Genomic DNA, 134,905 nt, shown 5'->3' on the forward strand with positions numbered 1-134,905 from the left:
TAAGTCTGTAGCGATCAACACAGGACACAGCTAGCTTCTGTTTTAAGCAGTTCTTTAAACGTTGTTAAATATTGCTTGGACAGGCACCATCCACAGCTTTGTCAGTCGATAGCAGACAGAGCAGCAGATCAAACAGCTCTCAGGCGCTAAATGAAAGAAAGCAGGACTTAAGAGTGTAAATGTGGCGTCTGCAGAGTTTACTGTGAAAGTGTGGAGTTGATTCAGTGTGCTTTGTACAACCTGAGATAATTACTTTTGTAATGCTCCTTTTGTGTTTTTATTTCTCTTTTATTTATTTTTTAATAGAAAGATCTCGTTTACAACAGAAACTATACAAACTCAACATGTGACAAATGCACCTAATATAATAAACAGCATATACAACATGATATACAATATAAAAATAGTCTCAACAACAAACACCGGTTGCATTAAAGTAAATCAAACACATACCTGATGATGTCTCTCATTGCCTTTTTTGCCCTTTTGCAAAATATTTGATGTCAAAGGTGTGTGTGTGTGGGGTCATTTAAAAAGCTGTTTTCCACTGATCTGTCAAAACACTGTGGGCTTTAAGAAGCATGAATGTTTTTAACTGTAGAGAGATTACCACAGCCTGCACATACCTGCTTAGTGATGAAGCTGAGATGTGTTAGAAGTAGCCACAAACTAAATTTACCAAAACATGGAAAGTAGTATATTATTGGTACTGAGTTTGACGATAAACACGGAGAAGCATTAACATCTTGTAGCACTTTATATATAATATAATATATAAGAAAAACCACTCCAGAAGCAACACACACACATGAATTGATTATTAAGCACATTAATGCTTAATTTACATACATGTACGACACTGTTTCGATGATTGCTTGTGTGGCTGTGGTATGAAATATGTTGTTATACTAAATGCTGTGTTTTTTTGACATAAAGGCATTTTGTTGGAAGGATTTTTCCTATGGTGCGTATTTTCTTTTAGCACCGGTATTTTGATTTATTTTTAACAGATGGTGGGCATCGCCCACTAGCAAGGTCCTGATTTTGGTTTGAGGCTCACTCCCACAAACGTGAGGAAAACCAAGGGCTGTGCCATCCATTGCTGTCTGCTGTAAATATAAAAGCATTACCTACTTCAGCTGCGAGTTCTGACAGTTCTGTGTGATTATACAAAAAAAGCCTCTCTAGAAATGTGTGCTGCATCGTTACTTGGATGGTTTTCACTGAGATATTTTAATATGCAGGTTTGAATAACCAGTAGCTGAAGATCTAAACCACAGAAAATATTTGCCTGCACATCATGTGTGGCTGCCATGTGGTGGTATTATTATGCTCTGAATATACGCACCTTTTCAGCACTGCAGGGTGAGGGTTGTAATCTTTCGGGGCAGAGATGTAGTTATTTCCTTGCATGTGTTTACTGAAAAGCAAACCCTGTATTTGGCAGAGTGGAACTAAAAATTACTAATTTGTAGAACATTCGGTCTTCTACTGTTTGTTTGGGAGGTACCCTCTACCCCCTACACCTCTACTCCGATATACTTTTCTTTATGTTACTGCTACGTATAAAATGATGGATGCTCACCACTCTATGGTCTTTTTGTCCCCGTCAGGTTCTTGTGAACGACTTCTTTCTGGTGGCTTGTCTGGAGGACTTCATCGAGAATGCCCGACTCTTCATCTTTGAAACCTTTTGCCGCATTCATCAGTGCATCAGCATCAAGTATGTCAGGGTTTTAAAACTTTATGCAGTGTCTTTATTTCTGAAATTATAATTGCTTTTAGAGGGAAGTGTGTTTGTTTTTTTTGTTTTTTTGTTTTGTTTTTTTTTGTTTTTTTAAACCAACAAGATCTGTAAACTTTTTGTGCCCAGTTGATTCATATTCTGAACTTGTTTGACCTCTGTGCTCCCACATTTATTTACTTTGTTTTTTTGTAACCTTGTGTCCTTGTTCTTTTAAAGTATATTCACGAATTGCTGTTAAAAGCAAACTATGGAGACTTTTGGATTTAACCAGAGGATATTTACTGAAATGAAACGCCTCGTCCTCTTTCACTCTCTCCTCCCAGCATGCTGGCAGACAAACTCAACATGACGCCTGAGGAGGCGGAGAGGTGGATCGTCAACCTCATCCGTAACGCCAGACTTGATGCCAAGATCGACTCAAAACTGGTGAGGCTCTGCATTCAGTGATCCAGATGAGCTTCAAATCACTGAGCGTAAACAGCCATGACTGCTGATTTGAGTAGTAACACTGTGTATTTATTTGCTTGTCAGAGCGCTATTTTTTGAAGTACTTTAAAATCAGTGCTTGAGGGGGGAAATATTAATTCCTGCGAGTGTTTCTCAGGGTCACGTCGTGATGGGCAACAACGCAGTGTCGCCGTACCAACAGGTGATCGAGAAGACCAAGAGCTTGTCCTTCCGCAGCCAGATGTTGGCGATGAACATTGAGAAAAGGCTGGCACACAGCAACAGGAACGAGGTAATCTGAGGACTTTGCACAGGGATTAAAAGATGTCACCCATTGGTTGTGTTTGTCGTTGCTGGAAGACAAAATGAACATCACAGTGAAGCATTTCTGTTTGATCCAACAAAGTTAACAACTAAATTTTTTGCAAACATCATGACAGCATTTGATTGTAACCACGGCAGCCATAACCACCATTTTTATTCAGTATTTTATTCAAGCCTGAGTGAATACTGCAGGATTTTTATCTGTGGAGGATAACAGTAAGCATGATCACTCGTCTGTTATTTCATTTTAAAAAAATTATACATTTTGGACAAGTGAATTAAAACAGTTTAAAATGCAAACCTTTGTTTTTACATTTAAAGATACAAATGTGTCTCACCTGCTTTAATCATGTGTCAGAGGCTTTTCCTTCGTGCTACTGCCCTCTGATGGATAAATGTGGAAAAACAGGAGCGAATATCTCATTTTATTTGTCTCAGTTCGTTATAATCTTGACTCCTGGTTTTCTTTTCCTTTCTTAATTTTGCAGTTCTTCAGTAGTTTTTGTAAGATTTTATTATTTTAATGTGAACCTTTTTCCCCAGCTGTTAGTCAGTTTGACAGAATAGCTGGCAGGTGTTTTTATTTTGACGGTTCCTAATTTGGAACAAATTTCTTGTTACCTGCACAAAGTAGCCCTTTGTGTTTGTTCTCTTTTTGATGTTTGTTTTTGTGTCATTTCCTCAGACACCAAACTGGGCTGCTCAGGACTCCGGCTTCTACTGAGCATGAGCTGAAATGAGCATCAGGAAGACTCGGAAGCCTCTCGGGATATTGAAGCTTTTTATTGATAGATTTGTCAGTTTATCCTCCGTTTTTATTTAACTGCCTGTCATTGAACAATAAAAGCAATGAGGCAAGGCAGCTTATTGACACTCAAGATGTTACATGATAACCTATTTATAATCTGCTATCAGTAGATTTTTTTTATTTTTTTTGTAAGATGAAGCTTATTTCCCTGGACTCTGAAAGTAATCATCTAAAAACCTACATGACAGTTTACATTAAAGATTTCTGGCCCCCTTTATTGATATGTCTTACGTCTTCTTTCAGCCACTAGATGGCACAGTTGGTTTACTTTTCGTTTGATGCCTGCAGCTCTGCAGATAGTGGTAACATTTCAAAAGCTGCACATCTGTAAGACTGCAATGACTTTAACTTTGAGTTTCTATGATTTGATGACAAATGAATGAAACTTGTAACTTTTACAAACATTAACTGTTAGAGGAAAATCTCTCATAAGGTTAAGCGTCAGGTGCAGCCTTGGATCATTTTCAGGTCGTGTGTTTCTATTAATCCTAACATGCGGAGTTGTTTGTTTCTGCTCGTGCAGTTATTGTTGAACCGCACCTTTTTCTAAAGATTGAATGACACAGTAATGACTGCTTCAAGGTAGCACATCCTCAGTAAATATTTGCGGTGTGTAAATGCCCTGTAAAACCAGTCTTCAGTACTTTACTATAGAAACTTCTATTTAAGGAAGTGGGTTTATTTAAAACTGGTTGGGTGACTGGTTCTATTTAATTAATCTGTGTCGTGTCTTCTTGCTTTGTTACTGTCGGTGAAAGATAATCTGGGTCTTACTGTGCAGGTTAGATGCTGTGTGAAGAAATGGAAGTGCAGCTGCAGCACAAGATCACCTTTATAACACCGTCTAGTGTCAGAATGTGACTCTACCCTGTAATTACACAAGTTTCAGCTGGCAGGTATTCAAGGAAAAACGTGAAACCACCTCGAGTGCATTTCTCAGTTGACCCTCAATGTTTCAGTCACTTTGTGTGAGGAGTCCTTCTCATGTTCAGCTTGGGAGTGGCTCACAGTGAAGCTAGCTGCTGCTGCTGCTGCTGCTCTTAGCCACTCCTCCAAACTGTTTTTCTTACCCACACACACTCTCACACTTTTCCAGGACTCAGTAAAACACAACAGACACAAGCTAACACACACACAGAGCTGACGTGGGCTGAGGTCTGAGCCGGCTCCTTGTGGAACAGCTGGTATCCATCTGTGTTTGCTGCTGCTGCTGCTGTAGGCACTGTGGCTGCCCCGAGAGGACACAAACTGGCCCATTGCAGCACACTCATGAGCTTTGCTGCTGTCACACTCTGCTGGATTTAGACTGCATAGATAGTTAGGCTCTTCTGGTGGAAATCAGTGTGATCAGCAGCCTTCAGCATGGATATCTTGACAACCTGGGCTGCCAGTAACCCAGCTGTGGCCCGGCTCCTCTGGGTCCTAGGTCTGGTACTGGCTACCCTCCTCATCTGGTTCTTGTCCTTCTGCTGCTACAGCTGGAACCACAGCTCATCGCCCTCTTTGGAGAGGTACCTGGCAGGTAGGTGGGCCCTTGATCCCCGCCCCTTCACCCTCTGTGAGTGTGTGGAGGCCTGTGATAGGTTTACAACTGACATGGCTGCTTACTGTGACTCTTAAGTTCAAGTCAGGCTCGCTTTTACTATTCTCTCAGTGGAAACGCATTTTTCCCCCTCAAAGTCCGGTAATTGTAAATTGTCAGTGTTTCCTTTCCAAGACGGGAGGATCCACATTTTCCATAAACTGCCAGCTCGTGTTGGCTCTAGCTCTTTTTTGTGGTTGGAGCAGTTCTTATTACCACTTTTATGTGCTGTTACCCATGTGAGGGGATACAATGGGTCTTTCATAGTGAAAAGTACAATTTTTCTTTTTAAAAAAAGAGGAATTTATCCACCACAGACGTAATTTTCCATTTTACCAAGCACATAAAACTACATTTTAATGTTGTACAGTCTGCAATGTGAGCTTAATGATATGTTATAAATTTGACATGATGTGATGACAAGGGTCAACACACAGCTGACGTAATTTGCGGAGTCATGGTAACCTGCATGTCACTGCAAGCACCTTGTGACCACCATGAGTAGTCACAGGTTATTTTTATCGTCTCATATTCAAATTCTTTAAACTAGTTCCATCTCACCATGGAGCCTAACTGAAACATCATAGTAAACTTTGCTTATCAGCTGTGCATGTAACAGATGTGTATTCTTTCTCCAAACAGCGATGGCAAAGCCCTCCAAATCTAAAGCGCCGACTCAGGTGAGAAAATCTCTCGTAAGAGTGACTGTGTGTTGTTCTTTATTTTTCTCAGTAGCACCCGGGCTCTTCAATCACAGCAGTTTTCTCAGAACACCCTGCTTTCATTATCTATTCACAAATGTGTCAGCCTGTAATGCCTCCCTTAGACTTCAGGGGTCCTCGTTCACTTGTACTTTATCACAACTCCCTTGCTGATGAGAAAAACTGACAAGACCAGCGAGCTTGACAAGTTCATCAGTGTACCGATCCATGACAGGCATACGTCAAATATAATTTGCAGCATTATGGAAATTGTCTGGGAAAACTTCCAGCTTTAGTGTTTTATGTCTAATGTGCCATAAATCTGCCATAAGATTTTCTCATGTATTTTTTTAACATAAAGATGTCGTCAAAATATTTCACACGGTCAGTTAAACCTAACGATAACAACCCCCAATAAGACCCAAATGAGGCCCACATCTACAGTTTCCATGGATCGCATTTGGCCTTGACTCGCAGCATTAATTCAGGTTGAGTCTGACTGCTGTAACTCTGCCACAGGTCCACCTTATATGGGCCAAATGTTAGGTGCATTTGGATCATGTCTGTCCCACATAACATTTCCATGGGCAGTGACTAAGCTGTAAATGCCAAAAGTAGCTCAGATTGGGGCCAATGTGTCTGGCCTCTGGGATGGTTAATGTCAATATAACTCAGCTTCATCATTCATTTTCAGTAGTCTTATTCAAAGAATGAATAATTAAAAAGCTTTGATACTTATTTTTTTTCACAGCAGCCCTTTTGACACATAGTAGCAGGATAAACAAGTGTAATTGGTCAAATTAACTATATTTCTGCTCCAGAGAACAAGTGTGCAAAACACTAACTTAAGGATGCATTTTAATGCTTTTTAATTACACCTCTGTTTGTTCTGAAATACACTGGCAAATCTGCTGATGTTAAAAGTAGCACTTAAAGTGAGTCGACTCCCTGAAGATTATGGTTCTAATATATGTCCTTTAAATCTGATGAAATACTCATAAAGACATGTAGCCATTGTGAGATTATGTATGCTGTAATCACAGCAGTGCATCAAGCTTTTGCATGTTTACTAACTTCATTTAGAATGTTAGTTGTACTAATTAACACTAAATGCAGGTTACATTTGAAGCTGAAAGTTCTCGAACTTCATCTTGAGTGGGAAAAAAAATGTCTGAGTCAGATTTGATAATGATCAGTTGTTGAATTGTTCTACTCAAAACCACACGTGCATCCTCTGGGAAACATGACCTGGACCTCAGTCCCACTGCATGTCATAGCTGTGTGATTCAGCCTCAACCAATGTGGTGGAGCAACTCAGAGCCTCACTGCATTTAGGGTTAAAAAGGTTTTGTAGCTTAAAGTCAACAACGTGATTCATCAGTGATTCATCCAACAGTGAATACGTTTTTAGCATTTGGTGTTCTGTCTGAGTAATAAGGGCAATTGATGCACTTAATGTTTGCAGTGTGAGTAAGAGAATGTCTTTAATTACAAGCAGAGCTGGCACTTTCTAAAGCACTGTCCTAACTCAGTGATTACTTAAAAGCGTTGCATACGCCACTGAAGCTGCAGCTAATATGCAACATCGGTGCTGTTCACATGTTATACATCCAATAAATGTATTCTGCAGTCCTTGCTCTCTAAGTTTTGTATTCTAACCTCTTGGCAGCTGAAGCTTGTCACACTGCGATGCCATTACTAAGTGGACTGCAAGTGGCCTTGTGATCTGCTGAGAGATCTGCTGGCCTCCGTCAGTGTGTTTTGGCACAGGCAGAATGAGTGTTGTCACACAGTAGAGAAGCACTGTGTAGTCATTGTGAGTGATAATCTGGAGGGCCTCTCTGAAATGGCTCCATGAGTGAAGTCCTTTGTCTGAGTGGCACTGACAAGCCAGCAAAGGTCCATATTCTTCTGCAGTAGCAAGTGGATGGACAAAGAGACATGTGAGGTCTCTCTATGTAAAGCAGAGCTGCACATATCCCGGCACTGTGGTAGAGTTACTGTCAGTTATCTGCTGGTCTCTGTTTGTGAAACCATAATGACCAGATACACTAGTGGACACGTGTGGAGAGGGATCCAACCAAGATTTATGTAATACAGTTGCATTTTTCAAAACACATTAGGAGGCCATGAGAATGAGGGCCATTACAACTCCCACTCATGACCTGCATCTGCTGGTGGTGCAGAGGTTACAGCAGAGCTGAGTGGCTTTACATTTACATTTCCAACATTTAAATAGTTTCATTATGGTTACAGATGATCTTCTAATAGTGAACAAAGTCTTGTTTGTTTTAGACGATGCAAATGTCAAACATAATTTCTGCGGTTAAATCTGCACAATTTCCCTTCCTAAAATACTGCAAAACCGATGAGTGCTGTAAGATGAGATAAGATTCATCTCTAAAGACTATACAGCGACGTGATGAAGGATGTTCAGAATTAATCCTGTCTACTCCAAAAGTACGTCTATTCACTAATGGATGTTCTTCCACTTGGGTTAAACAAATTATGATGTTGCGGCTTTATTTCACGTCAGGAAATTCCAGCAGCAGGAAAAAGAAAACCTTGTTTGTTTACCTGACAGCGCTAATCTTAATGAGTGTCTAAAATAAAGTCTTTGTCTGGTCCAGTCGTCAGTGCGTGCCAGATATTGAGACCATCTGTTTTCCATTGCTGAGATCTGTAATTGGAGAGTGAACTTTAAAAATGAGCCCTGATTGGAAGTAAAACCTGAACTTTGTTCCATGTTGGATGGTGGATATATCTGAAGCAGCACACAAACTCTATCCTGAATATGTTAGAAAGGGACCTCTTAATACTTGATTAAATACTGGTTTTTATCTCAGCCAAACAATGATAAACAATTAAACATCATCTTATTTTACATGTCTTATTTTAGAAGAAGAAAAGGGCAAAAGAAAAGGCAGAGAAATCTGCTTCTGTCCAGCCAGAGGAAGTTGTGGCAAAGGAGTCTGTAGCCGTTGGACAGGAGCCACCATGCCCTGCAGTGAGGAAGAGGAAGAAGCGACCTCCTAAATCTGGGGTGGAAACTGTGACTACAGTGGCAACGCAGAAGGTGAGGAGTCATAGGACGGGTTTCCTGCCCATTCAGAACCACTTTCTCTACTTTCTTTGGTTTAATGGCACACTTCAGGATCCTAAAAAGTATGAAAATGCTCCACTTTTCTGTCTTAGTTAAGGCTAATTTTTAAGGCTAAGCTTAAAATTCGAGGTTTGCTCTCTTTTAGATTACATCTATGTTTACCTGGTTTTCCAAAACCTGCAATAACTGCAGTAGTTCTACGACTTATTTCCCAGAATTCCTCGAAGCTCTTGTTTCCCACTGATTGGGCTGACGTGGTTCTGACATGCTGTACGTGCAAAAAATGATTCGCCAAAGTAATTCCAACATGACCTGGAGCATCTCTCACTCAGAGCTCTCCGGCTCTGTGAAGCACTCAGTTGATCAGATTAAATCTTCAGCACAATGGGTACAAAGTTGGCTCAGACGCTGGTATTCCGGACTGGTGACATGCATCATTTGTGAATACAAGAAGGGGCTCTGTGTGGGACGGAGCCAGCACGTCACTCCCACCCCGCCGGTCTGAGTCCTCGGTAATTCATTCTACTAGTGGGAGACTAATGTAGCCTGGCTAAATTAACCAGCCCAGAACACAGATTATCTTTGGGGTTCTTTTAATCTGAATGATAAGGTAAGCGCTCAGAAGAAAATAAAAAAGGTTGTAAAAACAAAGAAATAAAATTGTTACAGACAGTTCTTATCCAGTAACAGCTTTGTGCACTGGTAACCTACTGCTACTGCAGGTTATTTCCCCAACTTTATCAGCGTCTGGAACTCAAGGATGTCTAGTGTCAATTTGTGACTGATATAAACCCATACAGAAATACAACAAACTTAGCAGTGCAAAAATAACTGTAGTGGCTTCTCCTGCTAAGATACAGAGCCAAGATTAAATAGTTAACAAAGTACATTTTCCCTGTTACCCACAGAAATATTCTAATACAAGTGTGAACTCAAATACATACAGTGCATTAATCCAGCAGAAAACGGAATACAGATCCCTCTGAGATGAACAGTGAAGTTGGTTGCAGCAACTCCTGGTGCCTTAACTGTTCCACACTTTGTATTTAAAACAGATCACGCAGTGAAAAACGGCCTTGCACACCGACATAACACCAATGCCAGCTAGCACTTCTGTGAATGTCTCCGTAGATCCCCATCATCCCTTGCGCTCCAAGAGGTACCCCAAAAGAAACAGCGCCCTCCAGTGGCATGTCCCATAATATTGACCTTCCACCTGGCTACATTCTCCCCTGCTTAAGAGTCAACGTCCCCGGTGACTCAATTGGTACATTTCAACTCATGCACTGCTTCTTTAAAGAGGGCAGTACCCATATTAGTCAACAACTGAGACAGTACCTCCGGGCTCAAAGTGATGGCATGACATGCTGATACAGGGACATTGTAAGGGTTTGAATGCACTCCAGCATTAGCTCTCTTACTCCGACGGGGCACTGGCGTTGGTGTAATGACCCCAATATCCCCGTTGGTTTCAGCAGCAACTGTCTCTGGTGTGGACACCTGCTCAGAGGCAGACGGTGCAGGAACACAAGCATCATCAGTGTTTACAGACTCTAAAACGCCACTGCTTTGAACTGCTTCCCTGTCTCCAACAGACCCCTGTTCTGCAATTGGGTATGAGGTTTCTCCTAACAACACATACTCAGGATCTGAATCTGAACAGCCTGTTTTCTCTTCTGTCATAGGACCCGCTATCACAGAGGACTCATTATTTTTCTTTTTCCTGGGCGCAGGAATGGGGCCAATACAAGGTCTAAGGTTAGCTCTGTGAACCCGTTTTACTGGCCCACCCTCCACAGGCTCCACCGTATGTGTGCTGCCCTGGACTTCGACAACCCTATAAACCACAGGGCTCCAGGCGTCTTGAATTTTGTTCCTGCCTTGAGGCCAGTGTCGCAGATACACAAACTGACCTATTTCAACAGGAGGGCAATAGACCCGGGTTTTGTCCAACTCAAGCCTTTCTGCTGCTTTCTGCTCAGTGTACTGCCTTGCCCTGTTATGTGCTTCATTTAAGCGCTGCTGATGCACAATCAGCCAGTCATGTTTCTTATCAAGCACCTGCTCCTGACCTAGTAAAGCATCTACAGGAAGGTGGGGGTGCACTCCAAACATGAGGTAATACGGCGAGTGACCTGTGGTGGCATGGGGAGTCACATTGTACGCATAGACCAATTCTGGCAAATACTCAGGCCAACGGCGTTTCTTGTCCGGCGGGAGGGTACGCAATAGGTCATGAAGTGTCCTATTGAAACGTTCACATTGTGCGTTACCTTGGGGATGATGTGGTGTAGTACGGCTTTTTTTAACCCCATATAACTTGCACAGTTCCTGAATCACCTCACTTTCAAAATTTCTGCCCTGATCAGAATGTAACCTCTCTGGTACACCATACCTCATGAACCACTCTCTGAGCAAAATCTTAGCAGTTGTATCAGCTTTCTGGTCGCGTGTAGGGAAAGCTTGTGTGAACTTGGTGAAAACATCTGTAACCACCAACACATTTTCCCGTCCATCTGAGGCCGGCTCTAGCAGACTAAAATCTACTGCCACCACTTCAAGAGGTCTAGTGGCCAGAAAAGGCTTCACAGGGGCATGAATCTTGGGCTGTGGCAACTTAGTGAGCACACATCTATAGCATTTCTTAATCCACTGGTCCACTTCTTCATACATACCAACCCAAAAACATCTCTGCCTTAACAGATTCTGGGTCCGCTCCACCCCCTGATGCCCCATCTGATCATGCACACTCCCCAGTACTGCTTCCTTTAAACAAGCTGGCAAAAGGAGCTGCTGACACCTCCCCAAATGTCCATCCTCAATGACCCGATACAACAATCCCTCAATCTCTATAATACGTGACCACTGGCGGAGCAGAGAAATCACAGATTTAGCCAAACCTTTCCTCTGCTGGTGTGTGGGTTTCTTCTTTTTGTCCCAAAACTGTCTAAAGGACTTGATAGTAGGGTCAGAGCCCTGAAACTGTCGCAACTCTTCCTTAGAATACCCTGGCAGAGTGGGTGTATTCCCTTGGGAATCAGTAAAATGAGTGTCTTGCTCAACTGCTGTGACCCGGGCCTGCCTCACCTGACAACATTTTACACCTGCACTTACTAAATCCAGCCCAAGTGTTGTCCCTCTGCTGACTAGGTTACAGATGGATATGCATTCATCAAACTCCTCCTCATCTCCTGCAGGCCGGGGCTCCCCTGCTAATGGCTGCCTAGAGAGGGTATCGGCTGCTGTGTTACACCGACCAGGGCGATACTGCACCTCAAAATCAAATGGTGCTAACTGGGCAACCCAGCGCTGTTCGATGGCTCCCAGCTTTGCTGAGTTCAGGTGGCACAGGGGGTTGTTATCTGTCACAACTGTGAATTTGGAGCCTAAGAGATACCCCCTGAACTTCTCAGACACAGCCCATTTAAGGGCGAGGAGCTCTAATTTCATGCTGCTATAATTTCTGTCATTTCTCTCTGCATTTCTCAACCTTCGGCTGGCGTATGCTATAACACGTTTCCTGCCACCCTGCACCTGATAAAGAACTGCTCCCAGTCCTAAACTGCTGGCATCTGTCTCAACAACAAATGGCAGTGAGAAATCAGCATAAGCAAGTAGGGGGGCACTTGTGAGCTTCTCTTTCAGCTGTTCAAATGACTCTTGACAAGATGGCGTCCACACACTTTCAAGCAAGTTTTTATATTTAGCTGGACTGTCATCCTTGCCCCATGCATTAATCAGATCATGCAAAGGACCTGCCAGCTGCGAAAATCCATGGAGAAATCTTCTGTAATAACTGCAAAATCCCAGGAAGGATCTCAGCTCTTTAACTGTGGTGGGTACTGGCCACTGCCTCACTGCAGCTATCTTGTCTGGGTCCGTACCTATCCCTTCAGCTGAGATCTGGTGACCCAAAAAGCGTACACTAGATTGGAGAAAATGACATTTCTCCACCTTAACCTTCAGCCCAGTTTCCCTGAGTCTCTGCAATACTGTCTGGAGACGTGCCAGATGGTCTTCAAAAGTGGATGAGTAGACTAATATGTCATCTAGGTACACGAGCATAATCTGAAGGATCAAGTCACTCATAATGGCCTGCATGAGTCTTTGGAAGGTGGCTGGACCATTACACACACCAAAGGGCAATCTGGTATATTCAAACAACCCAAATGGGGTTGTAAAAGCAGTCTTGTGCCTGTCCCTTTCATGAACTGCCACTTGATGATAGCCACTTGCCAGGTCAATAGTCGAGAAAAACCTTGCACCATGTAATGCATCAAAGGATTCATCTATACGGGGCAAAGGAAAGGCATCACGTCTGGTCTTGGCATTTAGCCGCCTGTAATCGACACATAACCTCAAGCTGTTGTCTGTCTTCCTCACCAGCACAATGGGCGATGCATAGGCACTAGTGCTTTCTTTGATCACACCCTTTTTCAGAAGCTGGGTTATGTGTTCTCGCACCTCTTTGTACTGTGTTGGAGGTATCCGTCGGTAGGCCTGGGTGACAGGGACATCATCGACTAGGTGTATCTCATGACTGACCTTCTCTGTATAACCTAGATCTTCATCTTTGAAAGCAAAAACATCTGCATACTGAGCCAAAAGTGCAGCTAATTTGGTCTGTTCCTCTTGGGAGCCACCAATACTCAGCTGCTCTATCAGCAACTTCAGTTCACCATCAGATTCTGTAGCCCCTTTCTTATTCAGTGACACTTCCTCGTGGTCAGCAGAAATGCGATTAAACTGCACCTCAGCTGCATTTTCAACACACTCCACTACAGTAAGCACACCAAGTCTGGTCCGGGGAGCCAACCACACATCTTCCTGAGAGAAGTTCACAACTTGAACTGGAAACACGTGCCTGTCAGTTTCAACAAGAGTAGGAACCACAACCAAACCGCTGGGAACGAGCGTGTTGGTTGGCTCAAGTAACATTAGGGTCTGGTCACCTGAAACTTTCCCAAGCCCCCTAGCAAATACTGTGGCCACGGATGATGCTGGCACGTGTACAGTATTTTACCAGCTAACCGGGCAGTGGATGACCTCTCTAATACTTCGCAGGCTTGCACCCTCTGAAAAGCTTCTCCCCAAGGGGCATTTAACTCTCCTCCGAGAGTTGAATCAAAACTAGCAATGGCTAGCTCCTTACATCTCTTTATTATGTTCATTCCAACAAGAACAGGGGGGGATCCCTGTAGTCTGCTGGCACTTTTTTTAACCTGCTGTTCCGCATCATTTTCCTGCACCTTAACTTTAGCTGACATTAGCTCTTGGTCCTGTGGCCCTCCCGGTTCTGGGGCGGGGTCCCTGACTACCAAAAACCCACACTCCTGCACTGTTAACCCCATGACCTGCACATCCAGCTCAATGTAACCTATATAAGGAATTGGCAATGAGTTAGCTGCAGTCAATTTAAGCCATTTAGCTGTAGGGGTTACATTATCATCTTCACCTATTAGGTGCTGTCGGAAAAATGCCTCTGAGATGGTGCTTACCTGGCTCCCTGTATCCAAAAGGGTTCTAGCCTTAATCCCTCCCACCTCAATTTCAACTTCAGGACATTTACCAACCGCTCTGTCAAAAAATCTCTCACGAGTTAGGGTCTTTGAGCCAGTAGTCTCCCCTCGAATTGCCCGGCTCTTGGCAACCGAGGTGGCTAGTTTCCCTGAACAGGTGCAGGAACAGAAACTGGAGAAGCTCCTTGCTTAAGGGTTTTGCACTCTCTAGCAATGTGTCCAACTCCCTTACACTTGAAACAGATGGGCTTCCCATCTTCAGTGAACTGGAACTTTGATCTGGGAATCCCACGTTTAGGGGCCCTTTCTCCGGATGTAACACTCTCCCGAACCACACTGAGTAACTCCCCAATAGCCTTGCCCTGCTCAGACACCACCTTAAGGATTTCATCTAGAGTTGCAGATGACCTATCTGGAGCTTCACGGGTACTCTGATCCCCTGCAACCGCACTGTCACTTAATATGGGCCTGCTCTTGGCAACTCTGGTGCCACTAGGTTTTTCTTCCATAGACCAAGCAATTGCTTCCTGACGTACATCAAAAAGCGTAGACTCTGGCTTTTCCCTCACCATCTTGCGAAGCTCCCTTCGCAGAGTGGAGTCCCTTACTCCCTCCACAAACTGGTCTCTAACTGCCATCTTTGCATCTCGTACTGCATCAGGCCTTTGTTTAAGGGCTAAGCGGAGGATCTGGGACAGAGCGTGTGAGTACTCAAAGAAATCTTCACCTTCTAGCTGGAAACGGCTAAAAAAGGTTTGCAGTAACTGTGCTACACTGCGCCTCTCACCGTAAGCTTCTCTGAGAAAACAAAAAATGTCTTCGGGTTCAGTCTGCTCTCCCCCAGTACACAACTTGATCTCTTCAAGTGCAGAACCCCTGAGGAGGGAAAAAATGAAGTCAACCTGATCGTCATTACCCAAGCCTCTAGTTCTGATACCCCTCTGTACTTCATCAATAAACTCCTCTACAGAACGTCCATCTACGGTTGCATCCCCACTAAAGGGTTGGATAGGTCGCTCTCGCGGCAGATATACATATGACCTACTTGCCCCGTCACTCAAAGCAGTTATCCTGGCCATAGCCTGGTCATGTTTGTTACTCAGTTCTGACAATTTTGCCTGAAGCTCAGTGACAGGGTCCCTTCCAGTGGCCCCTGCCAAACCCTGGTCATCGTCACTGTTTGTGTCTGACATAATGAAATGTCTGTGTCCAGATTAGTCTTTGGTCAGGATGCAGAAATTGCCTTAGCAGTCTATTCAGCTAGGTGCCACTGATGTCCTCCTCTCCTCTGGAAAGAATCCTTCCCTCGATCGAAATCACCTTCTTCTGGACAGACTGGCCACTGCTCCTCTGCACACCTCTGGTATGGCCCCAATCGTCAGGTCCTTTCCAACCCCTCGCGCCGCGGGTGACCACCACTACAGTTATTTTTTGCACCGTAAAATAACCTACTTAAACTGAAACCCATAAAAAACAAAATCACTGAGCTGCCACTTTTGCAGATACCCCACTCCTGGTACCAAATTGTGTAGCCTGGCTAAATTAACCAGCCCAGAACACAGATTATCTTTGGGGTTCTTTTAATCTGAATGATAAGGTAAGCGCTCAGAAGAAAATAAAAAAGGTTGTAAAAACAAAGAAATAAAATTGTTACAGACAGTTCTTATCCAGTAACAGCTTTGTGCACTGGTAACCTACTGCTACTGCAGGTTATTTCCCCAACTTTATCAGCGTCTGGAACTCAAGGATGTCTAGTGTCAATTTGTGACTGATATAAACCCATACAGAAATACAACAAACTTAGCAGTGCAAAAATAACTGTAGTGGCTTCTCCTGCTAAGATACAGAGCCAAGATTAAATAGTTAACAAAGTACATTTTCCCTGTTACCCACAGAAATATTCTAATACAAGTGTGAACTCAAATACATACAGTGCATTAATCCAGCAGAAAACGGAATACAGATCCCTCTGAGATGAACAGTGAAGTTGGTTGCAGCAACTCCTGGTGCCTTAACTGTTCCACACTTTGTATTTAAAACAGATCACGCAGTGAAAAACGGCCTTGCACACCGACATAACACCAATGCCAGCTAGCACTTCTGTGAATGTCTCCGTAGATCCCCATCATCCCTTGCGCTCCAAGAGGTACCCCAAAAGAAACAGCGCCCTCCAGTGGCATGTCCCATAATATTGACCTTCCACCTGGCTACACTAATAATGTAGTAGTGCCACACAAACAAGCAATCTGCCATTCATCAGTCACTGTTGTGATTATGTAATGGCTCAGCAGGGCAGTTTTTAATGTGAGTCAGTACAAGTTGGTCTCATTTGGAGCAAAAAAGAAACCTGAAAAACATGACAGAGTAAACAAAGCAAAGGGAAATGAAATTAAGCAATTTTACACATTAATGGGATTTTAATCAAAGTGCAAAGTGCAGGCAGAGGTCATTAAATAAAACAATTTTAAATATCTTGGACTGTTACTAAGTGCTAAATCAATTACCAACAATTAAAAATCATTCATTGTGAGAGAGTGTTCTTGTTTGGCCTTTTAGTTTTTAGACATGTAGACTAAACACCGGGTCCAATTACACCGTCTTTCCAGGAACTTCTGCAACATTTCATGGCCTGTTTCGGGAGTCCTCCGGTGTCATGGAGACACTTTGTTGCCTCACTGTTGAGGGCTCTTGTCAGATGCCAGCTGGAATACCCTTACTAATTCATCCACTTTCTTAACATCTTATCCAACAGTGTAGCGGGGAGGCTGGAGCCTATCCCAGCTATGATAGGGCGCCAGGTGGGGCATCAGGAATACCCAGAGAAAACCTGCAAGTGCACGCAGGAGCAAGCGAACATTTAACCTCATTTAACTGTAAAATATTATTAAAATCTCTTTCAGTTTTTAAAACTTTATCTTAACAGTAGTTTTGTAAGCTACACACTCTGGTGTTTAAAATGAAAGCACACTACAGCTGTTTCCACGTGACATACAAGTGCCGAGCTCAGCACTGGCGTTGCGTCCTGAGTAATAACACCATTATAAAGGATTTCCTGTGAAGTTTGGGGGAAAGTGCAGAACTCTCAGACTGAAAGGGAGTCACAAAGTGATGTGTGTAGTTTCTTTTTGACTCATATTGCTTCACCCAACCCGAACCCGCTCAGAACCTCAGTTTGAGTCACATATTTCCTTCAGAGGCTCCACATGAGCTTGCCCGCATTACCACAACTAAAAGTCAGCGTGGAGGGTGTAACGCGTAGCGAACCGACAGCCTCCCCGCTATCAACCTGAGCTCAGTTTTCACATGCGCAATCAGATCTGCCTCCTCATCTCCAACGTGCCCGTTGTTCAGTGACAACTTCGCCGGTGTCGTCGCGCGAGCAGAGCTCGAGGCATGCTGCCTGCAGGCTGAGGGAGCTGGTTCCTCCTCTCGTCCTGCAGCCCTGATCAGTCCAGGTCTGAGCGTCTGAGCATCCCACAGCCAGGAAACTGCAGGACGCAGGCGCGACTCTCGCTGCGGATGAGGATGATGATGGCTTTCGAAGTTTGAGCAGGTTAAATCTGAACGAATCCGCCGACGGAACGACTGCAGAGCCGTGTTTTGCGGTTGTGTACCTGGGACCAAACCAACAGCCATCCTGGATATTTTGTGCGTGAGTAAACGAGGAATACAGATTATTCATTTTTCATGTTTTGCCGCATCGTCGACACCGATGATCACACGATTTAGTGCATTTCAAAGCCTAGAGGTCATAAAATAAAACCCGACCTATCATGGTAGTATGAGCGAGGCTGTTCACGTCATAACCTTCACTCTAACCTGTTAAACGGCAGGTGCACCCACCCCTCCGTGTCCTCTCTGCGGCTCAGCCTCATTACAGGTGTGGCGGTGCAGAGCACAGCGAGCTTGAACATCTACGATCCTTGTTGTGCTCAAGTTTTCTGGGAAGGATCCAGACTTGAAAGCTTTGTCTGAAAAGTGATTATCAACAGATCCAGTCCCGCTGAAGTCCATCGGTTGTTTACAGTTTGGGAAAGAGCGAGGAGGGGAGTTTGTCAGCTCGACTGAGCCACTGTCAGAGTCTGGGCATTCCTATACACACTACTTCATTTTCTTTGATTTCCAAGACCTGGATGGAGCATGCTCTCTAATGCTCTGCAGAGTTGCCTGGTAACTACGGATCACCATGATGCTTTCAGCTGCTTGGAGCAAGGCCATACAAGAAAGCATATGCACTATGAATAGGAATAGGTTGGAGACTAAGTACAGAAGTGATAAGAGCTGTAGATGATGGTTATATGCTCTACATCTGATCTGCACTAATAGATCATTTGTAGTAGAGTAATAATTAATTCAGAGAAATGATCACAGATGACATAAAGAGGCTTAAACTTTGGTGCCTGGCTGACGAAAGGACTCTTAGGAAAGCTATCTTTTGATGCCTCTGGCCAGAACTGAGGTCTCCCTCTCTGCTATGTGTGGGCACTGTTTTAGAAGCTATGAATTTTTAACATGACTTCCTGTAACCTTTGAAACAGCCCAATCTGCAGTCTTCTTGATGTAGTTATATAATGCCCTTTGTTGTCCATGAAAGACCCTAGTTCCTAGATCCCAAGCTGAACCCAAAGACCATTATTAGTTGACTGGTACTGGTCAAATATTGGCGAAATTTCCATTTGGACTAATCAATGTTCCAATGTTCCATTTAGACCAGTCAATGAACTGCCACAGGAAAGCATAATGCGTTACTGCTCTACTTTCAGAGGCACATTGAGGTATGGTGTGATAAAATAATCTTAATCTGTTAAAAGTGTTCCCAAATAAGAAACCACACAAGTGGTTGAATACTGATGTGCCTCCATATAGTAACAGCTGCCACATACAGATGTTCAGTTTCACTTCATTTGATCCTGAAGTAGGTTTTTGTTTATCTTAAAATGTGCCAGTATTAAGGAGCCAAGACATGATTGAGGATTGCACATGAAAAATGTGCTCATTAATATTTTCAGTGTTTGTCATGTGTGATTTATGAGTAGTGTTCATGTTGGTAATTATATTCTTTATAGTAGTTTAATAGATTTTTAAACCTTCTTAACATGATAACAATGTTTAGTCTGGTAAGTTGTCTAGAATAGGTTATGCATGCACTATTTCCTGAAAAGTAACAAGTTTTAACCACATTATTTGTGGTGCAAAAAGCAGATAAAACTGCCCCACAGTGTGTGAGTAATTAATATTTTTCTTTTGTGTTCTGCAGGTTTCCCACCTAGCACTGCCACCCCTCTTTTGGGGTTGATTTGCATGTTTATTTTTCTAATGTGTGGAACAGAAGAGTTGAATTGTCTCATTTTGAGTTGTTATATCATAATATAACATGAAGTGGTTGAAATAAATGTTCAGGAATGCTGTCTTTTCCCGATTTGCCTGCAGGACACAGAAAAAATAAGCCTAGAGCTGCTGTTGGTCTGTAGGCCGTGTTTTGAGAAGCCTGCTCTGAAACAAACCGCTTTAATTATGTAACGGTTTAATTGCACAAAAAATAAAATAATCAGTGCTATAGTGTTGCAGAACTGCAATTATACCAGGAAACAGTAAGTAGCCAGAAATAGCCTTTAGGTAAATTATACCCTGAATATGAGCTGTGTCTGAAGCCCTGGAGATGTTACTCCTGGGGGTTTGGTCCTGTCTGCTCTCATCCAATCAGAGAGCGGTGGTGGTGTAGCCAGCGCCCCTGTGGAGAGCCTCCTGCATCCTGGATGGTGACTCAGCTGAAATAAGGCTGGTAGCATGGTAACGTTGCACAGTGCATCAGCAGCACCTGCCCTGTAAAAAAATCCTCCTTCTCTTTCCCACAGCAGTCTGAGCACTGGGCTGCAGCACTGAGTGTTTGCCCTGGCTACTACACGCAAGGTCTAAAAATAGACTCTCCAAAGTAGGGCATTAATTCAATACCACAATTGTACTGTGATTTCATGTATTTATTTATTTGTTTTTTATTGAAAGTTGATTGCCGTCACCTTGGGCATTAAGTCTCTGCGTAAATATGAGATTTTGATATATAGATAATTGGGGGGAAACAGACATTTATATGTTTTGGATTTTACCCATGTTGAAACGAGACTGTCCCTTTAAGGCAGATTTTAGCTACTTGTAACCCAGTGAAATATTAGCGTTTCAAGAAACAACTGACCAGGTGTTCAGTCTTTCTCGCATGGAAGAAATTCACCAAAAGATTTTTACCACGACTGGACTTTAAGGTGTTATTTATCCGGCCACCAGGAGATATGGTGTCACAGAAAATCATGCTAGTAGATGGCAGGCCCACAAAAGTAACCTGACAGTATTAATTAGCACGGTTGGGCTTTAGCTAGGAGTAATTCAGACTGTCATCTGTGACTACTTAAATACAAAACAAACAAACAAAAAAATATATATAATAAGAAACAGAACTGTCTTAGTTTTTGTTTTGAGTTTACGTTTTTATATTTTTCTGGTCACCGTGTCCTTTCAGGCTATGGAGGAGAAGCCCAAGAGGAGGCCTCTGGTCAGGGCTACATCGGAGGAGAGCTCCAGCGATCGGAGTTCAGTCAGCTGCTCGCCGTCTCCCGGAGACACCCTGCCCTGGAACCTGCCCAAACACCAGCGGATCAAGCGCTCCAAGTCAGCCTCTGGAGATGTTCTGGACCCAGCAGAGAGGGCTGTCTTCCGCATTGCAGGTAAGATGTTCATGGGCAGGTAGAAGACCCTCAGTGGTTTATATCTGTAGACGATCTGGTAAAGTTCACTGTTTTTTAACTGCTGCTGTAGAGTTTCTAACGCCAGGGTATAGCACTGCTTAAGGAAATCCACATCCCAGAAGTTCAAGTTTCTTTTGTTGGTTTATGTCTTCACATTTTTCATGCTGTTGATTAGACCATGGTGAAAGTTATGATTTATGTTTTCCAGGTATTACCTGGATGTGTGTCTGTGTTAGGACTTTTGCACAGTCAATTTGAATGATTTTCCTTGTAAGAATTGCTAACTGAAAGCCTTTGCTTTACGGCTTCTGTCCCACAAGAATAATATGTTCTCCATGTACTTTGTTTAGTTTTCATAGTCCTTGGATTACAGTAAAGCTCACTACTTAGACTCACTCAGTGATTATCATCTGCTGCACATATTGTGCCATAACCGCTAGAAAGTTATAGCATTCGCAGTCAGTTTACTATTGCACAAGCCTCCTCAATTTTATTGTAAAAGTCCACTTGCTTCTAATCAGCCAATCCTGGCCCATCCTGTTCAGTGTTTTCCTACCAGATGGTTTGCTTTCCAGGTTGGTGTTATTCTATAAAAGGGACTTGTCCCCTTGTTCAGATATAGTGCACCTCCAATGTCTGGGACTGTAGCTATGAAACCTTGAGAGCCACTCTAACCAGAACCTGAAGTACCTAGGGAATGGGTTCATACATGTGGCGTTGTGCACAAAGGACTGCTGTTACAAATTGCAGTTCAAGACTGTTTGGGATTAGGGTTCAACCAATGAAATTACTGAACCTGTGTCCACCAGTTACTGAACTTGTTTTTGTAAAAAACATGAATCAGTCTGAGGAGCTTTAAAAAGCAAGCAGGCAGTGATTATTCCTACTGACATTGCTGCTCTCACTTGGCAGTTGATTGGATGATCTACCATTGCACCTGTAACATGCCAGTAGCTGCCACCTTTTTTGTCCCTTTTGTTGGGCTGTATTGACTGGTATAGCTACAAACACGTAGCTTGAAGAAAGGTGGATTGTCTTGCAAATCTTGCTGCATCTTTTTTTTTTAAGTACTTAAGGAAACAAAATAGAAAAAACCCCCTCCTTTTGGACTCTCCCAACATTCATACATACTGTACTCTGGCAGAGGTTTTGCAGTTGACAGAGGTTCACTGTATAATAAAAGAAAAGTAGCAGCATCTCTCATTATGCTCATTCATATATTCCGGGGGGTTCTTTATCCTCTAGAGCTTCTCCAGGTTCTCCACCTCTGTTAACTCTCGTCTGTGCACTGAGGCAGGGATCTGATGAAGCAACTTGCTGCCTCAGCATGTTCAGTGGTGGGTGTTTAGTTCAGATAGTCTCTTTGGACCATGGACAGAAACCCAACCTCATCTTCCCCCCTCCCTAGTTGTCTCTAATATTGATTTGGTGGGGTGGGGTACTGCAGTGTGACTGGGTGTTATTGTCTCTGCACACATAACAGCAGCAGTACATTTGTATGTCCGCGCACTTCTGCAGAGCTTGCTGGTGTGCTGCAGTTTAAGGACAATAGAGTAAATTTATTTCTAAGCAGAACATTGACTAAAATGTTTGTCTTTGTGAAGCAGATACCAGAATCAGATGAAGTGCATTAGATAAGTGTGACTGTATGAATATTGTCCCACTGGATCGCTGCCATAATAGCCCTGACTCAGTCAGAGTCATTAGCCTTGTGAGATGATTGCTTTATCTCACAGTGAATGGAGGCGTGACCATTTGCTATCAAGCTGCAGACAGTCTGAGGGGCAGACTGTGTCGGATAATGCTGAATATGGTGTCAGTAAGACTGTATCAACATTTTGTAGCTTACTGATATACCTAATCGGATAATCGGGCAGGGATAGCTCAGTAGGTAAAGCGGTTGCCCCATGATTGGAAGGTCAGGGGTTCGAATCCCCTGAACGGCTACCCTGAGGTATCCCTGAGCAAGGTACCATCCCCCACACACTGCTCCCTGGGCGCAGTGGTGGCTGCCCACTGCTTCACTGAGTGGGTTAAATGCAGAGAAAAATTTCCCCACGGGGATCAATAAAGTGTACATTATTATTATTATAACACTTTAGTTTAATGACATCACTACAGAGTGATGATGATGAGACAACATAATTAAGCTCAGTTGAAAATAAAGCAAACTAAGTTCACCAGACTTTCGTTTATGACTCTGGTTCAGGATGTTGTATGTTATCATATAATGGCTCACAACAGACCGTAATCATTAGTAACAGTGATATTTCAGTTATTATTATGAATGGCTTCAAAGTTCATTATCACAGATTACTAGAATATCAATGCAGTCAGGCCCACAAAACACAGAAAGGTCACCGAGTGTTAAATCATAGCTGCTTCTTCTTCTTCTGTCCCTCTGATGTACTCATTTGTAATCTTGTCAGTCCTGATCACTCCCAATGAATCTTAGCATCTTCAGCTCTCCCTTCTGTCTTGTTGGTTGTATCACTGCCTTTAGACCATACTTCATAGCAGGTCTCAGTACCATCCTCCAAACATTAAAAGATAACGACTACTAGCCACTCATTAACCATCGAGAATTATCAGTGGTAAAAGTTGGCATTTACAGTGGAAAAAACAGTCAATAAGTTGTTGAGCTTTTTATTTTTGTGAACATTTATGGTTAATGATAAGTAACAGAAAATCTTTGGGTTTTTGACTTTTGTCTAAAAAAAGACATTTAAATTATGTAAGTTTTGGCTTTGAGACTAGTGGTTGCTATGGTGATGAATGATGAAACAAACACACAAAAGTAGATGTAATTAGTAGCTGTAGAAGCTCTAGTTGATTTAAAATCCTTTTTATAACTTGAACGTTTCGGAATTCTGGGATTCTCATTCGGAGTTTTTTCCCATGTTGGTTCCAATGTGGGAAATAATGTTTTTTCCCTTCGTGTTAAAGTAACTCGTCAGGTTTTTGTGGGCATTTTGTGAATTTTTTCCTGAATTCCTTTTTGAACTGTGATGTTTAGGATCTTAAATAAGTATCTTTTAAATGTATATTTAAACATTATTTAAACATTTTCCCTATTAATTATACTAATACATGGATAGTACCATTATGTACTAACACAAGATGAATGGTTCTTGAACTTTTTCAGGCTTGAAAATGTAATTCTGTTGCACTGACTCCTTTAACTCGAGGGTCCACTTTAAGATTCTGGTTGTGACTTTTAGAGGACTGCATGGATACGACCTGACTTACATCAGTGGGTCCCTAAGGTCACATGACCAGGGCCTGCTGGCTGTGTATCAACACCTAAAAACCTTCCCTTTAAACTTGCCTTAGGGTAAATTTTTGTCTGTCACGTTGGCGTGAAGCACTTTGTTTTTTTATTTTGAAAGGTGCTATATTAATACTTTTTAGTTACCTTAGAAAAACTTAGACTCTTTAATGTGCCTTTGCTGTAGTGTTACTTTGAACACAGCTGTGAGAACCAACAAAAACGTGGGTGTTTTTTTTCTTGGTCTGTCTGTGACAAACTCAAAATCCTGTTAACTTAATACTGATGTTAAGGTACAAGTAAAGAAAAGTCTGTTGCACAGACATCCGATATTCAGTTAGCCCTGAAAAGTGTATCACATAAGCCCTGAAATGTCACACAATAGTTCCTCCTTGATTTTCATGAAACACTGAGTTCAGAGTCTGCTATGCAGGAGATAAATTATTTAGCAGTTCTTTCAGTGTGGTATTTTTTCCAGTGTCTGTCAGGATATTGACCTGCAGATCCTTTTCTGTCTTCACTTTCAGCAGCGTTACTGTTTTTAAAGATATTTCTGGGACCCCGACCAAGGTTTCCTCTTTCATACATCTGTCTTTTCAAAATAAGAAATGCCAGAGTGTTTCCAGTGTATCCAGCTACAGGTATACAATGCTGATGTCAGATATCAGACTCATGATAATAAACCAGAATGGTGGTGTGTGCAGTGTACTATGGTGGTCACTAGAGGACAGTATCCAAATCTGCATCATGCCTGCATCTTTCTCATCCTCCTTAGATTGTATTGCTGCTCTCAAATCTGACATTTGACTACTTCCTGGTCATTCTTTTCAGCGTGTACCTACAGAAGAACATGTGTGCTCAGTGGTAATTTATTAAATTGACAGTTGAAGTAATACTAAGCCTACTAAGCCTTGGCAAACAAGGAAATAACAAGGGATAAATGACTAAACAAGTAAAGCAATGCTGTGTGTGTTAATATTTATTAGATTTATTCATAACTAAAGAGACCAACTTTGAGTTTTATTGACTTGTGATCTTTTTTCACTTTATTTGATTGATGCAAGCCTTACTTACTTTGCTTAACTTTCTCCACTTTCAGAGTTTGGGACTCTTATTGTGCTCTACCTTTACTGTCAGTTCTTTTTTTCCCACTGGTTCCTTTCCATCTATCTCCCCATTAGCAGTGCCCCTGCTTAATCCTTTTAGAGGGTCACTTGAGGGCTGGAGCTGATCCCAGCTCACATTATTTACTGTGTTTGGGTGCTTACTAAAATCTGCCTTGTCATAAGGGCAGCATAAGCTGAAAGGTAATTTTGTCATGGATTTTGCGGCTGTGGAGCCCAAAGAGAGGCTAAAGAGGCTCACTGTTTGTCACAGTGACATTTTAATAGTAATGTGTTACCAGGGAGCTCATTATCCCAGTGGCCACTACATTTTCAACCTCTAATTAACATTCATGCTACCAACCGGTAAGCAAGTAACCAGGCAAAGTCTCACAAACACAAATCAGTAAATACACACAAAAACAGTCAATGAATAGTGAGGGGTGGCGTTGTATCCCTCCTTAGATGTGTTTTCTTTTATTTTTGCAGAGAACATAAATTAGTGCCACCACTGGGGCAGGGAGGCTTTAGTTTGGCGATGTGTGGGAGGCCTGGCTTGCACTACAGTCCTGACACTCGAGCCAGAGAAGCAGACAGAGAGACAAAAGTGAAAAAAAATATTCTCTGAGAGACACCATCCGGTGGCCAGTGATGAGAAAACAGTGGGATGGTTTTTTTTATACACTCATGGGGATTGAGTGCACAATTGAAAAATCCCACAAGCCGTCAGTATTAAAACACCACATCGTTCTGCTGAATGGAGGAAATAGAGGAGGCAAGCAAACTGTACGTCCTCAGCTTGTTTTTAGAGATATCTTCAGGCTATGCTGTGATGGATGTTGTGGTTGGAGTTGAACTCGGAGGCTGTTTGTCAGACTTCTTTGACTTTCTGCTGATGTGTTTTGAGTTACTCCACCTTTACCTTTACTAGATCTGAACCATAATTGTTTAATTATTTTTAAACAAGTCTTTAAATTTCATGTCAGCACTATAATAAAGCTTTCTGATCACATCGCCTGCTCTGTTGGATCTGAAGTGTTAACTGTCTGACTAAACACAGATGTTGGACTGCAAACAGTCGCTGCTCTGTTGATATATTTTTTTTAAAGAAAACCTCAGTTCATAATGATGTTGCTGCTGGAACTCATTAGAGTTCCTGTTACTCACTTTCAGTTCATAACTCACAGGTCGAGACGCACCGCTGGTGGTTGGTGCCACGCGGTAACTGATGATTCCAGTGACTCGGAGTGCTGAAATATTTTTCCACATTCCTAATGTCAAGGATTTATCAAGAAGGATTTTGCAATTTGCAGTCTCTTGCTGATGAAACTCTGCAAATTTTCCCGATAGCTGAGTAAACACAAACTCCCAGCTGTATGTGCTCAGGCTGCCAGGATATCTGCCTTATTATCTTACATCTAAACAGTGACAGTGGCACCACCTCTTTTACTGTGTTTATATAGTATTTTCTTTCTTTGCTTTCGTTTTTGACATGGTAAATTTTCAATTGTACTAACATTTTACTGTGAAATTACAAATATTTAGCACAGAGGGCTGTAACTTCACAGCAGTTATTTACAGAACTTTATCCTAATATTATGGCAACTTTTTCCTAAATGTACTGATGGACATTTGTGTGGCATAGGTTCAACAAAATGCTGGAAGTAATACTCAGATTTTGGTACATATTGGAACGATACCATCAAACTGTTGCTGCAGATTTGTTGGCTGCCTGTCCAAGTTTCACGTTCCCTCACATCACAAAGATGCTCTATTGGATTGCAATCTGGTGACTTTGAGGCCATTTAAGTGCAGTGGAGGCTGTTACAATGACCTCATTGTCATATTCAAGAAGCCAGTTTGAGATGATTTGACTTCTGTGACATGGCGCGTTATCCTGTTGGATGTAGCTCTCAGTGTACCCATGCAGTCAGACTGGCTGTGGCTTTTAAATGATGCTCAGTTGATACTAAGTGTGTTCGTATCAACGTGCAGTGTTTAGTCCGTTTAAATCAAACTCAGATTTGTTTTCCAACTTGAGGCGATCAGGTGTGGAACAAAACAAACGTACCAAGACCCTTTGGAGACTATGGTCTCTGTATGGTTCCAAACAAACTCTGGAGTGGTTCATTTATGGTGTCAATGTGATCTAAACCCCGAGCCGCACCAGCTACTATGGGTATGTTAATTTCAGATAAAAAAACATCCCATAGCCATGTATACTTTGTATTCTCAATGCAGGAAGGTACTATAGATGCACAGAGGTCTGTAGGGACTGGCAACAAGCAGTGAAATGGACGGAAATTCTCTGTTTTCTGTTTTGTTTGAAGTCCAGAACAAAGCACCTTCTTCCTGTATTTACTTTTGTTGCTTCTGCCCCGGACACATCTCTCCAATGAGCAGACTTAATATTCTCATGAGGTTTGTAGTAGCACATTTTGGTTCACATGGCGTTCACCTTTTCTCTGTGTGAAAACAAACCAAACCACAGGAAAAAGCTGCAAGTTTACAAACTAATCAACTGATTCGGACCAGAGTGAACCAACTATAGGCTTAAAAACACCCTAAGAGGCCCACAGTGTGAAAAGAAAATATCCCCCACTCCATTACAACACTACTACTAGTCTAAACTACTGGTTTAATGGCAGGATAGATCCATTCCTTCATGCTGTTTATATGAAATTTATTTTTAAAAAATCACTTAATGCACCTTTCTTTCCCTTTAATGACTCTTGGTTGTCTTAAACCACGTCTACATGAGTAAATGCAGTGAGTTGCTACCATAAAATTGGCTGATTAGATATTTACATGAACAACCAGTTCAACAGGTGTACCTAACAAAGTGGCTAGTGTGTGTATTTCACAATAGACCTAAAGTTATTTGCAGCCAGGATATTATATTGTGCATATATTTAATTCGATCTGCTCTGTTTTCTAATTATGGGTATATTTAATTTAAATATGGCAGTGACAAAGGAAACATAAACATCAGTGTGTTTTTAACTATCAGCAGACATATGTGTGACCAACTTGCTGCATGTTACTGAGGATAACTTTAAACATCTCAAAAAAAGAAACACCACTGAAATTCTTCCCTTTTCAACACTGGGCTGTTTTCACTGGGGAAATGCAGCTTTTTAGAAAGAAACACTCTGACGGATCCAAAGTAAATTTCCTCTAAACTTTTCCAGTTTTTGTTTCAGAGACAAGTTCTCAGTGCTTCTTCCAAGCACCACTTCCTTGTAGGAAGGTCCAACTGCTGTCAGGGTTTTTCTTGGCATCATTTCTTACTATTGTCACTGCTTCATCCATGAGAGTCTGTAACTCATTTGAATAAAACAGTAGGTCTCTTTACTATTGTCTTGATGCTGCAATAAACTTTACGGCCTAAGAAGAGGGATACTTGCTAGTGCTGTGTTTTGCCCTCAATTGTACTTGTTAATTCATATGAATGTTAATTTAAATATCTGAGCTTTACTTTTACTTCTTTATAACTGAATGAATGAAGGGAATTTAAGATTGATGAAAAATGATACCATGCCTTAAGTAGGACTCTAAGCATTTTACATTAGTTGCACAGGTGTACCTATCATTTTCATAGGTTTGTGAACACTTCATGTATACATCATGTATAAGCATACATTCACGTGAAGAAGAGTTTTCACAGGACTCTTGTGAAAAAACAGTCACGAATTCAGTAACTTGGAGAATCGCCCTTAGCATTAATAACTTGAAGTAATCATTTTATGTGTGACTTTCTCAGTCTCTTCCATCATTGTGGAGGAATCTCTGGCCATCTCCTTTTTATAGAGGTGCTTCAGTTCATTTGCTGCTGGGGTCATTGTTCAGCTCCGTGACCCAATTTAAGCCAAACTTTAACTGTCAGACAGCCTCACATTTGACTCTTGAGTACTTTGCTATACAGAGGAGTTCATGGTTGACTTAATGGCTGCATGTAGCTCAGGGGTGGCTGTAGCTCAGGCGGTAGAACAGGTCATCTACTGATCGGAAGGTTGGTGGTTCGATTCCTGGCTTCCCCTAGTCTGCATGCCAAATATCCTTGGGCAAGATACTAACCCCAAATTGCTCTCCGATGCATCCATCGGAGTATGAATGTGTGTGAATGTTACTTAGAAAGCACTTAGAACAATGTGCTTGTGCGAATGTGGTGTGAATGGGTGAATGCACAAGTTGTGTAAAGCGCTTTGAGTGCTCAGATGAGTAGAAAAGCGCTATATAAGAACCAGTCCATTTACCATTTACCATTTACCATGTTGTACAAGTCCTGTGGCTCCAGAACAAATCTACATCATCACCACCGTGCTGACAATTGGTGTGAGGTTTTGTGTTGAGATGCTGTGTTTGGTTTTCATTAAACCAGCTATCTATTCTCTTAGACACTTGTCTGATTTACGATTATGACGTGGGGCTGGAGCGCGAGAGGGAGTTTATCTTACCTGTAACAGGGCGACAGGTGGGTTCTTCTAGGCAGGTTGCCCATCTATCACAGGGCTCACAAAAACAACTGACAAACAACTTTAAAAAGTGACCTGTAAATCAGACGGCCATTGGACACCAACAGTGAGCAGACAGTCACCATGTGGATGTGAGGAAAAATTATGCTGTTTACATAGACCAGATAAATTTTAACTTAGCGGTGTGACTAAAAAAACAGTTCCCATTTCACTTTTTTTTGTTTTTCGTTTGTTTTTCAACCCTAACACCCCTAAATTCAAACTTTATATAAATATTGAGGTAAAAGCAGCACTGTCGATTTTGAAAGTTGGTATAAACTAATGTTAAGTCCATAAACAAGAATTCATATAAGATATGCCTTATTTTCTGCACTATAAGGCACACTTAAAATCCTTTAATTTTCTCAAAAATCAGGAGTGCACCTTATAATCCGGTGCAGCTTATGTATGAATTCTGGTTGTGCTTATTGACCTCGAACCGATTTTATGTAGTACACCGCGCTCAAAAATCTGTCAAAAACGTTTTAGTACGACTTTGCTAAGATACGAAGCCGCATCACTTGATGGATTGTCAGAGCATTACGGCTACTGTAGTCAGGAGCCTCGCGGAGTAATCTGGGTCCAAAACTCCGTCCGCTTCAGGTCCCAAAGTCAAACGAACACTGCGGCATCACTGAAAGTTAAAAACTGTCTAAATTAATTTATCTTTAATAAAATGATCAGTGTTGCTGCTTTACCAGGTGTAACAATTAAGTTTAACATCCAGGCGTCCATGAAAACAGAATTTTAGTTTAACAGAGTTAGACGTTAGCAGGAAGTTAGCTCGCTAACTCTTTTCCACTCCATAAAAGTTAACATGAGGGTTTGCAATGGTTAGGGACAAATGCAATTGCATGGCAGGATGCTGTAAACGGACCAAACTTCAGTCAGGAGAACAACTGAGATAATCTATCAACAATACGGGGTTAGTCATTAATATACTGCAACAACACGGGAATAGAGCAGCTGCGAGAGAATTCAACAGACTGTTTTGTTTCCCTTAATGCGCCTCATAATCCGGTACGCCTTATGTATGAAAACAGACCTGTTCATCGACAGTGGGCCTTATAATCCAGTGCGCCTTATGGTCTGAAAAATACTGTATGTTAATATAGGAAAAAAGTGATTTAGGGTTAGTGGAATAATGTTTTCCATGTTCATCAAATAATGTGGACGTGTGTTTTTAATCATGTGTGTTTATGAAATAAAAACGAATACAGTGATGTTTGATAGAGTGATGGTTGTGCCAGTATTTTGTGTCATTTCACTTTTCTTGTTCTTCAGTAGGAGTCGTTTATACTGTACCTGAAGATTATTAGAAAGTCTGTGTTTAAAGTTATAGCTGTTGTTTGCTTTCAGCTACCCAGCTCTGATCCAGTGTTCTGTGCTGAAGAGGTGTGGTCCCCTAACACTTATGCCGTCATTCAGTTTTGGGAATATGACGTGACTTTGAGAAGAACCGTGTAAGTGTGATGGGAGTTCTTTTTAAAGCTGTAAATATTACAGAATCCACTTGCTGCGCCTTGCCCCAGTTTCTCCAACAGCAGGAACTCAAATAACCCCACGCAGCTCCCTCACTTGTTTTTTCATCGAGGTAGCTGTGTCTGTAAGGGGTGGAGTTGGCATGCACGGTGTGTCTGTGTGTGTGTAGCGGTGTCTCAGCTGGTACCTATCTTTGTGGCTTGTGTTTGCCTCTGTGCCTTTAAGAGGAGGGTCTGATATAAGTGTGTGTGGGTATTTCTCAAGCTGAGGAGGGGAGTGGTGGTGGTCTGGAATGATATGTACAGTTCAGAGAGGGAATACTGTGGCTGAGTGTGGGTGAGGAAGAAGGTGGGGACAGAAATATAGGTGGACAGATAGCCAGGAGGGCTTTTATCAGCACTGAGGACACACAGATTCAAAGAGGGGTTCACACTGCCAGGGGAAAGTTAAAAGGAAAGTTTGAAGAGAGAAAGGTGCCCTAACCCTGACAAAGTATCAGCCAAGCCATGTCCATGCCCATGTTTGACCCAGGTCAGCGACTGCCAGAGGAGCAAGACTATGTTCAAGCCTATGAAAACGTCAGGGAGAAATATAAAGGTAACAACACCTTCTGTTTTCTTTTTGTAGTTTCAACTCAAATGATAACATGTTGAAAGCATGTTTGAATGGGAGGTGGGTGTGTAGAGTGAGTGCATGCCTCAGTGAGTATACTTGTTAAGCCTTGGCCAGCGTATTACTTTTAATTGATTCCATATTGATTTTCATTGATGTTTCACGGGGGTCTTTCTGTGAGCCGTGTTTCTATGATAGCAATGGCATGGGCATGTGGATTGGTACTTTTGTCAGCTCTGCCAGCGATGTCTTTGTTGTTGTAGTTAACCCCCTCTATTGCAGACAGATCAACACTGAGAACATGATTAAGTGGTGCACTTCTACAGGTGTAGTAACAGAACAGCTGCATCGATAAAACAAAGAGGAGTCCTGTTCTGCATGCTTTGTGTCCTTCTCAGACTTGGCTGCTGTCTTTGCATACAGGGGAATCGGTGGGCAGCGTGGGCACAGAGAGGTGAGACATTTGGCCTTTGGTTGAATGGCACAGGTCCAACAATGCAACGAGAATGATAAGAGCTGCCAGCCAACATGGTGGCGTATGAGAACAACATGTTTCCAGTTATGCAGCATGTGGGTAAAAGCCTACTTGAGAGTGTTTTTATTTTTGTTTCAGAAAGAATTGCAGAGTTGATAGAAACAGGAAGTCAAGACGAGTTGAAGATGCACCTGCACCTCATTTGTTTACTTCGTTCATGATTCTGAATTTGACCAGTGCAAAACCTGGAAGACAATCACCTCAGTGCAGTTGAAACCAGCTTTCAGGCCATGTTCTCCCAGTTTGCATACATATGAAACATAGTTGTGAAATGTGACACTGGTGCGCTTGACTGGTTAACCTTAAAAATTATGTCAAAAGAAAGTTGTTTAAATTTAGCGCAGTTTCATCTAACAGCATTAAGTGTATCCTTGAGGCCTATAATGACTATAAGGATGCACTAATTGTGGAAGCTCACTGCCTTGGAAAGTTTTAACTGCACAAAATATGTGATGTGACACTGTAGAAAAATATTGGCCGGTGCCACTGGAAAACTTCATCTTATTAGCCAATAAGTGATGGAGACAGTGTGACCGATACAAGCCATGTTTCTAATGACAACATTTTGAAAATATCTGCATCAGTTATCATGTAGCAGAAGTGGAATCAGATCATTATATAAATGTGACATCTCATATTTATATATATTTATTCCTGTGCTTATGCATGAATCTGAGATTGGGTCTACATGTCGTTTTCAATGTGTGTCAAGCTGATGGTTTGCAAATACATTGATTTTAGCTCCAAGTATGATGGATTAACCTGGATTAATCCAGGATTGTCTCGTCTTGTTTTCTTATTGAATGGGTATGATTTATGGATTAATTCAGATGTATGTAGATCATCACAAAGACATTATGATGTCCAGTTTTTGATCAGCTGTCTCTCACCTCCATGTGTCACCCACAAAGGCAGGTGATTTACATTGACATCTGCAGGTAATCTAGCTCAGGACACAGGCTGGCAGGAGCAGCTGTGCTGTCATTTTACAGGAAACATCTCTTTTTCTAGAGCCTCAAATGAGTTTGTATGAGTCCCACACTGTGTACAACTCCACTGTTATAAAAGGATAATTGTTGAGAGGCACAATGGATAATTAGCAGAATGACTGATTAACATGTGTTGGAGATAAAAACAGAACCCATAAGTGTGGGCCTGAAATCCCAGTTACAGCAAACTGTCACTGCTAGTCTTCTCTGGGCCTTGGTATGCTGGGAACCGAGCAGTTCCATCCAGTCGCATCAGTCTAGTAATTTTCTTCCCATGTGGTTGCCTACTGTGCATGTCACTGTGGGCAGTGTTCCTGCTGTGCCTCTCTGGCACCAGTCTGGTGCTCCACGCCCCTTTCATAACCTCCAGTCTCTCTGCCAAGATCAGACTTCCTGTTACTCTTTCGTATTGTTGGTTTTTAACCGGATGCTGTTTGTTTTAGATAATTGTACACTTGGAATAAATAGAACACATCTCCTTAAAGAAGAGGAGATGGGAGATAACAAATGTTTTTATCAGCCCTTACCTGTGGTTTCAGATGATCTGAGCTTTGAGCGAAAAGTAGGGTGTCGGGGTTTGTCGTGAGATGTCAGCCCCTTCTGTAAAGCTGTGTGTTGAGCTGGTGCATGTGTGTGCAGCTCTGTGTGTGAGCTGAATAATTCAAATATGGCCTAGATAAAGCAGTGTTCCTGTCACTTTAAAAGAAGCAGAAGAAAAGTTAAGTGTTGGAAGAAAAACTTTGATATGAAGCTGGATTAGAGAATTTAAGCTGGTCATGAATCACCTTAAGATGAAGCTACTCAATTAGTCCTATAAGCAGGTGGAATTATTGATACAACCATGAGTTTATACTTGACTGGGATTGGTACACTACTCTATTTTTAGTCTGTGTTGACACCGGTTCAAAATTCACAACACAGGTGAGAGAGATCCGATCCTGATAAAGTGTCCATCATGCACAGATTGCATGTAGCAGTGGGAGGATGGACTGTTACTCTATTCAGCATTCGTGCGCAGGGTATCACATGATTAGGGATGATTATTACTCTGGCGTGAGCTGGCTTATACATTTGTATAAGTTATTGCAACAGGTGAAATGCAGCTTCCTATGGGAGTGATGAAGGCTGCCTGGGTGAAGCTGTGTGTCAGAATAGCAACAGATCAGATCTATTAGTGTAAAACATGCAGCCCTGCTTTAAATACGCGCTGCAAATGTATCCCTGGAGTTTACTCTCTCAGTCTTGGCATTATTCTGGTTGAAAGACAGGCTAAATAACTTCTGGCATTTAACTCAATGAGGAGTTTGTTATTAAGGTCGCGGTAACTTATTCCAGTCACATTTTACGTGCGTTGGACAAAACTCCTGAGATTATTCCATTATAGATGGTTGGCTGCAGTGTTGGAATTTCTTGGATAATCTAAAATGCTGACGTTGTAACATTGAAGGTTTGAGAAGCCTAATGAGTCCCCCAGATACAGCACAATTACCTGCACTTACTAATGACTCCAGTGACCCTGACCTTGTTGGGTTATCTTCACCTCAAATACTCATTCTTACGAGGTTGGCTGATAGTTTTGTAGCCAAATGTCAGAAAAAAGGAATCGCTCTAACTTTTGCTTAATATTCATCTTTTCAACCAAGTCGCAGAAGGAACAATGTTTCTAAAACACCATTCTAGTAAAGCTTAAAGAGTTTAAGCTTCCAAGTGACCATTAAATAACTGAGCAATATAATCAGCTACTTCTCATCCTAAGGATGAACTCTAACTTCACCATAATGGACTGTAGCCAGTGTTAGTAGTCTAAGTTATGCTCTGCTGCCTTGCTCCAGGATCAGTTCATCTATGTTCTGCAGGTTCTGGTTAGAATAGATCTCAGGAGTGAGAGCTATATTAGCTATAGCCCAAGGTGATGGAGTTATAATAAGTCTGACCACGGGACAACACAATCCTCTCTGGGGGAAGTAGCTAAATAATGTCAGTAAGTATATAATAACATGAGACAGGAAAGCGAGTTAGCAACGACTACATTTTCAGAATTTTCAAGAGCGTTTTCCATTATTATACTAATAGTGTTGGAATTCTCTCAGATGAAATGTAGTCAGCAAATATAATTGTCAGGTGGTATTATGTGTGGGAAACACTGAATATATGTTAACAAGAAAACTGGAATAATACTTAGTAAAAATACTTTGTTTTGCTCCTTTTAGCTTCCAGGTGAACTGTGACAGGTGTCACATGGCCATAGCTGTTTGTGCTGATGTGATCTTTGTGTTTGTTCTGTAAAGTGTTGGTCTGAGATTTAATCCAGCCTGCGAAGTGGATTTTGTCCCACTCCCCATTCTTGAACACACTTAAAAGAGTCAACATTGCGAGCTTCTGTGTGTAAATACTAACAGAGTTTACTTATAAAAGGGCTGCGATAAATTTGTCTTGTGAATCACTGTCGAGCTTGAGCACCCGCAGAGGAAGCCTCCGCTCAGTTCCAGTACTTGCCTCAGATAAGGTTTCATGCAACTTGACCTCACTTTCAAAAATAGTAATAGTGCTTAAGTTATGGACGTGTGATCACACATACACACAGATGTGTCCAGGTTGTAAAATAGGAAAAATATTCCTCTTCTGTCATTTAATATGTGCTAAGTCGACAACACTTCTTTCTTTTTTCCCCCCTGAATAATCCATTAATGTCTATGAAGTTCTACAAAAAAAACCCCACACTTTATTTATAATTATTTATATATATTTCAAATTATCATTACAATTTTTACATTTGTTTTGATTTTCATGTCCATGCATGTCCAGCTAATTTATTGATCTGAGCCTCCAAAGTGAAAAAACTCCTAATCCTGATCTGTTGAGCACTTTTGAACATCTGCAGACATTCTAACTGGTCTCTAACTGGTAATTACACGGCAAGCAACAACACATTCCTGATTAATAATCCACAGTTCAAGGCCAAACAGACAAATGAATCAGGCTGTAGCTGTTGGATGAATGACGTCTTTTCAAAAAGTTCAAAACCAATGTCCTATTTAAATGTTGTGGGTCTCATGTTCAAGACCATCTCCTTGTGCATGTTTGGATAGTTTCAAGTGCTGTTTTTAGATCACTTAATGGAAGTCTAGTTCTGCCTTCTAGCATTTTCATGCACGGATAGTTACTCTCCTCTGCAGCATAGCAGAAGCTGAAGTCATGGAATTGAATTTGGATTCTGCATGCATGATCAGAAGCCTTCTTCTTTGAGTTTCTGCCTGTCAAGACTATCGACACCGTCAGCTGAAAGCCTGAAAATAATCACGGAGAAAACTGTCAAGTCATCAGATAACACTCCTCTTAAAAACCCACAAATTTATAAATCTTCTTTGCAGGCATGAAAAGTTACAGGAGAAATAAAGGGGCACATGTATCGCCTGAGAGCTGCTGTCCTCTGACAGAGGACATACTCATACATTATTCGCACATATGTTCACACCTACACTCCATCCCACTGTGCTAACAGCACGGCTCAGTATCTGGTAGATTAGTGAGGACTCAGAAGCTGCAGTAGGCTATTCTCACCTGTCTGTCTGCTAATTCACTTGAGTTTATAAGGTGACCTTTTAGTCCGTATGTTCTGCTTAAACATGGTAAATGGACTGATTCTTGTATAACACTTTTATAGCCTTGCAGAGGACTCAAATCTCACCTTTAACCTCTATCACCTCTATTCACCTTTAAACATATTCTGTGCAGACTGCTGCACATTAAGCATATAAATCAGCAACAACAACAAAATCCCACACATACAAAGTGAAAATCATCTTGTTACCATGCAATCTTCTCATGGAAAACCTTCTTTCCTGGCACTGATACGAATGTGGGTTTGATATGTATTATCTTTTTAAACGTGGCTGCAGGCCAAGACCGACGCACATCACCACTCTGCAAAAACTGCTCAGTACCGCCTCAAGCCCAATGACAAAACCCACCAGGGGCTGATCTTGTCTCCAGACTCTCAGACCATTCGAGAGTCTGGAGGAATTCCTCACTCAGGAGTTACAATTCTTTGCGATTATAAGTATCTTTAGGTAAAAGGACCCAAACCTAAGTTGTCAAAATACTAATTTTAAGAATTATATTCAGTGAATCATTTCAGTTACAGCATGTATTTTGTGTGTGGTCGATCTTCAACTAGTGTACTTTTGCAGATTTAGGCTTTTAACTTTTTATGTTGCTGCATTAGAAAAAAAAAGCGGTAGATCAGGCACAAGCTGTGTAATTATCTTAGTTATTATATGTAAAATTATCTGAAATCTAACCTTAGCCACACCAAGTTCTTCTTTCTGATGTTCATAAGGCCGTTCAACTTGTTAAACATATTCTAAAGCCAACAACAACCTCAGAAACGTCTTATTTCTGGATTAGGTACAGCGCTTTGAAATCTTAGAGGATATCACCCAGTCTGCTGTGATTTTCAGAAACCTTTCAGTTCCTGCAGTAAGACTAGTCATCTGGCTGATTCTGTGTTGGTCATGCCGCTTTATCCAATAGATGCCCTCACATTCTTTCACGTAGTCCAAATCCTTTCTGATGATAAATGGCATATAGATGTAATTGGTTTGTGTCTCTGGTTTCTTTTGTGGAACTGCTTTAAGTCTGCGGGGGAATGGAAATCCTGACTGTGAACCGCCGTGAAGTGAACTCAGCCTGGCAAAGTTTGCTGGTGAGAGCCGCTGTAATTGAGATGGGATTTGTATTGGAGCAGAGGATTAGTGCCCTCCCAAATCCATGGAGTCAATAACAGCTGACGTTAGTTATGTAACCACACTGCAAAATGTTCAATGTATGAAATTTCTTGTAGTCTTAAACTAGATCAGAAATATTATATTTTTATTGTCACAGCCGCAGTGTTAAGTGGGCAACAAATAAACACCCAAAAAAACGTTGCTCTGAAAATAGTCAGCTATAAGACTTGGACTGAAAATTATTGAAAAAGCAGCCAGTGTCCAGAGAAAAACTTTGAAAGACCTTCAAAAAGCCTGAAGAACTATTACTTAAGCAAGACTTTTGCACAGTACAGAGGGTCAGGAGGTTGGGAAATTAGTTTTAAAGCATTGCAGTTTGGATTATTGTTGTCACCCTACCAGGTGGACAGACAAGCAGCATGGACAACCCAGTTTGTGAATGCAATACCTCGAGAACGAGGTGAAGTAGGATTTTTAAATTGAATTTGTTGGTGCGTCTATTAAACATCTGTGGATGCAATAATGCAAAAAGGAAGTCACCAGGATTTAAATTTATACCATACGTTCATCTGCTAGGAGGCTGAGGGGTAGCACTGGCAGTCACCAGTATTTTTGTAATACTGTGTATTCAGTTAGATTACACCAGATGTCTGTGGAGCTCTCAGCCACATGTAATTGTCTTGATATTTTATTTATTTATTTATTTATTGCACAAAAAAGAATAAATCTTTATGCATAGACTTATATTTTGGCAATTTCTGTTTTTAAAAAAGTTTAAAAATAACTGAATATATTTGGACCATTGGGCGGAGTGATGAGTAGCAAGCGTGGTTACCAGGTGTGTATAGGTTTTATGGATGCATGGCACAAATACAGGTACCTGTTAACATACTTGAGTCTGACACACCAAAACTAGAGTACAGGGATCTTGAACAGTTTTGTTTTGGTTTTTCCAAATTTTTTTTACACACCAAACCAGATTTGTTAGAGAATTCTATTAAAAATGATCCAAACACTAAACATCACACAATGTTTTTGTGGCACTGGTTTAGCTTTCTGCTAAAATCAACTGGTTTTCCAGCTTTCTATGGAGTTGTTATGCAGTTAGTTTTGTTTTGTTTTTGTTTTCAATTTTATTTTTAATTTTTATGTTTTGTTTATTAGTCTTTAAACATGGGGACTGACTTGCTTTTGGAGTACCAAGTGGTCAATAGAGGAACTGCAGTTTTTGGCACCTCTACATTGTCTAAACTTTTCACTTACAGACGTTGCTGCAGCTGACTGGATGTTTGATCAAATTAACATATTAGTTGATAAAACTCAAACAACACAGCTGAGGGCTGGACAGCTATTATTCACTTCTCTTGCCACTCTAACCGCACAGCTGCTTTAACTGTTTACTGTCAGTTTTAAGGCCAAAAGACAGAGAGAGAGAGAGGGGAAAAGAATCGATCAATAATCCTCAACCTCAGGTCACTGAATAGGATGATGTCACTGTTTACTTCCCCGCAGTGCTCTAAAGCACAGGTTTCGTACAGTGTGTCCGGTGGGTTATTGAGTGATAGCAGTGACACACAGAAAGATGTCTTTCTAATCTGTCTGAGAGGATGATGTCACTGGAGGAAAAATCATTCTGTTCGCAGGGAGATTTCAGTCTCCAGGATACAGTCGTATACAAACTGTCATTTTATCCGTCTTGAGCGCTCTGCACAGTCGAGCTATAAAAGATTGTAAGTGCTTACAAAAATAGATTAAAATATAGTTCCACACCACGTGATATGATTTGTAGTTGCAGCATACTACAGCACAAAGTTCTGTATCCACAAATCCATTTCATTGACTGATTAAAGGAAAAGGTCTGTATTTTGGAATAAAGATCCCTTTGGTTTTTCTGCTGCTTATAGTTAGATGAAAAACAGGATACAGTTCTCATGTCAAGCTGTTTCATATAAAACACCATTTAGAAGCTCTCAGCATGAAGATAAAATAAGATGTACTTCCAAAACCAAAACTAGAAGTAGAACTAAGGAAGACAAAAGGCACTACTGCATAGGCGAGACAGGGAGAGGCAGAGATGGATAAAATAGAAACACAAGAAGGAACAACAAAAACTCACAAAAATCACAAGAACTAAAACTCGTCAGCACTGAAAGCCAGGATCGTGAGACAGGATGTACTCTTAAGTTTTTCATATAATTAGCTTGTTCAGTATGAGTACGTCTTCATTCACAATATTACTATTACTTCTTTCATCTCCCTGATAAGGACATTGTATTTGTGCAGCACATCCCACCTTACCTGAATACTTCTGCTCATCTCTTAGTCTAACCTTTGAATCAGGAAGCACAGAGATCCCAGCCTGATGTTTGTCCCGGGTCGCTGAACAATGGTGCTAACATCCCGTTTGTGGCATGCTGCAGTAATCCCGACTAATGCCAGGAATGCCAGTAGGGAGCTGACTGGCATTCTCACTGTTTTTCTGCAGGGTTTGAAAATCACTGCTGCTGCTTTTTTCACACATCACGACCCTTGAAGTCTGCAACTTCTGTCTTCTTTTATTTTTTAATACTAACGAGGCTATGAGCAGTTTGTCTGGAGCGGTGATTCAACAATAACATTTATATTGATTTCTGTCTCACCTCGTCTCATTTTTAGAGGTGAAACAGAATGAGCTCATCTCATAAGTTACTACGCAAGTTATTTATTTTCTAGTGCTTTGCAGCATTGAAAGAATTTAAAACGGAGTGACTGCACAAAGTAGCGTATTAATTTCCTGGTGAAAGATACTGCAGAAGTTAAAAAGCTCGATGAGTGTTTGAGAGCATGTTAGTGATCTTGTCACTTATATTCACACACAATGGATACGTTGTTCAGCGTAAATAAACTACTTCTGGGTGTCCTGACTCTGGTGGATCTCTATCAGAGACACCCAAAAGGAAAACAGACATCCTCAATGTGTCTCTTTCAGAGTGCAGATCTGAAAGACAACAAGCCTTAAAACATTTGTCATCATGACACATTCTGTGAATTCCTCTGGTGTTGTGGTCCTCCTGAAAAGTGCTCCTTTTCTCCTCTCTGAAAGGACTTTAGACAAAGCCTCATAGAACACACACACACACACACACACACACACACACACACACACACACACACACACACTCCTCTGTGGTTGCTTTCTTTTCCTTTCCTGGGAGCTTCTGTGACGCATAAATTGTGTAACCAAAATTCGATATAATGTAATAATTCTATTGCTGTGAAGACCAAAAAGCCCCAAAACGAAATAGTTGCATAAATGACTGGAAGCATAAAATGCAGTTAAATGCATTGAAAATAGCACTTGGCCAATATTGAAGGTTTGGTATATGGTTGTGGCGTCAAACCGTCAACATGAGAGTCTCACTTTAGAATGTAAATGTTAACATAGTGAAGTTTTGCATAGATTTTATGCAAATACACACATTAATCTTTTACATAGAGTGTAACTTTAAAGGATTTCTGTATTTACTTTTTCAATCTTAAACTTGCATTCTTCCTTATGACCAGTAGGGCGCGACTCCTCTGATCAAGTCAAAGAAAATAATCGTAAACATTTTTTGATGACTTTACTTTCAGTTGGGTTTCTTAGATGTGTTCCTTTTAGTACAAGATGAACGCTAAAGCACTACATGCTTTTGCCGTGTCCTCGACTTTCAGTCATTTTCACCCATCACTGAGTTCATGTTGACAGCAAACTCAACAGGAGTCCACAAACCAGTCGATGTTGATGTTTTTTTTTTAATTCTGTTAATATCGGGAAATTTGTCACCAAGTGGCCATGATATAAACAGGATGACATCCACCAGCTCTTTTTATGTGTGAGCTAATCAGGGAGTGGCAGTAGTAAAGAGATTATTTTTAGCTGTTGAATTCTCGACTTGTTTGTTTGAGTTCAGATGAACTCCAACAACTGCACAGAGAGTTTAATATCACCAGTGGATCGAGACAGGAACCGATGTGGGGGTATCACCACCTACTCCTCTGCACGTCCCACCCTGAAGCCCAGAGTATGTTGGTGACACTCCAGCTTCTAATGGCTGAACTTCCATAGTGGGAAGAGCCACATCCCACAGAGGGGTGGAGGGGGTGTATCGGGTCTTCCACCTGGGATTAAAAGGGACTGGAGGCTTTGGCTGAGCTTTGGCACCGCTGCTTGGAAACAGAAATATCATTCAAACTGGTGTGGAGCCAGGGGGCTTAATATACCTCACAATGATGTTTAGCTGGGAAATTGAATTTTCTCTGACTCCTCAAATATGCAAGGAAACAATAGTTATAACTGTGTGGGAAACTCCAGGAATGAAATCCCCCAAAATAGTCACAGTTGAAAAGGAGAAAGTTGACAGTTAATCAAAAAACAAATCACTGAGTTATGTTTCTTTGTTATTGGCTCCAGCGCCTGCTAGGAAATTCCTAAGGTGGTGTGCAAGTTTTGGTTTTGATCACTAACCTTTTTCCACACATCTCAAAGCATTAGTGTGTAGGTGTTCAGAAAATGCTTATTACTGCCAGTGCTCCTCATCAAGGTGAGGTTCCTTTGTGATTAAAAGTTCATGCACATTAATATTTCCGTAGGAGTGAATATCTAGCCTTAACATGGCCAAAACTCTTCACTAAAATCCAGAAATCTAAATAAAATGAATTATTTCGGAGCCTAGATTGTCCACTTTAATACCAGATGTTTTTATTAATGCACCCCGTGAAAGGTACATACACATCATGTAGAGAAATAAACCTGTTCCTTTCATTTTACTTCTTTTGTTAGAGTTTTTATGAAGCTGGTTTTTCAGGTTTCATGTGTATTGCAGAGATGGCAAACTCAATTCCTTGATGGGCCGTCGTGAGAAATGAGAATCATGTCAAAGCCAGGCCCATAAAGCCCTTAACCAGTCAACCGCTAAACTTTATTAACCTTTATAATGTTCTCTTTACGGTTCAACAAGAAGGTTACCCTGCAGCCAACTAACAACAAACCATAACACAAGCCTGATTATGACAGATACTGGTACTATGGACCGTTTCATAAAACCAGACGTATCCAGATGTAAATGCAAAGTCTTACATTTTTTGTTCTTGCACATCTGTCTACAACTCTCACCTAGCTGAAAGTAGAAGCTTGCATTAAAAAACAAACAACAAGAAAATATCTTTGAAGTTCCACAAAACCACCGAAAAAGTAATCTTTAGAAATCGCTGCGGGAAGTCATCATCCTTCAGCCTGAGTGCATTTGCTGGGGACAGTTAACTAATGTCAGCATGATGCCAAGTGAGCTTAAGAGGCACCTGGAAACCAAACATTCCTTCAGGGAAAATCTTTGCCCACTTCAAAAGTTCAGTGGATTAGAAACAAGGATAGCAGGAGCGTCTGCTGGATTGTGTGGAAGTGTCTGATGTTGTAGTGGAACTTACTGCAAATCCCCCAAAATGTAGGTATGATGCATTAAAGTAAAAAATAAATAACACAGAGGCCATTTTTGCTGATATGAACACAAACTTGCTTTTTGAGGCTTTGTAATGATGTAGGTTACTCAGCCTCTCACAGCTGTTGAAATCAGCCTTTAGAAACAGATTTGCTTTTTTTTGATTCCTGTAAGGAAATATGCGTGTGGAGGTGCATCTGTTTAGTTTGGCACTCGCAACACTTTACAGACCAACGCTACGACTGGGTGGGCCTTATTTTTAAATTTAAGTGATATATGGGCTGCATGAGCATTTAAAGAGGCCCAAATAAATTTGGGGATGGGTGTTTATTTTGACACACGTGGTGTTTGCTGTTTGTCGTAACCACTGGTTTAATTTCCTCCCAGCTTAGTGAAGTCCTTTGCTCTACTCTTTTCTGCAGATCTGAGGCAGCTCGCAGTTGTTAAGCCGTGTTTCTTAACATACTTTCACAAAGCACTAAGACGAGGGGGAATGCCGCAGTTTTAGTGACTGGGTCATTAGATTAAACAGGTTTGCTTGTTCTAGAGTCACATGCGTGCATCATCTGATTTAATAGTCTAACTTCTGAAAGTTCAGATATATGTGTCTGTTTGAGGAGCAAAGAGCAGTCAGGGTTTGCATCACTGGATTAAAATAATGAGTGGTTTGGACCAACATGAGTGTGAGTGAGTTGGCCTGTTTATTAGTCAAATTACTTGGTTGTTTTTTTCATTCCTCTGTTTATCCATCTGTCAAACTTGATGTCTTGATTTTAAGAAAAACATAAATGCATCTCAGCACATTGGAATATTTGTAGAATTCAAGTAGCCTTTATTTTATATATTTTTTCTTCAGACAAATAGAACTGATGTAAAGTTGAAGATTTCAGCATGGGAAGTGATCGAGTTTGACTCGCTCTTTGGGCCAGCCTCAAGTGGCCACTAGAAGAACTGCAGTTTCTAACACTTGTTGCTTGATTTTGGCAGACCGGCTCGAGTCGTTTGTCCTGCCTCACTGACATGGTATGTTTTAGTGTGATGTGCACTGTCTTTATACAGCGCCGAATCACAGCAACAGTCGTCTCAAGACACTTTATCTTGTAAGGGAGACCTTTGAATAATACATACAGAGAAAAACCCAGCAGTCATATGACCCTCTATGAGCAAGCACTTTGGAGACAGTGGGAAGGAAAAACTCCCTTTTAACAGGACGAACCAGGCTGCTGCGACTGGTTGGGATATTGTCCCCAAGGACATCAGGGTGAAAGTAAGACACTACCAGTAAAGCGCTTAAGCCTGAGTTGCTACATGTGACCTTTGTGTTGTTTTGGGGACTTTTTATGGTAAAAAAAATAAAACATGGAACTATAAATAAATGTAATTTGGATGAGAATTTTGTTTTTTTGTGATAGTTTTCTTGTACTCTAGAGGGAGTAATAAACAGGGCAGATTTGGGGATTACTCAAATCTAAAAATGAGCGTTTGGTCTTGTTTGTTAATCTATCACAAACTGTATGATTGTAGGATCTGCTGTCATCATTTAAAGACTTAATCTCTTCCAGGTTCTCCCAATTAGCCCTTGCTTCTTGGCTTCTTGCTTATCTCTTTGCTGCTGTTGTAACTGGATCTGTGATGAGCCATTGATTTTTTTATTGATTGTAGAAGTGGTCATTACATCCTCCCTACATAACCTCCTCCATGATTGCGGCCTGCGCTTTGCTAAAATGTGCCAACATCATGATACTTTTTGTCATGTAGGTGCTCTACAGTGGTAGTGTCTTTGGCATTTTTTTTCTCACACTTGAACAACTGAAGCATCCGTGTGAAAGAGTTTAAGGTCAGAGACCAGCTGTTGAATTCAGCAGCTCTCTGTTAGGAGAGAAAATACACCTTTTTGTAAAGTGGCTCAGTGAGAAAACATCCACGGCAGCAGCAGCTTCTTTTTTTCCAGAGAATATTCAGCCTATTTTTATTCCCGTCTGTCTACATGTGAGCTCAGAGATGTTTGTTTCTGCAGGGTTTGAAGACATTTGTCCCCAGTGATTGATGCACGTCTCGTGTTTTCCATATACCTCATAAAACAACCTTGTTTTGTTACATGTCAAAATTCTTTAAAGATGATTTATTGTCAGTGCTCGGTTTGAAACATTTCTGCTATTTGTCTTTTTTAATTGAAAGCAGCTGTCAGATGTGTGCGTCATGGATCAGGAGAGCCTTTTAGACCTGCAACACTGAGAACCTTAAAAGCTTGTCCTTTGGCTTGTAACAGGTGCTTTTAAGTAGTCTGGCCACTGAACGATTAATTAGGAAGAAAAAAAAACTCTTAGCAGGGGAAAAAAAGCAGACTAGACTGAACCTTTCCCCTGAGTTTGATAGAAGTAACCTACTCTTCCTTATTTGATTATGATGCAACTTAATCTGACTGGTTGCAAAGGATTAGTTTAACTTACGTCTCATAAGCCTATTACCAAAACGTTGTCTGTGCTGACTCATTACATTGTAAAGCATATTTCTCCTTTAAGGGAGACTCTCAGGTTTAGACGAGGTTCTTGTAACATTGTGTTTCGGTGACTCATGAGTTTCACCTGTAGCTAAGCCGGCTCTCCTCGTAATCTTTACCTGTCAACTGTCATAATGCTTTGACACGTCAGTAGCAGAGAGCAGCACTGTTTCCACTCATGACTCAGAAAATGAGATTTTTCTCATCGTCTTTTTTTATGTCTTGCCATAATGTTCCCTTTTTTCATGTTTTTCTGAGAACTGTTTATTGCAGCTCAGCAAATGTCTGACTCCTCACATCTGAGCGCAATTTATTTCAAATAGTTTTGAAATACAGTTTCCAGAAGTTCAAACAAACCCTGCAGGTATCATCACCTCTACTTACCCCATCCACTCCAGCCACTAGATGGGGCAGGCTCAAAGAAAAAGCCACGCAGTCATGTTTTGGCTCATAGAGTTGCATTTAGTAGATCCATTTTCAATGTCTGGCAATTACAAATCAAACAATAAACTTTTTGTGCTTTGCTTGAATAGTCTCACTTGATTATAGTGCAGTTACTCTGGTGTGATGCATGTCCTATCACCTGCTATGTGTTTTTGAGTACAAATAAAATCTTTTTGAACAACTAGAATTGTTGCATTCTCAATCATCCAGGAAAGTAAATCTCCAAAAGTTGAATCTGTTCATCTGGACGTAGCGTTTTGTGGGAGAAACGTTTCGTCACTCATCCAAGTGACTTCTTCAGTCTCAGCTGACTGCAGGTTTCCCCAAACCTTATAAACGTTTCTCCCACAAAACGCTACGTCCAGATGAACAGATTCAACTTTTGGAGAACTAGAATTGTTCTTTATTTAGTTGCATGCATCTGCTGGAATCTGAAGCAAGAAAGTTTCCTGTGCTTTAATAAAAATTCACAGATTCTTCATACAGTAGCCGTGTGTTATGCTGATCGCTCGTCAATCCTCTGTCGGTTTATTCGTGCTTAAGCAAAAAGCATTTTTGCTGTTGCTGACTTCAGGCACAATGCAGCGATGTCAGCCGGTCACCGGAGGCTTGAGGAGACTGCTGAGTCAAAGTCAACATAACCTTGCTGTCATCTTCTAAAATATTTCTGTCACGGCTCTGATAATGTAACAATGGAACTTTCTTATGCTTTATCTGATGATAAGATTGAATGGTGAGTATGGCTGTTAATCCATGAGATGAAATGATGTAATCTTAGTTTGTTTTGTGGCTTTGATTAATGACTTCAGCAGTGCTTTCATTACTGTGACCTCTGCAGAGTTTAATCATGGCAGCTCTTAAAAAGATGCATGAGTGCATTTTATTAAGCCTCCAAAATTCAGTTTCCTACAAACTGCTCTGTCATCCAAAGCACCCTGAGGTCCCCTCTGCAGTACCTTTCCTGAAAAATAGAGGGACTGTAGTGGAATACTTTAGTGGGAGATGCCGAGTCATTGTTAATGTTTCAGTGCAAAAATGAACAACACAGTGACTCTTTCTCAAGTTTATCTTAATTTTAGAGTCTAGATATCTTTGCAGGGGATTTGACCTTCATTGAAAGGTTATATCTTCCCTCCTATCACTCACGACTCGGAATCAAAAACGCTCTGCACTGCCTGCTCGACACCAGCTGCATGCGTGCTAGTGATGTGATGGTGGAGGATGACTGGTTGAGGCACCTCCCTGTGAAACACCACAAGGATGAGAAGGAACAGCAAGAGGGAGGGGTAGGAGCTGGAAAAGAGGGAGGTGTGCTTCCCTCTTTCACAATTTCTTTGCTGACAGGGTTTGTGTGCAAGTGGGCAGAGAGAGAGAGAGAGAGAGAGAGAACAAAAACACTGAGCTGCCAAGTCCTGTGGGAGCAGAGAGAGAGGGAGAGGGAGGGAGGGAGGCAGAGAGTGGTAGAAACAGGCTGCCGTTAGCTGAGGGACGTTTACATCCTCCAGCGTGGTGCTTCAGTGCTGAGCTGACATTGCAGGGCTCAAACTCTGCTGTTTGGAGACTCAGCAGCCGTGAGCATGGATCCTGGAAGGTCTATCCAGCATGAGATCAGCTCTCTCAAAGGTACCACTCCTGACTTTATTCCATAATTTCTTTTTTTTTTAACTTCCTGACTTGTCATCACCATCATATGCTTTCAGGACCGCCTTGTTTTCCCACAATCCTTCTCTGGTCAGGACTTCCTCATTTGTATAGATGCAGGCTAAAGAAAAAGTTCAGTTGTGAGTGTTTCTGGGAGTTAAATGGGGGAATTATAGTCCCCTGTTCTCCCGCCTCGTTTTTGCGGATAAGTGAAGTGAAAAGCTTTTCTTCCCCTTTGATGTCCAGGCGTGACCACAGGGGTTGGAGCAGGGGTCACTGTGAAGCGGTGTCTTTTATGAGCCTGGGTGGGTGGGTGTGTGAGATGCTGAGGGAGGCTGGTGCTGCTGCTGCTGCTGCATGCGGCACATTGAATGCGTCTGCGCCGGGAGATGCAGAACTCAACGCCTGATGCAGAGCGGCTGCTGCATCGCCGTGGTAACAGCAGGAATTATGGCTAAGCGTGAGTCCTGAGATGGGACCGGCGATGGTGCAGAGACAGAGCTGATCACACACTTGTAGCCGTAGTCTGTGTTCTGTCTGCTGCTTGTTTGGCTGCAGCGTGCTTCGGTGTTTGCTTATAATTAGTGCTTACATCATCAGAGTTTGCTCCACCCACCTTCTCTTTTTAAGTGTCTCACTCAGCTGCACTTCAGTGTCACAGAAGTCATAAATACAGTACTGCAAAGTGTCATTTTAACACTATCCTCCATTTTGAAGATTTAGATTTTTTAAATATAAAACCAAATTCACATTTTCATGAGCTCTATTACTTTTCTTTTGTGCAGTTTTAACCTTATGTTTAATATTTTGTCATATTGAATATAATGCATAAAGATATTCCTACTTTTTAAGCAGTTCTGTTACAGATTGTGATTATTAGTTTTGGCTTCTGTAACATGGGAATTTTACGGCTTTTGGGATTAAAATGAAATATGTCTTATCCTATAAATGAAGGGTATCAAAATCAACCTTTAAAAGGTTCCTAGGTTTATTTTTTGATGAATAGTTCCCGATTTATCTAATAAATATACTAATTTTAGAAGGCAGGCAGATTTCTTGTGAAAACTCAAATGGCTTTAACACTTGAAAACTTAAAAAAATAATAACAAGTGAATATTTCTCTCAGATTTCATCTATCAAATCAAACATATGATGCTACCTGCTGATCCTGTGTTACAAGGGAAAATGAAAGAGTTGTAGCTTTAGCACTGATATTTAAATTTGGGTAGCGTTCAAATCAATAGTTTGGAAAATTAGAGAAATAAAGACCTTGTTAAGGTCTAGCTGCGGTTTCATGATTTATGCATTTAAATGAATGTACATTTGTTCATGTCATGGATATTGTTGCCTACTTCATGTAAGAGACAAATATATTTATATTTAGAGAGACAGAAAGCCCCTAATTTGAGGAGAGAACAACCAGACTGTTGCAGCTTTTTCTAATGCTGGTGTCCGTGTGGAGCTGTGGTTTGTCTGCAGTATTCTGGCAAAATGTGGTAACGCTTTGGAAAAGTTTTCCAGGCAGCGGAGGCATTTAAATGATCCTGGAGAGGGATCTGAAGGAGTCCTGCCCATTTGGATAGGCTGAGAATGTGTTCCCCAGGGCTGTGGAGACAAAGGCTCTACGCTTCACTGAGCGCTCCCAATGGAGTTACTTAATATGTCGAACACCGCCGCTTACTCAGTCAGACTGAGTTCATTTGTAAGCATGTCATCACTGCAGGACCATCACTCCCATTGTCTCTTTGTGTCACCTATTCTTAGATACTTGGTACAGAGTCAGGAGCCTGCTGGTGATCTGTTGTATGTCTTGAGAGGTGCATAGCAACTATTATAGAAATTAGCATATTTTTTTCCTGTCTGCTTTACTGCTTTCTACAAGCCGATTCTCAGTCTTGACCCAATTATTTAGGGCTCATTTCAGGCTTATGTTGCTCTCGGCTGAAGAAAAGTTCTAAAAACAAGTTACATTAAGGTGCATTCACTGAAATCTCTGCTTTTCACTACCTGTTTTTTTTCTTAAGTATTCTCTTTGTATCGTTTTGCTCTCTTATAAAACAGTTTCCTGTAAGGCTCACCACACTAAATAAAGTGTTACTTTTTGTTTCAGTCAAAATAGAAAATAACCAGAGTGAAGACATTCTCCTTTACTTTACTTTTCAATTCTTAAGCTGTCTGTGACTTTCAGCACTTTTTCTATCCCAGGGTTTCTCAAACCCTTGTCAGCAGGTTTTCTGTTATGAATGATGCTTTCTGAAGGATACGTGCTGGTGAAAGAAAGATGGCTGTGCTTTTCAGCAGCACAGGTCCCCAGGATATCCAGTTAAAAGGAGTTTGGTGCAGGAGTCAAAGTACTTGACCTCTTGTGGTATTGTGTTGCAGGCAAAAAAGGTGAAGCAGGTCATTTGACAGGTCCCTACCTTTCTTAGAGGTATTTCAATATTTTAAGCAGGTTTATATAATGAAATGGATTGTTACATTTTTACATAAAAGAAATAAATGTGTTTTATATAGATTAGTGTTAAAATGCATTTTGAGGTATTGGGGAAATCATGACAAAGTGAGGATGTTTTTTAAATAGTGCCATCAGAAATACTTATCAGTTGAGTTTGAATACGTGGTTTGACCACTGCGCATCCAAACACACTGGAGGTTGGCAAAAACCTTCACCAGAAACGTTGCTTTTTGTTCCTCTTGATGTTGAAGATAGCATCAAGATCTTATGATGTCTATGCAGATGTTTCCTTTCTAAATGAATTTAAACAGATCATGTGCTTTCCTGTTTGTAATGAATCAGGTGACCGTTATTAATCTACCAAGGAAAAGGGCTACAAACAGCACACAAGAATACAAGGAAACATTTGGAGATCCAGTGCTTAAACAATGTATAAGACCAACTCTCATAAAAACAAAAAACATGTAATTTGGCATGTTAATTAAAAAAAAATCTGCTTTACAGGTTTTTTCTTCTTTTTTTGCTAAAACAGTCAACTTGAAAATTCCTGGATGACAACAGTAATTATACGTTAGCATTAAAAACATTATTTTAATAAATGTCTTGCGCATAGTGGTGGATTTACCATAACAGAAACATAAAACCTGGCTTCGGGGTTACAGGTGCCGATGAAATAACAGTATAGTGGTCGTCTAATAAATTTCTTAAGCACTGTCCTTTTGTATATAATTTGCAGTTTACTTGGCAAAAAAGCAGGTGTGCTGAGCTGCACTGTGATGTGCGCTGACTCCTTAAAAACTTTAAAACTGTCTAATGCAGTGTCAGCGCTCACAATGAATGAATTTTACTTCTAATGTTCCGTAGCAACAGCAACAGAAAGAAACTGATGTTCACCCACATTTGTGGGTGTGTCCCTTATCAATGCACCATGAGGACCGACAGGTGATATTCATTAACTCCTTTAAAATAAGTATTTAAAAAACCAATTCAACGTACTAACAGAGCATGGAAGGGCAGTTTGTTGATGCCCCATAATAACTCCAGCATATATCCATGTAGTGTGACTATATCCCAGCAGCTACAGGCCGGGCTGCAGAAATGTTCCTTCATTGCAATGAGACCAGGGTAGCACTATTTGTAAACTAAAAGCAGCAAGGCAACCGCTTCTTTTCTTGACCCTGTTAGATTTATTCCTGTCCCGTCCCTTCGCCACCGCAAACTTATTGCTGTAGCCATGCGAAACACATAGCACAACACCCACCAGTGTCGACAGCACAGCAATCCTTCAGAGATCTCACACTGCCGATGATGATATATGAACATAATGCATAAGTGCCAAAAAAAGTGCCCCAAAAGCCCACATGTCTTTGTTCATAAGTAAATCTGACCATATTTGGGAAATATGAATGTTCTTAATATTAATGTAAAGAAATATCTAAACTTGGTGAAGCCTTAATTCCTGATTATGACAGAAATAATCCTCAAATACAATCCTGTTCAGATGCATGTTCATTTCATGCATAGCTGCAGCGTTTATGATTAATCTGCTGCCTACTTTTCCATTTCATTGACTATTTGTGTGGTTTTTAACACAGAAACAAACGTGCTAATTTCCCACAGCTTTCTCTGTAAAGACTAATTGTCCACCGCGTAAATGCACTGAAATTGTTGCACCATGAATCAGGAAATGGTGCCACTGACTAATTGTTACATCAGGCTGGCACCAGTGTTGTGGGCCACATGATGCACATGGTCTTTGCTGGATTTTTCTAGTTAAATCCCCTTTTTTCCATTTACAATAACAGTAGCAGGCAGTCAGCGTCAGCCATTGTTTTTACTCTGTAAAGAGTTATTTACTTTATGTACAAAGGGCTGAAAGACCAGCAGCTGAAAGCCTGTTTGCCAGTTAGACCTGCGGCTGATCTCATCAGCAGATTAAAGGCCTGAGTGTAGATCTTTGTGACTAACGAGAACAGAGACATACAGGAGGTGCCATGTATGGTCAGATAAGATGCTCGGTGACATTGTGTTGACAATTTAAGCGACTGTAGCTTCAGTAAGACAGTAGAACATACAATAGGGACATATTTAACAGCTGGAATAAATAGATTTGTGTTGGATAGTTCGATTAGATTAAAAAGTGGGCTGTGCTTCGGTGAACAGATCTGATTTTGTGAGGTTAAAATGCCCCCTACTTCCGATGCCTTGATTTTCAGACCTGATTACCACATCCAGTTCAGTAAATAAACAGTACGTGGGCTCTCTTTGGCCAAATTTGTCAAGTAAAATAACGTCATCATCGAGTTGTTATTAAAGACCTATATGATTTAGATAGGAATCTGTAATTCAGGGATGAAGAAGTATTCCTCTTTGATTTGCTTACTCATTTTCCTACAGTTTCCCGTGCATGTGTATCTTCGGTCATGCTCTGTTTCATATCTACAGATATGACTCCAGCAACAGATCACAGATTTCCTCTTGCTACTGCACTTTCTGTGAAGGGTATAAATGAGGGGCTGTCAACGACAGAGAAGAGAAGGAACGCTGTTTCAAATATTAGTTACTCATAAGTTTACATCCAGGTTTCTATTCAGCTTCATTTATTCACGTGTATTTTTGTTTCTGCACACATCCTGTCTGTGTTTTCTGGATAGAGGGTTCATATCTCTTGGTCTTAGTCTCAGTAGCTCTAAAATGCTTCAGCTGATATCTGAGCTGCAGGAATTAGTGGATAACTATATTTAAGGTTTCTCTCTCTGCAGCCAGAGTTATGATTCACTGCAGATGTGAAGACTAGGCTTGTTGCACAAAGCATTTCCCCCTACACTCTGTGCACAGACATATATAAAACATGAAATCTTTGAGATTAGCTAAACATATGTGAGGATACAGAATTTGTACTTAAGGTTTTCTGCTTTCTTTTGTCAGAAAAATCTACACATCAGCCAAAATGCCAACTTAAAACTATCAGCTACTGTTTGGAGCTAATTTAACTTTGGGCAGTTAATAAAAAATAAAATTAGATGTATTTGGACTGTAAAGAAAGGATGTCTTTTCCTGTATATCAAATACACTGGATATACCAGTCATCTACATACATCTACTGTAAATCCCCCCCAGGCTAAATCACTAGCTGTTCCCAGAAACGGTGTCCTTCAGCTCATTGTTTTGGATTGGCAGCCTACAAGTTTAATGTTTTCGTTCATTGACAGAAATTTCAACAGCACCTATTTTTTAGTGAAAAAGCTCTGATAAATCCAGCAATACAATACAACAATACTTAGTTACAGGTGATTTTGTATCACAGGTCTGTGGAACCACGATCCGTTTTTTGTGCTGTGGTTTTGATTGACATCTCGCTTTTCTATAGAGGTCAAAAACAAACAGTTGATGACTGGATTAATGACTGGAACACAAACAAAAACTACTATTTCCAATTCACGTTTTATCTGAATGATCTTTAAACATCAGCACACGTGACAGAAAAAAATTAATCACAACATGAACACAAATCTCAAAATTGTTCAGCTATTATGAAATGTAATCACCCAAATTTCAGCTTTTCTTAAATAACAAATAGTTCCAGTTAGAAACATTAGCTGACCCACATTAGTGCAATTAAACAGAGGCAGTGTAGCCCCCTAATGGGGTCCTGTGTACTGAAGAGTGCTGGAGCTGTCAGCGAGGCTGTCAGTCATGCTGGTTGATAACTCTGGAAACGGTCCCCGCGAGTGCCCCCCTAAGTTGGCTGATGAGATTGCTTAATCCCATTAACCTTGGGTTTCCTGTAATTCAGAAGAGCAACTGCCTCCATAATTTGCCACACATCCTGTCTAATCATCCAATCCTTCCTGTAATCCCGCTCTCAGTGGAGCATAATTACATTCTTTATACTTTGTTTTGTCAGGGAAACGGGATTCAGCAGGGAAATTGAAACGAGGTGACTCCTGTGCCACTTGTAAGACGGAGGGTTCACGCTGCTAAGTTTCTTTCCCTAAAGTGGCCAGGAGGGGGCACTGTTAGTGCAGATGCTGCGGCCTTAATGAGGCTATCGAGACATCTGTTGTTAACATAGTCATTGCTATGAGATTGAGTGAATTTTATTTCTCTTTGATTCTGCTTGTCTGCACATTAATCTCTCCCTGAAGCACGTTCTCCTGTAGCTCCATAAGATATTGACTTGTTTGTTGACTCTTAAGATTTAAATTGTAATAAAAAATATAAAGGATTGGATTTTAGAAATGGGAGAGAGTTTGCTTTGGAGGAAAGTTCAATTTCTCTAACTGTGTTTTTGTTTTTTTGCTTTTTTCTCTCTTTCTAGGTAAGTTGCTGCTCCTGCCTTTTGTAACTTTGTGGGCTCCCAGGTGACAATACGAGGCTGTCAGGTGTCACAGGACGGGTGAGCGCCTCCTGCTTGTACAGCAGATCAAACTGACGCCTGATCTTTCTTTCCTTGTTTCTTACTGTGAAGTATCTTTTCATTTCTGTTAATGCAGTGGCATAATCAGACAAGCAAGTTTTGTATTTCGGCACAGTATGCCACTGTTCATTCCTCATTCCTTTGTGTGTGACAGTCTTCAAGTGAATGCTGCTTTTTATTTGGTATAATAGTCACTGGCACAACAGTGCTGTTATTGTTTGTGGCACGAAGAGCTGCAGGCTGTTTGCCATCGTGTCTCCTGTACTCTTTCTTCTGATGCCAAGCCAAGTGAGTAAACTGGATCTGCAGCTTGAGGCCATGTCTCGCTTTCCTTTTGCACTTTTATATCTCTGTCTTGTATCTTGTCTCAATCTCAATTTGCATCTCTCAATTATTTTAATATTCCGATATTTCTTGGGTCATTTTCTTAGTTTTGGTCAACAAGCAATTCCCAAATGTAAATATATTCAAGTTACAAGAGCATAAATTACTACTCCTTGAATTTCTTTCCTTATATACATGCACACACTATATTTTGCAAGTGTAAGAGTGTGCTGTATTCAAGGATCAGGGCGAAATCATATCCCTCCCACTGACATTTAACTTTGTCAGTAATTGTAAGTTTTAAAGCCCTCGAGCTTGGTGCCGTTTCCAGAAGTTGCCTGGCATGAGACGACGTTATAAAAGCTGCCGAGGCTGTTTGTCCGCCAACCCTCACCGCAGGCAAAACAGCCGGCAACAGCCAGCAAGGCGCCCTGCTGTATGAAAAGCCCTCTGAGACCCCTTCATTGCCACTTTCTTTGAAGCAGATAACAGTTACTATCATGCTTATTTTTTTCTCTCGTGGGAGTGACAGTCTGGGAGTGATCTAGAAAAGACCTGAGGAGGTGGGAATGTGGACGGGATCTGGACAGAGTGGAGGTGAAGCCCCAGTCACACCATGTCAGGGCTGAGTTTACGAGGAGGCCGAGCTGATTTATAGGACTCCTCTAATGGCACTGAACACACATCATGCTGACAAGTGGCTTCAGGGGCTTTTCTAAAAGAGCGATGTCTTGTCAAAGTGCTTTTAAGTTTTGTTATTGCTCATTCGGTAGTAAACAAAACACCGTTGTGGGACCATAGTGGATCTATCACCCATTACCATAAATCACCTTGGTGGGTAACATCCCCACAGTAACTACATTTTTGGACTTCTTCAGCTGGTAGTTAGTTGGACCTGTCTGAGAAGTTTGAGAATAAGGGTCTTTTAATAAGTCATGACTGAATTTCCAACAATAAGAAACACAGGAGCTGTCTGATTGAAGCCCTGCAGCCTCCGTGGAGAGAAGCTCAGTGAAGCGTGACTGTGTGCTGGTGTCACAACATAGAGGCCTGTGGAAATCGGCACACCTGGGTTTATATTGGACATGGTCCAATGACTTCCTTTGGTGTTGATATGCACACTGAAAAATGTTTTGGTGAATTTACTCAATGCACCAAAGAAAATCATCTAAGTCTTTGTTTAGAGAGCAAAATATACATAATTAACATAGCACACTGTCACGAAATCTCACTGATTTAACACTTCAACCCCTTAACTCGGCCCTCAATTTGATCATTTTCAAAAACTGTTTGCATTTTAATATCAGCTGTCTCATTATTGCTCAGTACCCTTCCCTGAAAACCAGAAGCAACAACAGTACTTCCAACATGGCTGAAGAAATCTCAGAGACTAACACTGATTTTGCTTCCTAGTCCTGGGACTTGAGGAAAGGGTTTTTCCACATCCAGTTACGTGAGCACAATTCAAGGAATTTTAGTGTTTTTGCTCCTCATCTCGTCGTGTTGTCTCCTTCAACATAATGTCCAATGTCTCCACCCTTCTCGATGAAGACATAAATATACCCAGTGGTCTTGGTTGCTGGATATTCTACATATTTAATTTAACTTTTAAAGCACACTTTAAATGAGATTAAACGTTCCTCTCACTCACATGTTTAATCTCCATGTTTTTATGCAGGGCTGTGTAAATTAAGGATTAAAATAATCTGGAATGATTTTTATCATAAAAAGAGAATAAATGCAAGTCAGCCACATTTGAACTATTTGCAACTTGATTAATTTAATCTTTGTGGTTTTGTTGGCGTAATTTAGCTCTTTTAAAATTACGAAGCCCTTTCATTGTGAAGAAAAGCAACTACATCAGTCAACCACAACACTGCAGATTCAAAAGAGCCATTGTCTCAAAGAAATGCAGTGCTTTGACATATAATACCAGGGATGGTGTTAATTAAATTTTAGGTTCAGTTATTTTTAGCTTTCACGGACTGTTAAAATAAGATATTTTTAAATATATTAAATATCTTATCACACTTATTTAATTCATGTTCATGAAACTTTATGTAATTAAAAGACACATTTGACCTTTCTTTTAATTATAATTTTTGTCACGATCAAGCACCTTGCATGTCATCCTGCTGAAAACTGGTGCAGACTCCTAAAAACGGCTGCTCGACAGAACAATGCTCCCGACCACACCCTAAAAACAGCTCAGGAAGAGTTTGAGGAGTACAACAAAGAGCACAGTGTTGATGCTGCCTTCACACCCTCCAGATTTTCATCCAAGAGCAAACCCAATACTTAGAGACCCCACTCTGCAAAACATCAGATCTGTGTCCAGCTCTTTGATTGCACAAGGGGGTCCTGCACAGTATTTATTGTTTCTTTAACAAGGACAGTCAAAATGATGGACATAAATATAAAATGCAAACATACCACATTTAATCAGAGCTGATAATTTAGATCTGTTGTCCCAATGCAGATCAGATAAATCTATACAGGTGAAAATATACAATTAATACATTACTTAAAAAACCAACATAATTAATTGTTTGAGATGTGCCTGAAGAGTTTGATCGGTACACTGTCCCCTAATTATAACTGGTGAGGAGTGTTTGTTTACTCCCTTTTCCTGAGAACTTGTGGGTGATCTGTGTATAATCAGCTGGGATTCTCAGCGGTTAAAGTGGATTCCAGTGGTGAGCCAGTATCAAGGCAAAAAAAAGAATACCAGAGAATTAAACTTCTCTCACAGCTATTACACAGTAATGTTGATCGGTATGTTCAGTATGTTTTGAACAGTTCCTTCCTCGACAGTAAATCAATTAAAATGATATTCAGTGGTGATCCAGGGTTATGGGGAGGTCCGTCGATCCATGTTGGAGGCAAACGGAGCCTGTGGGATATAGTGAACACCAGACCTCAGCAACAGGTTATATTTTAGGGGAGTATTCCTTTGAAATGCTCAAGTTGAGTTTCTTGGTTGGTGTGTGCGTGCATGGTAACGGAGCAACTCCAAAATAATGTCAAAACCAGAGTTTCTTTTGATGTTTTTATCACCTGAAACTTTTGGATCAGGTTGTGTGGTGAGCAGGAGAAGCTCTCAGCATCTGGACGAGTGTGTCTGTTTTTTATTGTTGCCAGTAGCGATGCTATTGCCTCTGACCACTGTTCTGGCCTTGTACTCTATGTACTCATATTTCTTTGGTGCGTCATGTTACTGTGGCTGCAGGCATTCCTGGCCAGCCACGCCCTGCCATGGGTTTTGATGACTCATTGCAGTGGTCAGTCACACACACACACACACACACTTTCACATTTCCGTTGCTACGCTGTGGTTCCTCTTAATCATATGATGCTCCTATCTGATTTGGCAAAGTCTGGCGCTCATCCATTTTCTACTTTCCAAGTCGTCCATTTTAGGTTCAGGATTTTTCAAACCACCTTTGCTGCTTCATTCCTCCCTGTGTTGCCTCAGACTGGCTCAGAGGTCCATTAGTTTCTAACAGCGTCAGCCATTTTTTTTCAGATGGCTTGTGATCCAAAGCTTTTATGCTGTGAACAGTATTTATAGTGGTTTGTGCATTACCAGCAAAAACCTGTAGTCTAATAGGTTTGGCATGACACTGTGATCCTTTAAAGCCAAATGAAAAATAATGCATTGATGCAGAACTAAATAAGATGTGAGAATAATGTGAAGCTGTTATCCATTTTGTGTTAATCAGTGATAAATGTACAACCTTACACTTGGCGGTGCTTTTCAAATATTTGACTAGTTGCTACATTTTTCTAAAACTCACATAGTTTATGTAACTGTTTCTTGTCTTAATTACATATTTATCCACATTTACCTGTGCATGGTAGGATAAAGCATGCTACTATCAGCACTGACAAGTTTTTTGCTAAAACAAACACCAGCAACAACACAATAGTGTTCTGCTCTCAGGCTTTGGTCAGATAAAGTTTGGGCAGATTAGAGATTAGATGCTACTGATCAAACATGAGAAACATAAAGCTAGTGAAGGCTACAGCTATCAAAAATAGCTCAGGAAAAAAATAAGGCCTAGCCAAGTAAAGCTAACATGTTACAAGTCTGTCACAGCTCTGCACAGTCAGTAGTTTCCAATAACCATTAAATGCTTGAAATACCCTGATACCACTCATCAGCCTGCAGACCTGTTTGAGTGTCAGCGATCTTCCTCTTGTTTGTCCCTCTTCTGCAGTAGAACAGGATGCTGCAGCATCTCACTCAAGGACAGTTTGACGTTATTAAGGTGTGAAGTCAGGAAATCTTGAATAGCCTTGTTGGCTGCCCTCAACTTAGCTGTCTGCTCATTTACAGAGATATATAATTAGTGTCAGTCCCAGGTGGGCGTAAATCAAGTAATCATACACATTTAAGGGTGTCTAAAAGCTGTGAAAATGTAGCTTTCTCTCTTTTAGGTGGCATTTTAGGCCTTTTATTAGCTAAGAGAACAGAAAAGTGGACAGTGGTGAGCAACAGCCCGATCATGTCTAAATTTACTTCAAACCCACGCTCTGCAACATGTATCTAATACACGTATCTAATAAACATGGGACAAGTTCAGTATATTTAGATGGTACAATGACTCACAGGCTGTGACACAAGGCTGTGTTTCCTCTGCTGTTTGTTTACAGGCTACATCCTTCATGCTGCTGTCATGATAACAGCATAAAGACACTTCATACAAACAAACTCCTGCTGCCACAAGCAGCTCTCTCTTTCTCCTTTGATTAAAACAATTTTCATTGCAGTGGGCAGCTTTGACCTGCCAGTGTTTTGGAGCTCCATTTATAGCTTCATTCTTTCACTTTGGTTGTTTTTCTTCTGGGACAGGCCCAAAGCACACAGTGTTTATTCAGCTTAACAGGGGCTTGTTACTGCAGCAGAGACATGGCTCCATATGAAATTAATTAACTCCTTGTTGAGCACTGATAAAAAAGCTTATGAGGAATTCTGCTTTCTCCTATGTGCATTTTCTAATGATGCTGTCCGGGTAACTAGCATATACTTCCATGATGTTAAAATCAGATTTGTCAACATTAACCATCCATCAGTTCCTAAAAAAACTTCTAGCTGTATTTTTGGTTTATATGGGATTTTTTAATTAAATACATAATCAAAAAGCAATATATTGAATAACCAACTGGATTTGTATTTGTATAATATTTCTTTTTGAATTTGCTTTTTTGATCAACATTTGTAGCTTAATCGGGTGCAATTCATCTTTTTTCTGATGAGATTTAAGTTTCCTTATTCAAATACATTTAAACTAAACCATACTAAACTAAACCTAATACTTTCTATGCATTGTAGAGATTCCAGCTGTAAAATCAGTATGAAACTGCTACAGGCTTTGTTGGCAATGCTTATCTTATCACTCTGTTTAGTTTAATTTTAGGTACACTTACTTTCTTGTGTGTGTTCTCTGTTTTTCACTCATATTTGTGAGTGGGCAGATGTGTAAGTGGAGAGATGTCCATATAAAGGTTCCATTATATGAAGTTTCCAGAAAATTTTAAGTCCATGAGCCATTCTGCTAAAAGTTGGCCGTTTTTGACACTGTATCCATCTGCCTTGGGAAAAAATCTGCCTTTTAAATCACTAAAAGATTTTTAAATTCGTTTTACATGAGGTGGACAGATGTAAGTAACTCCAGAAGCACAGATGGAACCGAGAATACGACAGACGACGCCTTTAATGCATACATTATCCAGAGGAATTTGGCCTTCATTGCACTGCAGACAGTTCAGTTAGCAGAATGTCCTCAGGACTCCTAACTGAGCAGCGTGTCAGGAGCATGTTTTAAGTGCAATAGTTGCAGAATTTATCACCACACATGTGTGTGAACTGTTTCAGCAATAGTCCTCCCAGCAGTTTCCCACTGCTCCATTACCAAATGTCAAAATGCAGACTTGATTTTAACGACTTGGAAGACAACCATACAGCTTAAACGACTCGCTATAAAGTACGCACTGGAATGCGGAGAGCATTTATCTGCCAGTAGAGTTGAATGGGTTTATTTTAAAGCACCCAGTGTCACTTTGAGTTGTCTTCATTCCCCCGACCTCGGCCATCGCCACCATGGCAATGAGCTTTCATCATGACTTGGAGAGAGCAACAATAAACATCTACATTATTTATATCCAGACAAAGGTTTAGGATGCATATTTTTTGTAATTTTTCCCATCAGGCTTTTTTTTTTTTTTTTAAATAAGATTGACTAGAGATCATCAATCTCTAGATTGCATTTAAGAAAGGCTATAACTGAAGCTTTTAGAGGTGTGACGCAGGTGCAGACAGCTTCACTTCACTCCATCGAATGAAAACCAAACAAAAACTCTATTCTTGCCGCTGGTATGTTTGATATAGAGCCACGGACAGGTAATGGAGAGCACATGGCGAATAAGTCTCTGCATCCAGTGAACCAACACGGTCCTCAAGTTTTTTTGATGAATCCCAAGACCACTAAATTCTTGCGCTGTGAGAGGCCTGTTTTCTTTTACCAGAAGAGTTCTTACCAGCTGTGCCATGCAGCAAGAATTTATCTGTGCTAGCAAAAAGATTGTGATTCATTCTTCCAGACATCTTCACTTAACGCTTCAGTATATCATTTCTAGTTCTATGACAGCCTATCGAAATACGATGGAACTGGCAGGAGATCATTTGCCGGGTATGATCCGCAGCGGAGCCTCATCTGGCGCAAACGTTATTTGCGCTGATTGTTGCCATGCCCCAAAAGGGCGGGGTTATTTCCATCTCCAGAATTCTGATTTATTGGTGGCAGTGTTTATGTGACTGCATAATGTTGAAAGAGCTTAATACTGTTTGCCCCAGACCTGCTAGAGGGAGTCCTCTTCCCTCTCCTGCATGCTCTTACTCCAAGCGACTTCTTATGAAACATTGCTCCCAGTAGAGCAGGAATCTGTTTGCAATCAATTTTCTTGACAAATGGGTTTGACATAAACAGGCAAAAGCTGATTTTCATAAAGCAGATTATAAAATTGATTGTTTGGAAAAATAATTAAAAAGCTTGAATCTCTGTAGTTATTTCAACACTTCACCCTAATAGGTTTTCTGTTCAGAGATTTTAATGTGATCAGCAGAGGTGTGCTCCTATATTCATTATTATTAAACGACTCTTAAATGTTGCAGCTGTCAGAGAGAAGAGGGAAAATTAGGAAGAATTAGGGAAAATCACCGTCTCCTGCAGACTTTTTCCAAACCTCCTGTTTGTATTTTTAGCTCCACTGGCAGCTGTTGTTACCCTGGACTCTTATTACTGCTGTTCAGTCTCATTTGGTCTCAGAGGAGGTTGAGTAACATGGACCTAAACACAGGCACAATTGTCTTTTCTTATGGGGAAATCCACGACTTGATGGCTTTTCCATTTAGGTTTGTAGAATTGGCTGGTGGGAGATGTGGGCTATGAGTGAGGAAAGGAAAGCATGGAGACCAAAGATTATTTGTACTTAGTGTTTGACCTTTAGGTTTGGTGTCTTTGAATAGCACTGAAGAACCTTTGGAAAACATTAGTGACTATGACTGTATATTATATTGGGCAAATTCAGTAGTTTAGAATACAAAGAGAGCTTTTCATTCTGGAACCTTGTATTTTGTCAAAGTGACATTTTCAAAACCTCTTGCCATTAAAAACGCATGCCGATGATTCGCCACAGCTGTCCCTGTTTTGCACAGCATTGTGTGCATGGTGGTTATCCCCTCAGGCCTGTTAGGTGTTGGCTGTGTCATCCCTGCCCCATATCAGACGTTTTAGCTGTCAGCTTGTTTTTTCCTGTTATCTACACATCTGTTTGAATGTTAAAGTCTCATTTCATTCATGCACGTAACACAGTATATGTGCTATTCTGCAGTGTGTCTGTCTTACAGATGATTGGATTACTACCCATCACCGATAAATTGTTGTATGTTATTTCAGGTATATTACTTCTTAGATGTCTGTATCTGATGCTGTCGCATTAGAGTGCTGCACATTTTAAATCACAATCCTTTTACTGAAACTTTTTCACTGCAGTTATTTGTCCAAATGACTCTGAGGTATGCTAAAAAGCAGAATGTAATGTCTGGCTTTTTTGGTTTTAATTCTTTAGTTATTGCCAAGCTTTGTTTGGACTGTAGTCAGCTTACCACTAGCTCATTACAGTGTCTCCAATCCTGCATTATTAAGTCTTGCAGTGACTTTACAAAAACTTGAAGAAGCTCATACTATTTTTATTGTTTATGTCTGCAGTGCTGTTGGTAAACTCTTGCTGTTGTTCTCATCTGAGGCTGGTGAGGAAGGATTAAGATGACGACCCAGTGATGGTGAATTTGTGTGTGATGCACAGTTTTCTACACCATCAGCTCATATATGAAATAACTAATAGCACTGCAACTGGTTCACGTTAAGTAACTAGACATGAATAATATCTTGCATTTTAAATATTTATTTCATGATTATATATTGTCATTTACTGTCTGATTTGTGCATAGATTTTGAGGGAATATTTAGCAAAGAAAGAATTAATTGATTGCTGTTTTAATATATAAAAACCACACTGTTTTTGCACTTTGTGTTGAAAGCTGGCTAAGGTAGCAGGGGTTTTGTAGCAGCGGCACTGCCCATTACCCACACAAGGTCCAAACCTCCTTTTCTCGGCTCTGTTTGGATCCTTTTGGTTTCTGTTTGCATCCTGTGTGCACACACCCCTTTAGATTCTCCTCCTCTCTTCCCTCTCGCCTCTCATCCACACTGTTTCTGTTTCGACTGGGGACTGACAAGGTAGGAGGGGTTCTGAGCATCGCTGTTTCTCCATGCTGACTCATGATGACAACTGGGTAGATAAATGCTTCATCAAAGTGAATCCAAAATAATGTAGAATTAAGAATTTTTAACAGGTCTTCTTTGTGATATGTTTCTCCATGCAAATACTGCGCATTGAAGTGCTTATAGTATCTGAAGAAGGAATTCCTTGAGGATCTCAAAGAACACAAAGGAAGACATAATGGTGGCTGGAATGGTAATGCCATTAGCCAATCTGAAAGCAATCTACGAGCTTCTCTTCAAAGATGGCGTCATTGTGGTTAAGAAGGACAGGCGGCCACAGTCCATGCATCCTGATCTCAATGGGGTGAATAACCTAAAGGTGATCCGTGCCGTGGGCTCTCTCAAAACTAAAGGCTACGTCAGGGAGACTTTTGCCTGGAAACATGCCTATTATTATCTCACCAATGAAGGAATTGGGTACCTGCGAGATTACCTGCACCTGCCTCCAGAAATCATGCCTAGAACCCTTCATCGCATTTGTCGCCCTGGATCTTCTGCTCGAGTCCAAAAAGTGAAAGGCCCGAGATCTTCCATTTCAGAACTGAAGGCCAAAGGAAAAACCCAAGAGGGTGTTACGGACAGGCACGTTTACCGTCACAAGAGAGTTGAAGAAGAACAACCTGACAGACTTCCAAAAACCTTCAGAGGGTCCTACCAGTTGTCAGTTGGTCAGCCTAGAGATCAAAACACTACCTTGTTCAAGGTGAACAAAGACCTCTGCAAAGAAGACGAAGGTCACAGTAAAGTTTTCAGTGCTTCTGTTCTCCACCATGAGGGCAAAGCCACCAGAGTTCATTACTCAGTCGAGGAGGCCAAGCCAGGTTTTCATTCTCCTTCAGTTGTGACAAAGTTTCCAAAAGAAATCCAGACAGTTCAGAAGGTTCCTGGTGTTCCAGTAACAGAGGTCCTGCAGGAATCGTTTAAGAACACATGTGCTGAACCACAAACAGGTTATAAGGAGTCTGGAAGTGTTGCTATGGCCACCATGAAGGTGCAGAAGACCACAACTGAGGAACCTGTAAAAGAACTGATCCTAGATGAGATGAGAAGAGAGACCAACTATCTGGTCTTGGGGGTACTTGAAGAAGAGGTACCTGCGAGTGAATGCGGTATACAAATGGTATCAGACCCCCAGACAGTCCCTTTGATGGAAGAGCTTATTGATGATGAAGAGAAGGATGAAGACCTTCTCCATGAGGTGATCATCTCAGCTCCATTTGGATCTTCTGCTGAAGTTGTGACAGAAGAATCCCACAAGAAGTTGTCAGGTGATGTTGAGGAGATGGAACATGTGACGGTTGAAGTTTACAGCCCTGCGGATAAAAGTGAAACATCCGAGTGTGACACTTACAAATCTCTGCAAAATGTTCCAGAGGAAAAAACAATGGATTCTGACATTACAGATACAGAGAATGAAAAAAACAGTGAGACAATAGTTTCTGCAGAAGTCATGATTTCTCATGATGCATCTGGAGCCTCCTCCACTGCAGCCACTAAAGCAGACCGTCCTGTCCCTATAGTCCCACCAGTTTACCCAGCTCTGAAGATCCCTCTGCTTCAGGTAGACTGTACCACTCTCACAGAAGAACCTGAAAAAGGTGAAGATGCTCAGAAGACCGGGCCTGACTTCCCTGAAGGTTTGAGCTTCTTCTAACTCCTCCTGCTGTTTCTTCCTCTTTCATTTGCAGTAAAGGCTATCTTGGTGTTGCTATGGCCGCTGGCTCTGTTTATGTGGATGAAGCAGAGATAATTTAATCTCGTCTCTTATTGATACAAATAATGGTCCTGTCATTTTTCATATAGCTAAATAACAACAGACTGTCAATTAAGTGTCATTTTACAGATGCAGATTGTGCCAACCAGTGGCCTACTTACACAGACAAGCTTTGTCTAAATGTGAATCATGCACGTTTGCATACTGTATGTTAGTGAGGGTACAGTTATATTTTTAAAATGCATTAGCCTTCATTTCATTTACTGTCACACATCTGCTTACTGGACTCACAGTAACTAAAACTCGAACTGTAGAAACATTAAGAATTTATAACGAGTAAGAAAATAATGCGACTTTTATCCAACATTGATTATTGAGACACCTTGTAGATCATGCGTTTTATGTGGCCTGTGATGCTTTACCTCTTCTAGTCATCTTAACTGGGAGCACATATAACTCTCTTTTTTGAGATGTTTCGAGGGTTAAAAACAAGCAAAAAGCAAAGATAACATATGAACCTTCTACATGTTCAAAGTGCATCTGTCAAGCAGATTATTACTGTTGTATATTCAGCAGAACAGGCAGTTTTTTTTTCTGCAATGGTTGTCATCTATACTCAAACGAAAAACAGTGTGTTCAGTTCCCCAAGGAGAACAGCATCAACTACCCATTAATTCAATGAATATTTAATTAACGTCTTATTATTACTAAGGTAGCAAAATTATGTTTATGTAGCACAGCAGGTACAAACTGCAGCACAGCAATAGAGAGATCAAAACTAAACTGAAAGACAGACAAAAGCTCCTGAATTAATGAAAAGATTTTACAACTAATGAAACAAACAAAAAGGCAACAATTACATGGTAAAAGGGGTAAAGTTGATCATTTTAATTCATTAAAGAAATAGAAATTTAAAAAGATAATTATTAAATTAAAAATGTGTTTAAAAAACATGTAAAAATAAACTAAATAGTGAATTTGAGAAAACCAACTTATTAAATTAAGTAAAACAATCAGAACTCAGTTAAAATTATAATTAAGACCAGCAACTACATGACTGAGAAACACAACCAAACAAGAATCTTTTAATTTCTTTTACTTATTTCTTTTTGTATTTTTGAAGCCTAAAAGAAGAGGTTTCTCTGGTATTGGTGGGAGAACCTGTCAGTCTGCTGAAGCTGGTCCATAGTTTACTAACATGTCTGAGAGATATTGAGCTTCCAGACCAGAGAGATGTCTGCATCGTCTCAACAGGCATTAAAAAATTCAGATAAACTGTAAGTCTAACCAGGAGGCAGATACTGTAGTTACCTCTGTGTGAGTGTTATATGGTCAAATCTTCTTCTTTCTTAACTTAAACTCTGGCAAATGTGTCGCGGGGTATCTACAGGTGTCTAAATACAGTATTCAGTATTAAATCCATGCAAACATTTGTGCTGCTGCGTGCGCTACATCGATGTGGCTGATTCATTAATTCTGGCATCTGCTGTTCTGCAGCTGCATGCACTCGTGTGTCCATCTCTCTTCATCTCACAGAACATTTCACACGGCCCCCAGACTAGATAATAAAGTGCATAAAGACTTATAAAAGATTTCAATTATGATAAATGCTTCTGCAAATCCACATACTGAATTCCCTGGCTCTACCTTTTCAATATGACATCCGCCTGAGAGCGTTCCATTGTCGGGGCTGATATATGACTCAGCAGAGACTGGAAAAATGTGTGTGCCATTAAACCACACTCAGCTTTTCCTGTCTGTGCCCCCACAAAAAAGGGCGAAGCAGCAAAGCAGTCCAAAACACAGAGTGTGTGGCATTTGCCACCTTTCATCTAACCTCCACTTAGCCCAGCCTGCAATGAACATGAACTCCAACATTTAAAAAGACCATACTGTATTTGAGTGGGTTAGCCACAGCAGAACACAGAGTGTAACCTGCTGACTCCTAATCTAGTGTGTGCTGCATTTTTCATATAATACAGTAAGAAAGAAAAATCATCAAGAAACCTGTTTTGGCTACGATGGCAATGAATTTTTCTAGAGACTTTATGGAGGCTCTAATTCAACACGGCCAAGGTAGGAAGTCTTTATTGTTGGAACAGTTCTGTCTTCTTACCAAAAGGTGTCAGCACAGAAATACTTTATGGCCAGTCTCCGGTTATCTAGTGGACCAAAGAGGATGAAGCAGGTTAGGGTGTGTCTCGCTGCCGTAGATCAGATAACAGCTGAATACTGGCCATTGTGTCTGGGATTAAGTACACAATCTTAAACACAGTGTTTAAGAAGTTGTTAAGATTGTTTTCTTAAAAAAACAATTGCATGTCTACTGTCTAGTTTATTTTGATCCTAAAAGAACTAACGTGTTTTTTTTAAAAAGATTAGGAGTAAAATTTATTATAGTTCATAACTTTAACATTGAAGACCTTGAGTTAGACGCCTCCTACGCTCCCTGCTGGCTGCGTCCGGGATCAAGTTTCCTGGTGTAAAATCCAGAGGGGTGTGGGCCGCAGGATGGCCCCTGACTGGCTGCTTCACCTCTCTCCTCTGCACAAAATGGTCACCGTGAAAAAGAGGCAGACCAGGGAGGGCTCGGGAGTAATGGACAGCTGAATAGATAACATATCTTAAAATGCACGTTTGCATTCTTTGTCTGTTGGGCTGTAACTAATGATCCATATCTTTGATTAGTTTTGGCCACATTGTTCAATCAAAAAAGTTAAAAGTGAAAATGTAGTTTGAAAAGCAGCCTAGAATTAAAGATAATCAACTTTTGATTATATTGAAGCCCTAAAAGGAGAAAAAATGAGAGCTGGTGATTTTTTTTATTTTTATTTTTTTGCATTTTTGTCTTAATGAAAGACAATCAGACTTGTGACACTTTACACTTTTTTCAGTGCTATTTATATCTGATGTATTATAAACATTTATTTCATTGACTTTACCAGTTGGGCAGCACTTTAAATAGTATACGAACAACATCTTATATCGCAATTCTACACAACTACATGATAGGTCTGATAATATTGTCCAAGAACTGAGCTAATATGTCCAACCTGTGTAGGAGTTTTTGTCTGATCAGATTAAAATGTTCCATCTGTAACTTTAAAACAAAGCCGAGCTATAGTAGCGTAGAGTGATGCACATCCTGTGGATACGGCTGCATAATTGCACTGTCTCCAATAAATCTTTTTTTTAATGGCTTTCACAGAGCCGCCTTTGTTATAGCTGGCAAAAGTCACGTTTTCCGTTCTTTGTCTAAATCCTGTAAGAAAAAATGTGAATGTGTCCCTGGGAGTCTTTCTGAAGCCTTGCACATGGATTCCATCCAGCGGCGCTCGCAGAAACCACCACGCATGAGATGCTGTTTCCACTGAGGAAAGCCTCACAAATTAAATCAAACTCGCAACGCTGTGTAGTTTTTACTTCCCAGCTGTGCCTCCGCTTTTCTCTCGCGCGCTCACTCTCTTTCCTTTTTTTTGGGTGCTTTTTCTGCACGCCCCCCCTCGTTTTTATCAGAACATAATGTCATGAGGTCAGCTCTGACTCCTTGGCAGTTCTGCATTTTCTCTAAAAGTTGTGAAGACGCTGAGAGAAGATGGAGTTGTGCTGTTGCTTCTGCCCAGGACCTCCTAACGGTAGGTTTTATTTTTACCGGAATCTTTTTTTAGACACTTTATCAGTGAACTTAAAGATACCAGATCAAGAATAAACTATGCTGAGGATAATTTATTGAATTATGCTTGCCATCTGAGGACACTGCCACTCCCAGTATCAGTACTTTAGATTAAAAACATCTCTCACATTCCTCACATTGCTTCGCTAATCTTACCTACGCTGTTATGTGAGTTCAGCATTAATATCGGAGGCTTTTTAAGTGAAATTCTAAGAACTTCTGAATTAATTAAGTGTGTAACTTTGTGGATTTTGGCTATATTGCTTATGCGGGAGTATGTAGAATGTGTATCACAATATGGGAATCATTGAGCGAGTGCATACCATGTGAGAAGAGGGGGAGTGGGCTGGCTCCTCCCATGAAGGAGTGGTGAAATGAATTTATTCCAGACGTCTCTACTGCTCCCCTGGATTTATTCCCTTTGCTCAATCCTCACTGTAACTAATTGCCAAATTGCGGTGCCAGTTTCTAAGGCTTTGGGGATTTGGTTGACATTTTCAAACAAGGATCATATAAGGTCTCTCCCCAAATCAACTGCCAGCACTTCAGACTAACAACGCCCACTTACGATGATCTTTTTCTTCTACACTTTTTTGCTTCTGAATCAGCTTCTGGTCTTTGTGCCTACACATAGCACCTTTTTTTTTGTAAGTTAGTGCGACCTACATTGTGTAAGGCTATTCTGTATTCCCTTCTTTATATAGATCGACACAGTGCTCACGCTGAAGACAGCACGAGGTCGAGGCTGTCTCGACTATTTTTGCTTTCTCTATGGTGGCTGTTGGTGTGTGGCATCGCGCTGCTGTAAATGTGTGAGGGCGACACTCATCTTGGTGTTGGGTTTCTGCACCACAGCTAATACTCTTTTCATTTGTTCTGACAACAGAGACCTTGGCAGCGATGCTGTCTTGCCTCGAGCAATATTTTATTTTTTTAAACAGTGATGCAAACAGGTGATGTGTGCGTATTTCTGCAGGTGCAGTTAGTGTTTCACAACCCCGTGTTTCGAGTTAGGCTGGTGAGGAGAAGCTCCCACAGAGGAATTTCTTTGTGATCATTTGGTGACATAGAACTGTTTTAATAAAGCTGATTGACAGGTTTGAAAATGATTGAGCTTAAAGCGCCGTCCTTAGAAGGCATTCAGTCTGGTTTGAGAGGACATCTTCCCTCGAGGCTTTTCTCTGTTTTAACAACAGAGCCAGGGTAAGATGGAGAAAAATGAAAAACACTTCAGGATTTAGAGGCTAACAATGCAGCTGGCAGTTCAGAGATGCTGAAACGGTTGGTTGTAAAACAGGATCCAGTTTAATCAGCCTCTGGGAAGCTTATACACACTGGCCGGGCTGTCCAAGCATAAGGAAGCTATTAGAGTTACGGGGAACATTGTGAGTTACATAAGGAGAATGAATTGATAGGGAGCGGGTGATTATGTGATGAGGGAAAATAAAATTGGGAGGCATGGCTTCAGTATAAATATTTGGAAAAGGCGGAAGGGGTTGGCCTGCGACTGTCTGTGACTCGTAAACCGCGATGGAAAATGGGCTTCAGTCGGTAAAAGAAAACTTATGGAGTGAATCAGTTGGAAACTTTGACTCCAGCTCACAGTGGATGTCCCTTAGTTTGCCTCTTATCAAGGCTGACCTGACTGAGTGTGCTCTGTGTGTGTGCTTGTCACACAAAACAGCCTCATATATTATTAACTCCTGCAGATAGTCTGCAGCTGGCAAGGAAAGCAGAGAGCAAGTTTCTGTAGGGCAAAACCAGTGGAGTTACTTGATCTGTGGAAGAGGACAAAACTTATTTTTAACAGCGTCAGGGCTCCAAAAGCTGCTCGTGCTGCCAGAGTTACAGCTTTTACTTTTACTTTTAAAAGAAGTGCAACTTTAAATGACTTAAACGTGAATATATGAGAAACAGTGAGAGGAATTGTAAAAGTGCAGAGAAAAAAGGGGGAGGGAAAGAGTGCAGGAGTGAGAGAGATCAGCCACTTCTGCCAGAGGACTGAGTCACAGAGCAGAGAGGAGAGGGAGGGGTGCTCTTTCGGTCTTGTGTCTTGTAAAAGTCGCGGACAACTTGGTTGCAGCGCTCGTTTTAAAGTCCGGGATGGCACCACACCCCTAGACGCCCCCTACTCCTCCCCTTCACTCCCCCCCTCCACCTTACCTTCCAACTCCCCCCCCGCTACCCTCCCCAACCCTCCCACCTTTCAGAGCCTGGGACTCTCCACTTTGTACCAGGCCCGATGCCGGCAAGCCCCCCTGGAAATGTGTTCCCAGCCCTGGTGGCTGTGGGCCACATCGTTACCTTGATCGTTTTCTGGCAGTGGAGAGTACGCAAGAAGCAAGGTAAGAAAAGCTCGAAAAACTCATCGCTTCAAGGCTTGCGCAGCGAGAGCCGACGGCGAGATCGGCAGATCAAAGATTTTCCTTTGCAGACAGTTTGTTGCCGGCAGTCCTGCTCTGTCGTCTCTCCTCTTTCTCGTCCTCTGTGTTTTTGCGGCACACGCTCCTTTCTCTCTCTTCCTCACTCCCCCCCTCCTTTTTTTCCCCTCACACATCTCGGTTTCCTGTGCTATGGAGATGTTGCGATTAACCCTGTAAATGCTGGCTGGAGGGTGATGACGTCCGAGTAGCTGGAGTATTCTTGTGGAGAATGGGGTTTCGGCTTAGTCAGAGCTCTGACGGGCACTCCTCAGCTTAGGCTTTGCTCCTAAGTTGCAGTTTTTCCCTTCTGAAAACTATTCCATCATTTTTTTTCATCTTTGTTAAGATCTGGCTAAAGATCTGTGTGTGTAGCTCTCTTGAGGTAACTTGATATGACTTTAATCTCTCCACTTTTCAGACCTACCCCAGTTGTGGAGGCTGCTGTATTGTTAATATGCTGGTTCAACCTGTTTCATCTTGGCACGCTGTCGTTGTTAGGTTAACCATATCCTTTTGTTAACCAATCTTGCTGCAAGCATAGGAGAAGAGTTACACGATGTTCAACTAAACTATGCAGCCTGAAGGTTACTTACATACTCTTTGTCATGACACACTCCTCAGCAAGGCCCACGTTACTGTTGACACAGCTTAACACTATGGTGGTTGTCAAACACACCCCTGCAGGTGACACACCCTGAAGTGGTTTAAAGAATTCTTGACTGACAGTCTGCAGGTAAAAGAGAGAACAATTGTTTTTTTCATATTGTTTTGTCTCTCAAATGAGAAACCTGTTTGTCACGTTTGGCACCAGGCACTTTAAAACAACCGTGCACATTTGCTGGATAATTTGTTTGCATAAAGCGCATAAAATAGCCTTGAATTACATTAAAACTCTCTGACCGAAATACATTTTAAAAAACAAAACTGTAACATTTTGAAATAGTTGGCTGGTAAAGCTAAATTAGAGCACTACTGTATTCTCATCTGACCTGTGCTCTCAGCTGTAAACTACACAATCAGGTTGTAGTTGGGTGGAGGAAGACACGCCTTGAGGAGATAAGAGCAGTTTTCACAACATTCCTCACATTGTTGTGAGCAGATGAATGACTTTCAAAGAATTTTGAAAACGTTTTTCCCCAAAAAGGAAAAGTACCTTTAATATCCAAAATATGATCAGAACACAAGCAAAACAGGAGAAATTAACAACACATTTATCCTCCTCTCCCTCTGTCTGCGTGACTCGAATGCGTGTGGTCTGTAAATTGCACGCAACTGAAGCCACGATCAAAGGTTGCCAGGAAGTGCCGTTTGACTGGTAAATCGTGTGCCAACACTGCATTGCAAAACTAGGCCATGTATCATCACTAGCTCCTGTCGATATCAAGGTGCTTTGCATTTGGGGAGATCTGCTTTCAGTTCTGTTCTTGCCGCAGTGCAGACAGTAAGAGCTGCACATCAGGTGTGGTCGTATTCCCTCTTTATAGCATCTTTCTGGCGGCGTCGAGATCAATATCAGGCTGTCTGTTCATTGTTTACATTACAGATTCAGCACAAGTCAAACATTTCGATTTAAGGACACAACCCGAGTCCACTTGTGTAAGTGGAACTGTAGTTTGCTGGAACACCAAGGTGCCTTTGTCACAGGGGGAAGGTGGAAGTAGGTAAAAGGGACTTTACCCAGAGCCAGGTTTAAAAAAAGCTCCGTGCCACAGATGGTGACTGACTAATGGTAGTAAACTCGACACTGAGGACGGTGGCCTGCGTATCCTAGATACAGTCATAACAAACGATCATTTAGATCCTCAGGACTTTAGAAGAATCTAAGTCCTGCTTCATTAGAGGCTCCTGCTCATTTTGATCTGCTCTTATGATCATTTAATGCCCTTCCCTGTTATATTTGACTGTGTTTTTTTAACTTTGAGATTTCCTCTAATTGTTTTGTGCAAAGGTCTTTTTAAGACTCTTAAGATTAGGAAACTGCATTCCCATCACAATAAAAGTCCTTAACAATATTGTCTAATCCATTTAGGAAACCACACCCAAATCTGCACCAGTATTAATGGAAGACTCAGACTGGCAGCCGTGTCAGCTAAACCGCACGCCACAGACAGCACAGCGTAGGATCGGTTTCAGATTTGGTCTCGTGGTGTTCAGCCGTGACTCACTTTCCTGTCTCCTTTCACTGTGGTGGTAATAACAGACTGAGGAGGGAGGACGCCCCGCTGGGCAATAACTGAAAAATGAGAAAACATTCTGTTACTACAGGACACAAAAACAATAAACAATGCACACCCAGCGTGTCCCCACATGCCCTACACAATACCCAACCTAACATAAAACACATTAGTGGTAAACCTCAATAGTAGCTGGGTTCATTGACTGTCATACGCAACATACAGTACAGCATGCGTCTACGCTGAGGGAGGGCCTTGGTTCTTATCCTCATCTCTGTCCTCGACTGTTTTTTCCATCTAGGCTGTTGCTGCATTGGCATCATCGTTATGATGAAAAACGAAGCCACAGCCAATCACTGCACGGTGCATTAAAAGCTGATGGCATTTTTCTGCATTCATAATTCTGTCAGTTTCGAAAAGATCCCAGACAGCACACACCACCACCTAACCATGACAGAGCCTCCACCATGGTTTAGTTTTACAACAGACACTCACTGTTGCACTGCTCTCCTGACGTCTTCCGGACCTGTTGCCACTGATTTTCAGTCTGGTTCTTGAGTAATTTAATAATAATAATAAAAATAATTTAGAAATAATAATTTGGCATATATCAGCCCCCCCCCCCCACCACCACCACCACCCCCACCACCACCACCCCCTTCCTTAAGAATGGCTTCCTGACAGCCACCGTTCACTGAAAACATTTCTGATGAGCTTCACTGAACAATAGTTGGATCAGGTGAAGTCCAGATGAATCTCTCAGGTCTTTGCTAATGTTTCCTTTTTTTCAGATACTGTTTCAGATTCTGTATGTAGATTTTTTTTATGTTTGCCGCTTCTTCTTTTGTCCTCCATTTGTCCAGTTCCTTCAGGTTTTTTTTTTTTTTTTAACTTACATTCACACTGGTCACTATGAAGATAAGCCAAGCTCACTCAGGCTACTAGTAACAAAGTGCCTAAAGAAAAAGTTTAAAACTCTGTCTGTTATCTGTAGACACATCACTAGTTAATCCCGTGAGTTACTAATGGTATTATTTTATTGCTTAATCTGAAGTTCTGTAGCCAGATTGTACCTTAAACCTCCCCCCCCCACCCCAATTAAAAGAAATATAACTGCTTCATTAATTAATTAATTCACGGTCATGGCAGTTGTATTCTGTCACATGCGGATTAACGAGGAGCCAGCACCTTTTCAGTTATGTGAAGTATTTCTTAAAGTTGCGCAAAAACAGAGAGAAAATGAGCCTCCTCTGTCGGGGATATAATTATGAGGCCCAGCTGTTATGGATGTAGAGGGAATGTGGTGATTTATTACCGGGGGTAATGTGCGCTCTGCCCTCCTGTGAACAGTTACTGCGAGACCTTGCACAGAACCGTCTGTCACCGCATGCAAGTTTCGCGCCTTCCCAGAAGTCATTCCTGTTTCTGCTTTGCATTTATGGGGCTGTCGGGGGTGTATGTTATGCAATCTTGTGAAAGGTACAGTTATCACGCGTGCTAAAATAAGGACGCGGTGTGCAGTGTCTCTCTGCGGCGCGCCCCAATGGCACAAGTCGTCTGACGGATCGGAGGAGGATGGAGCAGCCGGCAGCTCTCCACTTCTTCTCGCTAAACAAAACGAGTGGGCTGGGCTTGTGACAAAGAGTCTGCAATCTGACTCGACCCTGTTTTTTCTCCTCCATGTGGCTCTCATAGCGTACAGAGCGAAGTTTTGAGGGCTGGTACTACACACGCGAGAAACCCGCGAGTGAGGGGGGCGTTTTCGAGAAAGTCCAGCGCGCTCCGCGTTTACGCGCGGCACAAACAAACCGGGATGGCCGAAGTGGACGATACAGCGCAGGCTGCCCGGCCGTCCTGGTACGGCGGGCTGGAGCGGGGATTTCTTTATCGACGGACTAATTACATCCATGAAATGAACTGCAGCGAAGTGGGGTCTCATCTGTACAGCCGAATGTGTTGCGCAGGTAGGTCCGATCACTGCGCCGCTCTATCCATCGCTCTGTGACTGTAATAGGAGGCGGCTCTGCTTGGGAGGGGCTGCTGGGGTGCTGATGGTGGTAATGTTAACCTTTTCCGTTCCTCCACCCACGATACAGCAAGCCCTGAGGGCCAAAACAGTGGAGGTCCAGAACTAGATGATTGAAATGAGAGATGCTTAAAACACGATCTGACTGAAAACCAGTTACTGTCCTCATATTTTTAATTATTTTGTTTTTATTGTGATTTATTTCCCACATATAGAAAACAAAACTCAGCCTGAGATAATCAGCTTTAAGTCATTTAGGCACCACAAAATTGATGTGACACAACAGATAAACACCGGCTTGTGCCATGGTAAATACCATCCTGTTTGCTGCTGTGTACAGGCAGCACTGCTGATATCTGCATCCCTGTTCAAATTAAATAAATATATAAATGGTGTTTTAGACATTTACAGAAATCAAAACTTGGACAATGTTGTTTATTAGTAACATCAGTGATGGCAGTCTGATAATTAATTACTTTCCCACTGAGCAGATGATAAACTGTAAATCAGTTCATCAACAGAAAGTTAATTTTGGATAATAAATTGTTTGTTTAAGCATTTTTAGGTAAAAAATAACTAAAAACCCTGTCAGCTTCCAGCTTCTTAAATCTTAATTTTTAAGCCCTTTAAATGTCTCACGTTTGGCTCTTTTCAAATGTCTCCACTGGGCAGAGGTCTGTAATCTGAGGAAAGTTTGATTTTACGATAACGAGGTTACTTCGTGTCCCTGTATGCAGCTTCTTGACGCGATCATTTGTCTTGACATTTAAATAGAAAAACGACTGAGTGACTCAGTACACAGTTAATTTGTCACTCTCCGGCTCACCCTGAATGTTCTACAGGAATGGAAACTGTACCTGGTGTTTGTGTTTACCCTCTGATAACACCCTGTGAATGTGTGATGTGTTTTATGGACTTTGGTATTTTCAGTTCTCAGCAGAAATCCACTTCCCCCCTGCACTCGGGTGTTTCCCCAGATCTTCTGGGCCAAAACAGTGTTCTGATGGACTCTCAGCTTCTGTGTGTTTTTACTATGTTGTCACAGCAACCATGTACACAACACACTTTTCCCACACATAAAAATCATTTGCCCAGTGACATATGTAAACACTGCAGGGCCCCAAGTGACCTTGAGCTTTCTTAACAGTAGTCTCAGGTCTCTTTAGGAGCTCAGCACAGGGATGATTGGAGCTACTAGTTGTTGTGACATTAAAATGGATTATGACTTTAAATATTCAGTTTCCCATGTTTTGTGCTGTAGCCGTTCAACCAGAAGGGGGAGACAAACTGTGCTGAGCAGCAGTATTCACATATGAAGATCATAAATCCAACAATTATCCAGTTCTCATCTTTTCGTAACCGCAAGATTGTAAACACCATGTGTGGCTAATTACGCATGTTTTTGTGCACAAAGTGCTTGCAAGTGATACTGATATTGCAAAAGTGATGCTGAAATATAATATGAGCAAGTTTAAATCCAGCTTTAAATTACAGTGGTGGTCAGGACATATCCCTCTGTCGCCTTTGGGGTTATTAAGTTATTTTTCCAGCTGTGTTTGCTTTTTAAAAGGAATTGATTCCGTTCAGGTATAATAGCAGACACTACCCTGTCTTCTTCTCTGACATGTGCATGCTTTCGTGCACTTGTCATTGTCAGCTCCGGGTTGGATCTGCCCCACCATGCCCTGGGGCTTCCATTCTTCACTTTGGCAGAGTTTCTTCGTAAGTCATCCAGCATTCATACCATCATGAACCCTAACGGGACCTGCGAACCAGATGATACAAGATGTTGATTAACATTCCTGTCCTCAGTGGGACTGACATCGCGTGCTATCTCTTGCAAAAAACACGAATAGGGGTGTGTTTTTTATTTTATTTTTTAAATTGTTTTGGGAGAGAGGCGGCTCCCCCTGTCTGTGAGGAGGGTCGGCTCGCCCTCAGCAGGAATTTACAGACTTAACGCACTGAACTGTCACCTTAAAACTCCTATCAGCTCTCACGCCTCAGAATTATCACTGTGTGTTATCAAGCACAGGGAAAGAAGGAATATCCACACAGTACTGCTTTGTGTGCACCAAGAGCGTCATTTAGATACTGGCTGATAAGACAACTGTTTTACAGTCTTAGAACTGAGGTGCAAAAAAGCGCTTATATCTCTTTGCCACCTTTTAAGCATTATAGCAAACTGAGCTTTAAATGAACAAATCTAATTAATTCAATTCCAAGTTTGGTTGCAACAAGATTTGTTCAAAGAAGCACAAATTTAGCTTCCAGTGCTTTCATTCGTCTTAAAATAAATACAGTTTAGCAAGTTTGGAAACTGGAAGTGAAGACTTGCGGTTTTCAGTTCTTAAGCCTGCAGACAAATACTCTTCGTATTTGAAATTGAAAACTATAATCCACAGATTTTAGTGTCGATCAAAAGCCATTTTGCACAAATTATGTTTAGCTGATTTTAGCGTTTCTGCCTAGAGTCTTTGCTTTTGTTTGTAGCCTGTCGGCGTTCAGGGTCTGTTTAAAGTCTGAAGGTGCAGTCAAGGAAGCTTTCACGCCTCAGGTCCCAACAAGTCACCTCCCTTTATAGGCATCCAAAAAAATTCCTTTTCTTTACAGTGTTATGTCAGTAACTGCACTTAAAATTGATGTTTTGCAGGGTGAAAGGTGTTGAAGGTATTTTACTGTGGAGGTGCTATTTGTGAGCACCTGGAGCCAAATGGAAAAACTAATTCTGCACCCAGTTTTTCAGGGATGTTTGACAGAAGTTATTTGCATGAAGAAGATGCAAATGATTGTTGTCATGTGCACACACTGTTCAGTCTATCCATGCGGAGCCACAATAGCTGCTTTGTGTCTCGCATAATTTTCTACTGTCTGCTGCTTGTCCACCCCCTCCACCCCACCCTCTTTTTTTTCGTTTTCTTTTTTTTTGGTTTGTGGTATTGAACTGGCACGACAGGGTATTGGAGGTCCATCCAAGGAAAAATAGTCTAAATCAAACGCTTCAAATAAAACTGAAGTTCTGCAGTTTGTTCTCATTATTCTTTCTGGTGCTGAATTGTATCCCGAAGACGGCTCCCTCGGTGCCTTTTATTCCTTAATTATCTCCTGATGGCGGAGGAGCTTTCATGCTCGAGGTTTTCTTGTGATTGTACTGTTTTGGGAAATGGCTGAGGACGTTCTTTCTGATGCCTCCTGGCTTCGGCTGTGTGCTCGGGACAAGTTTTTTCCATTGATGCTTTGTGGCGTTGTGGTATGTCCCGCCACTCTGCTTCTACCACATGCTGGTTGGTCAGAGGCACCGCTAGCTTGAGCAGTGGAGTTCAGTTGGGGTTAACAAGCTTCAGTGGTCCGTTTCCGTACAGCTTAGTCTAAATGAGGGAATGTCTCCTGTTCTGGATTAGTGATCTGTGGGGTCTTTGTGAAAATGAATCTTAGTGCAATAGTTAGCTGTAGCTACAAGACCAGTGGGATTCTTAAACTGTATTTTTCATCCTCAAATTAAACAGAAAATAAAATTAAAAATGCAAAGAATAATGTAAATTGAGGTCTGAGCTCTGGTTTGGGTGGATGCTGTGTGAGGGTTTTTTCATGGGTGGGGTCTGGGTGTAGATAACAGGGCTGAACCAGGAGGAGAATCTTCCCCGCAGACCTCTCTGTGGTGAATGTTTCTGACATTGCTGCCTGCAGGCAGGCATTTTGCAAGAGGTGGTGAAAAAAAAATGCGGCGTTGAATGTCAGAGACAGCAAATGGAGATAGGGAGAAGAAAGGGAGCAAGTTCAGGAACTGAATCAGTGGCTTGAACACTCCCACTTAACTCCAGGAGCCCTCAGTGAGAAGCAGTGTTTCAGGCAATAAGAAAAAGTAGAAGTACACAACATCATCGCCTCTGAACCTGCAGAGGCTTCCGTGTGGTTTTGATAGCTGACAGCATGGCGATGGAGCAGAGATTCAGAGCCTATTCCTCTGATAGTATGGGTAGTGATGGGGTGTTCATACAGGAGCCCTACTACCAGGGGGTGCTCAGGGCCATGGACCACAGAAAAGGTAGAGTTTGTTCCAGCAGTGCTGCATTTTAGAGCTTTGTGTTTTTCTGCAGTTGCATTCTTTGGTTTAAAAATGGTTAAGTCTGTATGTCAGCTCTTGGCTTGGCTTTGTTGTTTCATGTGTTATGTAAAAGTCCAAAAGTTGTGTCTGGATGTCTGAATTTGCAAAGAGTCAAGTCTGGAGCCTCTCTTTTAACAAATGGGCCACACCCCTTTTTGTGTCACATCTTTTCCTTTTTTATTTTTACTGGTGAACCTTCCTGTGAGACAGAAGAAATCTGTTTTGTTTTAAATGTGAAATCGTAATTTGATGTTTTGCATCACAGACAAAATGTTTTCTGTTAAAAAGACGTTTGAAGTGACAGAGCCACTGAAATTCTTTAGAAGAAAGAGAGAACCCTATTTTGAGCATTGCAACAAGTCCGTGTAATAACATTCATCATCCCAGTTGCAGGATTTGACAATGTGACTCATCCATGCACACGGTTTTTCAGGTGATCTGATACCTTGCACCTTTTCTTTGTCACAGGGTGAAAATATAAATCCGGGCTAAATCCGCAGCCTCAGGCTACAAAACACAGCCAAGCAAACGCATTATTAGTCAGAGAGATCAGTAGATCTTGTGTTTCAGTGTGATGTATTCAGCCTGGTTATTTTAGGAATTTTTAGTGCTGCTTTCAGCCGACCTGAGAAACAGAAGTATCCTGAGCTGCTACATTTCATTTGTGCAGAAACGCATCTTTTATGTTTCGTAACACGTGTCCAACCTGTTTGCAAAGCCATATATGAAAAGCCCGAAATCAAAACCAGTGAAAAAGCAGAACTTATCTCTCTGCTTTTGAGGTTTATTTCACTTCTCTGTTGAGACCGCCTCATGCGTGAGTGTGCCTGTGAGTCATGGACATAAAGCCACCGTGATTTGGGCGTTGGTGCCACGGGATGTCCTCTTCTTTGGTTCCCTCTTCATCTGATCACTTCTGTTAGCTTTGATCACAGACCAGATAAACTTCTTTTCAGCATGTCACTGATGAGAAAAAAACATTTGAACATTAAACATTGGTTTTGTTGAACTGCTCTGTATTTGACAAGCACCACCATCACTAATTGAAGCACTGCACTGAAGAGGTGAAGTGTACGTTTAATGGTTATCTCTTCAAGTGGCTGCCTGGGTGATAAAATTTAGGAAAAACATTTCATAGTATATGTTTGATGCCTGCTGGTATGTAATAGGCTTGTTGGGAACAATCTGATTATGAAATTCTAAAGAAAAACAGCAACAGCATTGCAGGCTGAAACATGTTGCTCCAGAGGATGCCAGAGATAATTTATTCAAAGTTCTCCTGATAAGTAGGAAAGTCTTTGTTTTGTTGATGCCACCATCAGAGCGGGTAACCTACAGCAAGTCTTCTGTGATGTTTTGTCCCTATTGGGCATCAGATGTCCGTGTCTGAGTCAAAGTCACATGTGACTTTTGGTTCTGTCCCTGGGCAAAAGAAATATTTCTCACACTGTTTGTGTCTCTGGGGGAAAAAACAGATAAAAAAGATTTGAAAGAGTTTTGCTGGAGGTTTTAATCAGAAGCAGGGCCATAATGGCTGTTTAAGCCCAATAAACACAAATTATATTTAGTTTCAACCATCATATATCCTGGCCTATGGGTTAGATGGTGGCTATATGTAGATGGTGCGTAGTGCTACACGCAACATGTGACTATGGGAAACAAGAAGGCTTGGGTTCCTGTGCAGAAGTCACAGCCCAGGAAGTTTGGGAATCAGTGTTTCATACTTCTCAAGCTTTATATGGATGTAGTTCCCGTGTCTGCTCTGTTATTCAAGGAAACTAGCCTTTGATGAGTATGATATTTAAAGTGGTTATCTGCCATTAAGCTAGCATGCAAGCCTGTCTGCTGGCAGGTTAGACAGTCATAAAGTAGTTTGTTTTGGAAAAGCCAAATACAAGATTTCTGTTTGGGGGTTTTTTAATAATTAAAAATAACATTGTGCTTATGGTTTGTTTGCCTTAAGTCTGGACCATTGAGTTTGTAATACACGATTACCGAGTGTTGTTAAAAATGCAAAATCTCTTAAATTAACACCATTAATTAAACAGAGTGTATATTTGCTGTGTTTCCACAGATGAACGGGACAGAGTTCAGAAAAAGACCTTCACAAAATGGGTCAACAAGCACCTTGTGAAGGTAAGTTCTGCTTCAAACAACCCTCAACCATGAAAACACATACATTTCACAGCAACTTTACTCTCAGATAGATTAAAAATCTCCAAAAACCTATTAAAATGTTAACTTTATGTCATGTGGAGTTTATAACTCAACTGTAATTCTCGATGGTAGGTAAAAAGGTCTCCTGCTGTCGTCAAATAACACCAAAAACCTGGACTTTCTTTCATATCCCATCTGGTTATAATAACTTAAATTACACAAAAACGTTTTCTTAGGAGATGCGGAGCAATCTGATCTCACTGCTGGGAAACATTACCTGAAGATCAAACTGGGAAGAGAATCTAAAACTAAATCAGATTTAGATTCTCCACACCTCCTTTTAAAAGCTTTGGAAAAGGTGAACAACAGATACAATAGCAACCGCGCTCTTTCCGTTAACTGTATGCATGTGAGGGGGTGAGTCACACGCACCTGGCCTCACTTTAGCTTGGCGCTCGGGAAGAGCAGTATCGTTGGCTGGGCTCGGTCAGGTTACACATCTGGAATCCAGATGGTCGGGGCGGCTCATCGGGGCTGTGCAGGGGGACAGGAAGCTCCAGGACTCCACGTTGAATTAGTATTTGATTCACTGTGAGGCGATCAGTGTTAAATACGTCTGAAACAACTCTCAACAAATGTTCTGACCCTTACCCTTAAAAGGAAATGCTTCTAACTAGGTGGGGAGCAAAGTCCTGTTACAGTAAGAATTATTTTTAGGAACTATCACTTAGTAGATTATCCGCGCTAAAAATGTTTTCATAATAGCAATAATTAAACTGATTTATTAAGTATAACACCAAGATAACTGGTTTCAGCCTCTTAAATCTGATTTGCTGCTCATAAATTTTACAGTCATCATAAATTGAACATATCTTAGTTTTGCACCGATGGTCTGACAATGAGTAATTTAATATCTAATAGATATTTTCAGTTCTGGGAACTTGTGGTTCTCTGTGTAATTCAGAGGATAATCAAATGATTAGCAAGATATAGAAGCCCTGAGTTTCAGTTGACTTCAATTTAGATTTAGCCAAATACAACAACGTCTCTAGGTGTTTTATGCTGGAAGGTAATGACCCTACAGTATTGGAGAAAACCTTTATAATCAGACAAGGCCCCTATGAGCAGCACTAAGTGATGTTGGAAGGAAAAAACAGTCCAGAGCCAGGTTCTGGGAGGAGCAGCCATCTGCTGTGACCAAAAAGAAAAAGGAGAGCTTAGAAAGATATGAAAAAACACACACTGAAAGTGAGAGAAGACACAGTCTAATGCGAGGCAGCAGTGGTAGGTAAAAACCTTGACAGAAATGCTCAGTGCATCATGGGATGTCCACTTGCTGCCTGAGCCTAGAGCAGCATAACTGAGGGATGGCTCAGGGTCACCTGATCCAGCCTTAACCATAAACTTTTATGTAGTAATTAAAAATCAGATTAATTTGAAATTACTCTGGCTCGTGTAGTATGTTAGTGGGTCAGGTTGTGTTTTTGCTCATTTCTGCCTTAAAACGTAAAGATTACTTGTAATGAAATGCCTTTCATGGGTGGTTTTAGTTTGTTAGTTTATGCCGAGCGACAGTCCAAAACCTAAGGAAAGTCAAAATCGAATTTTCACATCTGTGACATAAGACAGGAAATTCTTACATTTGAGTCATTTTATGAGTCACTGTGTTACTCATAAGTGAAGAAGGCAGGGATTTCTTATAAGAATCCTTTAAAAAAAACAAAAAACTTGTCATATGTCACGTTGCTATGACAACAGGAAAAAAATAAAGAAATAAAACACTAACTTTGTATGTTGGAATCTCAGGTTCCTAGTAATAGCAGATGTTATATTTCTATAAGCAGATTTGTTCTGTCTCATAATTATTTTTTAAATAGTTGATGTATAAACATGGCCAAAGATTTAAATAATGAAGTCAGCGTGAGTCAAAAGCTCAGACCCAAGACTGCTGTAAACACTCAGCTTTAAGCATTTTTCTACTCTTGGCTCCTTTTGATGTTAATAAGAGCGCCTATCCTTATATGATCATCTGTGTGCCTGCGGCCCCGCCCACCTGAGGCTCACACCTTCTGTTTGCAAAGACCAGCCTAACAGAAGAAAGTTACTTTTGATCAGGTTGTATTAGACAAGTTATTTTTAATATTTAATTTAAAATTGAACCACCTATTAGGAAAAGAAAGAAAAACAACAGTCCTATCTGGGCAGTGTCAGCTGGACCTTGTTGCGTCTCTACAACACTTTCATGTTGATGAATCTTTGTTTTAACACGGGAAGTGAAGCGTGTTAAAGAGCGAGGAATGTCTGCTGTCGTCCATGTGCATCCTGTGACACGGGGCTCTGTCCGAGATGACTCCCAGGCTTTGTCGATAGTCACTGTTTATTTCTCGGGTAATCCCTCTGATTTAGGTCCAAAAGACTTCAGGCAATCTGGCCCTCGAGTCACTTTGGACTCATGGTCACAACAGAGTCATGAGATTAAACTATGAGGCCCATAAGTCTCACGGTCAGCTGTCTGATAAGTGCCATCTACTGTAGCATGTTTTACACTTCACTTCAGATTGTGAGGAATGAAAAACAGATGCTGTTCTGTGTTTTATAAATCCTTTTTAGCTCGGTCAAACCCACTGAAACCAGAGCAGATCATAGAGAACTAAAGTACATTTATATACATAAAATTAATACAGAGACATGCACATGTTTCTTTAGTTTGAAAGACAGAAGGAATCAAATTAAAGAATTTGAAATGGAAAGCAGCTGACTGTCCTTGTTTATCCATCAAATCACACCATCTGTCTCACTGTTCCCACTGTCCTTTTAAGTTTTACATCTTCTCACATCAAACTCTTTCTTCTTTCCATCCTTCACCCTGTCCTCCTGTTCTTTCCCACCAGCACTGGAAGGCAGAGGTAGGTGCTGTCTGTGAGCAGAGAGCTGAGTGGACACACACACATTTGTTCCTCCCTGCATGTTTGTGTTGACATTTTTACCCTCCCTCGCCCTCTCTCCCTTTCATCCACCCTCTTTTACTGCTAACCTCTGATCTTTCCCCTCGCTGACTTCAGCTCTTTTCTATCTGCTTTTGGAGCATTTTCTGCAGTGCAGCATGTCTCTGCATGTTCTTTGGCTACAACAGCTCAAAAGTGTAACTACAAATAATAGTAAGGAGCACCCCTTTTGATACTGTGACAGGTAATAAAAGGGGTGAAATCCTTAAAAAGCCAGAGCATATTGCTGCTGCAGAAGGCAGAGGGTAAAATCAGTCCCCCACTGTTGTGTGCTCACGTTTTTCTTTTTATCTTAATTTTTTTTTGTAGATGAGATTTGTGAGTTATAAAGTTAAATTTTGTTGTCTGTTGTGAACTCTGAGGAACTCTCAGCAACTGTTTGTGTCGTGTGCAGTGAGTCAGCACTGGTGCTGACATCATGGGAGTCTGAATTAAAAATAATGTCCCTGTATGCATCAATACTGACAAAACGGGTCTCTTCCCTTTCTTCCCAGGCCCAGCGACACATCACTGACCTGTACGAGGACCTCAGAGATGGACACAACCTCATCTCCCTGTTGGAGGTGCTCTCTGGAGAGACTCTGGTGAGCTTTTGGTGGTATTTCACTTCTGATAATAGAATTTGTGCTTCTTCTGTAACCCCTTGTCCTGTCTAGGCATTTCTTATCATCCCAGCTCTACTGTCCTACTCAGTTTATTTGCTGTAATCTTTGTTCTCCTGTCCAGTCTACTCATTGTTAATTCAACCGCTTTAAATGTTTATAAGGCAGATATTACTCTGGATTTCTTCTTTCCACCTCTGCATGTGTTGACTTTAATTCTTTAGAGATTTTTGGACATTTCAGTACATGCTGAGGCTGTGCACACTCTTTTACTTTACTTACCTTAGCACTAGTCTTTTTGGGAACACACCTTCTGGTGATGTAACCTTAAAACACTAATTTCATTCTTTGCTTCCATCGTTTAACCTCTCTGCACTGACTTGTTTGATCCCTGGTTTTTCCTTTGTCTAATTCCTATTTGCTGACCTTTGCCCTGACCTTTCCCCCTTTGCCTCTGCCTTCCTCTCTTGCGATGCTCTTGCTGTGGTAGCCGAGGGAACGTGACGTTGTGAGGAACGTGCGGTTGGTGAGTGGCGCCTGGACTGTGGCTGGCCGCCTCCGCGGGCGTAGCATGTGTCACCACCCCAGGTGGCTGCTGGGTTGTGCATGATGATGGTCACACTCCCTGTGTATTGTCCCTTTCTGTGTCAACATTGTCCTCTTTCATTTTGTCAGTGAGTTGGGAGGTTCAGGAGCCATGATAGGAAACGTGGTTAAATTGGTGGCTTTATTCAGAATATTTGTAGTAACTATTTTAGCGTTTTCATAAATGACCATTAAAGTTAGCATTCTTTAAGAATAGAAAAGAATAATCTAAAAAAATGTACAGTTTTTTTTCTTAATATAGCTTTATGTGCTTATTTTGTTAAAGGCCTGTATCATAAAAAGTGCAAAGACTCCACCCATAAAAATAGAAAAAAGAAACATGCCTGATTTAAATGGTCGAGTCTCCCCTTCAAGATCTTCTCCTGGTGCACCTCTGGATCACTTCCAGCATGGATGCCACTTTTAGATCACTTCATCCGTGGGAACTACATTGTGTAACTGCTTGCATTTGTGCATCAGCGGTTTCCCCAAAGACCTCAGTGTGTCAGTATGTTTAGACTTTTCATGTCATGTCTGGTCTCAGATCCAAAGACCCAAAGCAAGTTTTCAGGAAAAGAATGCACGGTTTCCAAGTATGAACATTGTGGATTATGAAAGAAGCTCCGCTTTTCTTTTAATTTTTCCACTGGGCTCTGCACCACAAGTTCTTCTTGTGTCAGAAGTTCGACATTAAAACCCGAAGATGTCCAAATAACCTGAACTGTGACTGAACTGAGCTGTGTTCAGACTTATTGGAGTCTGCTATAACTCTTAAAAAATAACTGCTAACATAAATGGTAAAGGACAGGATTTGTTCAGATGTAATAAAAAAATTACGTTGTTAAGTTGTTTTTTATGGTTGGAGTCTCGCAACTTTATGATTGTGCCTTGTAGATCTGAGAAACTGTACATCACAGATTACAGAAGTGTACAAAACCAAACTTTTCATTTAGAGAATGAAAGTATTTGACAAACATGGTTTGTGGTCTGGGTTTGATTTTACAGCACAATTATATCAATTGGCAATGCCTGAATATATCAGCAGCAGTCATTGCATGTGCTTGTGCAATGAGGATTGATTTTGAAAACATTGCTAGACATTCCTGTTATATAAATGTTGATTGACTTGGGAGATTTCCAGGATAGAGAGTATGAATTTCTATCTTCTGTTATAATACTTATTTGTAGTTGATTGTCCTTGTCCTTTTAATAGCTGTTTATTATTATCAGTTTCAAATGGAGGTTTCTTACACTGTAGTGAAATCAAAGTCCAAAGTTTTGTCACTACAACCTAATTCTGCAGCTTAGAACTTGGAGCACGAGTGCATGTCAGGGTCGCCACTCCTATAATTTCTAAGGCTTAAGAGTTCTTGAACCTTATGGAATCTGCTCGACTGGATTGCACTGCAGCTAAAAACAGAAAAGCAACGTTTATCAGTCATCAGTTGACTTGGGGCAAAGTGTAATAATCCATTATCCAGGGAGCAGTGTTTGAAAGGTCTTGGAAAAAAAGAAGAGTTGTGACTGATGATTGGGAGAATCACTGAGAATGTTTATCATTCATTATCATGCTTTCACCTGCAGACATCTTGGCTGGATCTCTGATGCACTTCAGGGTCTTGTAGGGTCAGCTCTGAACGCTTTGATCACAAACACGCAGAATTTGAATCACACTTCAAATTTGCTTTCTTTTAAATTTAAGTTTTCGAGGCCATGACTGTGAAAATATGTACAGTAGAGAATGGATCTTTGTGTTACTGGAGCCTGAAACACCTGTTCCTCAGTCATGGGGCTTTGCTGTTTGCTGACCTAAAGTGTTCCCTTCTCTTCATGTTTGGTCTCATCTGGTCTCTTACAGCCTCGGGAGAAAGGCCGTATGCGCTTCCACAAGCTGCAGAATGTCCAGATCGCCCTGGACTTTCTCAAACACAGACAGGTAGTTAAGAAAAACAACAATTTTATATTATGTTTTATTTTATTGCACAGGAAAAATATTTTTATCCACACCTTTTCAGGTCAAACTGGTCAACATCAGGAATGATGACATTGCAGATGGAAACCCCAAGCTGACCCTTGGCTTGATATGGACCATCATCCTTCACTTCCAGGTAATGTAGGACACTCATAAGTCATTTTGCTGTAAATTACTGTATGGCAGTAAAGCTAATCTAGAAGCAATTGGCAGTCACTGTGTAATGCTTCTGGGCAATCTCAAGTTAACAAAACCAACCTTAACTCAATGAAAGTAGAGAGAACTGCAGTTTTTACTGTATATGGAACACAAGTGACACCTATAGTCACAGACCAAATCTAAAAAAACGTAAATTAGACCAGCAACTGATTAGCTGTTAGCATGTCTATGCAAGCTACCTATTATTAATTTGGCTAATAACCAACAATGGGATTAGAGACCACACTTACTATTAGCTTCTCCTATTTCAGTGATGAACTGCACAAAGAAGCCTTCCTGTTATCTAAGGCTATTTTAGTATGGCTTGTCTCTGTAACAGCACGTGAACATTTCAAATAAACACTTTAGTTCAAAACTTTCTCGAATTTTTTAGCACAAGTAGCGAAGCAAAGCAGCAGACATACAGTTCAGTTGGATTCTGCACGACTGCACAGTATTCAGAGTGAGAGCCTGAATTTCTTAAATGTGACTCCTGTCTAACAATACTGGAACATTAGGGAAGCAACATGGTTTGCATGACAAAAATTATTGTTTCCATGTGCAATGAACTTGCAGTCTTGTTGCCTTCAAAGACAGGTTGCGCCAGGTCTGCAACCAACCCCAGACAGCTGCTGTCTTTTAAAGTGACTGCAGAGCGGCAATTTAGCTGCAAAATGACAGCAACCTTGCATTTTGTATAGAAATATTATCATGATGCAACCAGTTGGCAACCAGTTGATTTGAGTTTCCTGTTGCAGAGAGATGTCAGAACTGTTGCACTCATTGGCACAGACTGACTCCGATTGATTGCATTGCAATGACATCGTGATGTGTTTTTAAATTAGACAGCAACTAATTGCTAACTTTGATCAATCTGTCTGAGACTGATTGCTTCCAGCCCAGTAGTTGCCAGAGGTGGAGGCAACTGGGCAACCATTTGGCCACCTCAACTGCTTGGAATCAGTCATCGAATTAAAAAGAAATGTAATCATGATTTTATTTTACTTTTTCTTAGTTGCAAGGAGGTTGCAATAAGAGCCATAATTATACTTTTATATAAATTACAGAATTATTTAGAATTGTTGATGCACAGTTTTTAGATAAGTCATAATTAAATATCACAAGTTTCGTCAGTTTTGTAGATTTGTATTATTGCGACAGGCTTTACTTAAATTAAGAATACAGTTAACCAAGAAAAACATTAAGTACATTTACCAGCAACTTAATAAGACAACGACATATTTACTACTGCATGGTTGAAACTTTATCTGTACTGTTGCATTTGTGCATAAATACAGTTGAGTCGAGTTTCCTGGTTTAGCTGATACAAAGCAGCTGTTTGTTGGTATTGATGGTGTCGCACTGTTCTGTAGCTTTACAGTCAGGATTTTGTAAGTGCCCTGGCTTTGCTGAAACTCCAAGTTCTCAGCATGTATTAAGCATGAACTGACTGATGCCTGATGGGGGCAGCTGAGTCATATCTCCTGAGCTGTGATGTGTTTTACTTTTAAACTGCACACTTAATAGATCAGATTATTCCACTGGACGAGTAACATGCGTTTTATGCTTCTATGTAATTATTTTGCTTCTGTTTTTGTGGTAAGGAAATCTAAAGTGCTGTTCCCTTTTTGGGAATCAGTGAAGGCTGATGTTGACACAGCAGTTACAGTAAAGTGAAGTCCACCGGCCAATCGTTTCCAAATGGAGGTTATTAGACGTTTGGCAAAAGATGGATCGTCACATGCCAGTGAATTTCAGATGCATTTTTATAGCTATATAGGTTTCCACCAAACTAAATATAGAGGTTTCACTTCCTATTTCATAACATAAACAGTATAAAATTGCTTATACTGCCTATAGCAACACACGCCACATTGGAAGAATCAGTCGACAGGCAGCTGTCTTCCTGATCTGGGAGAAAAGAGTGGGAGTACTTTCTTTGATGCTGTAATGACTGTGATGTTGAGATGTGCATGTGGGATCAGTTTCTGTGTCCCTCAGTATGACTCAGTGATTCCCATGAGAAAGCTGGCAGGAGACGTGGAAGCTCAGGCCTCACTCACAAGCTTTGCAGTGGGGGAAACAAAAATGGTCACTCACTGCTAATCAGTGCATAAAAGGTTGAATATTCTCTTTGCTGTAAAGTAGTAAAGAAAAAAAGTCTTCTAGCAGACATTATTTCATCAAAACAAATCCAGAATTTTGGTTTCAGCACATGCTGTTATTAAAACAATGGTGAATTTCCTCTGAGGTCCCCAGGTGCAGCTCACAGCTGACTAATGCACACAGGTGATTTGTCTATTAATAAAAAAATAATGGTCCGGCTTCGTGACAAAGAAATAGGAACGTTTTAAAAAGAGAGGCAGCGAGGGTGGAGGTCCAGTTTCCACCCGCCGTCTGAGTCATTTTATGCCCACGTTGTAGCACAGGGGCTTCCCTCGTCAAGGAAAAATAACATAAGGAAGAAATGCCTTCTTTTTCCATTCTCCACCCTTTCCTGTCAAAAAAATGTAAGTAAAATTATTACTTCTGCTGTGACTCATCAGCCTTCCCCAAAACACTGGAAACGGATTGTGGTGGCGGCGAAGCTGCACTCGTTCCACTTATACACCATGAAATTTTAGAGCGGTGGAAGTCACTTAACCCTAAATCAACCAAATGATTCCCAAATGATTCTAGCGACTAAAACAACCAAGCAAGGTCATACAGGAACGCTTACTTTATGATATCCTGAAATGTTGTAACGGCATTATGATTTTAATTTTTATGTAAAAAATGTACATTGCATTTAAAAACTTAAGGTGTGTCATTCTGACACCAAATATGGATGAACTGGTGACTCCGTAATACTTTGATCAACATCAGATTACAGTAGAATTGTCATATTCAGCCTGTTTATTCATCCTTTAGTTCTTATGAGCTTCTGTTTAATGCAAAATCTGTTCAAACGCCAGATTTGTGGATGATAAATATTTTAAATAATATGTACAAAATCATTCAAAATATTTAAAATGACAGAAACATCTGAAAAATAGTCAGAACAAGATTCCTAGTTGTGGAATAATTACCAACAATTACAATAAAATCATTAAAAAAAGCCTACATGACAAATGAATCCATTAAACTAACATTAGTAGATTAGATTAGTATTTTTACTATTGAAAATATCAGAAGTGCACATATATGACTCCACCTGATCAATTAAAGCTTAATGCATCATCAGTAACTAAAATATAGTAGACTTATCATACTTTCGAATGTTTTCTAGATCTTATTGTTGTTAAAAATCAGAAGGTTCTAATATAGAGACAACTAAAACTCGCTGATGTTTTGTTAAATCGTGCAGCAGGTGGGTTTTTCTGCCTTGACAAAAGAGGCAAAAAGAGTTTTCCAAAAGATTTCCTTTAATTGTTACAGCATGTGCGTAGTTTAGGTGAGACCTCCGCCCATCTGGTACGTGAAGCAGGCAAACAAATACCAAAAACATTCAAAAGCACCATTTGTACCACACTGGGAAACTACTGGGTGATGGATTTATGCTAATGGTCACACTCCGTCAAACAGCTTTAAAATGTGAGCAGTAAAATTCATGTCCAGTAGTTCAAAAGCTGAAACACTTTCTCTTCTTTTATGAAGATCAACCATTTTGCTGTGGGAAATGTTAGTAGCATGCTCGTGTGACTCATAGCTTAGCCTCGCAGCTCTTAAAAAAAGTTTCCTGTGGTGTTTCTGCTGCACGGTCCAACTTTAGTTTACGGCTACTGAGGCATTTATTGTAAAGTTTTGTTTGGAACAACAACACTGTAACTTTAAAAGATCATCAACTCAGTCGCTCATAAACAATTTCGCTCTAAAATTACTGTTTTCTGCTCGTATAATTAAAAAGCATTCTCCAAAGAGCGAGCTTAATGGATGTCATGAGCTCTCCGAGTAAAAGTGCCGTGTAACATTTGAGGTTTAAAATGTGACTCATCTCAAATCTGGAAGAAATGAGCAGGGAAAGTTTTACTCTGCCCTCCAATTAGCATTTCAGTCTTAGTTAATCTTTAAATGTGAAACTCATAAGACAAGTTGAAAAATAATAATCATCCCATCCATCCATTCTCTGCCGCTTACTCCGTGTTCGGGTTGTAAGCATAGAAGTCTAAGCAGAGAAATTAGAGTAAATCTTATCAGCCACCACCTCCAGGTCTTCCAGGAAAAGGAGACATCTTAATAAATATCACCTTTTAAAATTTCTATTATATAGTGTTGCATCTCTACCGATTTCTTTAAAGGAAACAAGAACAGGAAAAAAATGGTAGTGTACTAGCTAATACCACCTTTGTGCAAGAATTTAATGGGAGAAAGTTGTCTAACAGATATGAAAGGAGATCTCTGTAGTTCGTATGACTGACTATTTGCCCGTCTTCGCCCTCCAGATCTCAGATATTCAGGTGAACGGTCAGTCGGATGACATGACGGCCAAAGAGAAGCTGCTGCTGTGGTCTCAGAGGATGGTGGAGGGATACCAGGGCCTGCGCTGCGACAACTTCACCGGCAGCTGGAGGGATGGCAAGCTGTTCAACGCCATCATACACAAACACAGGTGAGCAGCATCCTCAGTGAGGTGTTTTGATTATAACTCAGCCTTGCACGAATAGAAATCATGCACATTTGTAGCGCAGAGGTGTTTTTCAAGCCTCACAGACACATTTTCTAGTTGGAAAGACTTGCCTGGACTTGGGGATCTTGTAACACCGCAGGCAAGAATTTTACACGTTTAACCTTTTGCATATTTCACGTTGTTGTTTCTTCTTTTATTTATCGGCGTAGGTCCAGGGAGCAATCCTAAATTCATATTTGAATTTGGCATTCTTGCCATGCTGGACTTGTCAGGACAAAAATATGGAACGCTTATTATAAATCAAACATTAAGACAAAAGTCAAGGGAGACTTCATTCATTATTTAGGTCATTCATTCTGCATTGAGATATTTTGTAACTAAAAACATTTCCTTAAACTCCAGTATTTAACATTTATGCGTTACATCTAAATGAATGATTTTCAGCACACTGTAACTTTATTAGTATAATTTCATTGCTCGTTTGACCTTTCATTTAACTTTATCTGCGGTCAAGAACACAGATTTGGCATGTTGTAGCAGGAAAAGCACAGGTACATTCATGACTCCTGCTTTTGTGTTTGCTTCTTCAATGCTATGATTTACTGGGACACTTTATTTAACTCGTGAGCTCTTATTAAGTCCACCTGTGCGTGCCTTGCTGTGAAGAAGGTACAATAACTGAAGCAGTAATATACAGTCTCTTTAGATATTCTGTTATGATATCTTTACTTTTCTTTTATTTGCTTTATTTTCTTGTGCATTGTTTTGCACATGCTGCTTGTGCTTGAGTCAGAACTGAAGAATTTGTGTTGACAGATACCTTAACAGTTGGTGATTAAATACAGTAATTAACACTTGTACAGTACATGCTTTTAAAAACACTAAATCTTACTTTCAGGCACAATAAACAGCTTTTAAATAGGATAGTTTAGGGTAAAATGTGTCAGACGCTGTACTGCAGGCATAAGAGGATGCTTTAAAAACCGTCTGTGGTCAGCTTGTGCAAAGCTATTTAAGTGTCTGTAAGAGTAGAAAAGACTTATATAAAAGGATATAATTGTGGCTTGCAGTAGTTTTTATTGGATGTAACATCACTCCCAAAGAAGCTTAATCAGATTTTCTGCTGTTCAATATGTCCCAAACAATCTCTGGTTCATCAAAATAAGGTTAAATAGAAAGTAATTTGGATGGAAATGCTTTATTTTGTTGTATGTATGACTAAAAAATAGAACAAACCTTTGCTGCTGTTCAAAACTGTCACCATAAGAAGTGTCATGACTTTAAGTGTACTACAGCTGCCATTGTCCTGTCAGTAAGGAAACTGGTGTTTAACAGCCACCCATCAAACCCAAAGGAGGTGACTATACGCTCGAAACATGTACTTTGGGTGGAGTGCCACTTTGATTCTGTTTGCACAAACCACCAGCTCCTGCTGCACATGGCAGACAAAGCAGCGCACTATTAGAAAGTCGACTTGAGCTGGCATTATTCTGTGAAATAAGAGACAGAACGGGTGTATCATATTAAATTGAGGAAAAAAGGCTGCCCTGGAGGTGGAGGCTTGGCAGGTTACAGCAAAACGCTAGCACTCGAACTCCTCTGCCACAGTTTCTTTCTTGGTAGAGGAAGAGAAGGATGTGCAGAGGACTGCAGTGAGGACTCTACAAAAACAAAATAAGAAAACGGACAATAACTAATCCCAGCAGGAAGCGGCAAGACTGGAATTTCTAACTGGTTTCCATTGCGTCACGTTTTGGGGTTTTTTTTAATTAGCTTCTGCTTTTGCAAAATCAAAGCTTGGAAACTTGGCTCTTAGTACGATGCACAGCCTGAAGAGAAAGTTCCACTCGAAGAGGCGTCTGAACAGCGCCTCCAGCAGCACGTTGGGCTCCGTCAGTGACCTGGATGAGCGGGTGATCATGTTCTGTGAGGATGTTCCCACCGAGAGCTCATTTGACTCGGGTCAAAGCTCACGCAGCTTATGTGGCCGCTGCAGTCGAGGCTCCCAGAGCGAGGAGCAGGAGCTAGGATCAGAGCGTCACATCATGCACCTGAGCAGAGAAAGACACTCCTACAGACAGGGGCGCTATGGTGACAGAGAACCCCAAAAGGAGTACTACATACAGAGAGTTGTGGAAGTGTATGGAGCATTTACTGGATATTCTGTCCTTGTGTAACCTTTCTCTCTGAAGTTTATCAGATTTTAATCCCTTAAGATGCTCTGAGCTTGTTCCCGCATGTTATTACATTGCGGCAAACTTCCTGGCAAAGTGCACTCAGAGAAAAAACTGTGTTGTTTTATTTTAATCTTCACTGTGGTAGAAGTCTTGTCTTTGCCTGCCCTTCATATTGTAATAGAGATACTAGACGTGACCAGCTAGCCTCCAGCAACTTGACTCATGAAATATGTAACCTGTATAATTTTAACCTGTCAATAGAGCTTCAGAGATTATTTATCAATTAGTGTGTTCATGAAAAAATGTGATTATTAAATAGTTTTCAGAAGCATTTTTGCTGATATTTATACTGAAAACTGATATTTTTGCATATTTTAGGGCAATTTTTATAATTTAACACTCAAATTAAGCCCAACCTTGTTAATTTAGCCTTATATTTTCCTGCTGTCATCTATCATTTAAATCAAATCTGGATCAGGAATAATAAAGTGTATCACCCTGGTTCCGCTCACTGTTCTTCCTGTCTGACTGCTGCCTGCAGGCCCTCTCTGATCGATATGAGTCAAGTGTACCGACAGTCCAACCAGGAGAACCTGGAGCAGGCCTTCAGCGTGGCAGAGAGAGAGCTGGGCGTCACCAGACTGCTGGACCCCGAAGGTGAGCACAGTCGCCCTCAAACATTTAGTTTAGGGAATACTTAAGCATGGGTTTAGTCACTTTTAATTGTAGGCAAAGCGTTTTCCCTTTCCTTTAATTCTCCTGCCTGCACTGCTGTACGAGTGGAAATCTACATATTAGCTGTTAATAGTTTGATATTTATATGCTGCAAAACGGGAATGAATACATGAGTGAGTGTTTTTGTGTTTTAATATTTCAGAAGTCCCATAAATAGACTTGGTATTCAAGTTGGTAGCTAAGGAACTTCAAGTCACCACTCATCCATCTTTTTCATTTCCCTGAAACATGATAGTTTTTTTCCGTATTTGTTGCTCTGTACAGATGTCGATGTGCCCCATCCAGATGAGAAATCCATCATCACATATGTGTCCTCTCTGTATGATGCCATGCCCAGGGTACCAGACGTCCAGGATGGTGTCAAAGCCAATGTGAGCCCACCTCTTTATCATCACTGATTAATTATTCAGCAGCAGAGGCAACATCTCGGTGCCACCTTTCATCTGCAGCAGTAAAATGCAAAATATAAATGCAGTATTAAGAGTTATTCTTATGTAAATGCCCTGAGCTTGCATTATAGTCATTATAAGCTTGCATTTACTTATTATTATTATTATTATTTATATGTAAAATACATAGATATGATCATCCTGTTAGTTTTGAAGTTGCAGCCTGAGAAATTTAGCACTTACAAAAAAAATCACTGGACAATCTGGAAAACATCAGCATGTAATTATTTTGAACATCTGTGCTTCAGGAGCTGGAGCTGCGTTGGCAGGAGTACTATGAGCTGGTCACCATGCTGCTGCAGTGGATTAGACACCACATCCTCGTTTTTGAGGAGAGGAAGTTCCCCACCAGCTACGAAGAGATTGAGGTGACGAGATCGCGTCCTACAATCTGAAAGAATCAGTGTGACACAGATCAAGTAGCTGATGATCAACATGTTTTTTGTTCTTTTGTTATTTACATTTATCATCTGCAGGTTCTTTGGCGTCAGTTTCTGAAGTTCAAGGAAACGGAGCTTCCTGCCAAAGAGGCAGACAAGAACCGCTCCAAACACATCTTCAAGTCTTTTGAGGTGAGATTTCCCAGCAGAACAAAAATCAGCAGTCACAAAAAATATGAAGGGATGAAAGGCTAATATTTTAAACAGTTATCCCACCAAAGTGCAGCACATACACAAATAGTCTTGGTTCCAAACACATTTCTGTATTTGTAAACGACAGATAGAAAGAAGATAGATTTGCAAAAGCAAAGTGCAAAACAAATAGAAAATTGTATCCATTTATTTGCAATACTAAACTAAAATCCCACCTATTTTTCCATGCTTACAAAAGTCACTAAAAAATACATAAATTAAAGGACATCTTTCCAAATACTGCTATGTCCACGGCCCACTGAGTGTACCCCTTCAGTCTGAAAATCTTTTAAGGAAAATTTTCCCACCATCAATAAATTAGACCCAGGTTTTTAAGTGTTTATTTTTTCCCTGGAGCACAGAATTATTGCTTAAGACAAATAATCTGAGACTGAGCAGAATTTGAGGCCTTAAATGATCACAGATATTATCTTACGTGGTTTTATACGTTGTTTGTTATCTTTCGCAGGGTGCAGTTCAGGCTGGTCAGGTCAAAGTGCCGCCAGGTTACCACCCTTTAGATGTGGAGAAGGAATGGGGTCGTCTGCATGTCGCCATCCTGGAGAGAGAGCGTCTCCTCAGGACTGAATTTGAGAGGTAACCAGGCTGCGATACAAACCTCATCACATGCGCTGTGTTGCCAAAGCACAAAACGGCAGCAAAACCACAAAGCATGAGGAAACTGTTACAGTTTGACCACGAGCATGACTCATCTCCTAATGATAACGTCCACTTTGGCAATAAAGTTAAACTGAGTCGGCTTTGTAGATTAGTAAGTACAGATCATATTAGGGCAAACACATGATGGCTGTGTCGTCTCCATGGCAATAGCCTTAGACTAAATAGTCTCTCATAAAGTTGTTGTCTAATCACAAGGAAGGGAGGGCACAGCTTCTAGTTTAGTTGTTTCAGATCATCTCTGCATTGCTGGGCACACACAGCTCAAAAAGGAGCAACAACATGGCTTTCATGCATCAGGGATATGCGTTAAAGTATTTATTCCGCCAGAAGACGGAGTGAGTGCTTTAATATATCCTTTCAAAGTTTTTTTTTTTTTTTTAAATTATTATTAACATTTTTACTTTTGAGAAAGAAGAGAAAGTATCCTGTAGGGAAATGACTGCTTGTCAGTCTACACTGTTTAAATTCTTTTCTGACCTCTGACCTTTCATCTTCCCTGCAGGCTGGAGCGACTTCAGAGGGTTGTCAGCAAGGTCCAGATGGAGTCAGGGGTGTGCGAGGAGCAGCTCAACCAGGTGGAGACTCTGCTGCAGACGGTGAGACACAAACTCTTAAGGACAGCCAATAAAAGCATTTATGTGCAAATTATTTGCAGTAAAATAAAGAGATGTGAAACCTTGTGTGTTGAAGGATGTGAGGCTGATGAGCTCAGGGAAACCTGCACAGCACACAGCAGAGATGGAGGCAGATCTGGAAAAAGCAGAAGGGATGATCCGCCTCCTCTTCAATGACGTTCAGCTGCTAAAAGATGGACGCCACCTTCAAGCTGAGCAAATGTATCGCAGGTGCAAAAGAAATCAAGCTCTGCAGACATCATGGGATTTAATCTATGCAATTAGTCAATTTTTTCCTTTCTAATTACTTTAAATGTCAAACAGGTGAATCTTAGAACTTTACATTTTAAATCGATGAACTTTTTTTTAATCACGTTTCTGTCTTTAGAGTTTATCGCCTCCATGAGCGGCTTGTAAACCTCCGCAGCGAGTACAACCTGCGCCTCAAGTCAGGTGTGACCATCACACAGATCCCCATGACGCAGATCCCCATGACCCAAGTCCACACGACCCAGGTCCACACCGCCCAGGTCCTGCAGCAGGCCGCCGTGAGGGTGCGGCCCGAGCTGGATGAAGTCACGCTGCGCTACATCCAGGATCTGCTGAGCTGGGTGGAGGAAAACCAGCGACGTGTGGACGAAGGGCAGTGGGGATCTGACCTTCCCAGCGTGGAGTCCCAGCTGGGCAGCCAACGAGGCCTCCATCAGTGTGTGGAGGAGTTCCGCTCCAAGATAGACAGAGCCAAGGCTGATGAGGTATGCTGGCACCAAGTATCCGCGACAGTGTTGTAGATGGTGCAGAGAGAGATTTAATCTCAGGAGGAAAATTGGTATTTGGCAGTAGAGCGTTAGCTTAGTGTCCACCTCTGAATCGCTGCACACATCCTAGATTTTTCCGGCAATTTGTGTAAACAAATCAGTAAAGTCAACTGAAACTATCTGATTATGAACAGGGTGTTGAATCCAGTTCCACTAAGGGCAACACTGCAAAATACCAAGTGTCCAGTGTAACAGCATTTAATTTGGCATGTGCGTAAGTCGCTCTGCAGACTACAGAATTAACCAAGAACCTAATGAGATTTTGCAAAGAGGTGGATTTAGCCTGGAAGCCTTATGTTTCACAAATGAGCCACTAGCAATGACAAGCAAAAATAGTGTTGGGTAGTTATGGACTGAAATGTGGACTTTCTGTGGAAATTGTTGAACAGACTGATATCTAGTCAGTAGTTCTTCTTAACGATCTCTTTCTAATGCGTCTCTCATCTGTTCCAGAGTCAGATTTCACCTGCCAGCAAAGCTGCTTACCGTGACTATCTGGGAAAACTGGAGCTACAATACGGCAAGCTCCTGGTAAATACAAACAAGTCACTAAAATCGAAAAAGCCTGTTGTCTTGTAGAGAAGTCAAACTCGAGAGTTGTTTTCATTGAAGTTCAGAAACATCCTGAAAATTGATGTTTGAAATACCATCCAGTTTTCTTCCTAACCCTCCAAAAATGTTTCATAACGTGTCACCATTACTGTAGAACTCCTCAAAGGCTCGCCTGCGCTACATGGACCAGCTTCATGCCTTTGTCACTGCAGCAACCAAAGAGCTGATGTGGCTGAATGAGAAAGAGGAAGAGGAGGTGAACTACGACTGGAGCGAGCGAAACACCAACATGGCAGCCAAGAAAGAAAACTACTCGGTACAGTGATACTGAGATGTTCTTGTGGGTTTCGCATTTCTTGTTATGATGATGACGATGATGATACTGATATGATTGGTTGTTGTTTCTGTGGAGCAGGGTTTGATGAGAGAGTTGGAACTCCGGGAGAAGAAAGTGAACGGTGTCCAGGCCACAGGAGACAAACTGCTGAAGGACGGACACCCAGCCAAGAAGACCATCGAGGTGGGACGCTGAGCACATGTTGTTGAACTTTAAATTTAAATGATTATTTTCTTCTCATATGTGCTTCTTCTTCTCTCCCCTTACATCCTTCCACCTCCTCAGGCCTTCACTGCAGCCCTGCAGACTCAGTGGAGTTGGATCCTCCAGCTGTGCTGCTGCATTGAAACCCACCTGAAAGAAAACACTGCCTACTATCAGGTATTGTTATCAGCATGACAAGGTATCCACACTTACAGACTGCTCTCCACATGTCTGGCGAGTTAGCTGGCCGTCACTAAATCTGTCCCTTTTTGCAGGTTTTTAATGTGTTTTAAACCACTGCAGCTTAAATGATCTACTTTTCTCTTGATCCAGTTTTTCTCTGACGTGAAGGAGGCAGAGGAGAAGATTAAAAAGATCCAAGACACTATGAAGAGGAAGTACACCTGCGACCGCTCCATCACGGTCACACGGCTGGAAGATCTGCTCCAGGATGCAGCTGTGGGTTTATTCACCAGTGTTTTGCTCCTTTAAGCTCATCCAGAAACTGTGAACTGGCAAACAAATCCACACCGTTAAAGCAGCATGAAATGTTTACTCTTCTGTTTGTGGGAGCTTCGTTTTAGGCTGCATGTCTTTGAATTATTGAATTAGAATTTGAGAATTTTATATGCTCTTCCCAGGATGAGAAAGAGCAACTGAATGAGTTCAAAACTCACCTGGAAGGCCTGAAGCGGAGAGCCAAGACCATCGTCCAGCTGAAACCACGTAACCCTGCTACTCCGATAAAGGGAAAGCTGCCCGTCCAGGCTGTTTGTGACTTCAAGCAGATGGAGGTAAGCCATAGACTTCCTAAGTTGTTTATGGTGAGTGTGAAATTCTTAATTGAGTTTCAACTTGTGTCCTGCTTTGGTTGACTTCTATTAAGCTGAAAGGACATAACATAAAAAAAATATACAGTGAAATCTAGAATATGCAAAAACAGACGCCGTCTGTTGGCCAGCCAGTTGTAAGCTGCTGTTTTCATCTTCTTCCAGATCACAGTCCACAGAGGCGATGAATGCACTCTGCTGAATAACTCGCAGCCCTACAAGTGGAAGGTGCTGAATGACAAAGGCAACGAGGCGTCTGTCCCATCTATCTGCTTCCTGGTTCCACCCACCAACAGGGACGCTGTGAACAGTGTTGCCGGGTGAGTCAAAGAACACCCGGCTGAATTTCTAACGCATGCACACAACCACACGCTGGAGACTAACCTCCACCTCACCTTCTTCAGGCTGGACGGAAACCTCCAGAGGCTGCAGAACATGTGGCAGACGCTGTTTGTGGACATGAAGAGCCTGCTGTCCTGGCAGTACCTGATGAGAGACATCCACATCATTAAAAGCTGGAACATCAGCATGGTAACAACACAATATGAAATCGTTTGGAAACTAGTTTTTGGTGGTATAAATGAAAGCAGGGCTGAAATGACTGCTGTTGGGGTGCATTTTACCTCATGTTACAATAACATTAGATTATTGCCTGTGAGGCAGAAAAACTCTAATGGGGCTAATAATAGACTGCAAAGCTTCAAAGATTACTCGGCTGCACATGTTATGCAGACATGGAAGGGCGAACTATGTCTAGATGTATCTGAAGATATGTGGAAGGATATCTGGGTAACTCAAGATCCTGTCAGTAGATCTGCTGAACAGAACAGTACACATTAGTTATTCTCTAGTATAGCAATTTACTGTAAAAAGAGTTCATAAAAACTTCACCCCAAAATATTGATAGGTAAAGATTATGCATGTGCAGATTTGTTGTTAAGATAAATTGATTTTTCTTCAAAAACATTATGAAACATTATTTTTATTTGGCTTGTGGTTGATTTAAAAAAAAAAAGCACTCTCTGGGCACTGTACATACAGGCACAGCTGTCTACTGAACTGTTGTTTTCATAATGTTTGATATCAGCCACCATCTTTGTTACCACTGTAGTTTAAGACCCTGAGGGTGGAGGAGTACCGACTAGCACTGAGGAACCTGGAGCAGCACTATCAGGACTTCCTGAGAGACAGCCAGGACTCCCAGATGTTTGGGGCCGAGGATCGTATGCAGGTGGAGTCCAACTACAACCTAGCCAACCAGCACTACAACACAATGGTCAGCTCTGCAGAGCAAGGTTTGTGCCGTCTGAAACATCACTGCAGTTTCTTTTATCATCTCTGCATTTCCTGAAACATTTTCATATCTGTGTTCTGTTTACATATATTTTTTTTTATCATTTCTCATTCGCACAAGTTGTATTTCAGTCATCATTTGTGCGTAAGTTGACTGTTGCATTCACATTTCAGACTATGTGCCACCCAGAGCAGGTAAGGTGTTTCCATTAAAGTGGCCGATGTGGGCTGGGAGCTTTTGACTGGCTGAACAGTGTGTGTGCACTGAGAGCTGTTGTTCTGTCATGTTTCATTTCATGATTCACCTCAATCAACCTAATCATCCTCATAGATTTTGGAAACCCTCCTAACATCACTTATCAGTGCATTCCTGTCTCTGTGCATGGATTTTAATGGCAGCTGATCCCCACTATTAATCAACGAATGGAAAAAGCACTTAATTGATCAAATTAACACGTATGAAATATATCCAATGCATGAAGAAGTACATTCAGTTTGGAGATCATGGAAAATTCTAATCTAGCTTAATGAGATTAATGAGTTTTTGAGAATTCAGAATTTTTTGATTCTTAGGAGATTAAATTAGTTAACCAAAATTTAACCATCTAGAGAATCACAGGTAATTCTGTGAAATAACTGTTTTAACTTTTAGGATCCTGAAACTAATACTGCACCTCTTACAGTTAGTTCAAATTCTTAAATTGCTTATATCTTTTAAATACATATAAAATCCAATATGTGTTGTTCCAACTAGGAGAGCAAGACGAGACTGTGTGCAAAACCTACCTGACGAAGATCAAGGACCTTCGGCTGAGGCTGGAAGGCTGCGAGACTCGAACGGTGACGCGTCTCCGCCAGCCTGTCGACAAGGAACCACTGAAAGCCTGCGCCCTGAAGACTGCAGAGCAAATGGTGCAAAACACAAAGATGAATGCAGAAATAAATATGAGTAAACAATAAGTGGTCTTCTAGCAAGTCATCTTCCTGTTTGTTTGTAACAGAAAGTGCAGTCTGAGCTGGAGGGCTTGAAGAACGACTTGAGCTCCATTGCTGAAAAGACGGAGGAGGTTCTGGCTTCTCCTCAGCAGTCCAGCTCTGCCCCGGTGCTGCGCTCTGAACTGGACATGACTCTGAAGAAGATGGATCATGTTTATGGCCTCTCCTCAGTCTACCTGGACAAGTGAGAACTTACTGATGGATTTTAAGCCACAGCTATGTGTTTGTGGGGTTTTTTGCTGTTCCTAAAGTGCAGACATCTTGTTTTCAGGCTGAAGACAATTGATGTCGTGATCAGAAACACTAAAGATGCAGAAGATGCACTGAAGAGTTACGAGACTCGTCTGCGCAACGTCAGTAAAGTTCCTGGTGATGAGAAGGAAGTGGAGGATCAGCGCAGTCAGCTGAAGGTATCAAGATGTTTCTGCATTTTCCAGATTTGTTTCTGTGGCAGACTGCTTCATTTTTGTGGTAACTTTGCTGTTTTCTCTGTGCAGTCCATGCGTGCCGAAGCAGAGGCCGACCAGGTGATATTCGACCGCCTGCAGGACGAGCTTAGGAGGGCGACGGCTATTAACGACAAAATGACAAGGATTCACAGCGAGCGCGATGCTGATCTGGAGCATTACCGTCAGCTGGTCAGCAGCCTCCTGGAGCGGTGGCAAGCTGTGTTTGCACAGATGGACCTGAGGCAGCGGGAGCTCGGCCTCCTGGGGCGCAACATGAACTCCTACCGTGAAAGTTACGAGTGGCTCATCCGCTGGCTCGAAGAAGCGAAGCAGAGGCAGGAGAAAATTCAGGCTGTGCCAATCGGGGACAGCAAGGCTCTCAGGGAGCAGCTGGCACAGGAGAAGGTATTGTAAAGGGAAAGAATAAGTTGTGTGGGGCAAAGCGTAGAAGAGTCGTCATGCCCTCTGGTGTTCACTGGGGTGTCACCAAAGAAAATTAAAAATTCACTCCACTTAAATTTTTGACTCCCCCGGTGTGGATCATGCTTGGTTTGTGAAGTATGCCCTGAAATAGTTTCTAATCATGATATATTCTCTGTTTTAAATCATATTTACAGAAACTCCTGGGAGAAATTGAGAAAAACAAGGAGGAGATTGAAAATTGCCAGAAAAATGCAAAGGCTTATATCGACTCAGTCAAAGTAAATACTGAAAATTTTCAGCTTTTTCAAAAAATGAATCTTTGCTGCTTAACTTGACATTAATTTCTTTCCCCTCCTTCTTGTTTTCAGGACTACGAGTTCCAGATTTTGACATATAAAGCCCTCCAGGATCCCATAGCATCTCCTCTGAAAAAGCCCAAAATGGAGTGTGCATCTGATAACATCATTCAGGAGGTAGGGCTTACAAACACAGCTGTGGAGCTGCCAGCGGTAGGTCGACCAGGTGTTCCACTTTATGTGGACTGAACAGCGTGTTTATTTCTTATTCCTCGTCCAACATATTGGGACACGTTTTGATTGGCTCTAGCTTTCAACAGTCAGACACAGCGGGACCAACAGTTTTTGAACAGTCTGGCTGTGAAGGAAGCAGGGGAAGCTTTCATGATGGTTAACCTGTCACTGTGTTTTGCTGCCAACATTAAGGTCGCCAGCAGGGAAAAATCTGTGCAAATCTCAGCAGAACATGATGGAAACTAACAGAAGGGAAACCAAACGCAGCTTCAATAAAGATCTATGAGCTGCTTGTATTTATTTATGTTGAAGAAGACTGTTAAAGATGCATTTAAATCAGGCATATTTGTTCTTTAAACATGAATCTAAGTCAATGATTATACTGAAATTGTCACCTATGCCCATTTTGGCATTTTGGGAATATATTCTGCTTTCTCCTCACATTAAAAGTCAAGAGGAAAGCATCATATATGAAGATATATGACTAAAAAAAGAATAATCATTCATTCGATTTAGTGAAGTGAGTTTTACTTTGTTTTTTTTCAGTATGTTACGCTGAGAACACGCTACAGTGAGCTGTTGACTCTCACCAGTCAGTACATCAAATTCATCACAGACACACAGCGCCGCCTGGAGGAAGAAGAGGTAAGTGTGCACACTCAGTAGACACAACAGTGCAGTTAAGTCCTCACTAATGAAATGTATGGGAAACCATTTTCCATCAAATAGCATCAAAATTTTGAGTCTGTTACCAAGAGTGCAGACATAATTTTAGGCGTACAGTGGTGAAGCAAACAATTTCATCCTACTGTTACCGCACATCACATCCCCACTACGGTATATGTCTCTCATTCCCCGACACTATGTGTATTTAGTCAAATCATTTCACACGATCTGTAAACATGACTGTGATTTGGCCCTGAATTCAGTCACATTTTCTAACTGCTCAACTGCTTTTCCAACAATTTAAATTTGATGATCACTTCTTCATTTCTTCCTGAAATCACCCACACTCGTAGTTTAAAGGCTTCAGGCTTCCTACCTTCTCAGATGCATTATTTTTAAATTTACCTTTGCTTCCCCTCCCCGCCCTTTTTTCTTCCTTTCTAACTTTCTGTTTTGTTTGATCCTTTTGACCTGCTCGCCAGTGCTTTGTCATGATGAGTATTAATCACGTGCTTAAGAGATGAATTAACCCCAAAGCACCAGGTATTTAAAAACAATCCTCTGGCCCATTTCATTTGTCTCCACGTCAGATTCGTGTCTGTAGTGAAGGGAAGGTTCACACGTATTTGGAAATCTTTCATTATTGACGGTGTTCTCGGTTCAGTAATAACTTTTCCCTGGCTGAGCATCAGCTTACTGTAAGATGTTGGTTTTGGAAGTCTAGATATTGTCATTTAATGAGATGTGCAAGCTATTGTAATTGTTTCTCTTGTCTTAATAAATCAAATTATATTGTAGCTGTTTGTTGACGGTACTGTTTAGCACCACAACAAATTAAGATTTCACATTCTGATTAGTCTTTAGATTTTTAAAATCCTGGAATGGGAGCGGTGTTTTCACACGTCCAAAACTCAAAGATTAGTTTTAAAGAGAAAGACAAGCAGCAAAGCCAGTCAATGTTTTGTTTTGTTTTTTTGTTGTTGTTTTTTTACTACTTGTTGTGCCTGATAAATCTGCCAAATCAAACACGCAGAGCTAGCTGCTGTGGCAGCCCCTTATGAACAAGGGAGCTTGATAAATGACAGTTGAGTGATTGCTTCTAATGATTTCCTCTAGCAAATAAAATGTGGAAACTTGTTCTATTACAAAAGAAATCAGCTGCTCCCTAAACCAGACGTCAGTTTAAAGGTCAATGTGACAGGTTTCTAAAGTGTTGAACCTTCCTTGTAGGTATCAGTCACCACAACAATACCTTCTTATGTAACAGTAGAACTCATCTCAGACTTGAGGGATCTTGGATTTGTGTCGTGTCACGTGCATTTAAATCCAAGCTTGCTGTGTTAAATGTTACATGAAGTCATGCTGTGTTTGCTGCATCACTATGCTCTTCTTCTTCTTACCGATGATATTATGTTTCTTTTCATTCTGATTGCTGCAAAAATATATATGTTTGGGATTATTTAATCTGCACTGGGCACTTTTTGCATGCTGCTAATTATTTATTATTTGCTTGTTTTTTTTTTCTTGTTATTTTACACTTTTCAATAAAACCTATTTATGTTAAGAAAATCAATGAGTGGTAGAGAGAAATGTATAAAATTGTGACTGAATTAAATCCTAGCGATTACATCTCAAAGATTTTCAATAAATACATCACCAGCAACAAAACCTCCACGCCTTCAAAATATTAACACTGTGATGAGTTCACTTGTAAACAGAATTTGCAGTTGTTTTTACCAACTCCATAATATAAAGTACTGCATAATATTACCAGACTTTTTACACTGATTATGCATGAGAGCAACGTGTAGTGTTGTCCGGTGTTGTGAAGTTAAAGTGTCATACATTGTGTGCCATACGTTAAATGAACGTGAAAAGCATTTCCCAATGCAGAATTATCTCTCCAGTTAAAAATCTGTGTTGTGTATATTGAGCCATAACTATGCCTATTGTTGTATTTTATGATCTAAAACCTCTAACATGCAGCTCCCTTCACTCCTTTGCTTTTATTAATGCAGAAAGCTTCTGAAAAAGTTAAAGAAGAGGAGAGGAAACGTATGGCAGAGATGCAGGCGGAATTAGATAAGCAGAAACAGTTGGCTGAAGCTCACGCCAAGTCTGTGGCCAAAGCAGAGAAAGAAGCAGAGGAGCTGAAATTAAAGATGAAGGAAGAGGCCAATAAGAGACAAGACGTTGCAGTGGATGCTGAAAAACAGAAGCAAAACATTCAGCAGGAGCTGCATCAGCTGAAGAGTCTGTCAGAGCAGGAGATCAAGTCCAAGAATCAGCAGCTGGAAGAGGCGCTCATCAGTCGTACCAAGATTGAGGAAGAAATCCACATAATTAGGATTCAGTTGGAGGCAACAATGAAACAGAAGAGCACAGCTGAGACTGAGTTACAGCAGCTCAGAGACAAAGCTGCTGAAGCTGAGAAGCACAGGAAGGCTGCTCAAGACGAGGCGGAAAGGCTTCGCAAACAGGTGACTGAGGAGACTCAGAAAAAGAAAAATGCTGAAGATGAGCTAAAGCGTAAATCTGAAGCCGAAAAAGAGGCAGCCAAACAAAAGCAGAAAGCACTGGATGACCTGCAGAAATTTAAACTACAAGCCGAAGAGGCAGAGAGGCGCATGAAACAGGCTGAGGAGGAAAAACTGAGGCAGATTAAAGTTGTAGAAGAGGTGGCACAGAAGACTGCTGCCACGCAGTTGCAAACCAAAGCTATGTCATTCAATGAACAGGCAACAAAACTGGAAGAATCTCTCAAGAAAGAGCAGGGAACTGTTCTTCAGCTACAGGAGGAAGCTGAAAAACTCAGGAAACAACAAGAGGAAGCTAACAAAGCCAGGGAGCAAGCAGAGAAAGAGCTGGAAACATGGAGACAGAAAGCCAATGAAGCTCTCCGCTTGAGGCTACAAGCTGAGGAGGAAGCTCAAAAGAAGAGCCAGGCTCAAGAGGAAGCAGAGAGGCAGAAGGTTGAAGCAGAGCGAGATGCCAAGAAAAGGGCTAAAGCTGAAGAAGCTGCACTTAAACAGAAGGAGAATGCAGAAATGGAGCTGGAAAAACAGAGGAAATTTGCTGAACAGATAGCCCAACAAAAACTGTCTGCAGAGCAAGAATGCATACGCTTAAAGGCTGACTTTGAACATGCTGAGCAGCAGAGGGGCCTGTTGGATAGTGAGCTCCAGCGTCTGAAGAACGAGGTGAATGCTGCAGAAAAACAGAGAAAACAGCTCGAAGACGAACTGGCTAAAGTCAGAAGTGAAATGGACGCTCTGCTACAGATGAAGATTGAAGCTGAGAAGGTGACACTGTCAAACACAGAAAAGAGCAAACAGCTTCTTGAGTCTGAAGCGCAGAAAATGAAACAACTGGCTGAGGAAGCTGCTAGACTGAGATCAGTCGCAGAAGAGGCGAAGAAGCAGAGGCAGATTGCAGAGGACGAGGCAGCCCAGCAAAGAGCTGAGGCGGAAAAAATCCTTAAGGAAAAACTGGCTGCTATCAATGAGGCAACTCTGCTAAAGACTGAAGCGGAGATCGCCCTCAAAGCTAAAGAAGCAGAGAATGAAAGACTAAAGAGAAAAGCTGAGGAGGAAGCCTATCAAAGAAAGCTGCTGGAGGACCAAGCTGCTCAGCATAAGCAAGAGATTGAGGAGAAAATCACACACCTTAAGAGCTCATCTAACTCTGAGCTGGAGAGACAAAAAACTATTGTGGAAGAAACTTTGAGGCAAAAGAAGGTGGTCGAAGAGGAGATTCATATCATCAGAATCAACTTTGAGAAAGCCTCAAAAGAGAAGTCAGATCTAGAGGGTGAATTAAAGAAACTGAAGGATATTGCAGATGAGACTGAGAAGAGCAAACTTAAGGCTGAAAAAGAGGCAGACAAACTAAAAAAGCTTGCTGCAGAGGAAGAGAAGAAGAGGAAAGAGGCTGAGGAGAAGGTGAAGAGGATAACTGCAGCCGAAGAGGAGGCAGCTCGTCAATGCAAAGCTGCTCAGGAGGAAGTCGAACGCCTCAAAAAGAAAGCCGAAGAGGCGAATAAGCAGAAAGAGCAAGCTGAGAAAGAGGCAGAAAAGCAGGTCATTGTAGCCAAAGAGGCAGCACAAAAATGCAGTGCTGCAGAGCAGAAAACTCAAGATGTCCTCAGTAAGAATAAAGAAGATGGCCTTGCTCAGGAGAAGCTTAAAGACGAATTTAAAAATGCTAAGAAACTTGCAGAAGCTGCTGAGAAAGCCAAAGAGAAAGCTGAGAAAGAGGCTGCCTTGCTCCGCCAAAAAGCAGAAGAAGCTGAAAAGCTGAAGAAAGCCGCAGAAGAAGAAGCCGCTAAACAGGCCAAAGCTCAGAAGGATGCAGAGAAACTGAGAAAAGAAGCAGAGGAAGAGGCCTCTAAGAGAGCTGCAGCTGAGCAAGCAGCCCTAAAGCAGAAGCAGCAGGCTGATGCAGAGATGGCCAAGCACAAAAAAGAGGCAGAACAAGCACTTACACAGAAGTCACAGGTGGAGAAGGAACTGACACTGGTTAAACTTCAGCTGGATGAAACTGATAAGCAGAAGAAGGTGTTGGATGAAGAGCTTCAGCGAGTTAAAGGTGAAGTAAATGACGCTGTCAAGCAAAAGGCACAGGTGGAGGATGAGTTGTCGAAAGTTAAGATCCAGATGGAAGAGCTCCTGAAGCTTAAGCTCAAAATTGAGGAAGAAAACCGGCGCCTGATGAAGAAGGACAAAGACAGTACACAGAAATTACTTGCAGAGGAAGCAGAGAAAATGAAGAGCCTTGCAGAGGAAGCTGCTAGACTCAGCGTGGAAGCTGAAGAAGCTGCCAGACAAAGGCAGATTGCTGAATCTGACTTGGCTGAACAGAGGGCACTTGCAGAGAAAATGCTAAAAGAGAAAATGCAGGCCATCCAAGAGGCTACGAAACTAAAAGCTGAAGCAGAGGAGCTCCAGAAACAGAAGGACCAGGCACAGGAAAAAGCTAAAAAACTTTTGGAGGACAAACAACAGATCCAACAGCGCCTTGATAAGGAGACAGAGGATTTCCAGAAATCCCTGGAAGCCGAGCGAAAGAGGCAGTTTGAAGTTGCAGCTGAAGCAGAGAAACTGAAAGTGAAGGTAAAAGAGCTCAGTGATGCTCAAGCTAAAGCTGAAACGGAGGCAAAGAAATTCAAGAAGCAAGCCGACGAAGCAAAAACTCGTCTCCAAGAGACTGAAAAACAAACGACAGAAATCGTTGTGCAGAAGTTGGAGACACAGAGGCTACAGAGCACGAGAGAAGCTGATGACCTGAAGAAAGCCCTAGCAGACCTTGAAAAGGAGAAAGAGAAACTGAAAAAGGATGCAGAGGAGCTTCAGAAGAAATCTAAAGAGGTATTGTGGCCTGTATTAACACTGTTATTCAGTTTAAAGACTCTTATAGTTAAACATGTAAGTGACAGTAGAGTGTTTGTGTTAGCATGCTTAAATACATTACAGAAAGATATAGTAGTAGTACAATATATGTGTGTGTATATATATATATATATAATATATATTATAAATAGTTCAATTTATATAATTGCAGAGTGTTTAACAACAGGAGCACTGATGTTCTAGGTGCTAAATATAAAGCAAAAGCTTGGCGACTGTTAGGTTAGCATGTCAGCTGTTATTTGGCCAGGAGCAATGCATTTTCTCATTGTCACTATTTTAACTAAATTATATTTAATATCGTGGCTCAAAAGTTGGGAGTTCGCCTTGTAATCGGAAGGTTGCCGGTTCGAGCCCCGGCTCGGACAGTCTCGGTCGTTGTGTCCTTGGGCAAGACACTTCACCCGTTGCCTACTGGTGGTGGTCAGAGGGCCCGGTGGCACCAGTGTCCGGCAACCTCGCCTCTGTCAGTGCGCCCCAGGGCGGCTGTGGCTACAATGTAGCTGCCATCACCAGTGTGTGAATGTGTGTGTGAATGGGTGGATGACTGGTTGTGTAAAGCGCTTTGGGCTCCTTAGGGACCAGTAAAGCGCTATACAAATACAGGCCATTTACCATTTAATATGTTATGTAATTTTTTTTAAGGGGCTAAATTTTGTTTTTATTGGGCAAAGCTATATTAGCAGTACCCAGTCTAGATACTAAGCTAAGTTTACTAACTGCTAACTGTAGCTTCATATAGACATGAAAGTGTTATTGATATTTTAAATATATAGATATACTGAGTTATTTCTTCCAATATCTAAGATGCATTTATTGATGAGTGATATTTCACTAACAGTTTACTGCCGTTTTAAAAAAAACTATGTTTTTCTTAACAGATGGAAAATGCCCAACAAGCGCAAATTGAGCAGCAGAAAGCCATACTTCAGCAGTCTTTCCTCACTGAGAAGGAGGTGCTGTTGAAAAGAGAAAAGGCTGTTGAAGATGAGAAAAAGAAGCTTGAAAAGCAGTTTGAGGATGAAGTAAACAAGGCCAAGGCTCTTAAAGATGAACAAGAACGTCAGCGTAAGCTAATGGACGAGGAAAGGAAGAAACTTCAGGCCATTATGGATGAAGCTGTAAAGAAACAAAAGGAGGCTGAAGCAGAGATGAAAAACAGAGAGAGAGAATTGGACGTGCTAGAAAAGAAAAGGATTGAACAAGAAAAACTTTTGGAAGAGGAGAACAAAAAGCTCAGAGAGAGACTTCAGAATCTTGAGGTTGCTTCAAAGCAGGGTTCATCAACAACAAAGGAAATTGAAGTTCAGACCGATGAGGTCCCAGAGGACCAGCTCGTTGCTATGACAATGGTAGGAACAACAAAGAAAGTTTTCAATGGCTCTGTTGAGGATGGGCTGAAGAAAGATGGAGAATCAATGTTGGCATTTGACGGAATAAGAGAGAAGGTTCCTGCTGAAAGGCTTCATGAAGTTGGTGTCCTGACCAAGAAGGAGTTTGATAAATTGAAAAAGGGCAAAGTTTCTGTACAAGAACTCGGAAAAACAGAGAAGCTAAAAGCATATCTTAAGGGAGAGAGCTGTGTTGGAGGCATCCTGACTCCTTCCAAAGAAAAAATGAGTATCTATCAGGCTATGACAGAGAAGAAGATTACTCCAAACACTGCTACAATGCTCCTGGAAGCTCAAGCAGCATCAGGCTTCATTGTTGATCCAGTGAAAAACAAGCTTCTCTCTGTAGATGAGGCTGTCAAGGAGGAGTTAATTGGCCCTGAACTTCATGACAAGATGCTGTCTGCAGAGCGGGCAGCCACTGGTTTTAAAGATCCTTTTACTGGAGCCAAAATCTCTCTTTTTGAGGCCATGAAGAAAGGACTTATTGAGAAGGAGCAGGCCACCAAATTCCTGGATGTACAGCTTGCAACTGGTGGCATTATTGACCCCATCAACAGCCACAGAGTTCCCCTTCAAACAGCCTGCAAGCAGGGTCAGTTTGATGCAGACATCAACAAAAAACTCAGCGATCCCAGCGATGACTGCAAGTTATTCATTGACCCAAGCACACAGGAGCAACTCACTTATAAACAGTTACTGGAAAAATGCAATAAGGATGCAGAGACTGGCCTGCTGATATTAACAGTGACAGAGAAAGCAGCTCAAACAGAGAGAACATACACAGATGTGGAGACTAAAGACATATTCAGTAAATCAAATGTTGATGTTCCTTTTGGAAAGTTCAAAGGAAAAACTGTCACCATTTGGGAAGTCATAAATTCAGAATATTTCACAGAAGAACAAAGAAGAGAGCTGATCCGACAGTACAAGACTGGCAAGATCACAGTGGAAAAGATCATCAAAATTGTCATCACTGTTGTGGAAGACAAGGAGAAGAACAATGAAAATGTGTTCCACGGCTTGAGGGCTCCAGTCTCAGCCAATGAACTGCTAGAGTCCAAGGTTATAAACAAAGATGTGTTCAACAAGTTGAGTAATGGAAAGATAACAGTTAAAGAGATCTCTGAGATGGATCCTGTGAAGAAGGCACTGAATGGGACACCTAGCATTGCTGGACTGTTCTATGAACCAACCAAGGAGAAAATGCCTTTCTATCAAGCTATGAAAAAAGAATTACTTTCTCCAGAGACAGCCTTGAATCTTCTTGAAGCTCAAGCAGCAACAGGGTTTATAATTGATCCTGTAAAAAATGAAAGAGTCCCCGTAGATGAAGCTGTTAAGTCGAGTCTTGTTGGCCCAGAGCTGCATGAGCGTCTTCTGTCAGCAGAGAGAGCTATCAGTGGCTACAGAGATCCATACACAGGAAAAAATGTGTCTCTATTTGAAGCCATGAATAAAGGCCTTATCAAGAGAGAACATGGCATCCGTCTGCTAGAAGCACAACTTTCAACAGGTGGAATTATTGACCCCATCAAAAGCTATCGCATTCCACATGAAATCGCCTGCAAGCGTGGGTATTTTGATGAGGAAATCGCCAAGACCTTGAACACAAACACAGACGAGACAAAGGTCTTCTATGATCCCAACTCACAAGAGGATGCAACTTATGCTCAGATCTTGAATAAATGTGTCATAGACAAAGAAACTGGACTTCCAATGCTCTCGCTCTCAAAGAAGGCTCCAAAGCCAAAGGAAGATAAACAGATTACAGAAGCTAAAACAAAGGAAGCTTTGAACCAAGCCACCATGGAACTGGAGTATGGACCTTTCAAAGGTAGGAAAGTCACAATCTGGGAAATCATACACTCTGAATACATCACTGAGGAACAAAGGATAGAACTGATTCGCCAGTACAGAATGGGTTATGTGACAATTGAAAAGCTGATCAAGATTGTGATAACAATGGTTGATGAAAAAGAAGACAAAACAAAAGAAGAGGCCTGCTTTGAAGGCTTAAGAGCACCAGTCACTGCCAGTTCATTACTTGATTCCAACATCATTGATAAGGCTACATTTGAGCAACTCCAAAATGGTAAAAAGACACCCAAAGAAGTCAGTGAAACTGATAAAGTCAAGAAGTACCTGCGGGGCACAGACCGCATTGATGGTATCACAATGAGAGATTCTGATGAAAAGTTGAGCATCTATCAAGCAATAAAAAAAGGTATTTTGCAACAGAGCACTGGGCTCACATTACTTGAGGTCCAAGCAGGAACTGGTTTCATAACAGATCCAGTCAAAAACCTGAAATACTCTGTGGATGATGCTGTGAAAGCTGGAGTCGTTGGTCCAGAGCTTCACGAGAAACTCCTCTCAGCAGAAAAAGCAGTGACAGGATATAAAGATCCATATACAGGCAATAAAATTTCTCTGTTGCAAGCCATGAAGAAAGAGCTTGTACTAAGGGAGCATGCTATTCCTCTTCTTGAAGCTCAGTTTGCTACTGGAGGGATAATTGATCCAGTTAGCAGCCATCGTGTTCCCAATGATGTGGCCATTCAGCGTGGCTACTTCAGCAAACAAATGGCTAAATCTTTTAGTGAACCCACAGGTGATGTTAAGGGCTTCACTAATCCCAACACCAATGAAAGAGTGACCTACAAGGAGCTGCTGGAGAAATGCAAAAGAGATCCCAACACTGGTCTGTGCTACCTCCCTCTGTCAAAGGTTGAAGCTCCTGCTCCTGTTGAGAAGTCTTACCAGTACTCAGAGGAGCAAGCCCAAACAGATCTAGCTAATACTCAAATTGACATCCCACTCAAGAGTTTTGCAGGAAAGAGTACGACCATTTGGGAAGTCATGAACTCAAATTTGCTTCCAGCAGAAGAGAGGCGCCGCCTCATGGAGCAGTATCGCCTGGGGCAAATCACAAGAGAAAGAATGCTAATTGTCATCATTGAAATAATTGAACAAAGGGAGACACTAAAGTCTGAGCAGAGTATGTCTTGTGATGTAATCAGAAGAAGGGTTACGATTGATGAGCTGTACAATGCCCGAATTATTGACTTGCACACATACAACCTTCTGAAACAAGAAAAGATGAATATTCGGGAAGTAATGGAAATGCCATCAGTAAAGCAGTACCTCTTTGGCACTGGTTGTATTGCTGGAATTATGTCAGACAGTCCTCCAAAGATCAGCATTTACCAGGCTATGAAGAATGGACAGATTAAGCCCGAAGTCGCTTTGAATCTCCTTGAGGCCCAAGCTGCAACAGGATTCATGATTGATCCAGTTAAAGACGAACTTCTAACAGTTGATGAAGCTGTACGTAAGGGGCTTGTAGGTCCTGAACTCCATGATAAACTTCTCTCTGCTGAGAGAGCAGTTACAGGTTACAAGGATCCATACACTGGAAAAGTGATTTCTCTCTTTCAGGCAATGAAAAAAGACCTCATACCTGAGGACTATGCCTTAAGGCTTTTGGAGGCCCAGAATGCCACTGGAGGACTGATGGATCCTGAATACTACTTTCATCTCCCCATAGATGTTGCCATGCAGCGTGGATACATCAACAAGGAGACACTTGAGAGAATAACTGAGCCTACTGCGGATGTGCGAGGTTATACTGATCCAACAACAGATGAGAAACAGTCCTATGCCCAGCTACTGAAAAGATGCAGAGTGGATAAAGAAAGTGGTTTGCGGCTGCTTTCACTGGCAGACAGAAGGCTTCTCTTTAAGGGTCTCAGAAAACAAATCACTGTGGATGAGCTGCTCCGGTCGCAGATTATCAACCAAAAGACATACAGTGATCTCACTGAGGGGATCATCACAGTGGAGGAGGTCAGCAGGGATGTGAAGAAGTACCTTGAGGGGTCCAGCTGTATTGCTGGTGTGTATGTAGAATCAAGCAAAGACCGTTTATCAATTTACCAAGCAATGAAGAAAAACATGATCAGACCAGGGACTGCCTTTGAGCTTCTTGAGGCTCAAGCTGCCACCGGTTATGTAATTGATCCAATTAAGAACCTAAAACTAAATGTCACTGAAGCTGTTAAAATGGGTGTTGTTGGCCCAGAGTTTAAAGACAAACTCCTCTCAGCTGAGCGAGCTGTGACAGGCTACAAAGACCCTTATTCTGGCAAGGTTATCTCTCTTTTCCAGGCAATGAAAAAGGGACTCATTCTGAAAGACCATGGCATTCGTCTGCTGGAGGCTCAGATCGCTACTGGTGGAATAATTGATCCACAGGAGAGTCTCCGATTGCCAGTAGAAACAGCCTATGAACGTGGTCTCTTTGATGAAGAAATGAATGCTATCCTCACTGACCCTTCTGATGACACAAAGGGCTTCTTTGACCCCAACACTGAGGAAAACCTCACCTACCTGCAGCTGATGGAGAGATGTATGATAGACCCAGAGACTGGCCTTGCTCTTCTGCTACTGAAAGAAAAGAAGCGTGAGAGAAAGACATCGTCCAAATCTTCTGTTCGCAAACGAAGGGTTGTCATCGTCGATCCAGAGTCTGGCAAAGAGATGTCTGTGTATGAAGCGTATCAGAAAGGACTTATTGACCACCAGACTTATCTAGAACTTGCAGAGCAGGAGTGTGAATGGGAGGAAATTACTATCACTTCATCTGACGGAGTTGTGAAATCCATGATCATCGATAGGAGGTCTGGTCGACAGTATGATATCGATGATGCAATTTCAAGGGGCTTGATTGATAAGTCGGCCCTGGATCAGTATCGATCAGGAATGCTGTCCATCACAGAATTTGCAGACATGCTGTCTGGAAATATGAGCGGAAGCAGATCACGCTCATCCTCCTTTGGCTCCTCTTCTTCCTACCCCATGAGCCCAATACCTTCCATAAAAACACCAGCAACCACATGGAGTGACCCAACAGAGGAAACTGGCCCTATAGCTGGTATTTTAGACACAGAGACATTAGAGAAGGTGTCTGTCACAGAGGCCATTCACAGAAACCTTGTTGATAATATAACAGGTCAAAGGCTGCTGGAAGCTCAGGCCTGCACAGGAGGCATCATCGACCCAAACACTGGAGAGAAATTCTCAGTTGCAGATGCAATGAATAAAGGGCTTGTGGATAAAATTATGGTGGACCGTATCAGTTTAGCTCAGAAGGCGTACAATGGATTTGAAGATCCAAGGACTAAAACCAAAATGTCAGCAGCCCAAGCTCTAAAGAAAGGCTGGCTGTACTATGAGGCCGGACAACGGTTCCTAGAGGTCCAGTATCTCACCGGTGGATTGATTGAACCGGATGCTACAGGCAGAGTCTCCATAGATGAGGCCGTGAGAAAGGGCACCTTAGATGCACGCACTGCACAGAAGTTACGAGACGTTAGTGCATATTCAAAATACCTCACGTGCCCTAAAACCAAGCTGAAGATCTCCTACAAGGATGCAATTGAAAGGAGCATGACAGAGGAGGGAACTGGTCTGCGACTACTTGAAGCCTCATCTCAGTCAAGCAAAGGCCTTTACAGTCCCTATAGCATCAGTGGGTCTGGCTCTGCTACTGGTTCACGGTCTGGCTCTAGAACTGGTTCCAGGTCAGGCTCCAGAAGAGGCAGCATGGATGCTACAGGATCAAGCTTCACAACAACCTTCTCTTCTTCTTCCTACAGTTCCCCAAGCTATGGCCGCAGATACTGATCTGTAAGGGAAGGATATGCTATAAAGCCACAATGCTCACCAGATGCCTAACTCTCAGTGGAATAAAGACTACCTTTATTCTGCTCTGCATGGGGCTGTTACATAACTTTCAAATTGAATAATTTTGTTTATTGTATATGTCACATTTACATTTAGTGTTCATGCTATCTCATCAGACTTTCTGATTATGTACTGTAAGCAGCTAGCAACCGCTCATTATTTTCAGTATCTATCACAGATGTTTCAAGTGTACATGATATTTTTTAAGTTTAACATCATAAGCATTTACTGTTCCAAAAACACTTAAATGAAATACTGTGTTACACTGTAACCAAAAGTGTTCATGACCCTTAGCTTAAACTGTTAGAACCAAATTGGATGTAAAAACTCAAATTCCTGTACATGTGTATATTTCTGAAAATTTTATCTAAAGAAAGATAAAAAGCAACTCTGCAGAGCAGAATATTGAGTCTCCTGAGGATTAATAAAACTGCTTTAAGGATATGCCAAGCTTCAAGATCTTTTCTCTCCTGGGCAACACTGCCGTATAGACTCTACCCGTATCTGAAGTCTTCTCCATTCCTATTTGTCTTAAAACCTGGACTTCCAAGAGCAAGTTTCCACAAATGAAACGATAATGTAGCTTAATATGACCATTAACACCTTCAGACACTTCTGGACTTTACACATCAAACTTCAAGACCAACACAATTAAATTCCAGCCTTTCTGGACACTTTAAAAGGTAGGTAGACATTTATGATTTGATTACTTTACATTTTGTGATTTTGTAATTCAGGGAAGTCTGATGTTTGTGTGGAATTCTTCTGCTTCACAGTTCACCTTGCTCAGATGTCTTCCAGAGACCCATGGTGTAATTCGGACTTTGACCTTCACTGTAATCAAGAATTTTATGCAACAGCACTGAAACACATTTGCGCATATAATATATTATCAGTTTGTTTTAACAGTGGACCATTTTGAAACTTGCATCCAACCTTGAACTCATTTAAAGGCCTAAACCATGCTTTGTAAGTGCCTGCAAAATACTGTTTAACACTTTACTGGGTTGATGAGTGTTAGGAGACGTTTCATGCTGTAAACTGACTGAAAAAGCAGTGCTATCCATAATTTAATAAATAGTGTGTTATCAGGTAAGCCTTTTTACAGTCTGTTCCAGTATGTCACAGATACTTCAAGTATTTTCCCCCCTTCAAAGGCAAATAATGTCTGTAACATACTGATGATTATAGAGAGCGCAGTTGCTATAAGCCATGAGTTAGCATTTCTTTGAGAAAGACCTTTAAGCTTTGCACCAGACCCAGTATTTGTATTTTACACTACGTATAGCTGTTTTCAGTTAAATCTCCTTTGTAAACACAATGGATCTGTATCATTTTATTTTCATACTCTAAACGTGCATGAATTACTAACATTTAAAAGGTGCAAAAATGAAATCCATCTGTATCCATTAAAGCGTTTTGTTTTATTATATTTTGAAAGGTTTGAAGGATGTATTTTACTGAGGGTTGTCAAGCCTTGTTTAAAATGGTGTATTTATAATAAAAATGGTGATGAGGAATTTTAATGTAACACCCACCCTGTGTAAATAAACAGGAAAATGAAATGTTTTCTCAAGTGTATTCATTGCAATGCTGGTACTTAGTGCAGAATATTTAGCAGTTTTCAGTCAACTATGAGCAACACATGCACTGATTAAAAATGTCGGCGCATGGTCTCATTTTTTAAGTACATCGATATAGACTAGTTTACAGGGGGTTTATCAGTTTAATCCTATAATTAAACTTTATTTTTATTTGTAGTCTTTATGTGACAGTGGAGAAAGTTAAAGATGTCTTGCGTTGGTAAAGAGAGCTGCTGAGAGCAAACAGCTCTTTTGCCCATCTCCAGTGGCTTCAATTAAAAATAACAAACTACAGGAATTTAGAAATGAAAAGCATCTTTAAAAATATTTTTCATTTTAGCATTGATGTAAATGACTGTAAAAAATGTGCAGCCTAAACTCTGAATTAGGCTGTGATACACATACAAAAAGTATGTTTTCAATGTCTAAAAGCTGCCACATTATCTTGATTTTGATGAATTTAAGTAGGTGGTCAGCATGGATGTAATGCATCGATGGCCAAACTTGATCCCCTTAGCTATAGATTGAAATAATAAAAAAAAAAAGTATTGAGAAAAAAAATACATAATTTAAACCAAATTCATTTAAATTTTATTCATATGCTTGAACTGCAACTGGATTGAAATGTGTATCAGTTACAGAGGGAGGGAGGGTTAATCTTTGGAATTGTAAGGAAAAAATTAAACATGCCAAAATTACAATTTTGTACAAAAATTGCATTATTATCCAGTAGTGTGATAACATTTCAGTGTCAAGTCAGTGCTTATGATAAGAGCTCATCTGGTGCTGGGCTAACATGAGAGGTTTACTATATTTAATTTTTCTTCTTCTGTCGTGCATTTAAATCTAAGGTTAAAGGTATGTTTGATTTAATCTTCCTCATGTGTGGATTGTTTTGTCAGAGGCACGTTTGATGTCCTTCAGCTACAGCTTAATTTTTTTGTGATGTAAATAAAACAAAAAACTTTAGTTACAACAAACATAAATGAGGCAGTTGTTAATAAGTAGCAGGAAAAGAGCTATTCAGATCTAAAAAATATAGATCTGTCGCTTTCCCATTTCTTGAGCTGGGGGCCGGATCATGGTAAGGTTGAGGGCTTTCAGGACTTTGGGTCTGTTCATGGTGATCTTTTTTTAAAAAACAGATTTTTTTTCATGTACTCAAATTCATGGGACATTTTTATTATAATGTAGTAAAAGAAAAAAGACCAATTCTGAGCCAGGAAATTAACATGAAAATGAAATAATTCATACAAACAGTATCTCTTCAAAAAAAATTATCTAAAATTTTTTGTCTCTGTCTTAAATGTTAACCCTCAGGCTGTGCTTGAAAATATTTATTGTGTGTAAAAATTTGCTTACATGTTTTTTGTTTGTTTGTTTTTGATGGGCAGTAAGAGATAAGAGGTATTCAACTATTTGATTTCAACATCTTATAGTTTCTCCTCAAACATTTGTGCTGCCCTCAAAGAGGCTCCCAACTGCAATTACACTGTAATAAATCAATTTCTTAAATAGGATTTAATTTACATAAGTAGGCTATATATCATATTTCTATTTAAAGGATAACAAGGATCTGTTAATTTGCTCCTCCTTGAAAAAACTGCAAATAATTAAAAAAAAAAAAATACCTTAAATAAAAGTGCACGTATTCACTTTTTCTTGGTCTCTTTGGTTCGTTCCCCAAATTATCCTTAAAAAATTGCAAAGCACCAAGTCTAGTTCTTGAAATGCTTTATGCAAACCAGCACCACATCTTTTGCCTCTCAAAACTACCTCATGTCACTTTCATCATATGCATTGTTTAAAACAAGACAGTCGGAAAAACCTGCTGTCAGTTTTATTTATATAGCGCTGCGAGGCCCTTAAATTTACATGTTATGGAGGCTGATACAAGATTGTGCAGGCTTTCACTGCAATCAGCAGAAGAGACCCAGTTACTGAAGCAAGTGTTATAACTGCACAGCACAATGAAAAAAAAAATTCGCAGCTGACACCTGCACTGGGTGGATTAATAAAAAAGTCCAAGGTTTTGGTGAGGTTTTGCAAAGCTTACCCTCAAACTAACGAAATTATATGAATGACAGTCATACTGTACAAATAACATTTTGCTGTAGGTTTATCATTACTTATAAAAAATTGTCTGAAATGTACAGTTCGTTCTAAGATGTAATGAGAAACATTTTTGCCCCTGAGTGACCTGACATTAGCAGCCTGGTCTGACCAAGCAATTGCTCTGCTCTGACCAATCAAAAGGCAAATTGAGAAAATCAGCACGTGATTGGCTCACTGCCCGTGGGACAATGAGAGTGACAGGTTTCCCAGACTTGAAAATGATACTTTTTCCTCTGTAGGCCTATCTCTCTCTCTCTCTCTCTCTCTCTTCTTCTTCTTTTTCTAAAAAAAAAACATAGTTCACGTTGGGTCACACGAGTGGGCCCATTTGGTTGATTTAGTGCGGACACCACGGTTAATGAAATGTCCACGTCTTTACCTAAAGACTCAGCAGGGACAAACGACTACGCAGGGAAGCCAAAATGCGCCCGGTGCCGACACCACGGGATTATCGTCCCGAAGAAGGGCCACACAAAAGTCTGCCCTTTCTTGAAGTGCCAGTGCTGGAAGTGCTACCTGATAATGGAGAGGACGAAGATCGCCGCCCTACAGAGGGAAATGAAAAGAGCCATGAAAGAGCCTCGACCCGGAGCCAGAAGGGTTAACGAGCGGGGGGAAAAGGCTTTTGGGACCTCGAACCCAGATGGGGGTGCTCCATCCACATCTGAACCGATGTGCCCGCCACCCGGAGGAGGCCCGGAGAGGAGCTCACCCGCCGACCCTAGGAGTAGGCCTGAGGCGGGAGGACAGCCCGAATCCGGCTGTCGCGACAGCAGGGATGTGCTGCCGTCGGCTAGTGGTAACTTTACACCTCTCACTAAGCTAATACTGTTAATTATGAAATATGAAACGTTGAGCTCAACGGACTGAATTAACATGAAGTGGGAAAGTCGTTAATATAAGCAGACATCTAAACACCGACAAACGAATTAGCAAAAAATTATAAAACTAAACTGACATCTTTTTCTCTTTCCCGTATTAGCATACATATACATTTGTAGGGGAGCTTGTTTCCGCCAATAAATACAAACTTTTGACTGGCAGAATTAAGCCAACTGTCCGGTTACTATATAGCTATTAAAATTTCTTAATTGCTTAATAGCTCAAATTTTAAGGTTATTATCTCAATTTGTAGTTATTTTCTCAGAAATTTGAATTAGTAATTTATTTTATTTTGAAATAATAATCTGACATTCTTATGTCCTTCATAGGATTTCAGTTGATTGTTTGTTTGTTTTTTAAAAATTATTATTTGTTTTTAATGCTTTTACATATGCATTTAAAATCATGCTTCTGAATTAAATACATGCACAAAAAAAGAGAAAAAAGTGTGAGAGAATAGTTTGACTTGTCTTTTGACAAATTTAATATCTTTAGGACATGAAGAGGGGCTAAAGTTAGCAGGTTTAAACTTCATGGAGCACTGATATTCTAATGCATACAAAGTGAGACATTTAAGATTTTACTGTGACTTATTTAAAGTATAAAAGTAATATTAATGATAATTTTGTTTATGGTCTTTGCTGATTATTCTTGTCACAAAGTTTAACAACTTGAGCCGGAGGTGCACCCACTTGATGAAAGATTCAGTGCACATATTTTTACAATATTTAATAGTAAAATTCGTGTTATTGTTTCATTATATATACCAATAAACTATATAATAAAATAGTTTAAGCTACATTCATAAACTGTATTAGTTAATATTTGCATAATCATTGATCTGGGTGTACATCCATGCAAATTAATCTTTTTTCTTTTCCACTGTGCATCTAATTTTGTCTGATTTTTTTTTATCTTACTAACCTTCTTTGTCTTGTTATATTGTATTTATTTTATTTATTTATAATATTTATTGTATTTATTGGGCTATTCTAATTATTTTTAGGAATTTCCTGGGGTAAATAAATAATATCTTGTTTATCTCATTTCATCTGATTTTTTAAATTCTGTGTGTTTTAGAGTGTATTTTCATCTTGATGGATAATTATGGGTGTGGTATGGAAGCTTGTTTCTGCCACTGAATTAAAAAAAATACACTTAATAACTCAAAATTTAGACTTACTCAGAAGTAACTTAAAAATGTCTTCAGTGTTGAGTCTGAGTAAGAGTTGAGTAAGAATCTGTGTGTTTAAATGTACAGTAGCTTATAATGCTTTGTCTTTCCTTCCAGATTCACCTTTTTTCAGTGAATTCGGGCAGATGGCACGTCTGCCTCTTGTTCACTTTCCAGTTAGCATGCCAGGCTATCTCCCCAGCAGCATTTCCTCTCCATCTCATCAGTTCCTGCCCAACATGTGGCTGCCCCCTGTACCTATTGGGTACCTTTACCCTCCTCCGCTACAGCCTGGACCTCCAGCTGTAAGCCACTGTTTCTACTACACTACATGAAAGATGTGCTGAAAAAAATGGCTGTAATGATCTTCGAAATTGTTTGTTAATATTGTTTAGTCAGAGATGTGTAATGCAATAAATATGCTTGTATCTCTGTCAGGACTGCAGGGGAGCCTTCTTTACCCATCAGCCACTGCCTGAGACTTTTAAGGAAGAGCTGGTGTCAAGGCAGCACCCACCACCTCCTGCACCCAGAGCCACTGAGCAGGAAGCTGCTCAGCAAGTTGATGAGGGGAATGAATCATAAAAAATATGTATATATGTTTTCCCTCTTATTAAGTTATTGTGTTTCTTGTTCCTTTGTTCCAATTCAAGTTTAGGGTCTTGAATTGTTGTTGAATTGTTGAAAATTTAAAGGTTACACATCTGTTTTATTTTCTGGATTTTCAAAATCAGTTGTAAGATGTTTATTAGGATTTTAATTTTAAAAAAAATATTTACTGTTGTTTAAATTTTCAATAAAGTATGTGTCAACATATCTATGTAGCATTTCCTTTATTTTTTTAATTTTATTTTTAGTTTGTTTTGTAACTGAGCCATATTGTTTGGTAGTTGTTTTTTGTTTGTTTGGTTTTTTTTGTTGTTGTTTCCGAGCACTTTGAATTAGCCCCTGAATTCTGCAAGTTGTCCACAAGGGGGAGCAGACACACTTTCACTCTAATCCAGGGGTGTCAAACTGACTCCAGTTAAGTGGCCACACGTGGTCAAGTTATAGCTCAGTTGTTCAAATTAAACAGTTATATGTGAGTTATTCAAATTAAATAATATTATTTTTATTGTATATAATTCATTTGATTTGTAAAGGTCAAAAATACTTGGACCATGGGTTCATTTTGGCAGCTGTGTAGTAATACAGGAACAGCAGTGCAGTTTATTAGAAAACTGAAGATATTCACTGCAGTTCTCACCAAACCATCGGGTGATACTGGACATTTTGGTAGTAGTTCTGGCCCCTATGTCTCATGTTCGACACACCTACTTCAAACCAAATCAAAAGTGCATAACCAATATTCACTACCTGCAGGGCCGGCGCTTTGTAAAGTCTGACTTTTATCCAGTGACTGTGAAGAAAGAAGGGAAGTTTTTTTTCTGTGTTTTTGAAGTCAAACTTACCAACACAATTCCAAACATGCACCAATCTACCTGCAGTAGCTCTGCAGCCCACTAGAGGGCCCTGCTGTACAGTTTGAGTCTCTTCACTCTCAGCAAAAAACCAAGAATGCGCCCACATTTTTCCTCATTTTTTGTGTTACATTGAAAGAGGAGCCAAAAGCATTAGTGTCGTTTATTACACTTGCTGGAGAAATGTCTTGAAATAGCTATAGCGCACTGTTAATAGGCAGATGCATGAGTGGTCCAGCATTAAATCATCTCTGGTACTAAAGGGAGTAACCTATTAAGCACTTTATGCTCTCTTGGCTGTCTCTGGGTATTCACTGACCCTTCCACTCCTTCATGCTGATATGTTTAGCATCTTGAAGCTTTCTAAAGAATTCCAGGAGGAGGCGTGCTGTGGTTTCGCCATGCTGGTGAGATTTTCATCAGATTGATTCATGTTTGCATGAGCAACTTCAAACCAAGTCCCTAAGTGCAGGACTCAGGAGGCCGGGGATTGCCTGAATTCCTGAGAATACAGATGAATAACAGACGACATTCTTCTTTATTCGTCCTTTCTCCACTTTCTCTCTGCATCCTTGCTGTTTTTTTCTTGCTTTTTTCCTGTTTTGTCCCTTTGGACTTACAGGAAGGTCTTCAGTCAGAACTGGAATCATTTACAGCCCTTTTATTATAACCTCCTGAGAGCCGAGGAAAGGAGAAAATCTTCCCACTTAACTTTTTTGTGATTTCCTTCCTCTTTGGCGGTAATAGAGGCCACCCAAACACATGGGGGATGTCAGTGGGGAAAGCCCAGGGTGTCCTCTCTTTATTACATCAGGACTTAGTAAGGTGGCTCAAATAAGTCAAAAGATACAGACCAAAAACAAATGTCCATTAGAAAGGACATAAATGAATAGGCTTCTTCTCAGGAGGATATTATAATTTCTATAGATTGTTTGTTGTTAATGAATGCCTTAATTTTAAATAAAATAATAAAGATGCATGAAATTTAAACATTTGGGGGTGAAAACAAATTCTGCTCCAAGTATTTAAGAGAACAGGATTATAAGGCCAACTCATCATAAGAGCAATGAGCTCCTGTGATTTTGTTTGCATGTATAAATACAAGGAAAGCACACAGAGGTGCTTCAAATACTCCAAAAATAGCAAATGAAAGCCAACCTAATGTTACTCATTACAGCCAGTAAAAGCTGATCCAGGCGCCCAGTGAGTTCTTTTAAGGTAGTCTTTCTTAAGGAGGGAGAAGGCCTATCACCTGGGCTGAAAGCATTGCTTTTAAAAGTTTTGGGTAGTGCTGCTTTTCTCTTCTCAATAATAAATTCAATTTTATTTTCTTAGTGCCTAATCACAATCACAGTCACCCCAAGGGTTTTATGTTGTAAGGTAAAGACAATAATAGAGAGAAAACTGCAACAATCAGATGAACACGCACCTGGTGACAGTGGGAAGAAAAAACTCCATTTTAACAGGAAGAAATGTCAGACAGAACCAGGCAGCTGCTATGAGTGGATGGAGGTAAGGGGAGCTAGACGGGACAAAGGACACACTGTGGAAAAGTTAATAGTAACTAATGATTAAATGCAGAGCGGTGTATAAACCCATATAAACACGAGAAGCTCCCAGCAGCCAGGAAGCGTAACTAAGGGAGGGTTCTGAAATATAAAATCTGAGTTTACATCTGGACTTCAGATTTGCTCCACTGTTCACAAAGTGTCAGAGATTAGAAGGATTAAAGGTTTTAAAGAAAAATTCACAGGGACAAAGAAACAAACTGAAATCAGTCATTACAGATTAAATAAAGTGAGTTAACAGCCTTACTTGCATGACTGCAGATCTGCAGAACAGGTTCTTTAGGTCAACACTACCAACACGCAATTCTTCTTCAGCATAAAACTTGCCTCACATGCCTTTAGACCTTTAAATATTGTTTTTGTCACCACTGTCTGCAGATTATGCACTTTTAAGGGGCAGGGATAGGTAGAGTGGTGGCCCCATGATCGGAAGGTCGGGGGTTCGAATCCACTGAACGGCTACCCTGAGGTACCCCTGAGCAAGGTACCGTCCCTGCATACCGCTGCCCACTGCTTCACTGAGTGAATGGGTTAAATGCAGAGAGGAATTTCCCCACGGGGATCAGTAAAGTATACTTTATTATTATTATTATTAAACATCACATTGAATGTCAGCAACAAAGAACAAGCAAGTGTATTTACTTTCAACACTGTGGAGTCTCCAGGTAACTGAAAAAGCACCAACTGTGAATCTTTTGATCTTGTGTTGAATTATTCCAATTCAAACATGTTCAGATTCCTGGAGAAAAACTCAGTATGCTTGATAGAAAAAGGTCAGAGACGTCTGATGTTAGGTAGGTTTTAGTCTAAAAAGTGAAAAAGAAAAACAGCGTCTATAATCTCCAAAATCGTGTCTAAACCAAGGCTGGGTTGATATTTATATCATGCAGTATGCTTCCAGAATTCACTTTATAATGGCTGGTAAATAGTTTCCAGCTGCCGCCTACACACAGTCCCGAGGAAAATTCATAACCTCACAGACTCTCCTGAGTTATCCAGTTATGTAAGGTTGGCGTCAGTTACAGTGAACACATAAGCACATAAGCAGCTTAGATGAACTTGTTTTATCGAAAGCTTAAGCTTCTGTTATGCTGCAAACTGCAGAGGTGAAACTTTTGAAACCAAAAATCAGCAATGGAAAATCACTCAGTCTATATTTTTCTTTATTTCTGTCTGCAAAAATGCACTTTATGAAATGCAAAAGTACGCATTATTCACCCGATGCATCATGCATTGTTTTAGTCTTGCAGTATTTAACTGTTAAAAGTTACTGCTGTATGTTAACGGTCCCAGTTGAGTTTTCTTGTAAAGTCTGTTTCCCCGCAGAGTTGCACAGTTTGCACTGATGCCTAACAGTGCATTTTCTTGCAAGACTGTTCCACTGCCCCAAACAAAACCAGTTAGAAACTCTGCTTGTGGAACTTGTGACTTGAGTTTTAAAGATAATGATCTTCAGCAGCCCTTTTAGCGAGTGCATGTAATTGTGTAGTGGTGCTTTCAGTTTTAAATGGACCAAACTTGGCACCTTTGTAATCTCCAAAATTGAGCATTGTTCAGACATTGTTAAGAGAACAAATCATAAGGATTTCCTAACTCAAACCATTTATTTATTTATTTATTGTTTTGCCACCCCAAACTGGAGCAAAAAGAAAACACTGACATAATGCATCAACAACATGACATGAAATAAGGGTTTAAAAGTTGGGTGTTCTAATGCAGAGTTTGCATCTCTTTTAACTCGTGCAATGAATGGACGATTTATGTTCCTACTTCAGTGTTTTTGTTGCTTTTTTGCAAGCCCTTTGGATGCACAGAGGAAGGAATTGTGTGACAGCACGAGTAGACTGAATGCTGACTGGTCAAAAATGTGAAGAGGAAAAGGAGCAAATACAGAGTTCTGCTGGATGTAGTGAGGGGAAAAAAACACATCAAAGATCACCAACAGTGGCTACAGTCAAGGCTGAAAGGAGAACCCTAAGATGTAGTGCAATGGCACAGTGCGGGGAAAATAATATCTCCGAAATAAGTCACAGTCATTTCTATTTGTGCCACTACAGTACAGTACAGTCCTCCTCCGTGTCCAGGCTGACCTGTGCTGTCATTCTCAGACTCTCTGCTCTTTGTGTATTCAGACAACTGGCTTCAATTTTTGCATGCAAAATCAAATTTTTATGTTATACAACACAATTTCATCCATCATCACAGAAAGCATCCTCTGCAACTCAAAAATGACTTGAAAAAGAAACCTAAAAAGAGCATGTGAACACAAGAATCACTGCCAGTAAGAGTGAAAGGCTTTTATTATTCCTCAGAATCTCCACCCTGAATAAGAATGTGTTGCGGTAGTGACAGCAGATGCAGAGATAACAGCTTTAATGTTTGGCTGTGCTTCACCTTTTTAAGCTGCTTTGAACGATTGTGTCTGATTCAGAGATAACAGATACCATCGCATCACTGCTGACAAAAGACTTTCACAAGAACTGGTTTCCTCTAAAATTCAAATTATAACAGTGGGAAGGAGACCACACCGGGTGGGTAATTTAGGATACAAAAATAAGAAATGACATCTATGAGCTTAAGTACTTTGTACAGATATTATTTTTATTTAATGTCTTTCAAAATCAACATGTGTTTCTCAGCCATGACGACAGTAACCCTGCGGGCTGTATGTGACCGTTGACACTAAGTGCTGCTGTTAATGGAATGTGGCCCGTTGGGATGACTACAAACATTTATTGGATGTGCTAAAGAATGTCTAAAAACAATAATTGCTCTGGCAATTATTGTTTTTTATTACAGAGATCAAACCACTTTAATTGTTTTAAACAAACTGACAGCTATCACAACTATAAAAATTGATTAGGTGTGGTAATTATCACTCTAGTCTCTTCCAAGGAACCTGATAAGATATGCAAATTTTCTTGGGAACAATGGTTGGACCGTTTCCCAGGCACAGGGCGCCTCATGTAGCGAGACCTTCTGAGTTGATGATTGATAAAAGTTAATTTTCCACATGTCAATCTGAGAGCTTCTCTGTACAGATGTGGGAGGGATTCAGTTGTGTTATTTAATACTAAAGTTCAACGTGAGTTTCAATAACTTAAAAAAAGAGTAGTCTGATTATGCTTAATTATTCTGACACGCGTTATTCTACTTGTGCAACAGATTTCCTGCAGCGTTTTCAATAAGCTGGTGAACTTTTAAAGCATAACTCAAGATAGAATTACAGTTTATTTTACACAAGCATCTTTGTGAGCCAGTAGCTGATCTGTGCGTCGCTAAGTGGCTGAAAAAAACCTCTTTCACTGGAAATGAAGTACAAAGAAGCATAAAATGTAATTACCTGTATTCACTTCAAGTTTTACTTTATCGCAGTTTGTCAGCAGATACTCTTCTTGCTCTGCACAATAAGACTGCTGGCACCACCCATGACACGCTCATAAAACATGTCTACAGTAAATTCTCCCACAGCATAGACAGTTAAAGATTTATTGTAGCTGTCAGCTCTGCAAGAGAAACACTGAGAAGTAAAAACAAAAGCATATTGTGTCCCAAGACCTTTAAAATAACCTGAACTGTGGACATGTGACAGATTATGTTCCTCTTAGCTGTTCTACCTTGTTGCTGCTTTGGTCTCACCTTCTAAATAAACAATCACACTTATGCAGACAAAGGTTGGTGTAAGGATTGACGATGATATGATCAAAATTTATGATTTTCTAATCTGTTATTATGTTGAAATAAAGGAATACTTTGAAATTTTGAGAAAACTGCGGAGATCAGAGAGTAGATAAGTACAGGGAGTGCAGAATTATTAGGCAAATGAGTATTTTGTCCACATCATCCTCTTCATGCATGTTGTCTTACTCCAAGCTGTATAGGCTCGAAAGCCTACTACCAATTAAGCATATTAGGTGATGTGCATCTCTGTAATAAGAAGGGGTGTGGTCTAATGACATCAACACCCTATATCAGGTGTGCATAATTATTAGGCAACTTCCTTTCCTTTGGCTAAATGGGTCAAAAGAAGGACTTGACAGGCTCAGAAAAGTCAAAAATAGTGAGATATCTTGCAGAGGGATGCAGCAGTCTTAAAATTGCAAAGCTTCTGAAGCGTGATCATCGAACAATCAAGCGTTTCATTCAAAATAGTCAACAGGGTCGCAAGAAGCGTGTGGAAAAACCAAGGCGCAAAATAACTGCCCATGAACTGAGAAAAGTCAAGCGTGCAGCTGCCAAGATGCCACTTGCTGCCAGTTTGGCCATATTTCAGAGCTGCAACATCACTGGAGTGCCCAAAAGCACAAGGTGTGCAATACTCAGAGACATGGCCAAGGTAAGAAAGGCTGAAAGACGACCACCACTGAACAAGACGCACAAGCTGAAACGTCAAGACTGGGCCAAGAAATATCTCAAGACTGATTTTTCTAAGGTTTTATGGACTGATGAAATGAGAGTGAGTCTTGATGGGCCAGATGGATGGGCCCGTGGCTGGATTGGTAAAGGGCAGAGAGCTCCAGTCCGACTCAGACGCCAGCAAGGTGGAGGTGGAGTACTGGTTTGGGCTGGTATCATCAAAGATGAGCTTGTGGGGCCTTTTCGGGTTGAGGATGGAGTCAAGCTCAACTCCCAGTCCTACTGCCAGTTTCTGGAAGACACCTTCTTCAAGCAGTGGTACAGGAAGAAGTCTGCATCCTTCAAGAAAAACATGATTTTCATGCAGGACAATGCTCCATCACACGCGTCCAAGTACTCCACAGCGTGGCTGGCAAGAAAGGGTATAAAAGAAGAAAAACTAATGACATGGCCTCCTTGTTCACCTGATCTGAACCCCATTGAGAACCTGTGGTCCATCATCAAATGTGAGATTTACAAGGAGGGAAAACAGTACACCTCTCTGAACAGTGTCTGGGAGGCTGTGGTTGCTGCTGCACGCAATGTTGATGGTGAACAGATCAAAACACTGACAGAATCCATGGATGGCAGGCTTTTGAGTGTCCTTGCAAAGAAAGGTGGCTATATTGGTCGCTGATTTGTTTTTGTTTTGTTTTTGAATGTCAGAAATGTATATTTGTGAATGTGGAGATGTTATATTGGTTTCACTGGTAAAAATAAATAATTGAAATGGGTATATATTTGTGTTTTGTTATGTTGCCTAATAATTATGCACAGTAATAGTCACCTGCACACACAGATATCCCCCTAAAATAGCTAAAACTAAAAACAAACTAAAAACTACTTCCAAAAACATTCAGCTTTGATATTAATGAGTTTTTTGGGTTCATTGAGAACATGGTTGTTGTTCAATAATAAAATTATTCCTCAAAAATACAACTTGCCTAATAATTCTGCACTCCCTGTAGATAATAATAACGAGCGGGAACTGTGCCCGGCTGTGCCTCGGGGGGCACCAATATCTATCTACCAGCACCTTTTAAATCTCTGGTGTGACAGTGTGTTATTTTGCCTTGAGAAAACAAAATGTAAAACAAGTTGTTCTGGCTTTTAATGAGGCTAATGTGCCAGACTACTTCTTTTTCTGTCTGCAGTATGTACCTATCATCTTGCTGTCCCAAAATGTTGAAAGATTGTACTTAAAGTAAAGGATTATTGTATCATATATGTTTCCATTTCAGATCCATGATGTCCGAGTGTTTGCACCGGGACTATGTGAAACTTTTGATTACACTTTACGAGTTTCTATAGACAGCCAGAGCGGCTATTGTAACTTCTTGCATGTTAATGGTGTAAAATTGCAGCATACTTTCACTAGTTGCCTGATTCTGCACTTAGTTGAAACATTCGAATAATAAATGTAGGTTTAAACCTTGAATGTAAACATATTCCTCGACAGGTGAGCATTTTTGAGATGCCGATGAGCTGTTGGGGCTTTTGTTGCCAGCTGATGTATGTGAAGAGGAGCTGGGCGTGCCTGAGATAAGACGAGAGGTAATAAAACCCTTCAAGTGTGGATGTGGGTTGCAGAACATGCCACACTTTAAAGTTTTTCTAGGAATCTCTCATAGAAAATCCTGCCTTTGAAACTAAAAATTACCTTTAGCGACAAACTAGGCAGATGTGTAAGGCTCCAGTTATGTGACACCATGGTGTGAGAACACGTTGGCTAATAATGTAGCTCAGTGACAAACTTCAGCTGTCATGCTCTGTAGCCACCGGCCGCTCCATGAAAGCGTGGATCTCACCTTGTATTAACAGTTTAGGCTGGTGATGTTGGGCTGCCTATACTTGCTGAGAATTATCAAAACTGGTTTCTTGCACATGACAAAGGGACTGAATGTGCAGCATAGAAATCTGCAGAAACTGGGCCATGCTATCAAGTCACTATGGACCAAAACTATTTCCAGTACCTTGTTGAATCCATGCCATGAAGAACTGAAGGAGTTCTGAAGGTAAAGGCTAATAAAGTGTCCTGTCATATGACTGATGGTCTGCGTGGACAGAAGTCTTTATTTTTGAAAGCATTTGCACATTTTTGGAGAGTTAAAAAGCTTCTTTATTTTGAGTGCAAGAGCATGGTTACATGAGTGCTTATCAGTTAAAAAGTAAAGTGTGGAACACTGTCACTTCTCACCCTACAGCAAAAAGAATGCCACCAAACTTTTGCAACAATCATGCTCAAATATTGCAATCATCAAGTCCAGTCAGAGCACGGCTTGCCTTGTTGTCTTTGAGATAACACCACTGCACTCTTACAAGCAGGTATGGCTTTAGAAAATGTGTGATTTCAGTGAGTGTTTACATGAGTGCTTGTGTGTTTTCTATCTCCTTATGATATAAACTTTGGATTTTGGGGTGGAATATTTCTGAAACAGTATCATCTGAACTGAGCTCAGAGGAGTGGGTTCCAGTGAGGAGCTGTGGTTTTTGGATAATATATATATATATATATATATATATATATATATGTATATATATATATATTGAATACAAGCATGATCAGCAAAGGGAAACCCCTGAATGGAAATAATCAGAAGAAAAACAGTCTCAGTTATTTTTGAATCCTTCTGCAGAAAAGTGGACAGGTATTAATGACGAGAGGCATTTGGGGGCTGCTGGAGCAGAACGAGCTGGGTGTGGTGCTGACATGAACAAACAATGAAAACACTGTTGAAAAAACATTCCTGGCCTAGTCCTTTAGTTTCAAGCACATAAGGAAAAAGTTGAGCAATATCCTGCAGGACTGTTAACAAAGGGGAGCAAAAAGACAAGTTCCTTATCAGATAAGGGAGCAAAGAAAGACAGAAGTGACGTTCGAAATGAGATTTTAATTCTGTCAATACTAAAAATAACAATTAAATACTGTGGGCTTAGATGTGGGCTTTTTAAAAGGCGGCCACACTAAGAGCTGTCGTCATGCATCTGTACACTTGCAGCAGAAGCTCTTTTTTTAAAATGATGCTGTCATAATTTTAAGGCAATATCAATATTAGTGTAAATATCAATATTTACACTAGTTAACTGTTTTGTAAGTTCAAGTAGCAGTTTAACTCTATTTGATACAGCCTTTAGTTTATTATTATTACTATTTTCCAAAAATAGAAATATATTCCAGAGATTTTGTTCCATTAGAATGGATTGCATTTATATTGCGCTTTTCTAGGCACCCAAAGCTCTTTACAATTCCACTATTCATTCACTCTCACACACT

At 40.9% G+C, this 134,905-nt stretch overlaps 4 protein-coding genes across 24 annotated transcripts in view; all 4 read left to right on the plus strand.

The window, feature by feature from the left end:
- Positions 1-3,543, plus strand: part of eif3eb (eukaryotic translation initiation factor 3, subunit E, b) — a 9,955-nt gene extending 6,412 nt beyond the window's left edge. Inside the window, exons 10-13 of the mRNA XM_003447204.5 lie at positions 1,614-1,723; positions 2,071-2,173; positions 2,352-2,486; positions 3,204-3,543. Coding sequence (XP_003447252.1) covers positions 1,614-1,723; positions 2,071-2,173; positions 2,352-2,486; positions 3,204-3,242 — 387 coding nt within the window. The 3' untranslated portion in view covers positions 3,243-3,543. The remainder of the gene's footprint in view (positions 1-1,613; positions 1,724-2,070; positions 2,174-2,351; positions 2,487-3,203) is intronic.
- A 1,130-nt stretch (positions 3,544-4,673) lies between these two features.
- Positions 4,674-120,023, plus strand: pleca (plectin a). 21 transcript variants are annotated; one of them, XM_025902054.1, is made up of 39 exons: positions 4,674-4,848; positions 5,551-5,588; positions 8,509-8,685; positions 20,743-20,947; positions 82,474-82,535; positions 85,448-85,462; positions 86,056-86,145; positions 86,654-86,689; positions 88,607-88,684; positions 88,764-88,856; positions 93,340-93,506; positions 96,243-96,358; positions 96,701-96,807; positions 97,134-97,253; positions 97,362-97,457; positions 97,987-98,114; positions 98,701-98,794; positions 98,889-99,043; positions 99,201-99,567; positions 100,084-100,161; positions 100,337-100,498; positions 100,598-100,702; positions 100,805-100,900; positions 101,057-101,182; positions 101,365-101,517; positions 101,719-101,873; positions 101,958-102,084; positions 102,665-102,848; positions 103,021-103,041; positions 103,601-103,758; positions 103,848-104,026; positions 104,114-104,252; positions 104,340-104,696; positions 104,909-104,992; positions 105,083-105,187; positions 105,791-105,889; positions 107,929-111,276; positions 112,197-119,137; positions 119,231-120,023. In XM_025902054.1, exons 1-38 carry the CDS (start codon positions 4,689-4,691, stop codon positions 118,392-118,394), a joined length of 14,178 nt encoding a protein of 4,725 aa, XP_025757839.1. In that variant the 5' UTR covers positions 4,674-4,688; the 3' UTR covers positions 118,395-119,137; positions 119,231-120,023. The 21 variants fall into 21 exon arrangements, with proteins under 21 accessions (XP_025757839.1, XP_025757841.1, XP_025757842.1 ...); XM_025902056.1 differs by lacking the exon at positions 103,021-103,041; XM_025902057.1 differs by lacking the exon at positions 86,654-86,689.
- Positions 64,065-66,081, plus strand: LOC112843433 (uncharacterized). Its single transcript, XM_025902075.1, has one exon. The coding sequence runs from the start codon at positions 64,463-64,465 to the stop codon at positions 65,936-65,938; it is 1,476 nt and encodes a 491-aa protein (XP_025757860.1). The 5' UTR covers positions 64,065-64,462; the 3' UTR covers positions 65,939-66,081.
- A 2,318-nt stretch (positions 120,024-122,341) lies between the features above and the next one.
- LOC100712376 (doublesex and mab-3 related transcription factor 1) lies at positions 122,342-125,024 on the plus strand. The gene is made up of 3 exons (XM_003447269.5): positions 122,342-122,951; positions 124,326-124,513; positions 124,647-125,024. The coding sequence occupies exons 1-3, from the start codon at positions 122,516-122,518 to the stop codon at positions 124,791-124,793; spliced, it is 771 nt and encodes a 256-aa protein (XP_003447317.1). The 5' UTR covers positions 122,342-122,515; the 3' UTR covers positions 124,794-125,024.
- The last annotated feature ends 9,881 nt before the right edge of the window (positions 125,025-134,905 follow it).

The sequence above is a fragment of the Oreochromis niloticus genome, linkage group LG22 (genome assembly GCF_001858045.2).
Source record: "Oreochromis niloticus isolate F11D_XX linkage group LG22, O_niloticus_UMD_NMBU, whole genome shotgun sequence".
NCBI classification, from domain to species: domain Eukaryota; kingdom Metazoa; phylum Chordata; class Actinopteri; order Cichliformes; family Cichlidae; genus Oreochromis; species Oreochromis niloticus.

Coding starts and splice junctions, on each gene's coding strand:
- LOC100712376 (XM_003447269.5), top strand. CDS start 122,516: ATGTCCACGTCTTTACCTAAAGACTCAGCAGGGACAAACGACTACGCA. Junction 122,952..124,325: donor TGTGCTGCCGTCGGCTAGTG/GTAACTTTACAC, acceptor CTTTCCTTCCAG/ATTCACCTTTTTTCAGTGAA. Junction 124,514..124,646: donor TACAGCCTGGACCTCCAGCT/GTAAGCCACTGT, acceptor TATCTCTGTCAG/GACTGCAGGGGAGCCTTCTT.
- pleca (XM_025902054.1), top strand. CDS start 4,689: ATGGATATCTTGACAACCTGGGCTGCCAGTAACCCAGCTGTGGCCCGG. Junction 97,458..97,986: donor ACATCTTCAAGTCTTTTGAG/GTGAGATTTCCC, acceptor TATCTTTCGCAG/GGTGCAGTTCAGGCTGGTCA. Junction 103,759..103,847: donor TGAAGACTGCAGAGCAAATG/GTGCAAAACACA, acceptor TGTTTGTAACAG/AAAGTGCAGTCTGAGCTGGA.
- LOC112843433 (XM_025902075.1), top strand. CDS start 64,463: ATGGTGGCTGGAATGGTAATGCCATTAGCCAATCTGAAAGCAATCTAC.